At 48.4% G+C, this 142,942-nt stretch overlaps 3 protein-coding genes across 11 annotated transcripts in view; 2 read left to right on the top strand and 1 right to left on the bottom strand.

The window, feature by feature from the left end:
• The window catches only part of Slco2b1 (solute carrier organic anion transporter family member 2B1), a 49,999-nt gene extending 41,166 nt beyond the window's left edge, over positions 1 to 8,833 (top strand). For all 4 annotated transcript variants that reach the window (XM_003463394.4, XM_013145288.3, XM_013145289.3 and 1 more), the window contains 5 exons: positions 1,560 to 1,725; positions 4,398 to 4,561; positions 5,821 to 5,885; positions 6,199 to 6,319; positions 7,182 to 8,833. In XM_003463394.4, coding sequence (XP_003463442.2) covers positions 1,560 to 1,725; positions 4,398 to 4,561; positions 5,821 to 5,885; positions 6,199 to 6,319; positions 7,182 to 7,362 — 697 coding nt within the window. In that variant the 3' untranslated portion in view covers positions 7,363 to 8,833. The remainder of the gene's footprint in view (positions 1 to 1,559; positions 1,726 to 4,397; positions 4,562 to 5,820; positions 5,886 to 6,198; positions 6,320 to 7,181) is intronic.
• Positions 8,834 to 37,449: 28,616 nt separating this feature from the next.
• On the top strand, positions 37,450 to 40,471 carry Tpbgl (trophoblast glycoprotein like). Its single transcript, XM_013145287.3, has one exon. The coding sequence runs from the start codon at positions 37,908 to 37,910 to the stop codon at positions 39,081 to 39,083; it is 1,176 nt and encodes a 391-aa protein (XP_013000741.1). The 5' UTR covers positions 37,450 to 37,907; the 3' UTR covers positions 39,084 to 40,471.
• A 13,454-nt stretch (positions 40,472 to 53,925) lies between these two features.
• Positions 53,926 to 135,282, bottom strand: Arrb1 (arrestin beta 1). Of its 6 annotated transcripts, none has more exons than XM_013145285.3 (16): positions 135,117 to 135,282; positions 77,737 to 77,767; positions 75,997 to 76,057; positions 72,780 to 72,824; positions 71,906 to 72,102; positions 70,561 to 70,620; positions 69,706 to 69,773; positions 67,871 to 68,006; positions 66,820 to 66,904; positions 66,326 to 66,398; positions 64,633 to 64,770; positions 63,462 to 63,545; positions 62,322 to 62,345; positions 61,885 to 61,955; positions 61,110 to 61,161; positions 53,926 to 59,796 (listed from the first exon to the last, which is right to left on the bottom strand). In XM_013145285.3, exons 1-16 carry the CDS (start codon positions 135,134 to 135,136, stop codon positions 59,685 to 59,687), a joined length of 1,257 nt encoding a protein of 418 aa, XP_013000739.1. In that variant the 5' UTR covers positions 135,137 to 135,282; the 3' UTR covers positions 53,926 to 59,684. The 6 variants fall into 6 exon arrangements, with proteins under 6 accessions (XP_013000739.1, XP_013000740.1, XP_063112559.1 ...); XM_013145286.3 differs by lacking the exon at positions 135,117 to 135,282 and adding an exon at positions 92,139 to 92,289; XM_063256489.1 differs by lacking the exon at positions 135,117 to 135,282 and adding an exon at positions 80,735 to 80,922.
• Between the last annotated feature and the right edge of the window lie 7,660 nt (positions 135,283 to 142,942).

Here is a 142,942-nt window from a genome sequence, read left to right as displayed (position 1 = left end):
CTTCTCCTGCCCATCTCTTCTTCTCCTTCTCATTCCTTGACCTTTGACAGCTCAATTTTGTTCTCATCTACATTCCTGCAATTAACTCATCAGGCTCTGGGTTCTAATTCATTGAAGAAGTTTGTGGGAACTAATTGAGATGATCAAAAATACCCTCATCTTTCTGTACAGCTCATGACACAGATAGCAAATGAAGAGTCATATGTACCCAACCCCAGGCCATCACTTCCCCTATTATATCCTTTTAAGTCTCCTTGTACCCATTTTTCAAAAGCAGCCAAGCTTCCTGTGGTCAAGGAGAAAGGAGGGACTGAGGAAGAGCTCTCACCAGCTCTTACACATGTGATCTTCCAGCTGCTGTCAGAAGTTTCCAGAAAGTGCCTCTCTTCTGGCAGCTTCCTCTGGCACAGATTTCTAATGGGTGTGCAGCTCAGGCAGTGTCTGCCTGTGCCTCTTCCCATGGAAGACTCATCAAGACCAAGTTGGAAGCAGGAGCACTGTCTGGCTGGGGTGGGTAGAAGGAGAGGGCTGCACTGATGATCTTGATGATCTTTGTCCACATTCAGAGGGGAGATGGGTTCCCCTGCCTAGGCAGGGAGGGGCTCACCTCTGCCACATGCACCCTGCCCTGCCCCAAGCTTTCTAACACCGTCTCAGCAGTGTTCCTCTCCCAGCGTCCCTGGCTCCTGCCAATCCTGTGCAGAGAATTGAGCATATACCAAGCTTGCCAGGCCCCGAGTCAGCTAACATTTCTGCCATGTGCCCATCCCAAGACCAAGAGGAGAGTCCCTTACTTCCCCTATTAGCCCCTCCCATGTGGCCCCTGGCACCCTGTGACCCTGCACCAGCCTCTCTGGGTCTCTTCATCCTGGCAGGTGTGCTGGGCTTCCCCTCGACATAGACTGTGTCCCAGGGGCCACCTTCATGCCCTCTCCCAGGGTGATCTGCCCTCTCCAACTCAGCCTCTCCTGCCTCTGTCCACCCCTATCTTGCCCTGGCCCAGTGGGCAGGAGCACCCTAGGATTTGAGAGCGGCCCTCCGGAGGGACAGGATGGACTAGACACAGTGAGCAGGATAGTAGGTAGGGCCGAGAGGCTGGGAGACCATAGGAGAGCAATGGGGAGAAAGGCATCCCAGCCTTGCCAACAGTTAGAGAAACTGAGGCCCAGAGGGAGGCAGGAGCAGGTTGAAGATCCCACATATGGTCAGGTCCACTGGATGAATTCCCCACACATGGCTGGACTGTTCTGAGAAGAGAAAGCACCCCAACTCCTGAAAAGAAAGACCACTTCATCCGACACCGAGCTCCCGGTGTTGAGTTCCCTACACAAGAGCCACCAGGGAGCGGGGACATTTGTAGAAGCAGCTCAAAGGTGTGTAGGATCTAGGGCTAGCAGGGGCTCTGGCCATGTCCCAGACTCCCCACTTCAGTGTCAGGTGCCTCCGGAGCTTCAGCCCATCTGCCTGCTCACACTGCCCCATGGGGTGTGGGCCAGGCCCCAGGCTGCCAGCCTGGGGGAGGACAGCCAGGCCAACACTGCTGCCTTCTCTTTCACCAGCACCCAGCCCAGAGCGGAGCTGTTTCCAGGTTGCATGGCACCCTGCTCCTGCCCAGTCGATGGCTTTAACCCAGTCTGCGACACTGACGCCCTTGTGGAGTACATCACACCCTGCCACGCTGGCTGCACGGCCCAGATGGTCCGGGCAGATCTGGATACAAGCAAGGTGAGGGGGGCTTGTGGCACGGCCTCTGCCTCATGGGGCTCACACAGAGCGCACTGCTGCTCATCACACCGATCTCATTCCCCCACTGTGAGGCCCCTACGGGCTGAGTCCTTTGGCCGTAGGATCTCAGCCCCCACCAGTGGCTGGCACAGAAGAAGGGCTGAGGGAAGCTTTGTCAACTACTGCCTGGCTTGTGCCAGCCTCCTCACTGCTCCGTCTCCTATCACGCACTCTGCTTGGCTTCTTCCACGCTAATGTGATGGGAGCACAACTGTGATCCCGTCACGCCCCTCCTTAAAACCCAGCCATGGCTTCTCTGCAGATGAAGTCTTCACTCTTGCCCTGGTGTTCAGGGCCCTTCCTTGTTTGGGCCCACCTATCCATCCATTAATCCTCATGCTACTTCTCTAACAAGATTTTTGCAATTACTTGAGACCCTGTGTGTGTGTAGGTGAATACACACAGGTGTCTTTTTAAATCTTTGCATATACTGCTCCCTCTACTTAGAAATCACTTTGTGTCCAGGTCTTAATTTGCCCACTCATCTTAAAAGATCTGGAAAAATTCTGCTTGAGGGCTTGTGGGATTTCTGGGACCCTCCTTGAAGACTTCTGGGACCCTCAGGGTGGGCTGCCTACTTTCATCCACATCTCTACCCACAGAGACCACTTCTGCCCTGGTCCTTCTACAAGTGATTTCCTCTTGCAGCTTTCTACACATATTTCTGGCAGTCAGAGCTGGCTCCCCTCTCTGGGCCCAGGCTGACAATGAAAGCTTATTGAGGGACTAGTGTCCTACATGCACCAACAGAAGGAAGAACTCAGACAGAGACAGGGCAGAGGGCCAGGGAGCGAGAGAGAAATAAGCATGAAGTGAGACAGACCCATAGAATTCAAGACAGGCGGAGGCTCTGGGAGACTTTAAGTAGTAACTCTTATTCTATCCATTGTACAGATGGGAAATAAAGGCCCAGGAAAGGATTAAGCAATGCCCAGTCTTCATACCATAGCTAGGACTGAGCCAAGGTTCTAAGTGGCAGAGAATACAGCTCAGTAGTGGAGCATTTGCCACCACTGGTGGAATGAGGCCCTAGCTTCAATCTCCAGCACCATGTAATAAAAAATAATACCCTTGAGGCTCTGGCCCAGCCCAGCCACCCTTTGGATCAGCTGCACAGGTCTGGATTGGGGTAGCATCCAAAGCAGAGGGCATCTGAGACCGAGTCAGCACTCAGGGACCTGTAGGCTGCCCCAGAACTGTGTCCTGCCCGTGTGCCTCCTCGGGCTGCCCTTGGTCATCCTTCCACAGGGGTGGGTTGACCCATGCCCAGCACAGGTGTGCTCAGCAACAGAAGGAGAGATGTGGCAGGATCTCAGGCTCTCTAGGTGGGGCTGACTACCCTGGGAGAGAGATGCAGGGGCAGCAGGAGAGACTGGAGGCCACCGTGGGAAGAACTTGCCACCACGGGAAATAGATGCCCATGAGTGAACAATCAGAAAGATCCTGGAGAGGAAAGCCTCCAGCCTAGTGCTGTCCCAGCACCTTTCCCTTGAGCCCAGGATCAGTAGCAGGGGCCTCCTGACCTAGAAGTATTTTTCCACTACCTGTCCCTCTGCCACATCTCCAGGTCACTTAGTCAACAAGCCAAGGCCCCCAAGCCACTTGTCCTGCAGTGTGCGTTGAACTGGTGTGTATCTGGCTCACGCAGCCACATGGCAGCTCAGCTCCATTGCGCACGTCAGCTCTACAGGGCAATGCAGAGAGTGTCCGGCTGCCAAAGCCTCAGGAGAGGGTCTCCTCTCCTTCCTCTCCACCCTCTTCCGACTTCTCTTGTCCCGTCCTCTCCTCTCCTCTCCCCTCCTTTATTTCTCCTCTCCTTCCCCCTCCCTCTTTCTCCTTTCTTCCTTTGATCTCCCACCTAAATCACTTGAAATCAAAATCCCTTTACTCATCCTCCAGCCCACAATGGGGCTCTTCACGCATCTCCCCATCCAATCTGTCCTCCAAGCCATTGCCAGAGCACAAGTACACAGGAGCACTAGGATTTATTTCTGCCAGGCTTAAAATCTCAAATCCCTCCCAAGGTCCCCAGGCTCCACTTCAGGCCTTCTCACTCTGGAAAGTTTCTGAGGCTCCCATGAGTGGAGGTGACAAGCCCAGTGGGCTCCAGCTGCCCTAGGGCCACCTGGAGAGAAGATGAAACCAATCCCTGGCTCCATGTGAAGCACAGTGGCTGCAGTGCACAGGTCTCTTTGAACAGATGAGTAAAACCCAGGCTCCTGGCTTGGCTTTGCTCCTGACTGATGCCTGAGGGCACAGCAGCTGGACTTCTTAAAGAATCTTTGGCTGGAGATTTTCCCTGCCACCAGTGACTCTGAAGCGTGCAATCAAGTACACCGAGGATATCTCTTTGCCACGGATGTGTCCTGTCTAGAGGTGGTGCTCTTCCAGGTCTCTCTACCTTTTTGCTCTGCCTCTCTCCCCGTCATGACCGGAGGCTGATCTCAGCCCAGGCTGCGCAGGGCAACCTGTCTAGGGCCCTCCTCATGCCACCTTCACTCAGTTCCACCTCAGCTGGCTACGGGCCATGAGGAGCCTTCTCCTGCCACAGGCGCCTAGCAGCTGCCTCTTTGGAGGCTCTTGAGATTCACATTCCCCATTTTCCTTCCCAGGTTTTCTATAGCAACTGCAGCTGTGTGGCTGGGGGAGGCCCTGTGCCCGCTGGCTCCTGTGACTCAGCCTGCAGCCACCTGGTGCTGCCCTTCATCCTCCTGGTCAGCCTGGGAGTGGCACTGGCCAGTGTCTCCCACACACCCAGCTTCATGCTCATCCTAAGGTGAAAGCAGGGGCAGGGTGGGCAAGCCCCAAGAGGCCCTTGGCCATAGCCAGGACATACCAAGGCAGGGTTGGACGAAGGGGCACCCAAGTATCCTTGGCCCTCCCTCCCTTGACTTCTTCCCCCTGGAAATCTTCTGAGGTGGTTTTCTCTACATCTTGTAAACAAGAAGACAGAGGCTCAGGAAGGCCAGGAGCTGGCCCCGGTTGTATAGCAAGTGCCACATAAAAAGGACTGGTGCTCCAGCCAGAGCCCAGGCTCTCAGTCCATCCCCACACTTACCGCCCTGTCCTGTTCTCCCCAAGTGAGGCCATCCTACAGTAAGGAGAGGGTGAGCTCCTCCGCCCCACCTGGAAAGGCTGAGCCACAGAGGTCCATCCAGGGAACAAACGGTACCCATGTGGCCCCCAGCCTGCAGGCTCTTCAAGGCAATAGCACCTAGGAAGTGCTCACTGAGCACCCGGCCCATACTGGGTACTGCTTCTTGGTATAAGATCTTCCTGGCCCTTGGTTTAACAAATTTTTGCCCATGTCCAAGTCCAAAGTCAGGATCTCCTGGGATAGAGGTGAGATAAGACCTCTGAGTAAGATAATTCCAGTCTGCTGGGTTTATTTTACTCACCATCTACTTCCTAGAAAATTAGAAGGGAATGGAGCCCCTGGGAGTATTAGATGTGGGAATCTATGAAACAGGCTGACATGAGAGAGATCAGATGACAGAGAGAGCTGAGAATGTAGACTGTGGGCAGAATGAATCCCAGGTATGCCTCCAAGAGCCATGGGACCTTATCCAAGTCATTGAGCCTGTCTAGGTGTCAGTTTGCTTATCTGTGAAATGGGTCTAATAGTCTACCTCCCAGAAAGGCAGAAGTGGTAGAGTTACTCAATGTAGAGTTACTGAGTCCACAGGAAGTGCTCCTTAAGCACTTGCCACTATGTCACAGTGGCAGAGAAGCTGGAGCAGGTAGCTGACTATCCCATCTCCAGGTGCTGCCAAGTATAGGAGAAAGAAGAGAATTTGGTGGGGCCAGGGAGCAGGGAAACAAGGATGGTATCTGTGGCGGGAAGCAGGGCAGGCGGATGTGTGCACAGCACCTTGATAACTGGTTAGTGGGTGTGGACTCTGCGAGTTGAGAAGAGATGGAGTACAGGGCCTGAGCCCCTCAGCTGGACCCTCAGACATGGACAGTGGCAGAGAAGGGTGTGGGGAGAGTCCATGCTGCTCTCGGTCCTCATGTCCCTGTGTCCCTGCTTTTAAGGGGAGTGAAGAAAGAAGACAAGCCTTTGGCTGTGGGCATCCAGTTCATGCTCCTGAGAGTGCTGGGTAAAGAGCCTGGTTGGGCCCTATGTGGTGGTGATGGGGGTCCAGCTGCCCGCTGTGCACCAGACCGAGGCCTGAGCGGATCCTGGTCCCTGACCTGGGGCTAAGGTGTGGGGCAGCAGGTGTCTGGAGGTGGCTGTGTAAGTAGACTCTACGCCACCTGATAGGAGGGAGGCTCCCTCCGGTGCATGGTAAGGGGCTGGCTGAGGCCACATTCCTGAGCCAAGAGACTTCCTGTGGCCTGGGCCCCTTGAGGGCTTGCAGAGAGGCTGGGGGTCTCCCGGCCTTGCTGTCCCCTGAGCACCTCCTCTCTCAGCCTGGATGCCAAGCCCCGTGATCTACGGCAGTGCCATTGACACCACCTGCGTGTACTGGGCCTTGAGTTGTGGGCGTCGAGCCGTCTGCCGCTACTATGACCTTGACCGGCTGCGAAAACGGTGAGATCCCAGCAGGGGCTGTGGGAAGGGTGCTGAGAACTCTCAGGACGCCAGGCGGGGCGCCGGTGGGGAAGCGTTTGAGTGCACCTGCTCGGTGACAGGTGCTGTTTCCAGTGCTGAGCTCACCAGCCCGGTGAGCTGGACAGTTCTGCACTGAGGAAGGGAAGCGAAAGTAGCAGCTCGAGGTCACCCACAGCTAACGGTCCACACAGCTGGGCCTTGTCTGCAAGCTCTCTGAAGACATTGTGGACTTGAGGCCCTGAGGAGATTGGGGAGCAGCTCAGCTGTAAGACTGACTAGAGCCTGAGAGAAAGCCCTAACTGCCCAGGGCTCAGTTTTCCCATCTGTACATTGGGGAACTTAAAAGAATCTGAAGTTTTAGAGGCTGTGGACCTGGGATGGATACAGGGAGGACTTGCTAGAAGGGCCAGGCATAGGGAACAGGTCACTTCCTGTTCTGAAGGACACAGTTCCCATGGGCTAGCGCTGCTGGCAGCAGGAGGGGGACTTCCTAGAAGAGAAAAAAGTCAAAGGGCCTTAGTGAGTTAAGCAAACAGGAGAGGGGACTCCTGTGTTCCTTGTGGAAGATGGGACTATCCCAAGAGGCTTGGAAATAGACAGAGCCAGTCCAGTCATATCACAGTCAAAGACAGGGAACAGGTTTCTGTCCCTGCCCTTGGATCCTTCTGCAGAGCTTCCAGTCTCTTCTTTCAGGGAAGGACCCCAAAAAGGGTCAGTGACCCCCAAACTCAAAGTGTCTACCTGTACAAAGAATAACGTCTACTGACTACTGGCTGCCCACCCAAGGACATCCAGGCCCTGGATCTGTGGTCCTCACTCCAAGGTCCTTGTTCTTCCTCAGGTTTATTGGCCTCCAGTTCTTCTTCCAAATTGGTTCACTCGTATGCTTTGCCTTGGTTTTGGCTGTCCTGAGGCAGCAGAACAAAGAGGAGGAGACCAAGGAGGCTGTGTCCAGCCCTGGCGCACAGCAACAATTGCTAATGTCAGGGTCAGATAAGAAGCCAAAGGACTCCAGCGTGTGAGCTCTCCTGGGACCCACCCTGGCCAAGAGCAGCAGCCACAGTGGTACTTCTTCAGTCGCTTGCCCAAGATTGTCAGGAACACTGTGTCCCAGGTCTGGCCCACCACTAAATTGTGAGTGATTTCATGCAAGCTACTGGCTCTGTCTGAGCCTTCGTTTTCTAATCAGAACCAAGAACTTATTTGGGAGTTTGTGGTATTAACCACTTCTGAAGCAAAAGCATCTTCCCAAGTCCTCCCCCAGCAGCCAGCTGTCCCCAAATCAAGCTTCCTCTGCTGGGAGGACTGCATATGGTCACCTGAGGCCCTAAGACAGAGAAATCGACCAAAGTAGACCAGGCTGTCCCAACACCACACAGTTCTGCTCTGCCTCGCACTCGCAGCACCCTCCCTGAGTCTCAGTCCCCTCCTCTGTCAGGTGGGGCTGGACTCTTTCATCTGTGACCAGCCCAGTGGTTAGGAGACACGGGTCTCCTCCAATCCTCAAGAACTGTCCCTTTGGCGCCCCCTAGAGGCTGATCCCAAAGCTGATTTTTAATTAAGGGGATCCCCACAAGAAAAAAGGAGCTGGCTTCCCACTCAGGACCTTCCACCTTGGCAAAACCCGGGGCTGGAAGGTTGGCGTGGATCTTTGCCTGAAGGGGAGTCTTCCTCTCAAACTCAGGAAGTCCCAGCTCTGGGAGACACGGTTTGAGGGTAAACTCCAACCCCTGCCTTAGTGGCCCTGGAGGAGCAGACTCAGCTGAACACTTGGTCATCTTCCAACTTCAGAGCCCAAACATAATTACTATCTCTGCATTGTCAGAATCTCACACCTTTGACAAGGGGTCCCGGAAGTATCTGTGACTTTTGTGAATAGAATCCTAGTTTCCTCTTTTCTTTCCCAGTGCCTAAGTCCCTGTCATTAGTCCTGGGGAGTTAATGTTCAATGCCATGAGGCTCAAGTTAGTGGTAACCTCTGGTCCTCTGCCTGATTCATTGACTCGATAGACCATGTCTTGTTTTCTGCAGTCTTGTCTGTCCTGTTTATTCCCCAGGGCTAGGAGGGTGTCTCCTGTTTGCTCTCAGTCCTATCTGGTGCCACCTGTACACCCCACCTATTGCCTGTATCTTGGGAGGCGCCACCCTGGGAGCTATTGCTGATGGCACCTTGTGTGCCCAGTCCTGCTGGCTGAGGACACTCATGGCTCTTGGCCTCTGGGCAGCTCCCAATGTCAGAGCTCTGGGGCTTCCCCTTGTGAAAGATGAAGGAAGTATAGAAGGTCTAATTCCTATCTTATTCTGCTGCTTAACTGTAAATGTTTAACAAATATCTGAGCCTGTATTTATCAGTGTGAGGAATTTCAAAGTCTCCTCCAACAAGATGAGGCTTCAGTAGGCTTATATTCCTTCTCCTCCCCCCTGTTGCCCAGGTTTTGCAGATATAATTTGGAATTATAGATACAGCTTATTATTAAATTTGTTCTCGTATAATGTCTCTTCTATTACAAAAATCCCTTCTTATAAACTGCATTAGAGGTTTGCAACAACCACATTATTTCCAGTTATTTAGATTTAAATTTTACTGGGTTCATTGCTCACCATTATTTCTGGTATATTGCATCCTTCCCTCGCTTTATATTCTGGTCTAATTTTCATTTGGCTGGGTTGCTTCCTCAAGTTATGGTTTCAAAAATGGAAGGAGATCATAAGGTTAGGTCCTCACCTTTCCAAATTGTCTTTTACATTTTATAGAAGAAATGATGAGTGACTTGCCTAAGACCACACAGAAAATAAATAATGGAGCCAAGGTTGAGTCCAGATCTCATAGGAACCACAGCTAATACCACTTGAGGAAGACCTCTTTAAGGAAAGGAATACAAAAGTTTGGATTCAGGTTGAGTATCTTTATCCAAAATGCTTGAAATCAGAAGTGTTTTGGAGTTTTTTTTCCCAGATTTTAAAATACATGCATATATGAGATATCTTAGGGATGGGTCCCTAAACACAAAACAGTTATATTTCATATGTATCTGTACATTTTAGTGGGCTTGTGTTTTGACAAAAGTCCGTCACATGAGATCAGATACGGAATTTTCCACTGACAGTATTGTGTTGGTACTCAGAAAGTTTCAAATTTTGGAACACTTCAGATTTTAGCTTCCCGATGTTCAACCAGTATACAATTAGGTGAGAAAGTGAATATTTACCTAGAAGCAGACAAAAGGAAAAAATACAACACACAATCCAAGAAGATAACATATTTTTTTTACTAACTGATGCAGTTAGTTTTTTTAAAAAAAGACTTTTTTTCCCATGATGATTAAAAGAATTTTCTACTCAATGAAGAGCCTACAGAATTTACATCTGTGAAGTTGCTGCCTCCTCCCTGTGCTCCGGGAGTTGGGTGGAGATGGTGTTAAATCTCCCTGCTAGATCCTCAAGCCGTAGTGAAGTCCAGCAGTGACAAGTGCTGACATCCTGATGCCTGGCCTGAGTTCCTGTTGCTAGTAACACAGGCTGGGGCCCCTCAAGAACTAGGAGCCAGGAGCCAGGATTGGCAATGCCTGGAACAGGCAAAGGGGATCCTGTGACAGCCACATTAGGAATCTGATTAAAGACACAGATGCTTCATTTAAAGTTTTAATTTAAAGGCCACACACCCGGGGATATAGCTCAGTGGTTCAGTGCCTGCCTGGCAAGTGCAAGGTCCTGAGTTTGATTCCCGGTACCATAAAATACCACATACATACAAACATATACAACTGGGCATACAATTTTAGAGGTTAAGGGCTCACCAAAGTCCAGGTGTTGACTGCCTAAAAATCCATGATCCCAGATCAAAAACCTTCTGTGAAGGGAAAAGACCAGAAAGATGGAGATAATTTCAGCTTAGACCTTGAGTTTGCCACTTATTCACAGCATGGCCCCGAGCAAGCGGCTTGACTCCTCTGGACACTGTTTCTTCACTCTGACGTGAGGCCGGTCAGGCCTGTGCCCCGTCTCCCACAGGTTGTGCAGACTGATAAGACTCATAGAACTGTTCTGGCTCATAGGACAGCACTTGATGATCAGGAGTTGTAAGTTTCCTTCCCTTCTCCTGTCGCTGAAGGAATTTAACAAGCACATGGAGTAGGGGGTGGGAAGGGACAAGAAAGGGGGGAAGTGGAAAACAGCACCTTTCCCTGCCCTGTCCACAGCGCCACTGTCCCCTAATCTATCCTCCACTGTCAGCCAGGGCTCAGCTGGCCTGCCTTATCTCTCCCTACAGCCAGCTTGGGACAGCTTTTCTCCACCAGATTTACATTTTTATTGATTTTCTTTCTCCCTTCCAGAGCAGTTCCTTTCTTCTGTTTCCCCCTCGCCTATAAAATGGGCTCACCTCAGGGTGAAGCAGTTCTGAGGCTAGGTGAGAAGTGATGACTCAAAGACAGATTCATTTCCCACTCCTTCATTCTTTCATTCACTCATCCAGCCAATATATCCTACATGTCTGCTCCGTGCCCAGTGCTGGCACTGCTGGGGACACAGCCATGTGTCAGACACAGCCTGCTTTCAGATTTCTCATGTAAACAGACTCACTGACAAGTAGAAACACAAGCACAAGTAGTCACTCGGTAAAGGGAACAAGAGGAAACCAGGAGCTCTTCCTGGGGCCAGCTGGAAAGACTTCCTGGCAGGGGGAATAGCAGAACTATTAAAGATTAGGTAGGGCTTCCCCAGGTGGGGAAGAAGGTACCAGGCAAGGGTGAGAACAGGATGAGCAAAGAGAGATAGCATGGGATGTCCCAGATGTGACGACAAGAGCATCTGTGTGTGCAGCACATTCAAGAGACAGAGGGGACTAAGCCTTGAGTTCTGACTAAAGGCTTTGGATGCTTTCTTGAGGGCAAAGAGAAGCCCTTGAAGCACTGATTGATGGGTTATTCCATTGACTGGTTATTTTAAGCAGGTAGTGACATGACAAGATTTGTGATTTAGAAAGGCAGGTGGCTGCACCATGGGGGCCTTGAGTGGTAGAGAGAATCTAGAAGCTAGTAGCTCATGCAGGAGGCAGGAGCAATAATCAGGAGGAGCAGGAGCCCTTGAACCAGGTCAGGAATGGCATCCTAGAAGTGGAACATCTCAGCTGAGTCTTGAAAGATGAGTAGTAGGAACATACTTGGTGGAGAAGTTGGGAAGGATGTCCAGCCTAAAGAAATGGCAGAGATAAAGGCTCAGCACAGAAAGTTCTTGGCAGGCTGAGGAAATTTCCATTGGTTCTGTGGGGTTGCAGCATGGCTGAGGGTAAAGCTGAAGGAGTAGGTTGGGGCCTTCAGTGATGCTCAGTGTTCTGTTTCCTAAGCGAACCCTGAGGGAGGTAGCAAGGGCACCCTACTCTCGTGTACAAGAGGAGCTGTGTAGGGATCGGGGAGCTAGGTGAGATGCTGCTTCCTCAAACAAACTTCTCCGTGATCTTCCTATATAGTAGATTAAGAAACTGAGGCCCAGAAGGTGCAAGAACTTCCCCAAGGCCACTCAAGAGCCTATGTATCCCTTCTTCAAATCCCCATGCTGTTTCTCGTAAGTCTGTTGTCCCTCAGCCACATACACAACAGATGTAGTAGGTATTGGCTACCCTCGCTGGGATTTTTTAAGGGAGGAAGAAAAACACACCAGAGAAAGAGATTTCTTCTTCATTTGTTCACATTAAACTGGGGATATCCCAGTTAAGAAAACAGAACCAAGTGCCCTCTGCTTTGGAATCCCATAATTAGGAAGATAAATTCCAGCTCTACCATATACCAGGTACGGAAAGTCACTTCACCACACCTGAGCCTTGGTTTCCTCATCTGTTAAAGGGAAAAACAAGCTCCAACCATCAGAAGTGGTGCAAGGACTTGATGTGACAGTGTCATACTCTACAGTAATTATCTATTGCTGAGGAATGAATTACCCTAAAATTTAGCAGCTTAAAACAACAAGCCTTTATCATCTCACACAATTTCTGAGGGTCAAGAACTCATTAATGGGTTCACAGGGTGTTGCTGACTCAGGATTTCTACACAGGAGAGAATCGAGCACCAGCCAGCATTGACAGCATCAGAAGGCTAAGCTGCAACTGGAGAACCTGCTTCCAAAAGTCCCCTCGGTTCTTTGCTGACAGGTGGCGAAAGGCTTCTCTTCTTTTTCACATGTACCTCTCCATAACGCTGCTCACCACTGCCAGCTCACTCTCCCTAGACTGAATGGCCCAAGAAAGAATATATGCTACCAAGATGGAAGTTTTTTATAATCTAATCTTGGAATGACATGCTAGCCTTTGCCATATGCAGTGAGTCAAACAGACTAGTCTTGGTAGTATGCAGAAGAAAAATGCAAAAGTGTCTGAATGTTAGGGCAGTGTGGGTCATTGGGAACCATTTGGAAGCTGGTTCTAGCAAGCATCCTGAACAGTGCCTAGCACACAGGAAGTACTTGTTCACTAGTAGGTGCTATTACTTTCAAAATGATCACAGTCATAATGGGAAAACAAGATGTGGATATGAAAAAAATGAGACAGCATGGCCAAGAGGAACACAGCAAAATGAGACAATTCTTGATTACATGGTAGAAGAGGGTGTTCTGGACAAAGGATGGTAATGAGGGGAGATTTCCAGGCAGAGGTAACAAAGAGAGGAGGGTAATCCACAAAGAAGACAGGTGAGTACGACCAGCTATTTGGTTGCCTTCCCTCAGCCAGTCTCCTCTTCCCTATTGCGGTAGATGACCACCCCAAGGATGATCTAAGCCAGCATTAGAATGCCTTTTCCTTTGCCAGTAGTCATCTCAGAATAGACATGTGATTCATTCGGACCAATGAGATGTAAGGACAGTCTTCTGGGACAGCTTTCCTCTTGGATGAAGGAATAGCTGAGAGGATAAGAACCCTTTTTACTACCATACCCGTCCTACTTGGCATCACACTTCATGCTATATCAGCCATCTTGTGAACACAAAGAGAATCTTCCCTGAAGCTTAGAATGGGGAAAGCCTAGGTCATCAGAGACATTGTTGAATTCCCAGACCAACCCTGGCACCATTTTCTTATGGCCTCCTTGTTTTAAAAAAGAAAAGATTTAAGCCTCTCTGAGGTCAACTGTCTCTTCCTTAGACCCTAACTAATTTGATGAGTACAGTACCCCCATTCCCCCTGAGGTTGTTTTCTTTTTCTGAGGAAGAGAGAGAGAAAAAGGCAGTTTGGAAGGTAGAAGTCCTTGGTCTGACCCCAGTTCTGCCTTTTAATTGCTCTGTGATCTTAAGCAAATCCCTTCCTCTACTGGGCCTCTAATAATTATAGCTAATATTTATTGACTGGTTGCTCTGTGCCAAGCACTCTGCTAAGAACTTCCCTTGCATTATCTCATTTATCCTCACATTAACTCTATTATGTCAGTATTACTATTCTCTTTATTTCATGGACAAAGACTCCGAAGCCTGCAAAACATAAGGCTAATAGTGCTGGATCTCTGGATTCCACACCCAGACTTGTCTCCACATTTCATGCTCTCAGACCTAATACTGTAATGGCCAGTGGTAAAGTCTCTGGGCAAGATGACCTATAAGAGCGTCTCCAACTCCAAAATACTCTTTGTTTGTTGACCCATTTATAGTTAGATGATCAACAAGTCAGCTTAGCCTAGAGAAGAAAGAAAGGCTGTCTTTAGCCATCTGAAAAGCTGTCATGTGAACAGGAGATTAGACATGCTCAGTATAGCCCAGAAGACATGAACTGGATCAGTGTGGAAACACTAGAGAGATGAGAGCCAACTTATATAAGGGAGAACTTTCTATCTGCCATGTGGCAGAGTGTAGAGCTATGCCCAGATGTAATAATTCCCCCATCATGAAGGTTATACAAGCTGTGTTTGATAAATCTTTGTCAGAAATCTGGCATTAAGCAGGGATGGAACTGAATGGCTTAAAACTTGAGGTAGGAATTAAATGGGATAATGCATGAGAATACTCCTAGCACTACAACTGATATAAATAAAGGAATCATTAAACTGTTGGGGGTTTTTTCACCCTCTTTTGACATTGAAATTCATTGACCTTAAGATTCTCTAGTATGGATTTTTAGCTCTTTAGCTCTAATTCTGCAGTTCTATAATTTCAATGTACTGTGATTCTGCCTTGCTAGTACTCTAACTTTCCATGATCCTGTGGCTCAAAAAGCTAATAAGACTGTGAGCCTGTAATTTAATAGTCTCTAGTTTTAACAATTTCAGATTCAATAAAGCATGTCTTATCAACCCCATTAGGAAATTTCTTCAAATTCTGTATTACATTGGCCTGGGTACATATTGGACTACTCCTTCTGCCCATTCTGTCATCCCATCACCATCCCCTACCACCTTAGCCTAGTCAAATGCCCTGTGGCTCCCTACCCTCCTCTCCATTCTGCTGTCTTACAAAGCCATAAGAGAGTACATTCACTCATTATGTGCTGGTTCTTGCTTACTGAATAAGAGCCTTATACTGTATCCAACCTTGTTCTTATTCCAAAGGATATATGAGAATGAAAAAACTATGGTCAGAGTTCTCAGAGTTCCTAAGAACTACGACCTAGCTCTCTTGATTTTCTTTAAACAGAATTAAAACTCAGCTCACTGTAAGACTTCAGCTCTACCATAAGATCAAAATAAAATATCTAATAACAATAACCTCAATTACAGGTGTGAAGCTGTGGGCTGAATGGTTTTTGTGCACATCTGCAACTTATCTGTGCAGCCTGTCTCTTTACTTATATATGAGATTTCTCCCTAAACCAAGAGTATGTCTTCTCAGCCAGATTGGGAATTTTCCAGAAAAAGATTATGTCTTCCCAATGAAACTGTAAATTTCCCGCAGACATGGCTATACTTGTCTTGCATAGTACCTGGGTTTGAGTTGGATGTTGAATAATGTCCTCCACCTGATCAACAAATTCCCAACAGTAACTTTATTGAGTCATTGAACTGACAATCACATAAAAGCAGAAGCCGCTTGTCCTCTGAAGATATTGAAATCCCCAAGGTCAAAGGCTATGACTCCATCCTCAGAAGGAGACAGAAGTCTCCCCAACGAGAAGAAGAAACCAAGGGCCTTCTCCTTTCTGTACATTCTTTCTTTCCCAGCCCAGGGATTTGGCCATGAGATGTTTTCCCTAAACAGACAGATAAATTAAAAAGGGTAGATTCAGGAAGCAGAATAGGAAGTCAAGCATCTTCCAAGATGGACAGACTCTCTCTTAGTCTATCCAGTACCCTCTCCTAGAAGTTACCATTCTTTTGCCGGAAAGGTCCTCTTTCAGCTCCTCTCAGAAACTCGGAGCAAGTGAAGATGTCAGCACCTTGGACAGCGCCCAACCCATTATAGGATGGAGCCAGCACAGAGGCTCTCCAACTCCCTTAGCCTCTGGGTGATGGATTTCCTCATTTCTCAATTTGATTAAAGCCCAGTAGATAACCAGAGCGCCTTGTTCCTTTCTCTTCTCTCTTCCTGATGAACATAATTAACTCCGTTAGCCTGGGGATACTTACTCTTAAATACAGCCTGCCCAGCCCCCACTGAGGCATGAATCAGTAATACACAGCCACAGCACTTGGAAGACCCATATGTTTCTTCAGAAGGATAAAGGTGGGAAAGGAAGCTCTCCAGGAGCTACACAGAGGCTGTCAATGGGTACTGGAATATGATGAGTGTGTAAAGAAGTCAGGAAAAATGAAGTTTAGTCCTGGTTTTACCACTCTCCAACATATGCTCTAGGGAAAGTCAAATGCTCTTTCTTTCTGAACTTATTTTTCCACTTACAAGATGATAATGTTTGACCAAACAATCTCCAGTGCTGTGCTCAGTGCTATGATCCTGGGGTGGGAATCTTAAAATAGGAAGGGAAATAGACTTACCCAAAGACACCAAGTTCCACCAAGCCAGGTTTGAATTCATAGCTTTCAGCCTCTACTTAATGCTATTTTCCCTCCACAGAACTTAGCACTTTATCTGTATTACAGGCTTTCTTGCCTCAGGATGAAAACGTATGAAATTGAAGACAGGTGGGATTATATTAATTGATGCCAACAAAAAATAACCTTTAAAATATATGGCAATGCTTATCTCTCTGAAGAGAACAGAGATCACAACATAAATAATTAAGATTAGGGGAAAATTAAGATTGAGGAGGAAAAAAGCAGAAGTTCAACTTCAAACTCAGATAAGCCTTGTGGAACTGTCAAGGCCATCCAGCAAAGTAAACTCTAGAAAACTATTAAGAAAGAGTTTTTTAATCCTGATCAAGTATTTGGATGTTCCTGTCAGAAAAGGGAAGCAAGAATGAGCAATATGTCAATGAGCAAGTATGTATTGAGTTTCTATAGTGTGCTCAGATTTCTGACAGGCACCCTTAGGAGGGATGTAAATTAAATATATGAGTCCTATTCTCCAGGGAAAATATTTTTTGATGTGCTGCTGCTTCTACTTGGAATTACTTCTAATGCACGTATGTATTCAAGTACCGCTATTGCCCAGATCAAATCAAATGTCTTCTCTGACAAGAAAGGATTCATAACCTCATTCATATGCCACTTTTTCCTGCTTGAATCTGCAAAACATTTTCTTTGTTCCTGTTTTATGGCATTAGCACTATTTGTTTTATTTGATATCTCCTTCTGTAGGGGGAAGGGGCAAGAGAGAGTAGCTTGGAATTCCTCAGAATACTCTACATAATATTTGACATTCAATATGGTCTAAATAAGGATAAATGGATGGATGGATAGATAGATGAATGAATGAATACTGATAATTGGGAGATGGAAGATGAAAGGATAAATATATGAATGGTGGATATGTATATGGATGAACTGGTAGGTGAATGAATGGATGGACAAATAAAGAAGTGCACGATTGGGTAGGAGGACAGAAAACGGAAGAATTGTAGATGGATTTGTAGGTGAAAATATGACTGTTAGGTGAATCTATAGATAGAGAAATAGAAGAACAGGTAGGCAGCTGGTAAGGCCTACCTTACTAGCTGAATACTTGTGTGGGTGAATTAGTGGTTAGATAATTGCATTATTGTGTGGGGAGATAAATAAAAGGGTAGGGGGAGAGAATTGCAAAAGAAAACATACAGTGATATCCCTCATGTCACAAAGGTTTTTTATGGAGACTTTCTATTGTTATGCCAGAAAAAATGACTATGGGCTTTGTTAACCACGCTTAAACTGAGTCAAAAGTGTGAAGTGTTAAGGCTCCAAAAATCTTAAGCAATTTCAAACTTTATCAATAGAAATCTAATGAGATCAAAAAGACTGATGGCTCTGCTTTTATCTGAACTGTTCACACTGCCTTGGAGCCTGATCTGCTCTGTTCATCCACAAAGATGACAGCATCTATGGCCTATGCACGTAGAAGATACCATATAGAGTGGTCTAGAGTCCTGAAAAAGAAGAAATTCAGGAGTGATGATCACTATGTCTTAGGATCTAGCTGGCTGTCCTGAGGTATGCTCTGTGGCCTCAGAGGCAAATCTGGCTCTCAGAGAAGCCACAACATTGATTTCTCAGCTCCACATGAGCAAAGACTTTCTCCAGTTATCACTGGAGAGCTCATTGCCCTACGAGATCCCATAGCAGTGAGCTCTCCAGTTCTCAGGGTACATCAGGGGGGCCCAGACATCTTTTATCAAAAGCCAAAAAGTAGAGATTTGCTTGTTGTGTCAAGCTGAGATATCTTTCTACTCTAAAATAATATAATCTATATCTCTTTATTCCTCAACAAATTAGATTTATCACCATCCTGTGCTCAGACTGGAATGCAGGGAATTTCTGTCCTGAGCTGAGGATTTGGAAGAATCTAAGGTCTTATAGGACCCTCAACTTTCTCAACATGTAGAACTGGGGCTTGAATAATGAGAAGTTGCTTAAAACGTCCTTTCATATCCCCAAATGACTGGGGAAAGGAGGATCAGGGCTGCTCAGAGCCAATCCATGACCCAGATTCCCTGTAATTAATTCACCTACGTCACTGACATGTTGGCTCCCGATCAACACCATCTCCTCAACCTCAGCCCAGCTCTCTGGCATGAGATTAAATCAATTAGGAGGCGGAGATCTGGCTGGCGCTGGTTAGGGACAGTAGATAATTCACTTACATAACAGGGGATTGAGGTTTGGACTTGGCCCTTGAATAGTGGGGGTGGATCTCAGAGCCCAGGTCTTTGCAGGGGAACTCCCAGACTTGAGAGCAAATGTAGGAAGAGAAAATAAGCCCTGGGGACGAAGAAGCAGTTATCTCAGGACCGTCTTTCATCTCATCCTCTATTTTCTTGGACGAAAGAGGACCAAATTGAAAAACTCTTCTTTTGCCCCCCAAGTGAGGGGTGTCTCCATCAACAAGATTCTTTAACAATGCCAATCTAGCCAAACCTCTCTCCTTAGCCTGTCTTTCAAAGCCCTGTAACCCCACCAACTATGTCTCCTGCCTGCAAAGGGTGGGGCAGGCTGACAGGAAGCCACCATTCCTGGGCCCCAGATAGACACTGGAAGTACAGAGAGAACAGACACATTTCCTCCTCCAGGAGTGCTGCCTTATGGGGGCTCTACAATGACTATGTTCTGTGCTATGTGGTATACGGAGCCGTGCATGAGCAGAGCATGAAGGGGGCCCAAGTCAGGGAGGTATAGAAGCCTTCCCAGAGGAGACAGTGCTGGCTTTCCCTGAGCTGTAAAGGAAGGATGATGGATTAGTGGCAGTTCGTCAGGCTGACCTAGCTGTAGGAGGGCTTTGAGTGGAGGGAACAGCATGTACAAAGGCATGGCAATAAGACATCTTGGCACACAGAGCTACAAGCAGTTCTTGTAGATGGAGCCTAGAGCATGAGGCAGGGATGGGGGAGACAAGGAGAAAGGGAGCTAGGTCCAGGTCTCACTTTGATGGTATGCCAAGAAAGGATGGAGGCAAGGAGCCCAGAGTCTCTGATCAATCCACACTTCCTGAGCACTGACAGCACGCCAGGCCCTGACACTGGGGGCTGGGCAGAATTGGGGAAACAGAGATCAACATGACTCAGACCCTTTCCCCAGGAGTTCTAAAAATACACAAATGTTCCCCTTTACCAAGTTGGGTAGCCCCAGCTTGGCTCCAAGTGGGATTCAGGCCTACATGGTAGCTTCTGGAGTGCCCTTTGTTGGCTAAACTTGCCCTCAGCCTTTTGTCAAAGGCCTGGAATAACCAGACAAACAGCCTTGTTGGTTAAGGGGAAACTAATCTCAGGGGTCCTCCCTGGCCTTCTAACGGTGGAGGTCTTGTGGTGAGCACAGTCTCATGAGCAAATGTAGACAGATGAGAGATAAAGACAGGATGGATTGGTATCCTGCGATGGGGGCAAGGCATGGATTGAGATGATTAGGGGTGGACTCGCCAGGGCCCATAGGATGTCAGGGAAAAAAACAGCTAGGAAAGGGCCTTGGATTATACTCAAGATTTTTATCTTAGGCCACACTATTCTCTGGGAAACAGGAGATCACAGAAGTCAGAGGGCAAGAAAAGGAATTGTGTTTCAGCTGCTCAAATCTCAGGATTTGTCACCTACAGGCCCAAGAACCTCAAGGTCTCAGTCCAAAACAAAAGCTGCCTAAGGAATTTTCTTCATGAGGTGGAAACCCTCCTTGGACTACCTGCTCTCCGTTATTCTTTCCGTCAGCAGCTCTGACCACCTCTTCTTTCCACACCTGCTCTGGCTGAGCCTAGAGGCACAGATCTGTGCATCACCCTGCTCTTTATCCAAAAGGATAGTACTGAGCACAAACTTTTCTGCATGAAAACTTAGGCCTAGAGTTGAAGCTTCTGCTTCAAATTTATTGTACAGCTGAAAAGATTTAAGAACTAATCTTTATGATTACAAGCAACAGAAACTGACTCAGGCTAGACAAACAGAAAAAATTTATTGGCAGTTCCACCAAAAAGCTCAAAATGGATGAAAAAACTGCAGAACCAAATGAGTGGGCAGCCAGATTCACAGCCAGGTTCACACCATAGGAACAGCTGGCCCCAGTGCCTTGGCCTCCGCACATCACTCAACTGTATACTCAAAGTCCTGCATGACAAAAGCACACAAGAATTCTAATTAAGGTTCCCTTCTGCTCCATCAATTTTCAAACCAAATCCTGAGTCAGTCACCCAATTGGTTAAATTACCAAAAGGTGAAAGTGGAAGCACATATTGGTCTATTTAAATTTCAAGGAGCCACACAAACCATGCAGGGCCTAGGAGGAGAAACAAACCAAGTTGCCTTGGAGCCTTGGAGGAGTAACAAGAAGCCAATTCGCCTTTCCTGTGAGCCATGCAAACCATATGGGGCCCAGGAAGAGAAACAAGCCACTTTGCCCTATTCACAAGCCAACCAAGCCAACTGGAAGGCTGAGACAAAACCCCACCCACCCACCCCAAGCTACCAACTGGCTGATTCAGAGGACAGGATGAGTTGATAGCAACTGGGATACCAATACAACTTAATTCTTGTATTGTTTAATTGACTTTGTGGGCCTAATGCTGGCAGTCTATGCATCTATTAAGAGTATAACAGTATACAATATAGCAAATATGGAGGATTACCTTCTGTCTTGTTTTTGAAATCCAATATTGTTCTCACTGTTGTTCTTTTATCATTTTGTTTTATTTAATGTTCTGTTTTGAGTGGTTTTACTGTTTTGTTTTATTTGATTTTACTATGTCTGATGGTATGGGCAGCAATTTTGAAGATAACAAGAGGCATTATAGTAATCATTGTTGATTTTCTGTTCTGAAGTCCTGTATCACTTTCACTGTTTTGATTGGCTCTGTTTTATTATGTTAAGTTTTATTTTCTTTGAAATAAATAACTGAATTTCAAGTGAGAGATGGGAGTTCTAGTTTCCATAAAAATTCACCTCATGGGAGACTCACTCAAAACACAAAGCAATAAAATAGCCTTACATGGATAAAAATATGACAAATATCCACTACACCTTTATTGAAGATCCAGTATGTCCTAAATGCATCACCAAGGAGTGTTGTTTTTTGTTTTGTTTTGTTTTGTTTTGCTGTGCTTCACATGGCACCCAGGGACTTCACACTGAGCTACATCCAGCCTGTTTCTCTGAAACAGGGTCTTGCTAAACTAGTAAGTTGTCCAGGTGGGGCTTGAATTTTCAGTCCTCCTACGTTGGCCTCCCAGAATGCTAAGATTACAAGTGTGTCCTACTACATTTGGCAAGGGGCTTTATATACATGAATTTCCAAGGCAACTCTATAACCTATACAAGATCTGATCCCACTTTACAGCTGAGGAAATTAAGGTTAGTAGAGGTGATGCAGCTATCCCAAAGCCATTCAGCTAGAAAGTGACAGAGTCAGGATCAGAGCACAGGTAAGCTTTTTGTAACTGCTAATTAATACATTATAACCCTTCCCAAATTGTAAAGGCAAGCACCTGTACATATGGTTTCTGCTGTGTTAAAAATTGTGGGGCTTAGAAACATGATTAGAAATAAACTGTATCCCAATGTCTTCACACAACAGTTGCTGGGATAATGGGATATTTTGTCCAGCTTTTTAATATTTTCCTGTATTTCCTTTTTTAATAAAGAGTGCATTTGAGCTTAATGATCAATGGGAAACACATAAAAAGTTAAAGATGCAGGAGTATTAGCATGGTTATAGAGAAAAATTCATGGAAAAAGATGAAGATTCATCAAATAAGCATTTCAATTTCTAATTTTCAAATTTTCTACAGTGAACACAGTATTGAGGGGGAAAGTAAGGTAACCGTGTCTAACAATGACATTGACAAAGTATTGGTACTGACAGTGCTTGGTCCCTCCAAGCCTCCTAGTCACAGTCTCTAGCAGCTTGAAGCAACTGAGGTTTCTCGAGCAGCCTGCAGTTCCCACAGTGTTTGCTGTGAGAGCTGGTGGAGCTGCAGTGGATCCCAGTAACCACAGTTATCTCAGCCTGAACACTGAGCCAGTGTGGGAAGAGCTCGGCACGCCCACCTCTTGTAACAATTCATGTTATCAGGCCCTTCTGCACTATGAGAGTTCCAGCTCTGGTGACTGGATTCTTCCTCTCTGCTAGTTTTATCTCTCATTTTTCAAGCTTCAAGATTTACTGGCCACGCTGTGAATGGGGCCAGTCTTAGGCCCCTAAGAGGTGCCTTCTGCTCTTCCCTGTCTGAATTGCAAGTCCTCTATGATGAGCAGCATGGATGAGGAAAGGGTACAGATTTGGGCCTCTTCTGCCCTCAGTGGAGCAGCAGGCCAGACCAACAGCCTCAGGGGACTCCAGGATAACATCCCAATCAGATGGAAGAGGCAATCTCTGTTTGCCAGAAGGCATACCAGTAGGATAGGAAGATAAAACAGGGCTGACTTGTACAGGGAGAAGGCAATCTCCTCCAGTCTTCACTTCTGAAACCTTTTTCCCAGCACTTTAGGCCTCCCTACCCTTATACAAGTGGACAGAGTCCCTGTTATAGCCTCCCCTGACCACCAGGACTCTCTGCACCACCCCCCTTCCTTTCTTCATTCTCCTAAGCACAAGGAGGTTTCTTGGTGTCGTGGGTATCCTCTGGCAAGGTGCTCCCCCTCTCTACTCTTCAGTGTTTTCCCTGGGGGAAACTAGGGAACTAAATAGCCTTGAAAGCTTTCCAGCCCACGGATGACATTCCGTGTCTCTTTCATCCCTCCTGGCCCTTCTCTCCTCTCCTTAGCAGCTTCTTCACCAATCTGCTCAACTTCCTGTTCTTCCTAATGCAGTCCCTTCCTGTGGGTCCCTAGAATCTCCCAGATCAGCCACTTTGGCTCCTGTAGCTCAGTTAATTGCCTACTTTGGGAAGCAGTTGCTGAGCCCTGCTTCTCTCCAACACCGCAATAGGCTCCTCTGGCTCCCAGTCATTCTCCATTGCAGTATGTGGTCAGTGTCTGCTGCCCCCTCCCCCACCGCGGTGGGCTGGTTGAGGTTAAGGATCATATTTGTTTCTGAGCTCAGCATGGATCTTGGTACACAGTGCTGCTGTGAGAAAAGCAGTGGGTGGGTGAAGGCAGCTGGGAAGGAGGAGGGCCCAGGCCTAGGCAGAGGTCAAGGAGGTTGGGCAGGGCAGGCAGCCAGCCCAGCAGCCCAAGCCAATGCTACCTCAGCAGCTTCCACCAAACTCTAGCAAGGCATCTATGCTTGGGTGGCAGTCTCAATGGAGAGGCTCGTGGGGGGAGGAGGACACTCTGCTGAGGTCAGCGCAGTCCTCAGAATTCTTTCTGAAGGAGGAGGCCAGAGGATCTAAGCCCAATACTGGACTCAGGGATAGTTGGAAATGATGCTTCCTTCTCTCTAAAGGAAGTGATTCTGGTCCTGAAAAACTAAGACTCCAGGCTGAGCAGGTCTCCAAGGGACACTTCCTAGATACAGGAACCTCCTACTCCACCACAGGCTGTGGAGCCTGAGCTCACATGCCTTCTGGTCAGGAAGCTCCTTCTCTTCTATGGCAGTCCCTCCCTCTGATAGTTTATGCATCAATTGTTGAGCTGTCCCCAGGGCCTCCTCTGTACCAGAATCCATGCTGGGCTCTGGGGATGCAGAGGCATCCCACTGTGGCTGTGGGCTTAACCTCAGCCAGCCCACCAAAGAGGGTCAGAGGCAGCAGACATTAACTACATACTGTAATGGAGAATGACTGGGAGCCAGAGGGGCCTATCCCAGTCTTGGGGTGGAGCAGGGATCAACAACTGCATCCCCAAGTAGGCAATGACCTAAGAGGGGTCAAAATAAACATGAACAGTGAGTCATAGCTTCAATCACCATCTAAATGCTCCTGACCCCAAGCTTTGTCTCCCCAGCCCCAACATGGCTCCTGAACTCTAGACTTAGATATCCAACTGCCCAACCAACACTACTATAGAGATGTCTCAGTAGTCCTCCATCAGTCAGAAGGCTCACCCTCTGTCTTAGTCACATACTGGTCACTGGGACTCAATATCCAACACCAACATATTAAAGGAGGAGAGGATTTTTGGTTTTCATTTTTAAGAAGTTTTCATCTCCAGCTGGTTTTAGAGAAATGGTATGAGGGAAAGGAAAGTGCCACAAAGGAAATCTGCTTGTCATGGCAGCCAGGAAGCAGAACGAAAAGGGGAAGAGAGGGACACACATCCTTCCAGATCAGATCATGTCCTAGTGATCTACCTCTTCTCATCAGGGCCTACCTCCTAACAGCACATTTATCTATAGTGCCTCCAAGATAAGTCACCTCTCAGAAGTTCCTCGTATAAACACATTAGGCTTTGGGGGGATATCCAGACATAAATCATAGCACTCTTTTGCCTACCCCACACCTGGCCTTCCCTCTCAGTGAATGCCCCTTCATCCAAAGGCCAGAACCCCAGATCCAGAGCCCAACACCCTGCATCCAGTCTGTCACCAGGTACTGAGTACTTCAACTCACCTACTCACCTTGGCACTTCCCTGCTGCCACCCTGCCTGTGCTCCACCATCTTTCACCCACAGCCCCTCCAAAGTCTTCTGGTTTTTTTCACATTCCACGTCTTCTATCCTACAGCAAGAACAGTTTTTCCAAAATGCAAATAAACTTGTGTCATCTCCTGTTTAAAAGCCATCAGCAGCTTCTCCTTGCTTCTGGTATAAAGGACAAAATCTTCAACAAGCCCTGCAAAGCCTTTGCTGACCAATCCAGTTCTATCTCAACAAGCCCCCAACCCATCTCTCCATCTCTTGTCTCCAACACACCTAGCCTCATCCTAACCTTAGAAACCTTTGTGAACTTTATTCTCCTTGTCTTCTCCATGGGCACAGACTTAGATTATTCCTTTCCTCTTTCAAATGACTCCCGGAACATCTGTTCCTCACATGTTCCCGCCCCTGAACACGTCTCCCTGCAGCCCTTTCCACCTGAAGGAACAGCTGCAGGACACAGCAGGGGGTTGCAAAGTGTGTTTAGAAGCCAACATTCTGGACTTGCCCCGCATCCCCAGATGCATGTCCCTGCCTGGCTTATGGGTACTGTCAGGACTCCCATTCACTCCTGATTGTTTCCCATTTCCCAAAAGTAGGCTAGGGGTAGGGACCTGGAAAATCCCCCTCCCTCAGTCTTAGCCCTCCTACTGAGGAAAAAGATGAGGCTTATTCAGTCTGCCTGGACTGGCACTCCACGCCCTCCCTTGGTCCCAGACAAGTCAGCCAGCTTCAAGCCAGGTACTAAAGTCAAAGAGCCCCAGTTTCCTCTAGGCTCCCCCAAGCATTTTGTGCACCCCACACTTGCCTGTGGAAGTGTGAGTTTGTCTTCTGTAGGTGAGGTGCTCACCCTGCTCAGGAGGCATGAGTTTTCATCCTGTACCATAAGCCTCACTCAAGGATGCTCCCAGAATAAAGATTCAGGAAAGGCTCCACATACAAATTCAGAACTACCTTCATTTAAGTGTGTTTTGGTTTCGTTTTCACACAAACTGCTACTAAACTCTGTTCTGTCTTGAACTTCTGTGAAGAATGTTCCTGAGAAGCTGATGAACTTGAGTTTTGATCTAAGCTCCATCTCTTACTTACTATGCGACCCTGAGCAAACGCTTAGCTTCTTCTGGTGTTTACTTTCTTTCTCTATGAGAACAGCCTCCTCATAGAGTTTTCACAACTGAGATATCTCATGCTAGGGTGTGGTACAGGGTATGTGCTCAGCTGTTCCTTCTCCTCTCCCTCACTCCAATCTTTAAGTCCTCATGGGAACTGGGCCTCCATAAACTTGAACATGTTGTTATTACCTATGGGTAGAGCCAATCCAGATTATTCCCAGTCCTGCTATCTGACAGAGTCTCCATCCCACCCACAGATTTATAGGTATATTTAACTTCATCCTAATCTTTAAAAAATACATTAGATTGAGCAAGACAGCACGGAAAACTGAGCGCCAAGTAGCACAATATCTTTTCCCCAAGTGCAGTTGATTCAACAACGCATTCTCTACTGGCTATCCAGATAGCTAGGGATTCCCCTAAGGGATCACTATGTGATCCTGACTCTTTCTTGGAAGTCCTGTGCCTTGGGAGCTGTTCCAAGTGCCCCATGAAATTAAGTTATCAAGATTCCAACAGACCCTAAGCCATTACTTAGGTTTTCCCAAAGCAAAACAGAGGAGAGATTAGCCTGATTCTTTTAACTAAACCTATGGTCCTGATGATAAGCCATCTTTTCTTCTTTTTAAAATGATATAAATTTATTTTCTGGTATCTTTGTTGATACTGTTAAATTTGAAAATTTTTTAATGAGTAGTAAAGAGTCTTACTTAAAAATGATCAAGTTAACCCAGGCCATTTGCCTACAATAGTTGGCCGTTGGCTAAAAACAGTTTAAGACTCTTAAGCGGAACCTCCCTATATCACAGGAAATTTGCTTTCTAAATGAATGAAGTCATTCTATATGAAGATAAATGTCTTTCCTGCTCTCTGACTCATCGTAGATGTGGAATGGTGAAACTCAAATAATTGCTGTCTTATAATATTGAATCAAGCATTCAGTTTTAAAAATATAATGACATTGTTTCTTAATAAAAGCTTAGCTGCATATTTTAAGACCTAGAAAATAAACTTGGGCAATCATGACTTTCAAAGTTTTGTAAGAATATTGAGTACACAAAAAGCCAGTATAAGAGGAAGCATAATGAAATCCAGCAGGAATAATTTGTAATTAGAAAGCCCTATGCAATGCTTCAGCCAAGGATAATGGTGATCTATCTTAAAAACACACGTGTCCCATGCTGGGCGCTGATGAGTCTAATCAGACATACTTCACTGACATTTTTCACAATACCAAGGAGCCCCTAATTGCTAGTGGAGTGCGGACAGCTGAACGTCTTGTTGCTCCTCTCAGGAGGTCATGATGATTGAGAGCAAGCCAAACACCCACAGATGAAAACACAGCCCTTCTCCTACTCATCTGTGACCTTAGCCAGGTTCCTTAACTCTGAGCTTCAGTTTCATCATCTTTAAACTCTGGACTGAGAAGCATCACCTTTCAGGTGGTGGCTGTGAGCATGAGTTAATTCTATGTGAAGTCTACCTGACTCACAAAGTGTCTCTCCTACTCCCCACTTGCCACCAAGGTACTGACAGAAAGGGCAAAGAAGAGCATTGTTTGCCTGTCTTCTTGTCCTTCTGTTAGGGACATCAGGCCCAGCCTGTGTGTGCAGGGTCGCTGCTCACAAGAGGCTGTGCGCTGAGCCCAGCGTGCTCTCATCACAACACCCTGAACCTGGGCCTGGCTCTGGCCAGCTGACCTGCTGGTGATCTGCCCAGCTCCAGCAGCGGCTAAAGGTTCTTCATTTCATTTCCTGCAAGGGCAGCAAGGGCTAAAGGCTCATTTTGTTTCCTGCTTGAGTAACCATCTAGAGAAGTGGACGTGGTAAGGAAGGGAGAAGAAATGTACTATTTCTATTCTTTTTCCTCTCTATTTTCCCCCATAGCCAGGCACAATGGTGTGTAGTCAGGCATTGCCTTGGACCCCAAGAAAGCTCCTCCAGGGGTCCCCTGTATGGCTGAGAATGATCTCCCTCTCTATTCCTCCATAGCACCTCTACTATTCTTCAATCAGTTTCTCTCTTTGTGTCCATTCCAGGACCAGTCCCTCCTGACTCTCAGCAGCTCTTGCCACATGCCCAACCCTCATGGCCTGAGCACCAGGGGCACAGAGATGCTGCAACCCAGGCTGTGCCTTGCAAGTGCTCATTTTACAGTGCCTCGAACAGCCTGCAGAGTGGGCAGCCTGAGTCAAAGTCTGCGCAGCCCCTTTTACGTGCTATGTGGTTTGGGGTCAGCTACTTTCCCTGAGTTTCCACCTCTGCATTTCAAAGTTAGGGCCAAGAAACCTATGTTTCAGGACCATTGTAAGAAGTCAATACAACCCATGCATAAAGTTCTCCACTCAGCGCTCTAGTCTGCTTGCCTTCCCTTTCTTCTTCCATCTCTCTTCCCTTCTGCAGCTGCTGCTTCCAAACAGAAGGCCAGGGCTGAGTCTATGAGTAGACACTGGAGCCCTGCCCCCAGCTAGGGGCCTGCAGGCCCAAGTCAGATAGGCATGGAAAGGCCAGCTTTGTGCCTGGCAGTCAAGGGGCAAGGAGCTGCCATGTTCCGCCTGCCAGGTGTTTTCCCAAAGTAGATTCAGTCTTCTGACCTCCTTTTTCTCTGTCTCTCAGTGGCTAATTAGTGCGCATTGTGGGCTCTTTTTAGCCTTTCCTTTTATGAACTTCCAAATGGCTTCTTTTCTATTTCCCCAAAGAGGGCTGGGACACAGTGGCCAGGCAAAGCCAAAGCTCCTACTGCAGCTGGGCCCTATACTAAGACCAGGTGAGTGCTCCTTATTCTGGCTGTACGGGGGCCACCAAGGCACAGAGTCTTGGGTTGCCACAACAGGAAATTTCTTGACTGCGTAGTCTGACGTCCATCCATCATACTAAGGTTCCTAAATAGAGCAGCAAGTCAATGTTCTGATCTTCCTACCCACCCACTGCCTTCCAGTGTGTGTTGAGTTCATACAGATTCCCAAAGACACTACACCCCATGGAGGAGAGGGAAGCTATCCCAAACTACCTCAGGCTAAACAGTTTATCATTTGGGACCAGCACTGCGGAAATCCAGAAACCTAGATCCAGACTCACTCAAACAGCCAAAATGAGGTTGAGAAGGATGAAAAGGCTCTGGTGTGACAAGGAGTTCTCTATACCTATGCTGCTGGCAGTAGATGGTCCATCTGCAAAGAGCAGGCTTTCTGGGGGCTACAGCATAGTGGTGGTGGGAAAAGTAGTTATGAGACCCAGCATCAAAGATTACCAGTAAGATGGACTGACCCCCAAGGTTTAACTCAAAACTTCCATTTCAGAGTCAGGACTGCTCCAGGAGGAAAGGAAGGAAACTGTGCCAGGGAGTGACTTACAAAGAAGCATGGATCTAACAGGAATGGTGCAAGGTCTGGATGATGTCACACAGGAGTTCTGAGCAGAAGCAAAAGAAAGAGACTACAGAGGCCAGAGTAAACATCAGGAAGTCTTCATTAAAAAATGTTACTATGAAGTCCAGGAGATCTTGTGTCAAAGGTTCAGGAGGCAAAATGAAGGGAGTTGCCAAGGATTTATCTCAGTGGAATAAGTGCCTGCTTGGCAAGCATGAGGTCATGAATTTGATCCCTGGTACCAAAAAAAAAAAAAAAAAAAAAAAAAAAAAAGAAGAAGAAGGGGGCTTGCCAATAATCTTGAATTCTAAGGCCTGCACCATGGTTGGCTCTTCATTCCCAGCAGATGCTAAGAGAGTGATGCTGACTACTCAGTGCCAAGTTTTCCAGGCGTGTTCTTTGTTCCCTTGAGGGAGACTTCCTGGAGAGCACACCTCTTCCTACCTAACCACCGTACCTAGGTCACCTTCAGCCACAGCGCCTAGTGCAGGCTGTTGTATACTGTTGTGATGTCACTCCAGATGATAAGAACACTGAAGGTCATACTGCCTCCTCCTCCAATTGGCTGCTGATCCCAGAGCTCTGCCCACCTATTGCTGTCATTTCTGGCTCCACTGGATGAGAAGCCAGTGGTCACATGAAGGTTGTCCTTTAAAATAAACTGGTTGGCTGTTTAGTATCTCTTTGGGGAGAGAGGTTGTATCAGTATCCTTGTGAGACAATTGTGTCTCCATCTGTGGGTCTGAAACTATGGCCTTTTTTTCAGTGCATATATCTATAATTCTCTCTGCTTATCTTTGTAATGATTGGTCTCTTTCTGAAGATATGTACCCATGTGTTTCCTTGTGCATTTCACAGCAAATCTTTAAATATCTTTAAATATAACAGATTTTGTTGGGTTTTATTGTCTAATAAATGAAAGTACAATATTGTCCTTCTTGTTTCAACTCCCAAAGGTCTAACGTTTCCAATCCAGAGTTATTTCCACCAAATGGGAGAATCTGATTCATGCTCTGATGGGGTTTGCTTGTATTCAAAAAGACAGAAAAGTTGTAGTTGATGAATTGCAAACCTTCAGAGAGGCAGAAATTATGCCTAAATGAATTGGAAGAGATCCCAAGTCTTCAGACATTTTAGGGCCACTGGGTCCATTACCTAGTATTCTCATACTCCAGACTGAAACATGTGTGCTCCTGGAACTGAGCTTATATTGGTTACCAAATTTATTGTCGCCATGCTCACTATGATCTCCTTCTTCACCACCATCACCACTATTATTACTACTATAACCATTACCACCCATCATCCCCCTCAGCACCGTGGTCAACTATCAAAAGTACAACTATCATACCATAATCGCTGTTACCAACAGCACTACTCCACTACTAATATCAGAGGCTTGTACTATGTTCCAATAGCCATTCCTCTTTACTCCTCAATAATAAGGACCATGATATTCTGCTGGACACATCACCTCATATTTCCCAGATTCTTTGAAAGTAGTTAAGTATGCCATATAACTGAAAATGTTGAAAGAAATTATGGGAAATGCCCATAAATGAAAAGAGGGTCTTTTTCTTCAATGCACCATTTGGACCACAACAAAGACTTGTATGGGTTTATCGTGGCTGTGGCAGACTATTCAAACACTACATTACTGCTACTGAATTTTCTTCTGAAAGAAAAAATGAAGTTGCATTTCTATTATTATTTGATTTACTGTCATTTGCAGCATTAAGTTCAACTGTATGTTGCATTTAATCCTAGTTGTTGCCCATCACCATCACTACTACATACTATTTTGCATTGAATTGTCCAAGCCAATGACCTAAAGGAGTGAACACAGAGCACATTAGGGTAGGATCCTGACTGGGAAGTCACCATTCCAACACAGACAAAGATTGCTTCTCTGCAACGCACACAGGGACAAGCAGGATGAAAGCTTCAGCACCACGGACAGATCAGAGGCCACACAAGCACAGTGGACTAGACTTGGCAGGACACGGTGAGAAGTGTCGTGGTACAGGTGGTAGTTTGGTTCGGTGGCACCAGCATCTGTAGAACTGGGCTAAATATGATGATAAATTTCCATCACACCTGCCTTTAGCTCTTAGGACCAGAGCAAGAATATTACCATGGGAAGTCACCCTGAATAAAGGATAAAGGAGTGAAACTATTGACAGAATGGATTCCTGTGGGAAGGGGTATTGAAAGGGTGTGAGTGAGCTAATTGAGTTGTCTGTGAATGAAAGAAGATAGCTCTGGGTACCAAGTAAAGAGCATGAGATTTGGGGACCTTCCATTCTGTATCAGTGGTTTCAGTTTCTGCGCCAGGATTCTATGATGCTGTGAGTGTTTGAGCATATGGAATCCATGGCTAAGTTTCTAAAATTCCAATTCTAAGGCTACGCATCAATGAGCTTCTGTTGTGTAACAAATCACCCCAAGACTTAGCAGCTAAAAATAATGAACATTTCATTTGCTCACAATTCTGTGAGTCAGCAATCTGGGCTTGAATCTGGTAGCTAGTGCTTTTGGTTTCACCTGGGATCTCACAGGCAGTTGAAGCCAGGTGGCAGACATCTGAGAGCTGGCTGCCCTAGGAGACTTCAGCTGAGATAGTTCTTATTCTCCAAGATGCTTGTGTTTCTACATATGGCAATTTCAGGGAAGCAAAAAGAGGGGAGCCCCAGTGTGTAAGTACTTGTTAGTCCTCTGCTCACATCACACGTGCTGATGCCTCATTAGCCAAGGGAAATCGCAGGGCAAATCAAAGTCAGTGTGTAGAGGCACAGCATAAAAGGATGCAGAGAAACACTGGTAAAACAACCTACCATGGGCTGTACATGGTTCACTCACCACCATTCATACAGTATTAGCAACACTATTAACAGTCCATGCTCTGATTCAAAGTGCCTATGGTTCTATGGCTGGTTTTGGTTCTTAGAATTCAATGTGATTCTAAGATTCTGTGATTCTAAACGTGGAAGCCTGGATTCAGCTGTGGAAGAACATGAGGTCCTAAGAGAAGGCTAGAAGAGTCATACATCTGCCTTTCCCATGTCCAACCCTCAAACCCCAACTCTGCCTGAATCACAGTAGTGGCAGCAACACCAAGTTGGGAAGCAAAAATCGTAAAGGCTCTGTTTCATCATTGGGTGTGCATGTCTATGCTGCTGGAGATGGAACCCAGGTCTTTATGCTAGCGAGGCAAGTTCTCTATCACTGAGCCATTTTCCTAGCCCTGCAAGCATAGCTCTTAAACAGCCAGTGTTCTCCTGTAGCCGACAGGATGTCAATCCGTTTTCTGAATGATACAAAACAGTGGCAAAGCCAGAAGAAAGGAGCCCACTAATTTCCATTATCAGAAGCCTGGACACCAGTGCAGCTGAGGAAGGAGAGTTTGCGCCCATCACTAACTGCATCTTGAGATGCTGCAGAGACCCTACATTTTAAGGAAACTGAGATTCAAACAGGGATTACCCATGGTCTGTTCTTATCTCTAAATGCCAAAGAAAGAAGGGATTGGAAGGGGTCCAAAAATGCTCCTTCCTATTTTCCTCTACCTACTCTTGTCCCTCACCCACGGAATCTACATTAGAGTCCTGGGTTCAGATCCTACCTGGCCTTGAGCTTCAATTGCTCTACCCTTCAGTTTTTCCAAGAGCAGGATAAAAACCTGGTGCCTGAAGGACCTGCTCACAGCCACACATCTGGCCAGCAGCAGACAAGCTTGGAACACTGGATGAGCTCACTCCCCTTTGGTAAGTTTCAGTTTCTGATTCTAAACAGGAGATAACAAAGCCAGCATGGGGCATCATGTGTGAACTGTAAAGCACACTAAAAAGGCAGTAAGAACATCATCTCTTATTGGTGGTCTGAGAAGCTGGGTGGGGAGAGGACTTTCAGAAGACTCGTCCCATTCATTTATATCAGGCCAGAGTGGAGGAGGAGGGTATTAAATATCAGAGTTATTTAAAAGCCACTCGCCCGCCCCACAAAGCAGAGTGTGGCCTCTGCTGACTCAACAGAGAAAATGAATCTTGGGCTTATGGATTTTCCAATGTCTCAGGGAGAGGGGGGAGGAGGGAGTAAGTGATGAAAAATGGGAACAGCCAGGCCCACAGCAAAGTCCTCCTCAACAGAAGTGCAGAAGCTTCAAAAGTAGAGAACCCGGGCCATCCTGCTACCTAATGACTGATTTTCATCATATCAAGCCTACCAGCTGCTCTCCATTTGCCTCACAGGAATGGAGGGCCAAGGAAAGGGAGGGCAGCAAGCGGGCCCCCAGAATGAAGGGAATCTGCATGACAGGACACTAAAGCAGCAAGCCTGGATGGACCCCTACTTCATGGTATCACCCCTATAAACAAACTATGGCCTTTACTAGGGCTGAGCCAAGTTCAAGATTATACATGGAGGAGGGTAGGGAGACCATCATGGACAAATCAGTATAACCTTCCCTTCCCTGACCTAAAAAGCCAAGGGGCACAAGACTAAAAGACCCTCTGTGTACACACATACACACACACACACACACACACACATACACAGTTTTTCCAGAAAGTGAACCTGAGGTCTGGAAAGGCAGAGACTTGCCCAAGGACTTTCATAATCTAGTGGCATTTCTGATGTCATTTTGGAGCTGGAGCCTAATGGGGAACAAGCTACATGCTGAGTATCCTAACAGGGAAATCACCAAATCTCTCTAGGATTCCTACCAAGCCTTAGTTTACAGAAAATATGGTCTTTGCAAGAGAAAGGAAATCCAAAGGAAGGAGCTTGAAGCTCAGGAGAAGACAACATCCTCGAATGCTGAGAAACGAGTTATGAGACTTACTGAAGTAATAAATTCAAGAGCTGAGGTCCAGGGCTGGGGATGCAGCTCAATAGTAGGTGGCTTACCTAGTATGCACGTAGCCCTGGGTGCCATCTCCAATACTGCAAAGGGAAATAAAAGGCGGGGGAGAGGAAAACTTAAGGTCTAGTGTGGCTGCCAAGGGGGATTCTTATCTGGGCAGAGGGCAGGTCATTCTGCTCCAATGGGATGAGGATGCCTCACTCGCTCTCAGTCTTAAGAAAACCAGACCGCCTGAGTTCTTTGCCTACAGGGAGGGCCACTGTGCCAAAGAAAGTGAACAGGAAACCTGAGCTCCTGGCAGGCCCAGGTTCCCCATAGCTGTGTAACCTTGGGGGAAGTACTTAACCTTTCTGGGCAACCATCTCCAGGTGTAAAGTATAGATGGTGGATCCTCACCAAGCTGACCTCACAGGAATAGAAGGATCAAGTCAGAGATTTTAAAATCATTATTTCACTCCATAATCGTTCCCTGGTGCCTTTTTATGCTAAGCCTTGCTGTGTTCCCGACACGCAGGAAATCAGACCAATCTCCAGCCCTGCTTACAGACAGCACTCTGATCACTAGTGAAGCTCCAAACGTGGATAGAGAAGCCACAAGAGCTTCCCGGAGGTGGCAAACTCTTGCTGTGCCCAGAAAGCCTGTAAGAGGACTGCAGAGGGGAGGGAAAACAGCCCAAGAAAAGATACTTCGCGTGGATGCACTGGAGAAGAAATACAACCTCAGACTCAACGGGATGTTCATTTATTGAACACGTACTGCCACCCTGCTAACTCCAAGATGAAGAGAGCTGCTCTTCCAGAAAACAGAGCAGTTTCCCCACCTGTACAACACAGTGAAACCTGTGCTGTTCTCTGGGCTTCCCTTCCCCAGCTGAGGTGTTTTGCATCCCTCGACAATGGTTGCCTGCTGCCTTAAGATCTCTTTCCAGAGGTGCCATCATCCAGTTAATCAGAAGTCAATCACTGTGCTGGCGGATGACTCTGGCTTTGGAAAGTGGTCTGCAACTCTACAGGACTGGAGGTAGCGGCTGTCCCTTCATTCACTACGAGCCCATAAGCCTTTGCTGCACACTTCTCTCATGCTGGTTCCTGAAACTGCAAAGCAGAAGACCCAGGGCCCCGTCACCACCACCACAGGGAGAAGTCAGAGCTGGGGCTGAAGTGGGCCAAGATTGAGGGGAGTATACCAGATGAGTACTCAGCCTCAAGGGCAGTTACTTGAGTACCTATGCCCACATAGGGAAAGACCACCAGCCTGTGACCTCCACAGACCAACAGCACAGTGCAGCAGGAGGAGCAGACTCCCGTGACAGCCAACCTCTGGATGTCTATGCTTACATCATACACGGGTTTGTAAGCCTCCCCTCTGAGAATGCCTCTGGAAACCTGTAAGGACTAGCAATGCTTATTCAAGCGCTTATGTGCTCATGAATCTATGGGAACTTACAAGGATCCACTCAAACTTCTGTTCCTACAAGTTTAAATACTGCATTGTTTTTCTTGTGTGAGAAACCAAAGAGTAAGTAAGGAGCATAACACAGGATATTAGAAAGCAGGAAAAACATGTTCAAACGGGAAGGGGAACAAGGGAGGGGAGAGGAAAGGAAGGGAAAGGGAAAAAAGAGAACAGAAATAAAGCTTTTGTAAATGGAGAGGGGGAGAAGAGTTGAGAGAGGGCAGAAAGATGAAGAAAAAAGAATTAAGATATAGTACATACATGCACAAATTCTCTATGATGAATGTGATCAATATGTATAAGTATGTGCTGATAAAGAAATAAAGTGAAAAAGCACTCCCATAAAATTTTTTAAAAAATACATTCCTGGGTACACGTTTATAAATGAACCTGCACATATTTGCATGAGGCACATCTTATCCTGCCTGGGTAAGCCTTCTCATGCATGTCTACGCAATTCCATGGAAGCACAAGTCTGTGTTCATATCTGGACACATCTAGGACTGTTCATGTGAAAACATGAAACGTTCCCCTTGACATGTATAAGCACACATGTACATATAACTTCATGTGCGCATCCGTACAGAGATATCCAACTGTGTACGCACAATTCACTGTTGCCATCTGCCAGTATCTGGGAGTGCCATGACGCAGACAGGGCAGAAAGGACTGTAGGGAAAAGGAGGCTGGAGAATCCCCTGGTCCAGCCCTGGGCCCTAGTGTTGGTCCCTGCCTGACACCCAGGCCATGGCAGGGTCTGCCTCTTATCTTTAAGTGGTTTCGATCCCGTTGGTCGATCTGTTAAATATAACCTCAGGGAAGTCAACCCGACAACTGGCAACCCTCCCCAATTCAGGAGAAAGACGACTGATTCCTGGGGGAGGGGAGGGGAGCCTCTATCCTAACTTGCTCTGCTGATACTGGAATGGCCTGCGGATCAAATGACAGCTCCTCCAATCTGAATAATTCATGCCAAGGCCAGGAATACTCCTTTCTTGGGAGCCTGTCACTTTAAATCAGGTCTGGCACTTCCCAGTTCTGCAAAAAATAAATAAATAAGTGAAAATCCAGAACAAAACAAATCTATAAACAGCTCAGCCCCCATCTCTGCCCTGGTCCCCTCAGAAATCCCATTCAATGTTGCCAAAATGGTTCCTGTTCTCCCAGTCTCTGGAGCTCCCAATCACCACTAACAGAGGAGAAGCCTGAAGCGGAGGATGCAGAGTCAGCGACAAGGGGTGCCCAGGTGCTGGGGTGCAGAGGGAAAATGAAGAGCTGAATCACTCTGCCCAACAATCCCGGTGCCTAGGAGGGTGCTTGGGAAGAGGCCTGCCTGCTGGAGGGAACTAAAAGCCCAGACTCCCCATAGTAGGGGCACACCCAGTTATTGGGTCTGGGTGGAGCACAGGTGCAGCTGACTTCTCCAGAGCACGGGACAGGTTCCAGGAAATGCCAGTTGCACAGGACCTGCAGGAGTAGTGACTTGGCTATGCTCAATGGAATTGGGGTCGAAGAGGAGGTGGCCGGAGGCTGGGGATTTTCCAGTCTTCCTCCCCTTGCATATTTCCTTTCCCTAATCACAGAAACCGGGATGAGGCTGAAAAATGAGAAACTTTCTCAGCCCACCTCTAATCCTTGCCTCTTCTTGTAGCTCTAAAGTCGTCCGCTTCCCAAAAAGAAAAATATCCTTCTGGGCAAAGACCCACCTACCAGCTCCGCCAGCTCGCCCCTGCCGGCCCCGCCCCACACGTGCCACCAAGGGAGCAAGAAACCAGCCTAAACGTGGGGGATGGGAAAGAGGGGAGAAAGCAAGTCAGCCTCAGAAAGCCAAACTTCTCGGCAGCTGGGAGACTGGTGTGCGGAAGCGAGAGCTCAGCAACGAAACCCAAATCCTGACTCTCGGGAGCCTCCCACCCCGCCTCCTTGGGCAAGGAGGGCGCGGAGTCTCCGCTGGGGGCGGAGGAGGCGGCCCGGAGGCGGGGAGGGGGAGGCAAACCCTGCCCACTGGGCTTGGAGCCTGGAACCGCCGCGGAAGTCGGAGGCCGGCGCGCAGGGCGAGGAGGGCATCGGGGGCGGGGGGCTCTGCTCCCCGCCTGACCCCTCTCGCCCCAATCCAGGAAAGTGAAGGCTCTTCGGACTTTTGAGCCAGGAGATAGACAGACCGACACGGCCGGCCGCACCGGGTCAAGGACTTGCCCCACCCGTGTCCCCCACCAGGCGCTCCCAACTCACTGGTGAGCGCAGCGGCCCGGGCGCTGGATGCGGGGGCGGCCGCGATGGCACCGCGCGCGGGACAGCTGGGCCTTCGGGGGCCGCTGCTGCCGGGGCTGCTGCTCGCGGCGGCAGCGCTGAGCCGGCCCGCCGCGCCCTGTCCCCTCCAGTGCTACTGCTTCGGCAGCCCCAAGCTGCTGTTGCGCTGCGCGCCGGGCGCCGAGCTCCGGCAGCCGCCACGGGACGTGCCGTCCGACGCGCGCAACCTCACCATCGTGGGCGCCAACCTGACAGTGCTGCGCGCGGCCGCCTTCGCCGACGGGGACGGGGACGCGGACGGAGAGGAGGCGGCGACTCCTGGTGTCCGCCTGCCGTTCCTCACCGCGCTGCGCCTCACGAACAACAACATCGAGGTGGTGGAGGACGGCGCCTTCGATGGGCTGCCCAGCCTGGCGGCGCTCGACCTGAGCCACAACCCGCTGCGCGCCCTGGGTGGTGGCGCCTTCCGCGGGCTGCCTGCGCTGCGCTCGCTGCAGCTCAACGACGCGCTGGCGCGCGGCGGCCCCGCGCTGCTGGACGAGCTGGACGCCGCGCTCGCCCCACTGGCCGAGCTGCGCCTCCTGGGCCTGGCGGGCAATGCGTTGAGCCGCCTGCCGCCAGCCGCGCTGCGCTTGCCGCGCCTTGAGCAGTTGGACGCGCACTCAAACGCACTGACCGACCTGGGCCCCGACGAGCTGCGCGCGCTCGAGCGCGATGGAGGCCTGCCCGGGCCGCGCCTGCTACTCGCCGAAAATCCCCTACGCTGCGACTGTGCCGTGCGCCCCCTGCTGGCTTGGCTGCACAACGCCACGGAGCGCGTACCCGACGCGCGCCGCCTGCGCTGCGCGGCACCGCGGGCGCTGCATAACCGGCCCCTGCTAGGACTGGACGAGGCGCGGCTGCGCTGCGCCGATGTCGACCTAGACCGACGCGGAGAAGAGGTTGACGGCGCCGGTCCGGAGCTGGAAGCCTCTTACGTCTTCTTTGGGCTGGTGCTGGCGCTCATCGGCCTCATCTTTCTCATGGTGCTCTACCTAAACCGCCGCGGCATCCAGCGCTGGATGCGCAACTTGCGCGAGGCCTGCCGGGACCAGATGGAGGGCTACCACTACCGCTACGAGCAGGACGCGGACCCGCGCCGCGCGCCCGCCCCGGCCGCTCCCGCTGGCTCCCGCGCCACATCTCCAGGCTCGGGCCTTTGAGCCTGGCTTGCTGGTTATCAGGGGCTGCCCCCCCCCCCCACCCAGCGGATGACCTCACTGGGGTCCTGGTCTGAAGCCATGGAATAAGATACTCGGGAGCATGGCGCTCCAGAACTAACCCCAGACCAGCTGAGACCTTTGGACCATGGTATTCCACTTATGCTCCAAGCTGTCCTCGAAGTCATTCCATCTGATTCCAGAAACTGCACCTGCCCACCTGCTCTGAAAGCTCTCTCACCCTTAACAGACTCGCCCAGAGACCTTGTCTCTCAATCCAAAAACTCTTTGAGACAGCCTCCACCACTCTGGTTTTGAGCTTGACCTCAACACTGCGCTGACTCTTGTCCCCAGCTCAAAGCCCACAGTCCCTCTTCCCAGGGCTCAGAGACTTTGTGTACCATTCTTTCTCAGAAGCAGAGCGCCCCCATCAGAAGGTTTTAGTAGACTTTGAGCCCTTTGTCCCGTCCTGGAGCTCTGAGCCCTCCATCCTACATAGAAACCTACATCCTGGGGCCCCGAGAGTTGGAATCCTCCCCGATGCTGACAGTGTATTTTGTATCCCAACCCTGGCTTGGCCCCCTCTCTTCTGTGGCCCAGGCTTGGGACTTCAATCCTAATCTGCCTTTCCATTTCCAAGGAGGAGCACACCCTTCTGTAGCCTTAGTGTGGATCCCATCCTCAGCTTTCCCCAGCGATGTTCTGGCCTCCCAACACTCACTGCTTGCCCCCAACCATCTGAGTTTCGTCCCCCTGCTTAAGTTTTAGGATCTCGTTCGCCCCATACCCACACCTTGTACCACACCTGCTGTTCCCCTGCCAGGGTTCCAGTGAGGAATCTATCGCTGGGCTGTGCCACCCCCTTCCCCCCCCGGGATGAGCTCTCCAGTCCCACAGGACAAGCGCAGAAATCAGCATCTCAGTGTGCACTGGAAGATCCTCGTGGGGAAGGAAGAGTGCTGAGTGTGCAAAGGGATGGAGGGGCCATAGAGCCGGGTGGCAGCTCCATCATGGCATCAGAGTTATGGGGGAAAGTCCGTTTCGTCCCCTGCTCTCCCCCTCCCATTGTCTTGGGGAATCATTGCCACCACACCCCCACCCCAGCCTGTATGTCTCACCTCCTGTCTCAGGCATAAACCTGTTCAGGGACAGAGCCTCAGCACCCCGCCTTCTGCATGATCCCAAAGCACAACTGGTGAGTTGGGGATGGGGCTGCCCTCCCTGACTCCCTCCCCTAGGTCAGGCAGAATGGTTGGCCTGTGCTGCCTCTGCACACAGGATTTCTCCCTCCTTTACTGTATCGGCTTGAGGCCTGTCTTCCCAGCCCTTCCCCAAGAAATCTGGACCTTCATTGGCAGTTTTCTATAAAGTCTGCAATAATCTCGGATACACTCCTATTGTAAGTGGTACTATGTCATTCGTGCTCACCTTGGGATATTGGTGGGGGAGGGAGATGATGTGAGGTACCTTTTGGGTCTCTCGGAGTTGGGGTAGTAACCCTTGATATGTACTCTGAGCATGTGGGGAAAGAGAGATCTGATATAGCAGGATTGAAGATAGATGTGTGGGGAACTTCCCATTCAGATGGTACTGGCGTCCATTTGAGTCTTCTCTTTAGCTCTTAGGTTAGTCATTCCAGGATGGGATCCAAAGCTTGGCTGCATCCTGTTCCTGTCCCAGTCCTCTTCCTATGGGGTGCGCCTGGAAGGTGGAAGGGAATGTGTTTAGACTAACAAATGCAGGCCTAGGGTGCAGCTGCGAGGGAGAAATCCAGCTGTAGAGAATAAGAGGCAGGTAATGCCGAGAGAGAAGATGGGTCATACGCTGTTCTGGTGCCATCCCCTCGGTGGGTTTCCTGGCTCGTCAGATAAGGCCTGAACACTGGGCATGTGAGAGCCTGACGGTGGCAACAGCCTGGAGCTGGGGATAAAATGACCCCTGGAGATATGTGGAGCAAGGGGACAGGTGGCTGCAGACCAGTAGGGTCAGAGTGGGGCTTCTCTCCTGCCTCAGATCCCCAGACTGAGTTATTTTGCATTCAGAGTCCCAGAGCTCTAGAACCATGGGGTAGAAATCCAGATGCTGGCTTGTTAGAGTCTCAGGATCACATGATTCTAGAACACATGCCCCTTGCACATGTCAGGGAAACTCAGTGATATGGGACGCCCCCAAAGCTGTCTCAGGGAGCTCCTTTTCACCACCACGGAGTCTTCTGGGAGCCAGGAGTGTGCTGCACCCCAGGCCGGTCCTGCAATCAGAGACAGTGCATGGGTCTCCTTGTCTTCTCCCAGCAGTCCCCATCTTTCCAGTTACTCCTCTGAGAAGGGGTTAAATATCCTAGAGGTATTCCCATCTTTTGGTGACCTTCAAGGTGCCCCAACAGTCCCCTAGGATAGTGGTGACAAGCCTATGGCATATGTGCAACAGAGGGTCTGCAGAGCCCTCTCTGTCAGCATGGGAGCCAAGCTCTTCAATCACCCCCGGCAGTGAGCATCGGATAACAGTTGGGGGGACAGTATTGTCACTTTGCAATAAATTAGTGGATTTGTGGTTGTAGGGTGGGCGCTTAGTCTCTAAAAGTTTCACCACCACCACCCTAAGTTGAAATAGTAATGATCTCTCTCACAGTTTAGAGAACTATCTCTAACAGATGAACTCTTCCATGGCCAAAAATGCACCGTCTGGTAATGTAGCCTTAGACTGCAAATAAATCCTAGCCTCAAACGAAAACAAAATCCCTATTATTAGCTGTGGGTTTCTTGTCAGCAAAGAAATCTTTGAGGCTTTTATATGAGAATCATTACAATATTCTACTAAGTACTAAGAGCTTAGTTTGTTTGAACTGCTAAATATCATTAGTTAGCAAAAATCCTCTAAGTATCTGCTGTATGCCAGTTGATATCTAAACTTAATGCCCTTCACCGATCCCCATTAAAAGTCATCTCTGATCTGCCACCGTCTTTGCAATCTGTTAGTGGCCTTTGGCTTTATGAGACTATTAATAGGGTCCCACAGTCCCCAGCTTTGCCTCCTCTGCAACTCTAACCATTCAGTCAGCCTGTACAGATTGCAACTCTCCAGTCCTAGGGAAGTCAATGATCCAGGAAGGAATCACCATTAATTAAGGTCTCGAGAAAAGAGATTCTAAGAAACAACTCACAATAAGGGCCCTGATGGAACCTGAGGAATCTTCTCAGAGACAGTCACATTTGAGATGAATTTTGAATAATGAATAGGCATTTGCATAACAGAGAAAGATCAGAAGTACCAACTTGCACAAAGACCCAGAGGCAGGAAGATCTTGTCAGTTTGAAGACTAGAGAAGATCAGCAATAGCTGAGAATAAACAGAAAGCTGTGTGTGTGTGTACCTGTGTGTGTATACCTGTGTGTGTGTGCATGTGTCTGCATGTGTGTGTAACCAGGATCTGCATTCTCCGCTGGGAAGCCCTAGCAGGTCCTCTGTGTTTGGAGGATGTGCCGGGAAATAGAGACATATGAGATGGAGCAGAGAAACTGACTGTGCCTCTTACTAATTGAGCCTAATTGTTTTCTTCTGCCCACCCACTCTTCTGAGCCCTAGAGAGAGATGTACCATGCCCGTGGGAAGCCAGAAGGACAGTATAGGAGGGCAGGAGCCAGAAAAGACCTTGAGGGAAGCAGGGGTGGGGTCAGCATTACCTGCCTGATTCCCTGCTACCACCCACTCACACTGTCTTGGAGACTGCTGGAATCGAGTGTGAGCAGAGGCCTCTGAACTTTAGGGACCAAATGGCAGAGGAGAGAAACTATCCGTGCCCTTACAGTTGGAGTACAGTAGATAATGGGAGAGAGAGAGGAAGAGGGTGCATGACTGTCATTGTGTTAGACAGGAAAACAGCTGTGCGCTCGGAAGAGTGAGACAGATGGCCCGGGTTCTGTGACCCTAAATAGCATGAAAATTGTCCTTGCAAAACATCTGGAGAAAGCCTTTTGCTGCCATCACCCCTTGCTTATGCACCTGCTCTCACACCTGAAGTGGCTCTCAGAAGGTCTCGCTGGAGTCTGGAATTAGATGGGAGTCTGAACGCAGCACCTAACTTGCCCTGTCCCATAGTCCTTAGAAATACTAGGTGAGATCCTACTGGGTGCTGGGTGCTGGGAAACACGGCCAAGCTGGCTCCTGCCTTTCTGGTGACCTTGGACACCCTGTCTTTCTGGCTGTAGGTTCTTTCTGTCCAGGCTGAGCTGCACTTGTGACCTCAAAGTCTGGAGGCAATGCCTGCTCTTGCTGAAGTCCATCTCCTTCTTCATTAGGTTTCTGCCTGACAGACTCCAGGCCCTAATTTATGGGCCGGCCTTTCCCAGGCTGGGAGAATGACGGGTGCAGTTAATATTCCCGTGGTGATGCACTTGGCTGCCTTCGAGTCCCCTCCTCCACCCATGCCTGCCTTTCAGCCCCCACCCTCTGCCCTCACCAGTACCTCTGGACCACTGTGCAGGAGGTTGCCTGCCCTATGCAGACTCACTTTTCCTTGGATGAGTGTAGAAACAGGCTCAGAGGGCACAGGAACCCATCCAGGCCATATAGGTTGTCAGGAGCAGACACTGCCCAGGGTTGTCCCCACACTTCCCTGGGTCTACAAACCTGACAGGGTCACCCCCCACCTAGTTTAGCATCTTCCTGGCGTCACTGCATGCAGCAGCCCAACCAGAGCTGCTGCCACCTGGAAAGCAAAACGGAAAGTGAACAGCGGAGAGATGGAGAGGATTCCCACCATCCCCAGTTCCTACTGGGTTTCAAGAGTCCCACTAGAGCCTCTAGGAGGCTGCAGCCTGCTGGGGGGTCAAGTTGCCCCTCCCTGAGAGGAGAAAGGGGTTCCAAGCTCCCAGGTCTTTAGGATTCCACTCATTCATCCAAGGTCCCTGCTGTCTGCCAAGCACTTACTAAAAACAGGGCTCACATGGATGAACTAAATCTGACTCATCCTCAGTCAAGATAATTTCCACTCAGGGTACCTGTGACTTAAACACAGAGGACCAGCCAGGTTTCTAAGATGACCACCCAAACTGGCAAATTTTGGCATTAAGAATAATTTGCATGGGAGCCTGATGTGGTGGTGCATGCCTGTAACCCCAGAACTCTCAGAGGCTGAGGCAGGAGGATTGCTATGAGTTTGAAGTCAGCCTGGGCTACACAGTGGGTTCAAGGCCAGTCTGAAATAGGTAGCAAGACCCTGTCTCAAAAAATAAAAAGGGCTGGGCATAGAGCCCAGGCACAGGCCCTGTGTTCAACCCAAGTACTACAAATCAATCAATCAATAAACTAATAACTCCATAGGGACAAAAATAAACTTGAACTGTCCAGGCTGGTGGGCCTTGACTCAGACACTTTTGACAGGACCTAGAAGGGGAAATACAATGTGCTAGGCAGCCAGTCAAGACTGTCCAGTCTCCCAGCACTAGGAAACTAGATAACTAGCACACTCTCTCCCTTGGACCTGGTCTCCAGCCACACCATGCTACTCAGTTCTCACTAACTGAGTCCATCAGTTTGGGGCCTGCGCCTTCGCTCACAAGGCTCCCTCTTCCCAACACAGCACCCAGGGCAGCCCCAGCGCCCCTTGACTTTCCTGGTCTCACCCCTTCTCCCGTTGCTCCACCACCCAGACCTTTATCTGCATTGACTGGTATTCTTGCCCTGGCTGCACAAGGCCATAGGCATCCCTCCTCCCAGGACAGGGGCTGGGCTTGTTCACTTTTAGGTTCCCAGACATGGTGCAGAAAAGATTTATGAAATCCCCTTCAGCCCTGCCCCACCTGACAGAAATATAAAATGCAGAGCAAGAGACATTGCCCAGGGCACTATGACCTTTCTTTTGCAGATGCGTGCTTCTTTGATTCCTGCATCCTCCCATTTCATTAACTGAGGTTGCCATGGTACAAGATGCATGGGTGGCTTACTCCCCCACACACCGTTCTACAACATACACCAAATGCAGTTTCCAAATATGAGACCTTGCAAAACGTAACTTAGTCTTAATGTCTTCACGTCAGCTTTTAAATAGGATTATAACTTTTTGACCCTCCTGTAGAATACTTGTCCAGGGTCCTTCCTGGGCAGTGCCTGCCCCTTACTTATGGTGCATTCCGCACCCTAAGAAGCTGCAGCGACATCACTCGGTGGAGCCGTGTTGCAGCCGAGCCGGCCTCAATTTTTCTTTGCATACGTGCGCCATCTGCTGGTGGATATGGAGAGGTTCCTTCACTTACCAACCATTCATGAAGGACCTACTTACTATGTGCTGTAAGTACTGTACTAGGAAGAGATGCAGTATTGAGGAAAACTGACAAAGTTTGACTTTGTAAATGTAAACTAATGTAAATGTAAACTAACATTTACATAGAGTGCTATGCGCCAACGGTTGTTGTAGGTACTTTACTTATGTTAACTCATTTATCCGAGCAACAATTCTAGAAAGTAGATATTATTATTATTATTATTATTATTATTTCAACTTTAAAGGTGAATAAGTGAAAGAACATAGAGATGAGTGATTCGTTCAAGGGCAGGTAGATAATAAAGGGCCAAGAACTTACAATACAAACTGTCTGCTCCAAGATATAGACCGTAGACAAGTACATAAATAAGGTACTTCCCTTGAAGGAAGTAAGCAGGATGATGTGAGATGACAGGAAAGATGTCCTTGAAATGGGGTACATAAAAGACCCCTCTGTGAAATCAGCCTACCCTGAAGAATGGAAAGGACGTGCTACAGAAAAATCCCAGGAAAGACCAGTGCCTGCCGAAGAAACAGCCAGCGCGAAGAGACTGGGACCAAATATCCTCATACCAGCTGGGAGGCGAGTCCTGGCCACTATGCGCCTGAACCCCTCTCCGGCTGTCCTTCTCCGTGCCCTCCTGGCTGCAGTCTCTATAGCTGTTGTCTGGATTTCACAACCAGCTTCCTCCCTGGTGCTCCTGCCTGCAGTTTCTCTCGTTGGTCCACACTCCGCGCTGCAGCCAGAGTGGTGCTGGGAATGCACGAAGCCCACCCTCTCGCTGCCCTGCCCCGCACCCTCCCAGCTCTCTTCTGGACAAAAACTGAGCTCCTTGAACTGCTGAACCCCGTCTCTGTGGTCCAATTTCTTGCCAGCTCTTCCTGCTCTCTTTACACCAACCACATATAGTCCTTACAGCTTCCTGAAGGTCCCAGAGTGTCCCGCCTCTTGAGGCTTCTCATGTGCTAACCCTCCTACCTGCACTGTCCATTGACCGTGTCACCTTCCTCCCCTACCTCTTTCTGTTCCATTTCCTCATCCTCTTTTTCCCTGTGCTACTGGGGATTGAACTCAGGGCATCATATATGCAGGGTAAGCACTCAACCACATCCCAAGCCATTTTTATTTTGTATATTTAGTCAGGGCCTCCCTAAGTTGCCAGACTACAGTTAAACTTGCAATCCACCTGCCTTAACCTCCCAAGTAGCTGAGATTTACAGATTTGTACCACCACACAAGACTTCTATCTCCTTTTCCTTCAAAACTTAGACCAAGTATTTCTTCTAGGACACCTTCCTAATCCTCATCCCAGCAGCCCAGTGTGAAGAGTCTTCTCGTGCTCTCACGACCCTGTCACCCTGCCTGCAGCGTCCCTCAGCCACGATTCAAATGCTTGTCCTCATTCCTTATCCTCACCTCCCCAAAGATCCATAAGCAAGGAGGATATTGTCTGACTTTTCTCAGTACTTTCAGGTCCCAGGACAAATGACAAATGCCCAAGAAATACTGTTTGCAGTTGTGAAACAGATCATTTCTTTCTTCATTTGTATTGAAATTTATAGAGAGTGCAGTCTAGTCTTTTGGCACACAGTGCTGAGTTTTGACAGGTAAACTGTCCAACAGGTCCATCATCCTCCAAAACGCACCTTCCCGCTGCTTCTTTGTGGCCAACCCTCCCACATCCCCAGGCACTGCCAAATGCAAGTTTGTTTCTGTCCCCATAGTTTTTGCCCAGGCCAGAATGCCATGTAAGTAGAATACATGTTTTTCTCTTTAAATTTGACTTCTTTCACTTAGTATAATTCGTTAGAGGTTCATTTTGTCGATGGTATTATTGTAGTTTTCCATTTTTATTACTGAGTAATATTTCATTGTGTTGCTATGTAACAGTGTATACTTTCATAGTTGAAAAACATTTGAGTTTTTCTAGTTTTTTTTCACAATTATGAATACAGGCATGACAGACATTCATTATAGGTTTTTGTAGGAATGTCACTTTGTATTTCTTTTGAGGAGGGGAAGAACTGAGTCTTATAGTATTTTTAAATTTGTCAGAAATCTCCTACTGCAACAGCAAGCAGAAACATGGAAATGGCACCCAGCGTTTGGAGACAGATTTATTTACATCAACAGGCACTGATTGGAATCAGCCCCAAAATATCAGTCCCCGAACTCTGGTGGCCTAGGGCTTATATTGGATAAGCAAGCAGGAGGAGTACAGAGGCAGGAGAGCTTGTCAACTGGGGATTGGTTTATACAATGTAAATTGTAGTGACCAACTATGCATCACAGTGACCTACATTTCTAAGAGACAGAAGCAACCAGAACTGGAACAGGAACTAATACCCAGGTGACTAAGGAACTGAAGTACACTGGCTGTGCTGGGGGCAATTTCTGTTATGCTTTCTGCTTCCAGTGTCTACACCATTTTGCATTCCCACAAGCAGTATATTAGAGTTCTAATTCCCCAACATCCTTACCAACACTGTTGGTTGCACTATTGGTTGAATTGTGTTGGCTCATTTGGCTAAAATCAACTGATTTGTATGAGTAGGGCTATTTCTGGATTCCTGATCCATTTCTATTGATACAGATATCTAGTCTTTGACAACTATCACCCTATCTTGACTATTGTAGCTTTATAGTGTGTCTTGAGCTCAGGTACGAGAGTCTTCTAACCACTCTTTTTAAAAATTGCTTAGCTATTCCATTCTTTTATCTTTCCATATAAATTTTAGAATCGGTATGTCTATATGTTAAAAACCCTTCAGAGGTCTTGATTGGATTTCACTGGATCAGTTTCAATTTGGGGAGGACTGATATTGTAACAATATTTGTATTTCTGAGACAACAGTCTTGCTGTGTTGTCCAGATCGGTCTCCAACTCTGGGCTCAAGTGATCCTCTGCGCAGCCTCACAAGTTGCTGGGTCCCGGCTGCAGCCACCACCCCGGCAATACTGAATCTCCTGATCTGAACATGAGTTAGCTTTCAGTTTGTTTACACCTCCTCTGATTCCTTTCATCCGTATTTTTACTTTTCAGCATAGACATCATACACATTTCTGCTAATACCTAGTACGGTTTTATAAATGGTATCATCTTTCAAGTTTCAGTTTCAATTTTATCATATGAGTGAAGGCGATTTTTGTGTATTGATCATGCTCCCACAAACTATCTAAATTTATGTATGTTTCTAATAGCCTGGTTTTAGATTTCCTGGGATTTTTAGTGAGATAATCAGGCTGACTGAATAGAGATGATTTCATTTCTTCCTTAGTCTTCTGTAGTCCTTTTATGAGACGCATTGCACTGCCTAGAATCTCCAGCATAACGTTGACTAGGAGTAATGAGAGGGCTGTGCCTTGCTTATTCACAATCTCAAAGGAAACGCATTCAATCTCTCAGAATTAACTATGGTGTTAGCTGTACTTTTTTGTGCATGCCCTGTGAAAGGTTAAGGAGATTTGCTAAGAGTTGTTTGCTTTTTTAACTGTGAGCTGTTGTTAAATTTTGTTTGTTTCTTCAACCATGCACAGATGTTGATTGCTCGGCACCTGTTGATATAATTGCTACTTTGACTGCATCTTGTGAATTCAGATATTTATTTTCACTTTTGTTTAATTCAAACATTTTTCCAGAACAATATTTTCTAATTTCCTTTTTGACTCATTTAGAGACATTGCTTGTTGTCTGAATATTCCAAAATTTCCAGATACTTTTCTGTTTTTATTTCCAGTTTTTTTCTGTTATGATCAGAGATTATATTTATTATTTAAATGTTTTTAAATTTGCTAGTTTTTAGGCCACAAAAATGTTCCTTCTTCTTATGCACTTGAAAAGAATGCACATTCTATTGTTTTGAAGTGAAATACTCTGTAATGAAAGCTAATTAGTATTTTTCAGATCTTTCAGTATCCTTGCTCATATCCTCTCATTACTCTCAGTTACTGAGACAGAAATGTTTTAAATTTGTTTATTTCTCCTTTCAGTTCCACTATTTGTATTTTTGGTTACATGATCGGATGCATATACATTTAAGATCATTATGTTTCCTTAGTAAATTGACACTTTCATTGTTATGTATGTTTTTCTTTAGCCCTGGTACCATTTTTGGCTCTGAAGTCTACTTTAACAAATATCAATATGGTCATTGTTGTTGTTTTGGTTTGGGAGGGGTTGTTTTTGTTTTTGTTTGGTACCAGGGATTAAACTCATGATTTTGTGCTTGGCAGGCAGGTGCTGTGCCGCTGAGCTATATCCCTAGCCCTTCCAATTGTTTTTAGCATGTTATTTTAAGTGTTTCTACTTTACTTTGCATTGGCTATACTATTAGTTGTTACTATGGGTATCATAATAGACATACATAACCTGTCAGTCTACATAGAGTTAATACTGTATCATTTCAAATATAATACATGTCTTAGTTGCTTTTCTTTTGCTGAGATAAAATACCCAACACCCAAAGTTAAAGGAGGAAAGATTTATTTGGCTCACAGCTTGTAAAGGTTTCAATGAATAGCAGGCTGACTCAAGGCAGAGCGACCTGGCAGAGGAGCATCGTAGAGGAGAAATAGCAAGCAGGTAGGCGAGAGCACATTAGCCGTCTTCCTGTCCCTTAAATTGTATGCAAACTACCTGTCCTAGCCAAGGTGTAGCACTCACATCCTTAGTCCTAGCCAGAACAATGCCAAACCAATCAGTGGACTGATTTAGTAATCACACACCCTTGGTCCCAGCACCACACATTCTAGACCCAGCCACCTCTGAAACACTCCCCACTCCATGACTACATGAGGCTTTGAGGGATGGGGACACCTAGACACAAATCATAACAATAGAGAAGATTTATGAACAAGATTTATCTTCCCTCACTGGTCTGTACATTATAATTGTCATATGTATTACATCTATTGCCTATTGCCTATTATAGTTTTCAGAGATATTTCAACTATCACCAATGAAAAGTCTATCAGATAAATGTTATAGTTTTTCCTTCAGTAGTCATATATATATATATGACAATAAAAGTAACCTATATTAATCAAATATTTACAATCTGTTGCTCTTATCTTGATTTATTGTAGGCATCATTTTTATTCAACCTAAATACTTTCATTTAGCTTTTTTCTAGAATAAAGTCTCTGGTGACTAATTCCCTTCTTTCTTAATTCTTCATTTGAGAATTTCTTTATCCACTTTTTTTTTTGAGATAATCTCACTTTGTAGCCCAGCCTGGCCTTGAACTCACAGTGATCCTGTCTCCTGGGTGCTGGTGTTACAGGAGTGCGCCGTCACACCCAGTTTGGTATCCATTCTTGAAGGATTCCTACCAGATATGGAGTCCTGAGCTGACAATTCTTTTAGCACTTTAAAACTGTTTTACACTCTTCTGACTTTTGTGTTTTCTATTAAGATATCTGCATTCAGATAATAATTCTTTGAGTGGAATAATTTACAAGAATGCGTCATTTTTTTTCTAGCAGCTTTCAGGATTTTTTAATCTTTGGTTTGTGCCAGTTTGGTTATACGTGGCTGTGTAATTTCATTGATTTATATGGGATTCACACAGCTTCCTGACTTCCTGAATCTGTAAATTTATGTCTTTCACCAAATTTGGGATGTTAATGGCCGTGATTTCTTCAAATATGTTGTATGCATCAGTCTTTCTTCTCCCTTCTCTTAGAGTTCAGTGATGCGAATCTTGAATCCTATTGTATTGCTCCATATGTCCCCAAGGCTCTGGTTTGTTCAAGGTTTTTATTTGTTTGTTTCCATCTTTTTGCTTCCATTTTTCAGAGACAATGATTTATTTTTGTTTCTTTTTTGTTTTTATTTTTTGTTTGTTTTTTTGAGGCAGAGTCTCACTTTGTAACCCTGGCTGGCCTCAACATCACAGCCATCCTGCTGCCTCTGCCCTGAGTGCTGGGATTACAGACGTGTTCCACTATGCCTGACTAGAGACAGCAATTTCTATTGGTCCACAAATTTACTGACTCTTCTCTGGGATTTCCATTCTACTATAAACTCATGCAGGAAAGATTTTAAGTGTTATTTTTTAGTTCTAAAATTTCTATTTGGTTTTCTTTATGGTTTCTATATCTGTGCTGTGAACCACTATCTTTCCACCTATTTCAAATTCTAATAGGCACTTCAAAGTCTTTTATAATAATCCCACCATCTAAGTCACCTTAGTGTTGGTATCTGGTGATTGTATTTTCCCTTGGGAACTGGTCCCACTTTTTTCTGACTCTGTTTGTTGAATAATTTCAGGTTGTGTTCTGGACATTGTGACTATTGTATTGTGTAGATTCTGGGTACTGTTACAATTTTGTACAGAATGTTGACTTTGTTTTTATTGTGGTCTCAAAGGTAATCAGCCGAAGTAAATTCATAGCTTAAGATCTATCTTATCTTCTGTGGGTTGTGGTCCTAATCTCAGTGCAATGCCACAAGAGAAAAGATAAGAAAAATTTACTACATGCAGATTATTTCTCTAAGTTTTGACTCTCTTATTCCATCTTCTAGTTTTGTTTGACTTTCAGAGTCATTATGTAACTGTATTTCATAATTTTCCTCAGAGTTTTTAGGTATACAAAGTGGGAGTGTTATGGACTTACTACTCCTTAGCCAAAATTCAAACTTCTTCACTTTCTTTTGATCATCTGGAGTTTTAAAAAGCCAAGCAAAGATGGGCATGATGGCACATGCCTGTAATGCTCTGGGAGGCTGAGGCAGAAGGACTACATGTTCAAGCCCAGGCAATTTAGTGACTTTTCAAGATCCTGCCTCAAAAAGTAAAAAGGTCTAAAGCTATAGTTTAATGTGATGGTCTTGAATTCAATCACCAGTACCAAAAAAAAAAAAAAAAAAAAAAACCAGCAAAACAAAGGGGTGTGGGTGTAGGTGTCAGAGCACTTGCTTAGTATGAATAAGTTAGCTGGTTCTATCCCCAGTACCACCAAAAAAAAAAAAAAGAACAGCTAGCAAAATGAAACTCCAAACAATTACAAATAAAGTTACAATGTAGAAAGGCTAAAAGACAAGTGACAAATGTCTCTCCTGTGCTTGGAATTCTCTTAAAATGTCAGAGCCCTCCTGATTTGTGTTTTAGATGAGACTAAGGAAGACTGGTCATTTGCTTATTTGGTTTCAGGTCTGATCCCTCCTCTCGTTCTGTATCTCCAGACACTGACCGCTCCAAACTACATTCCCCCAAATTCCTTTCAAATAAGCTTATAATCAGATTCTGTTAATAAAAGCCACTAGCATGAAATTAGAGGGTAGGAATTAAAGGTAAGCCAAGTATTTCTCCTTCTCCTTCTCTGTCTCTGTCTCTCTGTCTCCGTCTTTCTCTCTCCCTCCCCTCTCTCTCTCCCTCTCTTTCTGGTTTGGGCAGCATCCCCAGCGATAGCTATGGATGGGTGGGTCTGTTGTTTAGTTGGTTATTCTGTCTTCCTCAGACGCTGTCTGCTTCAGTGTCCCTGCTGAGCTGTCCTGGTTCCATGGCGAGGGTGATTCCACCCCTCTCCTTGTTCCTCTATCCTAGAAATGGTAAAAGCTTCCTGGTGATCTTTGAGTTGCCATATTTCATTTGCTTTTTCATCTAACATTTAACTAATCAATTTCCTCAATTAAACTCCTGCCACAGAGGTGTAGCTTAGTGGTAGAGCACTTGCTTAGCATGCATGGGGCTGTGGGTTGATCCCCAGAGGTCTAAAAAAACAAACGAAAGACTCTTGGCATTGACTCCGTTGATCTGGATCGGGTTGAATTGGATCCATGGGGCTGGGGTCAGTAGAAGAGAAGCTCTGGCACAGGTCTCCTCGCCTGAGTGTGTCTTCCCACTGTCCTGCTCTGGCTGGAAGGGAAAAGGCAGCTCTCCTCCTACCAGGAAGGCACAGCTTAGATCTAGCTGCTCACTATTTTATAGGAATATAAACACATTTTATTACATAATTACTTTTCTAGGAAAGTGATTTTATATTCTGAGGTCTCTTTCTTCTCTTTATGTCAAAACAGTACATTATCTGGCAGGATGTTGACTCTTCCTCACCCAGTTCCCTGCCCCTCCCTCCCATGGATTCTCAGCCCAGGTATCAGGGGAGGCTTAGAGAGCAAAAGCGAGCTCGGGGCGTGGACACAGCAGAGCAGCGGATAGGAACAGAAGCCCCACTTACACATGGGAAACTGAGGTCAGTGGTATCCCCAGAGAGCAAGAGAACGAGAGGTCACCATCCAGAGTTGGGGGGGTCAGCTGAGGAATTCCAGCTGAGGCTGCACTGGTACAAAAATAAAGACGAGGGGCTTTCCCCAGGACCAGCTGAGGAATCACAGAACCCAGTAAGCTCTGAGAGAGATCGGAGGCTTGGCAGCTTTCCCATGCCTCCAATAGCTGGATAGTAGCAGGCAGAGACAGAAAAAGAGGTCTTGGAACTCTCCAGAAGTGAGTACAGGGACACAGTTAGAGCTGGGGCCACAGACAAGGGAAGAAAACATGGAACCCAGTCCAGCGCAGCAGGGCAGCCCCTCTGGACTGTGTCCTGCCAGGAATTTGTAAGACAAAAATAAAAGCACAGCCAGCATCTTCTGTCATAAAAGACCTTTAATGGCCTCCTATTTATGGTTCTTTTGTCCTGTTGGAGTGGAATAAACTATAATAACTTATCTGACAGTAAAAGGAATGCCACAGACACAACATATTACCCCAGAGGTGACCCAGGACGGAGTGCCACAGAACAATCACTTCACAGAAGGACCACAGACTGAGCCTGCCCTGGCCACCCCTTCTGCCCAGGACACACACTGGCTGCCTCCCACTCAGCCCCAAAGCATCTGTAACCAGGCCTTGATATTGAGCACAGTTGCCTGGGAGGACCACTCTCTTCTCCCTTCCTGAGGGCCAATGGACTGTCATAGCCTTGCCAGAGTTTATGAGGCACCCACCTCTCATATGCTGCCATCGCATAGGACCACCTACCCCATGGCCCTTGCAATAGTCCCAAAGAGATATGCAGACCCTGCAACCACCCCACTTACACATGGAAAACTGAGGTCAGTGGCATCCTGAGGGGCATCCTCATCTAAACACGAGATGCCAGTTGGCATGCTTTCTGCCATGCCATGTGACTTGCAGTGCCCTGAGTTTCACATCCTCATCTCGACTTCCCTGGGAGGTGGGCCCAAGCAGATTTTGTGCCAAGGGCTGGTTCAAGTTTCACCAAAATGCCCCCATGGTAGGGAGCCCTGGTGAGGCACCTGGGCAGACACCCAGAGAAGTTGGGAGACTGCAGGTGCCTCTCTTTGGGCACGAGAGCCCGTTGTAGTTCACAATCTTGATTGCTCACAAATGTGGGTGCAGAAGCCTACCAGAACTACAACTTGCTGCTTAAAAGGTCTCAGGGGGAGCCCTGTCTCAGGGTAAGTGTTCTGTGAACCCAGACTTCCAGCCACCTGGCTGTGGACAGAGGGCAACCCGGCTCTAGCTTCTTCATTTCCCCTCACGCTGGTCCCCCTGTGGTCCCATGCTGGTTCAGAGTGGGGTGTCATATGGGTGTAGATAAGAGCCCTGGGTGGGGACTGGTCCTGTTTCCTTGCTCCATGGTCCCCTGTGCTGCAAAACCAGTATCAAGGGGGAACACCCATCCTCACTGAGCACCAGGCCCTGCCCACATCAAACCCAGGCCAGAGCTACAGAGATTGGCTAGAAAACCATCAAATGTGTACATGTATGTGTTATGAGAGAGAGAGAGAGAGAGAACACTAGGTCTGAGTGTGTGACCCAAGTTCAATGCAAAGACACTTTGTACTGAAATGCTGAAGCTGCTCCAACATGAAAAGCAAGAATAGAACCTGTACTTGCTGGTCTAAGATCAAACCTCAGAATGGTGGTTTGAATTTTTCTTCAAAACAAAGTCTGAAAGTGAAACCTCAGTAGGCAAGAGATAAAAGCAGAGCTGTTCTGGTGGGAGGCAGGAAGGAGGAAGGGCTGCAGACTCAGCCTCTGCTTGCCTCCACTCCATCTCTCCCACAGAGCATCCCCTGACAAAGCTCTGCGGCATACTGAGGGTCCTACAGAACATGCCAGGGGTCCACAGTGCTTGGAAAACCGCTGTGACAGAGTATCTGTGGGTCATGGGTCCCAGGGACCTGTGCTTTGACTTTTCATTTGGGATGACAAGTTGGGACGATTGGGGGAAGGTGCTTCCCTCTCCCTCAGGCATCCCTTTGAAGCTGCTGTGTGGGGACCCTACAGGCCAAGACAGAGGTGGGAATCTGCCCCATGGATCAGTTGCTTCCAGTTGGCCAGGAGGAAAAGAAAAAGTGGAGTGGTGCCAGGGCCCAGGTGGTGGCAAAATGCAGATCCCAGGCTGAGTGAGGATCAGAGGTCTCTTTTGGTCCCTACTGAGTTTAAAAAGAAAAAATATCACAACAGGCACAGGCCTGTCCATGAGACCTTATAAGTTCAAGATGGCAGCCATCCACTTCCTCCTGGATGGTGGAGAGTGTCTAGGCCCCAGTCACTGGCAGAAGAGCAGCTGCCTCTCTTGAGTTGCTGAAATCACTGGGATGGAACAACCAGCGTTCAGCTCTTGGGGGCGAGAGACCTGGACATTTTGGGCCTGAGGTCCTCCTAAGTGTCACCAAGAAGCTGCTGTTGCCCTGGTTAATCCTGGATGAGTCCTTAGAATCTGAAGAGAAGGAGCAGGTATTTTCTATTTCCCTTCACCCTTGGATTTCTTTGACAGAGAAATGGTGTGGTCAGTTCCCTGACTCGGGGTCATGGCCAAGGCTTCTTGACCTCTGTGAGATGAGAGGTGGGAAATGTGGATGGCCTAGGCCTGAGAGGGCCTAAAATGGCCCTGTCCTCACAGTTGTCAGTCACTGACACCCATGTCTTCTCTCTGACCTGGATCCTAATCCCCTGCCCTTGGTCTTATAAGTCCTGAGTGGTGTCCACATTTCCTTCTCAGCTGGGTCACCAAGGCCAAACTTCCTGAATCTCATTCTGGTTCACATCTACCAAAGTGAGAAGCAAGACAAGAGAGGAAGACTGGTGGGAAGACGGCTCAGCCTGCAGCAAAATTCCTGTGTGACCTTAGGCCATGCCCTTGTACTTGCAGGGCCACGATTGGGCTACTTAAAAGACAACTGGCAACTGATTTCCACCTTCTCTGGGCCTCACAACAATGCATGAGTCAGGCAGGAAAAGGATTATTGTTCCATTTTAGTTAGGAAAACCGATCCATTAATTTGAGTCACTTGCTCAAGGCCACCCTTGTTGATGACAACCAGGACTGACAGGTGGCACTGGGGACTTCCAAAGAAACATTCTTGTCACTGCACCATGTGGGAACCAGCTGTTGGTTGCTTTCCAGGCAAATCAAAACCAAGATGAGCCCACTCTTGCTTGTCTGGGCTGTAAGGCTGAAGAGGCCAGGGGGCCCTGCTAAATACCGAGTTCTTATCTTTCCAGGAAAGGAACTCTTCTGTTGGTTGGAGTGCTGAGCAAGTCCAGCCAGCCCTCAGCCTGGTGATTTCACCCAAAGAAAGTTCTTCATTCCTGCCAGACTGGTATCAATGTGCCACCCACATGATCCCTGGAAAATAACAGTATGGGGCTGCTGGTTTGGCACAGGCAACAAAGAGTCAAAAACTGTGACTTTGGGGCCTAGTGAGGCTCTCACACCCCTAATGAAATTGGATGTCATCTGCGAGGTTGATTCTAGAATGTAGAAGCCCTACAGAGAACCCTAAGTCATGACAGGGGAGTGAGGGGGTCTAGAAAAATGATCGGGATCCTCCTCTCTAAGAAGATACCAAGGAAACACTTTGGCCTGTGTCCCACAGGACTATAGCACAGCTTCACAGCAAGACACCAAGGGACAAGTGGCACAAAAATCCAACCCATGCACCGCCCATGAGGCTGACATTCTATTGTCCAAATCCCCCTGGAGGTGGGTACCAGGTTCTAATTCACATCAAGGTTCAGCATGGACCAGGAGCAGCCACAGAGCCTTAAATGCAATGGCTCTCTTCTCACTTTACCTTGTAACACCATTTTGGCTACGAGCTTCCTAAGGACAGCCCATCTCTGTGTCTCCAGAGCTAGTAGAGACGCCATCAGCAAAGGATGTTTAGGCTGAATTCAGTTAATTTAACCACTGCCGTGTGCAGTCCTGGTTCAAGGAGCAAAAAGACAGACGGGGCACTGCTGATTCCCCATAACTGGGAAAACTGCAGTTAACACTGGGATAAACCCCAAAGGTGTGATGTTGAGGTGGAAGAAGCTCAAGAAACTAGCCTGGCAGATCTTCTGTGTGCACATTAGGGATGGAGAAAGAGGCAGGCAGGGGATTGGCAACCCCAATCACATGAGGGTCACACAAGGGTCTCCTTTCAGCTTCCAGAGGGAGACAGTGGAAGACGCATGCTTACTACCTGCTGTTCCAGCCTCTATAGCTGTCTAGAGGGGCACTAACTGCCCAGCCAGCTCTAGCAAGAGCTGGATACCTGGAGTACTTGCAGGTGGAACCCCAGACTGGCCAAAGGAGTATAACTGCCCTGCACTCACTTCTGACCTGGGAAGGGGGTCCCTTGGATTGGGGGTTCATGAGATTACCTGGCAGGGCCAGGTGACTGGGTCACTTCACCATGGGAGATGGTTGCACAGCCCATTGCCAGATGTGCTAGGCTAAAAAAAGTTCAGCTCCAACTTGTATAATAAAATTGTGCTGCCTCCTTTTCCAAGAAAGTGTGGAACTGAAATAAAAGGGAGCAGAAATTGAGAAGAGATTGCCTTGCTTTGCTAATTGATGTATCTGCCTGGGTAAACTTCAGGGTGTCCGAATCCTTGAGGAGAGGTGGGCTGGTCTCCACCCAAGCCTCAGCAAACAGGGCTCTGTCCATCTTGTTATATCAAGCCACAGCTTCACACTGGGCAACTTCCTGGAACCCAAAAAGGGTGCTTCCTAGGCCTGGAGGAGGAGCTAGGTGCTGGGCTGGGCCCGGCCCTCTGAGGTCTGGAGGCTAGAGCAGTCTGCAGCTGGGCTCCACCCAGCACACTAGAAGCTCTAATGCTCAATCTCAGAAGCCAGAGCTGGTAGGCCTTCTGAGATCGTCTCATCAAACGCCTTGGTTTTCCAATGAGGAACTGAGGCCCAAAGAGGGGAAGAAACTTGCCCAAGGTCGAATAGCAAGTTAGCATCAAAGACCAGACAAAAAGGATGGTACCTTTTAACACTTTCTACTTTATCAGCTGTCTGCCCTGTTTTCCTGAGAAATGTCCCAGGTCTCAATCATACCAACATCAGCTGATGGGTACAGGGTACCCACAACACAGAGAACTGGAGTCATCAACTCCCAAGGGAAATAGAGCAGCCTCCTTCCCTTTGGAGGACAGCATCCTGAAGGAGCCAGCCACTTGCTGCAGAAGGATCCAGAGGATATGGTGGCCTTGGGCTCTCTTTCTCAACCTGCAAGGCTGGCCCAGTCTGACAGCCCTGCAGGACTACAGAGAAAAACAGGGATAATGGTGGCCCAACTGCCTCTGGTCCTCCAGCCCTATTCCTGGTGATCACCTTAAATCCACAAAGGAAGGGAAGGTGGACTCATCTTCCCAGCCCTGCCCTGCCTCTGACAGCACACTGCAAAGCTGCTGGGGCTGGCAGCTGCTGAAGACCTTTCTTCCTCCCATCTCTGTGCACACGGAAGCTAAGCTGCCACGTGCTGACCACACTGAAATGTGCTTGGCCTCAGCTCCGATATCTGCTGGTATGAAAGTCAGCCCACTGTTTTCCCCGCTCTGGCATCTAAGGGTCTTCACCAATGCCACCACAACCTAAAGGGACCTAGGCAGAGATGAAGGTGAAGGAGGAGCGGTCTTTGGTGGGTCCAAACTGCAAAAAGGCATTGAGAATCCATCCACAGCTCTGCCCCTCCAGCCAGAAGGGGGAACCCTCCACATGGTCATCCTTCCTGCCTGCCTCTGAGTCCTCATGCCCACCATTGCCACAACTGTCCTGCACACCCTCCCCTTTTTACTCCCCATTTCAAGCCAAATCCAAGACTGGTGTCCTGGTGGCCTTTCTGGGAGTGAGCAGGAAAGGGGGGAAGGGAGTGGTGACTTCGGAGAGGGTTGAATTCAGTGCACTGCGGTCCTGTTGGCATGGTGATGTGGGGCCAGTTCCAAGGCCAAAGGTCCATCACCAAGACCTGGAGACCACTAGGCCTCCTGGTAGAAACTGGAAGAACAAAGGGGAAGAAAACCAGAACGAGAAGAAGACGAGTGAGCATCCTAGTGTGGGACAGTGGACCAGAGCTGCCCAGAGGGAGACTGGCCCCAGTCTATCTGTCGTTGAGGTGTGGGGAGCCGGTAACATCCTCCTCTTCCTCCTTGTCGTCCTTTATGCCTTTCAGTCTCTGGCGAGCAAAGTCCTCAAATACAATGTCGTCATCACTGGTAGGAGAGACAAGGAAAATGTGGTATGTTTGCAGGGGCAGGGAGAGGAGGCGGATGCAGAAGACTGGCCCAATGCAATACCCAGGGGCCAAGGAGAGAACCACATTCTGAGGTCTCTGGCCTCTGGGGCTGACCTTGAGCAGAAGGCCTGCCAGGCTGGCACATCTGCATGTCTGTCTCTGGCTGTTCGGACAGCCATATCTGGACCTGGGGAAGTGGCAAAATGCCAGAAGGGTGAGCTTGACTTTCATGCCTAGGAGCTAGAAAAGTAACCCAGTTTTGAGGAGGTGAGTAAGACATGTCGAATGGGGGAGCAGAGTGGCTCTGTGGCCAGAGGAAAGAACTATTCTCCCCAGGAGAGGCCAGGCCACCAAAGGTTTTACAGCATATGTCAACCCCCCAGGAAAATCACCCACTCAACAAGCTACCCTTAGGAAGCATTCCTGATCTGAACAGGAGTGGGGTGGATTTCATGAAAGAGAAAGCCATAAAGCCCTTTCTCTCAGGAAGTGTCAGTTCACATGCATTCAAGGTAGGGGAGGGGATGACAGAGGGGCACAGGACATGGTGGGCTTAGGGTACTTGAGTGGGGTTGCACTACTAACGATGCTTCCCTTCTATCATAAAGCACGTACACTTAGGACCAAGCAAGGTTCCATCCAAGCCCCTGCCCCATGGAGTTCAGACAGCAGCATGGAGCATCATTATGGAGTGACTTGAGACCCCCATCTCCCAGATTTCTCCCTGGGCACAAAGCAAGGGTGGCTTTTGGAGCTGGAGCAAGAAAACCACTTGGCCCTGGAGGTGATCCGTGCTGTTGGCCCAGGTCCTCCTCCTCTGGCCACTGTCCAGTGCTGCGCTGTCCACTGTCCTTCCACCGCAGAGACATCCACATCAAGTAGTCCACAGAAATCAGAAGCAGCAGGACCCTAGACCCTTCCCCACCCACTGCCTGCCTCAGCCCATAGGCGTGGCAGGACAGGACAGCAGATCCCAGGGCTCGAACCAGCCCTGTGTGAACCGAGCAGGTGCTGTGGATGGATGGACGGACGGACGGACGGACTGACGGATGTGCAAGAACGAGGGAGGAAGACAGACCCCACCAAGGCAGGAGGAAGAGGAACAGGCACGGAGGGTCCTTCAAATCACATGCAGGCAAGCGGTTTGCTGAAGAGGCGAGCAGAGGTGACTCTCAGCAGACGGTTAGACCAGCTGCTCTTCAGGGGTTAATAAGCATATATGCAAATGACCCCTCCATGGCACCCTCCCCAGACCCACCCCCAGACAGCCGCAGGCAGGGTTTGGCTTACTTTGTGTCAAGTTCTATGAGATTGGTGTCAACAGGCGCCTCGTTCTCTGGAACTGAACACAGGGCGGCAGGGCACCCAGGAGTTAGGGATCGGGATGGGTAGGCACAGGCCCCATCTCCAAACAAGCAGGCTAATACAGGGAGGGCAAAGGACAAAGGGGAAAGGAACTGGGGGACTCATCTAGGCCTTGGAACACCCCAAATCATCTTCAAAGCAGGGGGTTGTAAGGAGGGCCCCAAATGCCCACTGCAGCCCCAAAACATGGACAAGTTTCCAACATGACTTACATTTGTCACTTATCACGTGACTTTCACTAACTCCAAGACAACTTTTTCTTTCTAACATTTTAACCTCTCTTGAGCTTGGAGTGTGTTTTATAATCAGTGACATTTTGCAGTTTAATCATAGAAATGCTGTCTCTCTTACATTCAATGAAATATAACTAATTATCCCTTGAACAACTATGGAAATAGTGTGTCCAGAGGCGATCTTATCCATGCAGCTCCTCTGGAAGAGGACAGTCTGTGTCTGCATGTGTGTCCAGCAGGCCCTTCCTCTTCTCCCAGCTCCCCTCTCGCATGGAGAACAGAGGACAGGGGTCCCTGTCTCACAGCAGGGTCACAGGTAGGAATTGTGGGCTCCACAATTCCTCGGTTGCTGGGGGAAGGGTGACACTAGGCTGCAGGCTAGTCTGAGGGAGATGGGGTGACAGAGTAACGTGGCAGCTGGTGAAGAAAGGAAACCCCCATACCAGGGCCCCACAGATCCTGCTCACCTTCCCGATGTGGAGGTTCTTCTTTGGGTTTGGGGTGCATTAAGGTGAAGGGCAGTTCCACAGCCACATCGCTGAAACACAGACCCAAACCCTGTGAGCCCCAAGTGGTCTCAGTCTGTGAGCTCTGACGCCCTGTCAGTCTGAGGACTGGAGAGGGTTTGTGGTCAGGGAGGCAGGTCCACCCTGACCTCCCACTCTGTAAGCCTCAGTCCCTCTAGGGATTAAACTAGGAGACCTCTTCTGCTTTCAAAAAGAAATGGAAGGGGATTTTATGGAGAAATGGGATGGAGAAAATGTGGGACCTAACCCTGAGTCTTCGATCTGCAAAGACCTCCAGATTCTTCCCAACCCATTGTCCCCTGATTCTGGTCAGTCAGGCCAGTGGTCTTTGGGCCTTCTGGGAAGGTGGCTCAAGCAGGAAAAAGGAAGGACTTTACCTGGATGCAAGATCTCCCAACAGGCTGGGTGGGTCAGAGGAGGCGGGAGGAGTGGTCAGGAGAGTGCAGAGAGAAAAGAGAAAGCACATTCATTCACCACCTCTGCTGCCCTCCAGAGCAGACCCAGGGGACACCCCACCCCTGCATGGAATGCTCATCCAGGGCCCTGAGAGTCTCAAGCTGCCCTTGGAGCAGAGTACAAGCCCAGCTCAGCAAACTTCCTGGCGCCCAGGATCCACAGCTACAGAAAGAGGCTGTCCCTGCCCCAGGACTATCTGATGGCACAAAGAATCATGTTGGCATCACCAGGAGCATACAGAAGACAATGGGTCCTGCAAGGCCACAGAACACAGGATTTGGGGTTTAGATGTCTTATAATTTGTGACCAGTGTTATTCTAATAATTAAGGGGACTCAATGTCAAACATTATTTAATGTTTAGATCTGTCTCTAGAAATTTATGGACCAAATTTGAAAAAAACATTCAACAAATCAGAAACCTTAAATCCTAGGTTTACAACATAAAGGCCCAATTTACAAAGCAGTAGAATTTTTTTCTGAGCCTCTACCAAACTGTGGTGCAGTCTGCCCTGTGCTTCAGGGCAAGAAGTATGTCTGGCCCACTGCTGGGACTCCAGATCCAGCCTATGATAGCAGGGTAGAGGAGACTTCAGGAAGTAACTGGGAAAGTGTTAGGGCCTTGGCTTCCCTGTGTGTAAAATGGGAAAGTCAGCCAAAGTAGCAAACCCAGAATCTATCTCTGGCAATGTGACCCCCAAGCAGGTCAGTATAGGCAAGAGTGAGGGTGCACGTTGTGCTCCGAGGTGATATGAGAGACAGCGGCCTTGGACATCCACAGGGCAGGCTCTGAGGACACCCTCCAGCTTCAAGCCCACTCCATGCAAGACCCAGCTGGGATAAGGATGAGGTGGAGAGAGGGAGGGAAATGGGAGGGGGAGGGACAGCACTGGAGGAGAGGGAACAGGGCCTGTGGAGGAGGGAGAGAGGAACAGAAAGTCCTCCGACCCCATTCCTCCTCCACAGGAGGATGCAGTTAAAAGTTCTGACAAACAGGAAGAATGGAGCAGGGGGCTTGGGCACCTCTTTACTTGGGGACCTTGGGCTGGGCTGCAGCACTCACCCGCCCCGAGACACCACCAGCTTCACTTTTACTTTGTAGGAAACAATGATGCCCAGGATCTCACGGTTGGCACCTTCCCTCAACCTGCAAGACAACATGGGTTAGCCTGTCCTCGGCCCTCAGTGGGAAGTGAGACACAGCAGGCAATGGGGCTCAGTAGGGGGCACTGCTATCCATTCTTCTCCTGGGGTACCCAGCCACAATGTCCCACACAGCCTAGTGGTTCAGAGCCCTGGTTCCCAGCGGTGGCTGTAAGACCCATTATTGGGTGACCCTGGTCAGCTCCTCCTGGCCCTGTCCCAACAGCACAGTGAGGAATGGGTGATAAGTGCCCTTTCTGGAATTTGCTTCTCTCCCCATGTTTGTGCCCGACAACCCGCTGTCACACAGGGCCAGCTGGGAGTTCAGAGGGTGAGGGCAGTAGGAGCCGAAAGTGTCAGAAAAGCCGTGTCCAAGGAGGCTGTGCCTGACCAGGTCATACAGACAGGGAGGATTTAAGCTAGGGTAGAGAAGGAGACAAAAAGCTTGAGTGATGGGGGCTGCCTACACTGGGATGATGGTCAGATGGGCATAGGCATAGAGTCTGGGCTGGAAGGGGGCAGCGTGTTGCCGAGGTGGCCACTGGAAGGCCAGAGCTCAGAAGGGAGGGTGAAGAAGGGATCTCACACCCTTGGCTTAATGACTCCCATAAGTTAGGAGTAACCAGATAGCCTTGGGATTGCTGACATGGAGGGTACCCCACACCTGGACCATCCAGCTCAAAGGCTGGTCTTGGGCTGGGGATTTAGCTCAATGGTATAAGCACCTGCCTGACAAGCTCGAGATCCTGAGTTCTATCCCCAGTACAAAAAAAAAAAAAAAAAAGGCCTGGTCTCTCCAGATCCCCCAAGCCCTCCCATTTGCCCATCACGCCATCACCTCTCCAGGAGCCACTCCCTTCCTTCCAGCCTCAGGAGCACTGCCTCTGACTGAGGACACTAAGGGAGCCAGGTGCAGGGTCCCCATTGTTCTCTGAGTCCTCTTAGGTGGGTGCGAGTAGGGGAACAACCTTCCCGATTGGTCAGGCTCCTGCAGACAGCCCTGGGAGAGGCAAACCTGACCCTGCACAAACGGGATCAGGAAGGGCGGGGACTCATGTCCAGGAGCTGGGACTAGGAGGGCAGGTTCTCACAGGGTGCTGGAGGCCAGGTTGGTGTCCTCATGCTTCAGCTTCCCGTCCAGGGCCAGGCCCCGCTTCTCCCGGTTGTTGGCCAGGAAGGGGGTCAGCGTGTACACCTTGCAGAAAGTAGAGCTTGGTGCCACTGTGTCACTGTGAAGAAGGGAGGCAGGCATGTAGATGGCCCTCCCCACACCAATTCCAGCCTCAGTCGCAACCCAGCCAGGACACCCCACCTGGCCCTGCCCAAACCTCCCTCTACCAACCTGTTCCCCTCTCCCCCAATGTAGGGACTGTGTGTACCAGGCCCAGCTCTGATGCAGAGACCACTGCCACCCAAAAGAGGCACATCTACCTCATGCACAAACAGGACTGATCGTGGGCTTGGAAACAGCATAGTGCTAAGCGTACACTTATTTAAAAATCACAGCTATACAGAAGCCACGAGAGAAGCCATCAGAGACCCAGAACCCACTCCCTATGTCCTACAATCAAAACTTCACTGCTTTATGGCAACTGCTACCTCCTCATGCAGGCACATCTATCCATCATGGACAGGGCATTTTAATCGTTTGAGTTTTAAAATTTGTTTTGATGGTCCAATTTGTCCTTGTTTTTGCACTTTGCTAATTTTCTCCCTTTTCACCAAGACAACTGCAGTGCAGCAACCAGTAGGCTGGCCCTGAAACCACCGTGCTTTGCCCCTTGCCAGCTCTGTGAGCACAGTTATGTCCCGTCCTCTGACTCTATTCAGCCCCACAAGCCTCTGTGAGAAGCAGCCTATGCACACTCTGAGTGTGAGCAGCTCCCCGCCCTCACCCCCCGCCCTCCGCCCCGGGCTGCAGGGTCCCTTGGAGAGCCCACAAGCTGCCCTGACTCTGGCTCGCTTCACTGTATCCCTCAGCAAGAATCTACACCTCAGCTGGGAGGGATTCTTCTTAATCAACAGCAGATATAAGAAACATCTAATAGTAGGGGAACATCTGACCTAATTACAATGCATTATCTATAGGAAATTGAAAACTATCTCAAAGACACTTTAAAATGTTTTCACGTGGCAAAAAATACGAAGTGCAATTATATATACACATATTCAAGTAACATTACATAAAGGGCAACTGCCCCCAAAAAAGTTTTTAAGGCCAGGTTAAAAAGTGTGGGTCTCCTAATGAACGCGTGTACTTCCTTCAGGTAGTAAAGACCTTTTACTTGAGATGCAGCCTCTTAGCACCCACTGTGCTCAGGACAAGTCTGCCTACGCTCAACCACAGTGGCTCTCCTTAAATGTGGATAGTTTTTGAAAAATTATTCTTTGCCATCCTACACACAACCCTTCTACCCAGGGAGCTGGATGGCTTCTCTACCAGACAAGAAAAGCTGTGTACCTGGAGCCTCCCAGGAAGCTCAGACCCAAGTTTTCCCTTTCACCTTAGTTTCTGGTACAGTCTGGTGATTCTCTCTGAAAACCCAATTCCCTCTCATGCATTAGCTCTTGTCAAATCTTGCTGGGTTTCTTTGACTGTAGTGTGCACTATGTTGCAGCTAAATCAGGTGGATGGTTTCTGGAAGGTTCTTCAAGAACATCTACTGCAAGTGGCAAGGAAGCCTGAGGCCCGGCCTTCTGCAAGTGAGCAGGGCCACCGGAGCTGGGGCTGGACCCAGAGCTGCTTTTTCCCACCCAGCCCCAGGCCCAGCCTCTATCACTCACTCAGCCTCTTCCATGGCCACAGGACACTTGTACTGCGCGGTGTTGAAGAGGCAGATGTCCGCGTACTGGCGCACTGGCAGGGGGCAGGGGACGGGCACAAAGGGAGGAAGTACGTGAGCAAGCGGCAACCCCAGGGGGCACTTCCGGCCTCCCCAGGCGGCAGTGCTCAGCCTGGGCAATGGCCAGAGCTACTTTCCACCTGAAGGGGAGCCCCCAAAACATCCATTCCTTCCCCTAACCTAAAGTTTTCCCTTCAAGGACGGCATTTTCCAGAGTCCAGGGAACCCAGAAGAAGTGACGTGATCAGAAGGCCATGAGGAGCCTGGGGCACAAGCTACAAAGTCCCTACTTAACCCAGAGCTGGGCCGGGTTCAGGAGTTATTATTGGCAGGTATTGCAAGGCTCTTAGCAAGAGGCAAGCATTCAGCTACCTCAGCCCTTGGGAGGGCTCCCCATCCCAACCACCCCCAGAGCGGACTCTCTCCCCAGGGTACCCGAGATCTTGATCTTCTTCACAGTCTTGTTGGTGTTGTTGGTGACATGGACATTGACGCTGATGGGTTCTCCATGGTAATAGATCTGAGAGGCAGCAGAAAGGGGAGCGTTGGCTGGGAAGATACCAGACTTTAAGGTAAAGGGGAAGGGAAAAGGCCTTCCTGGGGTTCCCCAAACCTTAGTTATTCTAACTTTTGCCCCAAGCTCATTAGCCACTGGTATGAAGGGGGCACAGAAGCCACCAAGTATATCAGCCTTCCAATCCCTTGGGGGACTCTTGGAAGATATTTGAAGTAGGTGATATTCCTGCCTCCGCTCCTGATCTGGTCACCAATAGTGACAATAACAATAAAAGCAATAGTGATGACAATGGCTGTGTGATGTTGGACAAGTTATGTAAGCCTCAGTTTCTCCCATGGTACAATAGGACTTGGACCAAGTGATGTCTCAAGTCCCTGCCAAGTGGGTTGACACAAGAGGAAGTCAGGCAAAGGAAGGAAGGGCCAGCTGTGTGCACAGGGGATCCTTCTCACTGAAGGCCTTTAACTGCATTCACCCAGCATTTGCCCTCAGCTACCCCCAGGAGGGAGAGGGTACCCACACCCAGGAGGGGCCTGTCTGAGCTCACAGCAGGTCTCATTTGGCTATTTAGAGTTCCCCACATTCTGCAGGATTTGTGGTCTCATGGCTCAGGGTTAGGAAGGATTATTACAAGGAGTCCATGGGCCCACTCTCCCCTTCTCTGCCAGTCTGGCTGGTCTTTACCATTTAGGTTGAAGCTCAAAGTTGGTGGATATGAGAGGAGATGGGCAGAACCCTTCCAAAATCACACTGCTTCCTTCTGAAGTCAGCTGAACCCCCAGGCTCATGTCTACCTCTGTCATTCCTTTAGGCCCCAAGAGCCTTCCTCCAACCCTTAAGAGAGACCTCCGTTCCCCAAGCTGCATAGTCCCAAGGACTGGGGTGTGGGCTCGTGGTTGAGGAATCCTCAAGGCCAGGAGTAGGGGATCTGGGAGAGCAGCCCCACCCCTGCCAGGTCCCAGCTCCTACCTCCTTATCCAGGGAGGCCTCTAGGTGCAAGGGCTTGTCCGACATGAGGAACTGCCTGGTGGTCTCGGCTGTGGGCTGGGGGCCAGGCCTCTCTGGGGCATACTGAACCTTCCGGATGACCAGACGTACAGAATTTCTAATGGAGATGGACAGTGCGAAAGATGACCAGAGTCACCTACCTCCATTCCCTGTCTTTGCAGTTCCTACATTTCTACTCTGCTCAAGAGGCTGCCGGTGCTCCCCTTCACCTCAGAATCCAGCCAACTGCAAAGAATGGTCTTGGGGCCTTGGCACCCTCTGGCCCCAGCCCTTCGCTGCCCACTCTGTTCCCAACCACCCCATGGAAACACACCATCTGGGTCTGTGTCTAGGAACTCAGCAGGATGGTAAGGAAAGGACTGCTTTTACTTCCCACATCCCTGAGTCACCTAACAATAAAGTTCCTTTAGGACGTAGTGCTGTATCTTCAGCCCCTATGACAGTATCTGCCATGTAGTAAATATTAAGTGAAAATATGGGGCTGGGATTATAGCCAGTGTGAGGCCCTGGCTTCCATTTCTAGCACTGAAAAAATAAAAAGAAAAAAAAAACAGAAGGGACAGGGGTCCCATAAGAAATAGGTTTCTGGAAGGTGCTGGGCTCAGTGAGGGGGTGCAGGCCCAGCTAGGGAGTGTTAGCCGGGGAAGACACAGCTCAGTGAGGTAACAAAGGCTCCCAGATGGGAAGAACCCAGGAAGGGTGACAGGACTCAGGGAGAAGCAAGGACTTGGGGAGACAGGCAAGGACAGGGACTCAGCGAGACCATCTCGGTGGCACGCTGGGAGTGCTGGCATCCCCATCTCTCCAAGCTACCCCCACTCTCTGGAACTATATGACCTTGAGTATAGTCACTCCTCTGTGCCTCAGTTTCCTCATCTGTAAAACAGTGACATCAGCAGGACCTACGTCTTAGGACTGTCATGAGAATTAAATGAATCCATGTCTGTCCAGGACTTTGAGCATCTTTGGTACATGATGGGTCCTTGAGAAATGATAGGTACTACCAGTACGTCACCATTCCCAGGAAATCATTGGTGTGGTCTTTCTTAACTACCACTTTGGAGGTAGAGTGAGGATGGTGGCTCTCAGTGTTGCCTCTGCTCCTTCGCTCTGGTCAAGCTCCCTGAAGCAACCCACAGCACCCACCCTTCTCCTTGGTCTGAGGTCTTAGGAAGATAATGGGACACAGAATCAAAAGAGAGGAAGGTCTCATCTCCCCACACATCTCAGCCAGAGGCCCAGGCTGTGGATAGAAATGCCTGCGGTACCTCCAGTAGCCACAAGGTGGCAAACAACCCACTCCCTGAGACGCTGCTGTATCCTTTGCCGCAAGATGCAGGGGTATCCTTGGGCGGAGTCGCCAGCTGGCCAGGAGATGGCAGGGTCTAACCCAGGAAGGCAGCCAGGAGTAGGGGCCAGCTGTTTCTGGGCCACAGGAACGCCCCTTTTTCTGAGGCCTGGGCCCCCCAACTGTCCCGAGTGGTTCGTCTTCACTTCCATCCCTTGCTTAGGGGCTTCCTGGACACACAGGCCCCGCCTCCACCCATAGCCTCCCAGGAGGAAACCGGAAATGAGATGGCCTAAGGGCATCTAGCTCAACAGAGCACAACCTGAATTTAGGGATTTTTCCAAAAATATAAAGACTGCAGTCCAGAGGTGAGGAGCTAGAGGCTGGCGGATGAGGAGGAAGCTGCTGGTGTGCTATAAAGGAGACACTGAGGCACGGTGACTCAGCTCCTCCTCCGACTCGCCCCTCCTGGCTGTCCCCTCCCTCTCCACACCCGGTGCCTGCACACCTTTTGTGGATCTTCTCCTCCAGGTTCTCTGCACAGAAGGCTTTGACTTCGTAGTCCACGCCACAGGCCTGTGAAGAAGACAGCGCTGATCCCAGGGTCTTGGGGACACAAGGCCTCCAGCAGGTGACTGACCCAGCGTCCCATTATGCAAACCAGGCTTCTGGCTGGGGACAGGAGCTCCCGGGGCCCAACCCCTCCTGAGTGTGACTCCCAAATCCTTGGTCAGCACTGCCTCCCCACTGGCCTGCCAGCCCTGACTGCTACCCCAAGCCACCCTAGCTGGGTGCTACTCGCAGGGCTCTGTCCCCTATCCCAGTGGCTATCCTCATCCAAGCAGCACCCAGAAACAGCAATAGGCAGCATGGCTGGGGCTCCTAGAGGGCACATACCCTGCACTGGGGGGCTTTCTCCGCCTCCCCTAACAGCACAGGCAGAACATCTTGTTGTCTCTGCCTTTAAGATGAGGAAATGGGCCCTGAGGTCTGGAGCCTGGGCAGTGGTGGTACTACGTCTCTTAAGCCTCAGTTTTCCCTTCTATGACACAGCATGGAACTGTGTGAGCCCAAGTGAAGGTCCTTAGAGCATTTTGGTCCTGTTGCAGCCAACACTAGGGCAGGCAGCAGTGAGTCAGGAGAGCCTCTGACACATCGCTGAATGCGGGGGTGGAACCGAGCATGCACAGAGCCTTGTCTAAGAGACCAATTGTGCAAGAGAGTACCAGCAGGCCTAGACCCAAGGAAGCTTAACCGTGGGAGTGGGGGGCCTTGTGTGTCCAGCACTTCCTAGGGAAAAATCTAGGAACCTGGGGATGTAGGAGCCCTGGAGCCAGACAGGGCCCTCTTTGGAGCAACTTGCCTTCCCGGTGTCTTCAGGCCCTGGCTGCAACGTCACGGAGCATGGGAGGTTCGGAGGGATCTGTTCAGAAGACAGACAGAATCCGGCCCTGTCAGAGCCACCACTGCCTTGCCCTTGCCCCATCTCACACCCTGGCCTCCTCCACACACTTGTCACAGTAGGGTCTCTGAGGACAGGCTATGTCTCCCTGACCAGGCAAGCAGCCCCTAGAATAGGCCGTGTCTCCCCCATCAGAGACCCCTGCATCTGCTGTGATAGGCAGAATAATCGTCCCCCAAAGATGTCCATGTCCTAATCCCCCAAATTTGGGATTCTGATATCCTACTGAACAAAAGGAACTTGGCAGATGGAATATGTTAAGGACATTGAGGCAGGAAGTCATCTCCAGAGTCATCCAAGACCAAACAGGAAGCTGGCGAAGAGTCCGTGCCAGAGGGAAGGGATGTCAGAGCCACAATGCTCAGAGGAGGAGCCCACGCCACGAGGAGCAGAGGGACAAGGAGGCTACGAGCCATGGCAATTGAGGTGGAAAATACAAGGACACTGATTGTCCCCTGCAGCCCCCAGAAGGATCACACCTGGCAAGCCCTTGATTTTAGCCCATCAAACCCACTGTGAACATCTGACCTTCTGGACTTCAATATCATAAAGTCGTGCTGTCTTAACTCATGTGTTTAATTATCACCAAGTTGTGGTATTTGTGACAAAAGCCCTAGGAAGCTAATATAGCTACAAGATGACTGTATTTCCATTCCATGCTCAAATGCTCAGCGAAAGGGAGGGGACTGCACTGAACCATAGAATCATATAGTCTAAGAAACAAGAAATTTCAAAATTCAGAATTGTAAAGTCAACTAGATACAGTGGCACACACCTGTAATCCCAGCCCTCAGGAGGCTGAGACAGGAGGATCAAGGTCAGCCTGGGCTACATAGCAAGACCCTGTCTCAAAAACAAAACAAAACAACAAAAGACAGCAGGGCAGGAGGTTGAAGCTGGGCAAGTGGGCAGCTGGTCTGCAGGGAGACACCTTGTGGCAACCCAGAGAAGAAAGCCAGAAAGTTTGTTTCTTCTCTGCAGTTTCCCCTGGACCCCGTTTTCCCACCAGTAATGTGGGCTCAGTAGAGTCTGGGAAGTAACCACAGGTAAGGGTGACAGGCCCAGCAGTAGCTAGAGAAAAACACCTACCAGTGAGTGAGAAAAAGGGACAAGTGTCGGGGTGCACTCAGGTGCACACTGGTGAAGTGGTAACCAGCACGGCTGGCCCCGTAGCCCCCAAGTGCTTGCCCTGAGCAACCCCTGCCACTGGCACTTCTGAATGCAGGGGCAGGCAAGCAGTCCCTACCTCAAAGGTAAAGGGGTACGCATGCTCGCCCAGCTTCTTGATGAGACGCTCCTGCAGCCGTGTCAGGGGCTTCTTGTCCTCAGGGGCTGGCGGGAAGGACTGCACATTGGCCACAAACAGGTCTTTGCGAAAGGTCAGGCCCAGGACATCCAGGTCCTCCCGGCCATAGCGGAAGGCGCAGGTCAGTGTCACGTAGACTGTGGGGAGAAGGGGGCACTGATCAGGGGTCTGGGTGGGAGCACATAGGCTCCCCAGTGTACCAGCTGCCGTCCTGGGCATCAGCCCGCTGGAGGCCACAGGCCTGTCCCTAGGTCCTGTGGGGAGGGTATGCTGTGTCCCCTCAGCAGCTGGTACTGGGGACCTGTGGCCCCTGGAGAGCAGCCCATGGCACGGCTCCTGGGAGGAAGTGGGGGTGTCTGCTGGGCCATCTTCCCCCCACCCATCCCAGAAGCCCTGAGAATGGCTTGACAGTACAGAGAGGGCTGCAGTAAGCAGCAGGCATGGGCTGGGAGCAGAGGGGCAGCGGAGGACAGAGAACAAGTGTCCAGAGGCACAGGGTCCCGTCCCAGTCCTGCCCGCTGCTTCTGTCTCCCCAGTAACCTTGACAATCCCTCAACCTTTTTGTTCTCTGAGAGGGAACCCTGGGCCCTGAGCTGCTGGCACCAGCAGCCTTGCTATGGGCATGACAGAGGTGAAAAGCGTTTAGGCTTTGACCAGGTCTCCCGGGCTGGAGGAGGCCACTCCACCTTGCCGTGGTATTCACCGCGGTGGGTGGGGGGCACTAGCAGGGTGGGCAGACAGAGGCAATAAGATTATCTGATGTCCTTTCTGGAAGTCTGAGGTCAGCAAGGAAGGGGAGGGGACCCCAGCCTACCTCTCCTCTCTTTGAGATACTCAGGATCCACCAGGACCACACCATCTAGAGGAGACAGAGAGTGAGCTGACTCTCCCACCTTCATCTCCCAAACCCCTGAGCCCTCAGCATCCGCTCAGTTCCAAACCCGGCCACCTGTCCATTCAAAAGCCTCAGGAGAGACACAGGAAAGCCTGCGCCCAGGGAGTGACACCTGACTTCCCAGCCCCGCCTCTACCAGGCCCCGGACTCTGTCCTCTCACACCAATCATTGACTCTGAGCAGGTTACTTAATTTCTCTGTTTCTTCATCAGTTAATAAGAATAATCCAGGTCTCAGACCCGTAGGACCAACTGTACTCCAGGATTCAGAAGCCAGACGTGAGTTGTAGAGCGGCAGTGCGGTACGTGCTCCTTAGACTGGGTACTGCCCTTTGCAGGGTGTGTGCCCCTCCATGCGAGCCATTACCAGCTCTGCACAGACACACTCATGGGCCGTGTAACATTTCAAAGGACCACACATAGGACATGGCCCCACAACTCTATCACCTAGTGACATCGTGCTCACCTTAATATGTATAAATGCACCCTATGAGGTTCACCCAATAACAAAACCACCTAATGACACATTTCTCAGACAGTGTCTCCGTCATTTAGTGATGCATGGCTGTATTCCATCAACAGGCTAAGGCATAAATGGCCTCAGCTGAGATGACTCAGGTTGGCCAGTAGACAAATCCGGCCTAATACCTAGGAACAGAGCTGGGTTTTTAAGATGCCCTGGATGTGAGAACTGGAAGCTGTGATTTGTAGCCCCTGCTTTGGGGGCTCATGTGAGGAAACGTGGGTAGCTCATGTCAATGTACATATGTGTAAAACGTGTCACAGGTGTAAAGGGCCTGACAGAGCCTGGCACAGACATGCACAGTGGAGTGTGAGATGGGCCCCATGTCCCTCCTGAGGCTTGCCCTTGGGAGCAGAGTGGCAACCTGGATGCAAAAGATGTTTTCTCAGCCCAGGAGGCCAGGAATGTGGGCTTGGGGACTCCTCTGCCTGGCATCACCAGCTCATCTCTGGCCAAACTCTTCTCTTGCCCTGGCTACACTGCTGCCACCTCCCTGCCTGCACAGCTGCCCCCTCAGGGAATCTCAGGCACAGTACCTGGAAGAGTCCCAACCCAACACATTCTGGGCAGATCTAGGGACAGCTGGTCAGGGCATGTCCAACAGGCTGGCAGGACTCGCTCAGGCATTGTCCTTCCTTTTATGGTAGGCATTGCCCCTGGGTCATGTCCTGCTCTGGGTGCTAGGGCTCAGTGGTAAGTCCATGCACAGTCCCAGGAATGTGCAGGGAACTCCTTCAGGCTTGTCATGGGAGGCTGCTTGGGGGAGGAAAGCTGCAGCCTGGCCTCACAGGACTAAAAAGCCTCATTGACTGGGTGACTAAGGAGTGGGACGAGGCAGGCATAGGGAACAGCATGACTCTGAGGCCAGGGAACACAGATTCTGGAGGCCAGGAAAGATCACAAAGTCCCATCAGCTAGGCCAGGGGGCTTGGACTGGTGCCCAGATCTGTTGGGAGTAGTTATAGCATAAAGAGATATGACCAGATCAAGCTAGAGGGAGACGCCACGATGAATACAGTATTCCTCACCATGTGTCATGAAATCAACCTCCCCAGGGGCCAGCAGAGACCAGTAGGAAGTGGTTGCTTTCAGGTGCCCATGTGTGCTGAGGAGCTGCTCCCCTCCTGCCCTCGCTGTCCCCAACCTCCAGTGCTGTCCTTAACAGGTTAGTGGCAGTACATTATGCTGGTGGGCCTTAGGGCCTTTGGAAATGACATCTTGAAGCAGACCACAGCCTTGAGGGCCCAGTTCAGGCAGAAGCTGTGACTGATAGAGGAGACCGAGCTTCAGAAGACACTGCAGTATGTGGTGTCCTCAACAGGGATAGAGAAGGAAAATGGGGTTGTCCTGCCCAGGAACAAAGAAGAGGGGCCTGAAGTAAAGCTGGTCCTTCTGCAGCTTCCTGGTCCTGCACACATCTTCCTGACACGGGTTTCTCAGGGACCCCTAGGCCCCAGCCTCAGCATTGGACTGGTCTTCTCCTACCACTATGCTCTGAACCCATGAGGCTTGCTGCTGCCCTCTGACCCCAGGACAGTCTCCAGGGACAGGAGGAAAGGCCACACGCTCTGGAACTATGTCCCAACAACACATTCTACTTTCCTCACTGGACTCGGCCTCATGCAGTCTCAGTCCCATCCTCCCAGCCTGTCACCTCCTTTGGTATCACTTTGACTGTCCATGTCCTTCATAATAATAATAACAACAACAACAGTTTAACCTTTCTGACCCCACTGGGCCCCTCTATCAAATGGGGTAATAATTCTGGGTTCCCACCCTTAGCTGTGGGGAGAGGCAATGAGCCACGGGTCTTCTAACAAGCACAGCAGTGGTTCTTTACTAGGGGCAATTCTGCCTCCTGAGGGGCCATTTGGCAATGTCCAAAAGCGATATTCCTGGCTTGGTCTCCTGAATAGCTGAGATTATGGGCTGTTGGCTCCAACGATGTCTGTGATTGTCATAACCACATTCGGGGTAGTGTTCCTGGCATCTAATGCACAGAGATTCTGCCACACATCTTACAATGCATGGAACAGACCCCAACACATGATTATCCAATCCCAGGTGTCAGAATTCTGAGGATAAGGAACCCTGAATTCGAGCAAGACCTTGGAAGGTGAGTTTAGTCATGACCCAGAAACCCCATGTAGGTGAAAACTGTCCCCAGGTCACAAAGCCCAGAGGCTTTCTTTCCATCCCCACTTTTTGCCATGAGAAGGCAGCAAAACTAAGTCTTTCTGCAGAGCCAGGAAATCAGATGTGAATCTGGGCCCTGTACCGACTGGCTCTGTGACCTGGAACCAGTTGTGGAGCTTCTCTGTGCGTCACTGTCCTGGTTTGAAAAGCAGAGATAATAATTGCAGCTGCAGTCACTGCCGGCTGTCATCACCCTCACCCTCCATATCACATCAGGATGACTTCCCCATTGTCACCTCCACCCTTCCCGCAGTCTCCTCCCAGGGCCCCATACATGATGGAAACAGTTGCTCAGAAGATGCTTGCTAACCAAAGCAGGAGCCATCCACTCCAGTCCTGGACAGCAGGCCCCTCCGGAGCCCTGGGCCAGCCTTTCCCTCCACTCCCTTTTCTGCCCTCCTCGCCCTCCATGACTCACCTACTGGGTCCACAAGGTCGATGTGGTCCACAAAGTCCCGCTTTCCCAGATAGACCGTGAGCTGGGGAGGAGAGACACAGGGCTGTTGGCAGCTGTGGGCCAGGGAGAGTACAGGCCCTGCCCTGGAGGATACCTGGGCACCTCTGAAACTCCCAGCCCCATCCCTAACCCTTATCAAAACCCTCTCAGACTTGGGCCCCCCTCCAATTCTAATCCCAGGAAAAGCAAACCCTTAGAAAATTTGAAATCTGGCTCCAAAGCCCTAGGAAAGAGTTGCTATTGACCTCACTTTATAGATGAGGCCTGGTGAGCCCTTCATGACAAACACCACAAAGGGTAAAGGAGCAGCGGCCAAGGAGGCTGCTGAGCAGGAAAGCTGGGTCTCAGAAGGCCCAGGAAGCACACTGTGGGCCAGCGACACTGGGTCCAGAAGGGCCACAGATGCAGGCTCTTTGCTCTTTAGCACCTGACAGAAAGCCACTCAACAAAGTAAACAATGGGGAGCTGGGCCCCAGTCAGCTCACAAGGAAGAACCCACCAGCTAAAATTCTCAACACCAAATCAGAATGCCATCCTACCCTTCCCGCTCCGCAATTCTGGTGATTCGGCCTCCGTCAGCTTTCTCAAATCCTCCCTCTCCATGCCCACAGCAACACTTGCCTGTCGCCGACAGCCTCACGGGCCCCAGACTCCAGGGCATTCTCCCCACCTCAGCCAGAACGGCTGTCCTGAAATCCAAACCAAACCACGCCACCCTGTCTGAAAACCCTTTAACAGTTCCTCAGTGCCCAGAAGTAAGGACGACAAATGGCTCTCATTCCAAACACCAACTCTGATTGATTATCCGCTGGGGCGGCCTGGGGCCCTGGACTGAGAAGGAATCCAAGATGGAATTGTGGTGCAACAAGAAGCAGTGAGAGGCAATGGGCACTGCTGCGGGCACTGGAGGAGGACGGGGAAGCCCCATGGCACTGTGTGCCAAGCCAAGCCAGGGGTCTGAGTTCCCAAGCCCCAGCACAGGTCTCCGAGGACACAGTCCACAGCCACGCCAGCCTTACTCCCACTCCTGCTCCCTGTTGGCACCTGGGGACTTGGCTGTCCAATTTTATGGCCCTGTCTGGAACACCTCTCACCTTGCCTCGTCTGGAAATGCCTCCCTCCTAGAGGAAGCACCCCTGACTGCCCACACTGGGCCCTGCAGCCCAGGCATCCCTGTATCTCACGCTTTGCATGGAAAACATCCGTCTCTGCTTCTGCCCCGCCACCTGCTGTGAGCGATGTCTGACTCATTCAACATGCCCTACCCCAGCCCCACCAGGCTCGGCCCAGACTGGCACAGAATGTGGCAGTATTCATTTGCTGAAATGAGAGGAAAACAAGGCTTGCGGAAAGAAAGGGGGACCAGCCCTGGGAGCCGCCCTGGATAACAAAGCAACACCAGGGGCCTCTCACACCTGCTTCCCTTGGCCTGTGGCCCTTGCTAGTCAGCTGGACCTCTGTTCATCACACACACTTTTCTATGAGCAGACAGCTCTACCCAACAGAGCTGACCCCCATAAAGGCCAGACAGAACTTTCCTGACAGGCCACTCCCACTTGGATGGAGGGCTCCTGAGGACAGAGTTGTGTCACCCACATCCCAGAAGTGGCCTCTGCAGAGACAGTTTGCTCTGCTCCCCTAGGAGAGCATCCCACAGGCTGGGCTCAGGGAGGAGCCCCTGGCACCGCCTGGCACACTCACCTTTCCATTAGGGCTCGCCTTCTTGAACACTCTGTGGAGAGAAAGAGAGGTGAGGCCCGTGTTAGCACAGCCTGCCCAGCGGCCCCTGCAGCCCATTGAGCCCAGATGGAGGACAAGGGCCTGCAGTGATTTCCGGACACCATGCAAACGCAGAGCTGGAACAGGGCCGGCATAATCAGCTCTGACCATCTCCACCGCTACCACCATTACGGCTGTTCCAGCCCTCCTGCGATATCCAATGGACCCCAAGGATTATTCATCACACGGCAGCAGAGAGGGGCTCAAATTAAGCCCACCAATTCATGTGGAGGAAAAGCCTTACGTGCCCGTGAGGTCTGTGGGATCCGACCTCACCCCACTTTTCCTCCCTGAGTCACCTCTTGTGATTCTCCTCGCTCCTCTCCAGCTTTGCAACCCTTTGCTCTTCCATAGACCCACCAGGGAAAGGCCTGCCTCAGGGCCTTTGCTCTGGCAGTTCCCCTTTCCTTGGATACCCCCCTCATACATCTGCTTGCCCAACCTCACTGCCTTTTTCAATGCTTTTTTCTGTGCCCTTCCCCAATCCAGCTCCCCGATTCTCCTTTTGGCCCACCACACTCCTCATTGTCTAAACTGCTCTGTCATTGGCCTGTTTTTCCATGCCGGGCCTGTCTGTTCATTAGTGTGCCCACTCCACAAGGACGGGGACCCTTCTCTCTCTTGTCCTTGGACACACTGCAGGCATCCAGTGGCATGACTGCTGCTCAATAAGTATGTGCTAGTGAATGGCAGGGAGCAAGCACTCAATAAATATCAGCCGAACAGGTGAATAAATGAACTAGTGAAGGAATCTACCGCCTGATTTGACTGGGAAAACCAAGGCACGGGAGAGGGAGGTATGCACCTAGGGTCACCCCGCAGAGCAATGGACACAGAGCCAGGCAGGGGTGTGGTCCTAACCCCTGGTACGTCCACGCTTGCCTTCCATCTTCTCCCACCCTCTCCCCAGTTGTGGCTGCAGCCTGAGAGACCCATCTACCATCAGCTAGCCCAGAATTTCTCAGAATTGTAGGGAGGGAAAGAAGAAAAGTGAAAGACAGAGACCGAGAGACTGGAGGTGCTGGAGGAGAGAGAGGGAAGGAAAGGAGAAGATAGACACTTAGGCATGAAAATAAAAGATGGAACAAGAGATAGGGAAAAAGCCATAAATAACAGAGAGGGAAAGAGAAACAGTCATAAGCAGAAATGGGACAGACATGGAAAGATGGAGCAGGTGCACAGGAGGCTGAGAAGGAGTGCCCTGCCCACATCCTGCCCCAGGGCAGGAGGGCTATCTGCAGCCAGGTGAAGGCCACCATGTCCAGGCAGCAGCTCCTCCAAGAAGTCCAAGGTGGGGTGGCTGCTCAGTCCCCATAGCCCTCACCCCCACCACCCCTCTGGCCCTCATTCTTGGAGTCCCCAGAGGCCTCTCACAGGTCTGAGCACTGCGTAGCACAGCCCCCCCCCCCCAGGGGCACTTCTCCCCATCAATATTTATCACTGTTGGGAGTGTGAAAATGCCACAGTTGGCTGGGGTGGGATAACTGCTAAAGTGAGAAAAACAGATCACGCTGTTTGCACCAGCAGCTCCCAAGATGAGGCTGGGCTGCAGAGACCTGAGAATCAGCCCAGCCTCAGGACCCCCGTGGCTTCCAGAAGACATAAATTGTCTCCACCCCTAGGGAGCCCAGGGTCTGAGGGAAAGGAGAGGCCACAAATGCCTGAGAGCTCAAATAATTGAATCAGGGACAACTATTCCAGAGGCTGAGGGACAAGGGGCACCCAGGGCATCCAAGCCAGGCTCGGAGAAGCAGGACTCAAGAAGGGAGCAAGGGAAGGAAGAAGGAGCTAGGATCTGCTGAGCGGCTAATTATTTCTCTTAACAGCAGTGTGAAATGGGTACTTTACAGATAATTAACTTAAGGCTCAGAGAGGTGCAGTAATTAGCTCAGCAACATACACAAACAAGGGGCTAGTTATGGGTCCAGGCACATTCTATTAGAGTATTGGAGGCCAGGGGTGCTTTCTACCCACCTTGGCAGGCTCCTAAAGCCGGTGTTTGTATCAACATCCGGAATAACAGAAAGAGGGGAAGTGAGGACAGGATGGGGAAGGGAAGAGGAAAAAATGAAAAGATGAGCAGGAGCAAGGGCGTGACAAGGGGGGCAGTAGCAGGAAGCACAGCCAGCAGTGAGGAATGTCCTGCTGCTCACCTAAGCAGCACCAGGGCCACGTCCTCCAGGAAGCTGGGACTTTGATGCTTCCTCAAACAGCAGCAGCAGCTGCCACAGTCCCTGAGAGCAGGATTATTATGCCCCACTCCTGTCTCCCAGTGTTTTCCCACACCTCTGCTGATCTGTACAATTCCATTTCAAAGATGTGGAAACTGAGACTCAGAGAGGAAACTCATGGTCTGTCCAGAGCCCACATCTGTCCCCTCACCAAGCCAAGCCTAACCTGAAATTCTGCCAGCTTTTCAGCCCGAAGGGGCACTCCCGGTTTCCCAAGACCCTGCATGTGCAGCCCCACACAGATAGCTCTGCTTGTCCACTCTGAAGATCACACATCAACTTCCAAGCCTGGGGGCCAACCCCAATCTGCTGGTAGGGGAGGCTGGGTTCGTTCACTTTCAACACCATCTGTGCCTCCACAGCTCCATCCTTGGAGCCGCAGCTGGTTTCTCACAAGAGAAATACCAGCAGGACTGAGGCTGACTAAGGCTCACCAGAGAAAAGGGACAGGCGCCAACCAGCGTAGTTCACACAAACAAGGAGGGGATACATTAAGGAGGCAGAAATCTCACGGGAAGGATGCGCAGGCAGGACGCTCGAGGGCCGGAGCCAGGAACAGGGAAGCCATCGGATCCTCAGGCAGTTGCTCCCTCTCTCCACCTCTCCTCCTGGGACTGCATGTTCTCCCAGCTGCACAGCTGTCTGTGCGGCTGCTCCATTGTCTCTGTGGACTACCCCTGTCTGCTTACTCAGGGCTTTTCTGGTCCTCCATCCTTTTGGCTTGCATGTGACTCACACTCCATCCCCATTTTGACTCTGCCTCTCTAGCTCAGCTTCCCGCTATTAACTGGCTGAATGGCCCAATTCCAAATTCCCAAGAGAGGAATGTGATTGGTCAGCTTTAGTCAGGTGTCCCTCCCCTGGGCCAATCAGCTATGCCCAGGTTATATCATATGATCCATGAAGTAGGAGTAGAAGAGGGGTTATAGCATAGTGTTTTCCAAACCAGGGTTCACAACTCACTGATAATAGAATCAATTTAAAAGATGCTTTAGTTTTTAACAAAATAGAATAGAGTATAATAGAAAATAAGAACACGCTCTCCAGGTAGCAAGGATGTAACAGATTAATATTACTATATTCACTATTCAGGTTGCCTCTAAGGCTGGGCCTTTGGGAGTAGCAAACACTTGCAGTCTTTATGACCAACCGGACCTGCTCTGGCCAATTAAATAGAAACAGAAGTGCCACGGGTCATTTCCAGATGGATGCAATTAAGTGCTGGTGTATGATTCCCTGTGTCCTTTGTATTCGATTTCTATGGCTGCTCTAACAAATTATTACACACTTACTGGCTTAAAACAATGTAAGTTTGCTACCTCAGTCCTGTAGTTCAGAAGTTCAAATTGGGCCTCTCTAGGCAAACATCAAGGCTTTGGCAGGTCTCTGCTCCTTTCTGGAGGCTCTAGGGGTGAATCTGTTTCCTGCCCTTTCCAACTTCTCAAGATTGTCCACATTCCTTATCTCATGGCCTCCTCTGCCACCTTCAAAGCCAGAAAGAGCAGGTCGTATTCTTACCACATTGCACCACTCTGATCCCTTTGCCTCACTCTTGCACAGATCCTTGAGATTCCACTGGGCCTGCCTCAGTGATTCAAAATAATCCATTTTATAATCATCTGATTATCAAACTTAATTCCATCTAAACCATTATTACCACAATGGTAATAATATAACAATTCACAGGCTTCCAGGATTAGGACATGGGCTTTTTTTGGGTAAAACAGTCTTTTGCCTATCATGCTTTCCTGTGCTGCTGAACCACCAGTGGTCTGGACAGAAACGCTCCACTGACCTAATTCCAAAGCCTCTCTCTCTACATGATAAAGGAGAAAGAAAGCAGTTTAACCACTGTGTAGTTTGTTACTTCAGCAGAGAACTCTCCTTGCTAATACAATAGTAGAGGCAGGGCATGGTGGCACATACCTGAAATCCTAACACTCTGGAAGACTGAGGCAGGAGGATCTTAAAATTGAGCCCAGTTTGGACAATTTAGCAACTTAGTGAGACCCTATGTCAAAATTATAAAAAGAAAAAATAATTATCTGCCAGGTATGGTGGCCCATGCCTGTAATCCCACCAAGCATTTGGGAGACTGAGTGGCAGGTTGATCACTGTGAGTTTGGGGCCAACCTGGGCTACACAGTGAGTTCAAGTCCAGCCAGCACTACAAAGGGAGACCCTGTCTTTAAAAAAAAACCAAAAAAGAAAATTAAAGAGAAGGCGGACTAGAAATGTTGCACACTGATAATTCCCAAGATCCGGCCATGGTGGGACTCCAGGCAGCTTATTCACCCAACCTCTTGGTAAGTGCCTGCGGCATGGGCCAGGAGAAGAACCATTACCTGTGAGCCTACTGCCACGTGGGCTGAAAATCAAGCACCCTTACCTCGCCCACCTCCACCTCATAGCTACTGGGGATAGATGTCTCAGCATCTCTTGGGAGGATGACCATATGCAGTATAGCAAACATGGGGGATTTCCTTCTATTTTCTGTTTGAAGGCAAAGGTTGTTTTCACTGTTTTGTTTTGTTATGTTTCTTTTGCTCTATTCAGTATTCTCAATTGGTTTTATAATGTTCTATTTTTGGTTTTATTTTGCTATACCTAATTGACTGGACAACTATTGTGAAATTAAAGAGATATACCATAGTACCTATTACTACTATCCCAATATCTTACTGTGAAATCCTGTACCAATTTCACTGCATTGTCTCGATTGGTTTTGTTCCATCTTGTGCTGTTGCATTTTTACTACTTTCAAAATAAAATTAAGAAAAAAAAAAAAAAGAAAGAAATGTTGCACACTGTGAAGGCCCTAGGTTCAATCTCCAGTACTGAAAAGAATAGTAAGTAGTGGTAAGTGAAACTTGTGTTTCAGGTGGATATGTGTGCAGTTACAGTGCAAAATGGATATCAGGATGCAAATTGTAAAATATTTAATGTTGGAAAATTTGCCTAAATGAAACATTATATTAATGTTCATGTAGCCTGTTAGACGCTGTTTTCTGACTGTGCTCCATCAGGATGGTGCCACAAGAAGACAGGCAGGTTGACTGTCCATTAACCAGACACCAGCTTCTCAGTGAGCTCCGTTCCCCACCTGCAGCATGGGCTGTGTGTTGGTCAGCCCCCTGACACTAATATTCTGTGGCTCTTCAGTGAGCCATCGGTTCCACCGCACCATGAGGGACTCGAGAGAAGGAAGAATCTGTGCTGGAAGACTCTTCCAGCACAGATTACTCAACCAGAATTTATCATTCTGTATGGCACAGCTAAGTAATGCAATATTACACAGTACTAAAATTATAATTGCATCTTTCATAACAGATATGATGTTCTGCAGAATAAACCTGTAATCAAAACAGTACATTTGGCTAAGTTCAACTTTATACTCAATAAGTACCAGTCAAGTATAGTAATACATGCCTGTAATACCAGCTAGTAAGGAGGGTAAAGCAAGAGGTTTGTGAGTCACCCTGGGCAATGTAGCAAGACTCCGACTCAAAGTAAAAATGGTAAAAGGACAGAGGATGTAGTTCAGCAATGGAGCACTGCCCAGTATGTGCAAGGCCCTGGGTTCAATCAATCCTTAGTATCCTAAAAAGTAAATAAATGGATACCCAGGGAGGGAGGACGGAGAGAAAGAGACACAGAGAGAGGGACAGAGAGACAGACAGAGAGAGAATTTCATATTGTTAAGATCACAACACCCCTTAAATTGATCAAATTGATCTATGAACTCAGTGTAATCATTATCAAAATCACAGCTGAACTGTTTTGCAAGAATTTATGAAGTGATCCTAAAATTCACAAAAATGCAAGGAATCTAAAATAGGCAGAATAATCTTGAAAAACAGAACAAATGTAGAGGGCTTACATTTACCAATTCCAAACCTTACTGCAAAGGTGCCGTAATCAAGATTGTATGGTACTAGCCTATAGACAAATAGATCAATAAAAGAGAAACAATAGTCCATAAATAAAGCTACATATGTATAGTAAATTGATATTTGACAAAGAAGTTAAGACAAGTCAATGGTTAAAGAAAATCTTCTAAAAAAAGATAAAGCAGCAACTATATATCAACGTGCAAAAGGATGAAGTTATACACTTATATTATACTACATATAAAAATTAGCTCAAAATGGATCAAAGACCTAAAGGTAAAAGCTATTTTACATTTGTACAGTTTTTGTGAATGTTCAACTATAAAACTATTAGATGAAAACATAAATGTAAATCTTTATGACCCTGGATTAAATAAAGTGAAGTTCATGAACTCTATCATTTTTTTTATGACCCTGGATTAGGCAATGATTTCTTAGATACAACACAAGCAACTAAAAAAAGAATGGATAAAACTGTTGGTCTACAAAGCTCAGTATTGAGAAAATGAAAAGACTACCCATAGAGTGGAGAAAATATTTTCAAAGCATGTACCTGATAAAGGTCTAGAATCCAGGATATATAAAGAACTATTATAACTTAACAACAAACAGACAAATAACCCAATAAAAGTGCCTGTGGATTTATGTGAACTGGCATTTCTCCAAAGAAATGACAAATGAACACATGAAAAAGTGTTCAGTATCATCAATCAGCACACAAATGCAAATCAAAACCACAGTGATACATTTCATACCCCAAGATGACTATAACAAAAAGGGTAACATCAAATGCTCATCATGAAGGTGTAGAAAGACTGAAACTCTCCTACATTGCTGGTGGGAATGTGAAATGGTGCAGTCACAGTTGATTTCGGCTCAAAAATGTTGACATTTCCTCCAAACATTAGACAGAAAGCTAATGTGTGGCCCAGCAAGTCCATTCCTAGGTATACAACAGAGCTGAAAACATGCCCACACAAAAATCAGTGCACGTATGTTCCTTTGCAGCATTATTCAAAATAGTTCTAAAGAGCTTTAAAATTAAAAAAAAAAAAAAAAAAACAAGGGCAGGGAGTTTAGCTTAGTGTTGTAAGTGCCTGCCCTGGCAAGCACAAGACATGAGTTTGATCCCCAGTACCAATAAATAAATAAATAAATAAATACAACCTAAATAGCTGAGTGTGTGGCACATGCCTATAATCTCAGCACTCTGGGAGGCTAAGGCAGGAGGATTCCAACTTGGAGCCCAGTCTGGGCAACTTATATGCTTAAGTGAGATCCTGTCTCAAAAAAGCCCAGGGATGCAGGTCCATGCAAAGGCCTCAGGTTCAATGCTAGTACAAAACCAAGCCAAACCAAACAAAAACTAAGTGTCCATCAATTGATGAATGTATTTTTAATAAAGCATTCACATAAAATGGATGATTATTCAGCCATGAAATAAGATGAAATACTGATTCATTTTATAATATAAGCAAACCTTGAAAACACCATGCGAAGTTAACAAAGCCAGACACAAAAGGTCGCATATCATGTAATTTCCCTTCCATGAGATGTCAGATTTGGCAGATTCACAGAGACACAAAGTAGATTAGCGGTTGCCAGGGGCTGGAAGGGTTAGGAAGGAAAAGGGAGTGACTGCCAAGAGGTCCGATGTTCCTTTCAGGGGTGATAAGAATGTTCTAGAACTAGATAGTGATGATAGTTACATAATCTATAAAGATACTAAAAAGCACTGAGTTGTACATTAAAATGTAAACATTATGGTATAGACACTATAGCTCCATTTTAAAACTAAAGGTGAATTGGAAGGAGGATGAATGAAAGGAAATGTGCCTACATATTAATGAAGATTAAAGACAACTTTGCCCACCCACTTACTTCTTTACATTTCTAATCTTTTCACGTGGTACAATGAGCAAAAATTACTCCCAAGTGCTCTGGGGCTTTCCTAACAAGATATGTATCAATTCTTAGAGAAAGGGGATCTTAGAAACAAATAGTTAAATGAACTCAAAAAAATTAACCCTAACTTCGGAATGAGTAGATGTCAGAGGCTCTGATTCTACATCTCTGAGATTTCTCAGAGCCTTCCAGACTGAGGCCTCTGATATCACACCTGTGACATTCGCTGAGCTCCCTCTTTCTGCAGAGAGCTCTCCCTGATTTCCCCAGGGTTAGGTGCCCCCCAACTCCACATCCAGCATGTCTACTCAGAGCAGTGCCACGATATGCCAGCTTCTCCTCTGCTTCACTTACCCAGAAGAAAGCAGAGCAGAAGTCTTTGTATTATTGCTGGTGAGTACCTGGGGTACACCTCGGTGCCTGGGACACAGCAAGTGCTCAGTAAATAAATAAATACCAACTAAATGCTGCTGAATGAATACCCTAAGAGGGAGGCCAAGCATGAAGATGGATGAAGCTTGGCTAGACAGTGGCGACGACCCTCATCTCTGGGTGAATGGACTCCAGGCAACCCTCCTCTTCCTGAGAGCCACTTCTAGGTGGCTCTCAGGATCAACAGGCACTGGGCTCTGAAAACACGTCAGAGGGCCAGAGTCTCCATGACAGCACACACACCTCACACAGGCTTCTGCTCAATTCTAACCAGGGCCTAACACTTGTCCCGTTTGTCATTCACTCACCTCCTAAACAGTTACCAGCCCTGCCACAGCCGGGATCTGGGGAGCACTGACATGAACAGTTTGTGGCCCCTGCTAACAGAAGATTGTGGCATAATCAAGTCAGGGTCTCCGTCCAAGATCGTCAGCCACCACCCACAGGCCTCCACACAAGCCAGGTGTTGTACCTTTAAGCACTCCAACATGGCACTGTGTTATTCTGCCCAGGCTTTCCATGTTTCAGAGGAAAGACTGGAGACTCACAGACTCCAGATAACTGCAGCAAAGTCACAAAGCCAGGTTCAGAAAACCCATGCAGGAGGGAAATAAATGGACCACCTGTGGGAAAATCACTGAGACAAAACCCATCTACTCAGCAGCAGAAATCTCACCCTGGAAAGACTACACATGAATGCAGATCCACTACCAGGGAATCAACAGAGCACTGGGAACAATTTGGTCCTCTATGAGGATCAGGAAAAATCTTATGAATGCACTGAACATGAAAGACCTTCAGGTCTTCTCTCAGTCTGGAGCTCGCATAAAAAACTCATCTAGGAGAAAAAGTGCCAGTTTCTGTTTTAAGTGTGTCACAAGGTTTGACTCATTTCTCCAACAACACTATACAGTATGCTACCATCATCCTATTTCAGAGATGAGAAAACTGAGTCACGGAGAGGAAGTAGCTTATCCAAAGTGATAGAGCAAGAAAAGACCAGAACTAGATACTGGCGCTCAGGCAACTTGGCTCCAGAGATTCAGAGATCACACTTTTAACCACCACAATACTGCCTGAGACAGGGGCTGGGAGGCTCCTTCTGAGGAATCAAGAAAGACTTCAAGGGGGCACACAGCAATGAGGGGGATCTTCACAGACACAGAGATGCCAAAGAAGTGACGGCAGGGAGAAGCTCAAACAGGGTGACTTGAGGCCACTGGGTGCTTAGACAGTGGCAAGCAGCTGGGTATGGCTGGGTACATCTGAGAGCCTAGAAGGAGCCCAGGGGAGGAGCCTGGGTTAAAAGAGCATTCCCTGGCTTCCTAGATGGTCACAGAGCACCTTGATGGACAAACAACCTAACATGTTAGAGGAGGCTGTAAAGGGCCTTGATGCCAACTTAAGGAATTTGGACCACATACAGAAGGCAATGGGAAGGCATGGGCACTTGAGGGAAGGGAAAGTGGTTAGCCAGGACTGTATTTTGGATACCATGGTTATAGAGTCCTGGTCCTCCACACCTCAGCTCCCCCCTACCTGGCTCCTGATGGCAGCCAGGCCTCAGCGGGAGGTAGGAGCCATTAGGGGGGCATTCACTCTCAGCTGGAGCCGCCCTACATTCTGACCCACTTTCCTGGGTGTGAGCACAGCCATCAGGGGCAGAAGCAGGGAGGTGTGAGGAGCAGGTGGCAGCAGCAGCAAAGAGGTTCCAAGGGCCCTTATCACAGTCTCCCTGGTGGCAGGGTTATTTGTGTTCGGGCCTGTCTGCTCTGCCAGAGTGTCACAGTCCCCACCACCACCGGGTAGAGGGGCTCTGCCTGCTTCCTGCCCTCAGAGCACCTGCTTCTCAGGACAGCCTAGGCAGGAAGACAGAAAATGTCACCCTCATTCACAGATTTCCCAAGTCTGGTGAGCTTCTGTCACAGTACCATGGACCTGCTACATTTCCCAGATGGCAAAATCAAGGTCCAAGGGACAGAGGAGTCTTGTACTAGGGCCAACAGGCAGGCTCAGGGAGATGTGCCGGGGTGCCTGAGTCAGGCTGTGATGAGCACCCCAGCTCCTGATACCCTGCATCTGTCACACACCTACTTAAAATCCCACCATGGCTCCCTGGGGCATGGCACAGCTACCAGGGCAGAGAGATGCCCCTGAGCTAAGGGGCGAGGGGTGGTGGGTAGGATCTGGCCAGGCTGGGCCCCTAGGACCTGAACTGCTCACAGACTTCTAGGCATAGAAGCCTGTTGCCCATGTGTATTTTCTGGTCATGGTTCACAGCTGCAAAGATTTTCAACAGGTACAAATTAAGGAAAGAGAGGAGCCACGAGGTGGCCATGGGAAGAAGGGAGATTTTCTTAAAGAAGTTTGGCCCAGTTTCTGATAACCTATGAAAATGGAGTTCTGAAAATCAGAGGCTAACAAAAATGTCCCGAAGCAGCTGAACACTGGAGAGCCCACAGCCCAACCCTGACTGCAGTCCAGCCTTCCCAAGGACCAAGAGGTAGGAAGAGAAAAGGCTACCTGCATCTCGTGTCACCTGGCCAGGTTTGAATCCTCCCTGCAGTTCACTGTCCCTTGTCTGGAGAATGGGAGTGACATTCATCCTGTCCACTGGAGACAACAGAAAGACTTGGTACCTACAAGGAGCCTCTGAAAGGGCAGCTGATGTTCTTGGCACTGTAAATGTCATCATCCTCACACCCCAGCCAGTGCTCTCCCCAAGCCTGCCCACTGAGGCGAGCCCTTGCTCAGAAGTCCTTGGGGGAGAAGGCCCCAGGCAGTGGCAGGAGATGGTTATGTGACCCCACTGGAGACAGGAAGGTTTTGCTGTCTGTCTCCTTCCCGGTCTCACACAGACAGCCCAGTGTATGATGTTCTCTTTCCAGTTTGGATGTCCACATTCCAGAAATTCCCGGAGCAGGCAGGCCCTGCTCTTCCCCGGCCTTGGCCTGCCCAGCCTTCCTATTGGTTCCCAACTGCAGTCCCTCCCACCAGCCACTCCCTGTGCCATTTCACCCAAGAAGACCTCTTGGCTGCTTCAGCACAAAATACTCCCTCCCTTCTTCCAGCCATCTCTCTAGTTTCTGTCCTTCCTTTTATTTTCAAAATTCTTGACATTGTACTTGCATGCAAGAGATGCAGGCCCTGGTGCCCTGTGTGTGTCGCCAAGCCACCGGTACCCTGGATGGACACACACTCCACAATAAACTCACCCTCCACGGTGCAGTGGCAGGGGGTGCTGCAGGTCGCAGAATGTGCCACATCAGGGACCAGAACAGATCAGGCCTTTCCCTCCTGCTGCCCACTGTTCTGAGACAGAATTTGGGGAGAAAAACCCAGATATGATATCTATAGAGAGTTAAGGCTGAATTGGCTAGGCCCTTAAGAGTCAACTGTCAGCTGGGTGTGGTGGTGCACATCTGTAATCTCAACACTTGAGAGGCTGAGGCCATATAGAGGCCTGCACATCGCCACTCCTTAGGCGACACCCTGGGACCAGAAGGATGACAAACTCCAGACAGCAGGAATCACATCCTTCTCTGGTGGTTATTTTTCATGGTACATAGTAGGTGCTTTAAAAATATGCTGAATAAACAAGTAAATGAACCAACTACACCCAAGCCCTGAGCTCGAGGCTGGGGAAAAACAAGACCTGGGCAGTAAATTAGTGGTGACAGCAGCCTGGTCACCAGGATGAGCTGTGCATAGCAGATGCGCAGCGTCAGCAGGAGTCTACCAGAGACAGGGCACCCCAGACACAAGGTTGTCAGTTATCTTCCCAGAGGGAAGATTTTATTTGAAGGGCTTTTCTTTTCCAATACGAACGTACAAACATGTGGCAATACAGAATAACATACTTCAGTACTACACATTACAATAGGATATTAATTTAGGAATGTTATTTCCTTCTCATTGTTATATTTCTTAAAGTGTCACAAGGGACCCAGCATGAAGGCCCATCTCTGCCCTGTGATAGACATTCTGTGGTCAGCCAGGGAGCTGAGGGAGGCCTCTGCAGCCAGGGACTTTGTACAGACTGGAGTCCAAAGCCTGAGGGGCAGCTCTTGTTCTGAGATAGAATTGGGGGAGAAAAACCCAGATACGCTATCTGTAGAGAGTTAAGGCTGAATTGGCTAGGCCCTTAAGAGTCAACTGTCAGCTGGGTGTGGTGGTGCACACCTGTAATCTCAACACTTGAGAGGCTGAGGCAGCAGGATCCCTAGAAGTTTGAGGCCAGCCTTGGCTACGCAGTGAGACGACCGCCCCCCCAAAAAAGCCACCTGTCACATTTTCAGAAATTTTTGAGCTACTTCTTGTTCATAGTTGCTACCAGTGGTTCTCAGCTGGGAGTGAATTTGCACCCCTGGGGATATCTGACAACGTCTGGAGACATGATGGTCACAGCTTGAGGGAGGAATGCTCCTGGCATCCAGGAGGTGGAGGCAGGCGATGCAGGGGATCTCCAGGCCCAAGCGTTTCTAGTGCTAATGTTTAAAAATCCCAATACATCAGGAAATACTTACAATTACATAAACTGCATTAAAGACAAGGGAGCGCATACCCAGAACTCATCATCCACTAAGAATCTCACTGAATTTCCCTGGGATGCTCTTGAGATCATTAGCATCTCCTACAGCTGTGTGGTGGGAAATTACACAATGGCATCTCCGATGCATCTCTTCTCAGCTTCATCTTTCATGGCATCACGGTGGGAAGGTGAAATCATGGTGGGAGAACTGACAGCACCAAAATCAGCAAATACTGTGAGCCCTCCACCCGAAAGGCCAGATGTCAACAGCAAAAAGAAGCAAAGAGAAGACCACGAGCCCTTGGAATCCTTCTGTGCTCCATCCCTGGCAGACAGAGCGACACCAACCTACCATATGCAGTGTGAAAGGAGGATCTGAAGGGGACCACACCTAGACTCCACCCATCATACACACCACACACCTAAACATGTTACCACAGATACCACATCCACCACACATGTGCACAGAAACCACACAAACAACAGATACTCTCCCACATCTGCAGACCCACAAACACAAGGAAAACACACCATACACCATACATGCTATACCACACATACATCACAGACACTTGCCATACACTACATGCTTAAGGTGTCACACCACATGTGCACCACACACTCAAACATACCACACATGCTGTACCCAAATATTAAACATTCCACCCACACATACGCATCACACACCTCATACATTTATCACCTACAACCTCAACACACATGCACCACACACACACACCATAAAAACACACATGTGCTCCCATGTTGCCCCTTACCCAGCAAAGGAATAATTTGAATAAAAAGAAAAATAAGAAGGCAGATCCAACAGACACACTCCAGCGCTCCATTCTTATCCTCTGTGGTCTGCCCGCACACTCTGACATCTGGCTGCTAACGTAAAGATCTCAACACTCCCCCAATGAGCCATTTCAGTGCCACTGGAGGTTCTGGCTAACTGGTTCCTCAGCTCTGTTCTGTATCAGATTCTCATGAGCTCCAGAGCTGGATTTGGCTTTGGTTCCTTCACAGTGCCTAAGCCAAGCATTACCTGGGGGATTCCACCCTCCAGACTACAGCTGCTGCCAGCTACTGCTAAACTCAAATCTCTATCTTCAGCCACTCGGTGACAGACACCACACCTACCAACCTTGGGACATCACTGTTCAGACAAATCCCAAACATCCTGCCCACATCATCTCTCCGTCTGTCTCTGCCCAGGGACCATACACAGGAAGTATTCAATGCGTATCTCAGAGATCAAGGAATAATGGTGTAAATCCCACAGAGAGAAGTAAACAACAACATCTTCGTGGTGAGACAGCAAAGAAGTCTTACCCCATTTTGCAGATGAGTCCTGAGACACAGTGACATCCCAGGGTCAGCCAGGAACACAGCAGAGATACGTGGTGGCCCCACAAGATACAAAGCAGAGGGCTGCAGGCTGCAGCAGTCAGACCCGAGCCAGCCCTACAGAACACTCCACAGGCCGAGTGAGGGGTCAGTTACAAAGGAAAGGAAAAGGCGTTCCTTGCTACGTGTCCTGTTTCCTCTCCTCCTCTGGGCTTCTCAGGCCATGGAGGGCGGATGTCTCTTGGCTGGCAGCACTTGGCCTCTGCACAGACAGGCTGAAGGTGAGGGTCTCCCTGGATCCCTGCCCACTCAAGCAGTGCCCCTCCACGGACACAGGGGCTCAATGGAACAGCCCTTCAAGCTTCTCCTCCCTCCTTGCCTCTGCCCCTTATCCTCACAGCCAGCACCTCCTGTCCATGAGAGTACCATAAAGCCACCTCCCCCTTGAAGCTTTCCAGGCTACCCTCACTTGATGCAGAGGCCCCTCCACAGTTCCCTATCTTCCCTGCCTTCCAGTCCTACAGCAGCCCAGTCCCAACTGCCCAGCTCATTCTGGGCCTATTGCGTATGGGACTCAGGCTTTCCACGACTCAGGAAGAGGAGGGTACTAAGGGCAGAGGCCATTAAATGGGGTTTCTCACATGAGAGAACACAATGAGTCTCTCATTAAATAGGGGCCTTCCTAAAACAAAAAAGGTGTCAACTGCACAAGAAAGCACAGGAAAGAAAACATATGTGCTGCCAGTATAAGCAATATTTGTGTATAGAACATGCAGCTGTCATGTGTGAAGACTGACTTGGGTGTGACAATTGAAGCAAAGCTTATTTTTGTGGTAGATTTCTATTGGTATTTTCATTATTTTTGTTTTGTTTGAGACAGGATCTCATTATGTATTGAAGCTGATATTGAACTCACTGAAGCCGCCATAATTAAGGCAGCCACTGAGTAGAGCCCACAGGCCACCTCTGCCAATCAGAACTGTCAGCTTCTGAAGAGATGGCTACAGTGGAACTAGGGGCCCTGACAAGGGGGTGCCCAAGATGGGCCATACATATTATTTGTACTTGATGTGACCAGAAGTGTGGCTTGAATGGGTGTCCATTGGAAAAACACTTCCCTCACGGCCACTAACACCTTCCCCACCTCCAGATTACACTGGCATCGACTCTGGCTACAGTGGCATGAAGCATGGGCAAGAGGGGACAACAGGGTCCTGTTGCAAGGACGACACTGACCTTCTCTGGGTGCTGGCCTAGTCTAAGCTCCTGTGCAATCGTCTTCCCAACTCACGCCAGCTCCAGGGAACTGCTATTAGTTAGCATCGATCCACAAAGTGCTTTTTTGACACTTTTTATGAGCTTAGCCTCACATGGCCCTTGGGGCTAGAAGCAAAAGATGGAAACCAAGGCCAGGCAGCCCAGGACACTGGGTAGAGCTAGGGAACTGCAGAACCAGCATTTGAAACCAGGCCTCAAGATCAAGGCCTAACTGAATGCATAACCAGTAAAAAGCAATTTGCCTTGACTTTGTAACAATCTGGGTATATTATCTTATTCAGCAGTTATAATTAGAGCTGGATGTGGGGACACATGTCTGTTTATTCCAGCTACTTGAGAGACACAAGCAGGAGGATCTACAGCTCAAGGCCAACCTGGGCAACATAGTGATATCCCATCTCATAAATAAATAAGTAAATAAATACTATTCTTTACTGATACTTAATTGGTGAATATATTTATTCACCAATTAGAATATTTAATTCTAAACACTGCAGTAACCCACTTAGGACTCACAAAAACCCTATAAAGTAGATACTTTTATTATGCCATTCACCATATACCCACCTGATATACTTATTTTTTCCTACTGCAACCTGACATTCAGATAAATTAAATAATTCGTCCAAGTTCACAGGGCAGGAAATAAAAAATGTAAGCAAGCTCAAACATCTGTTTAGTAAATAAAAAAATAAAAACGTGACTGGGGTATAGTTCAGTGTAGAGCACTTGTCAACTATGCATGAGATCCTTAGGTTGATCCCCAATGCCATTGTTTTCTTTTGTTTTTTGTTGTTTTGTTTTGTTGTTTGCATACAGGATGTCTACATTGCCGGGGCTGGCCTTTTACTCACAGTGATCCTCCTGCCTCAGGCTCCCAAATGCTGGGATTACAGGCCTGAGCCACCACGGTAAGCCTAAGCCGCTACACCAGTTTTTAAAAAATAAACCTTAGGGGCTGGGATTTAGCTCAGTGGCATAAGGGCCTGCCTGGCAAACTCAAGGTTGGCAGTTCCATCCTCGGAACCTAAATAAATAAATAAATAATCAATCTTATTGCAATGTTCCTGGATTTAAAAAAACATTAATTATTTTTTTTTCTTCCTTGAGACAGGGTCTCACTATGTAGTTCAAGTTGATCTTGAATTCACTATGTAGTCTAGACTGGCCTCAAACTCACAGTGATTCTCTTGCTTCAGCACCAGGCCCAACAGAATTCATTCCTGTTAAAGATACAATTTATCCTAAGAATGTTTCAAACCAGGTACATTCATGATGGGATACACTGTGGTACAATTCAGGATGAAGTCCAGTCTCCAAAAGTGTAGTATCACAAATCTAAAGCACTGGCTTCTCTGGTATTTAAACCATAGTTATTCTTCTTTTGAAGCTTTTTACTGAGTAGTTTTACCAGAATTTAGAAAATGAAGAATCTCTAACTAACAATGAAGATTTACCATTCATCAGTCTGTCATGTGCTGGCTACTTTACATGCTTATACACAAGTGCTTTTGAGTGAAGCCAGCTCAAGGAGGAATGGGCATTAGTCCCATTTACATGGGAGGAAACTGGTGCCCAGGGAGCCTTGGAGAGACAAACCCACAGTTACACAACTCACAGGAGCAATGCTAGCCCATTGGTGCAAAGTACCTGCTCCTCCTCCTGCCTGTGCTGCTCACTGAGCTCTCAGAAGGTGACCTGAGAGGCCAGAGGCCCTTGGAGGGACAGCCAGGATGAAAGAGCTCCCAGGAAGACCACCTGCAGGACAGGGACTGTGCGTGGCACTGAAAGGGTGCATCATATAGGAGCTCAGGGCACGAGTGGGTTGGGCAGGCCTGTAACATTGTGACCCTGAATTTCAGCCATCTGGAGGGTGACATGAGACACTGGCACAGGGTAAGTGGTGCCGATACCAACCAGCACCAAGCAAACAGCCGCTCCAGGGGGTCGTGGGCAGGTCCCTCTCCCTCTCGGCTTTAGCTGGCTCACAGGCTGGGATAGGGGGTCAGGAGCAAATGGGTGTGAGGAGTTCTGGGGAAACTGGAGTGCTGGGCACAGTGAGACTGTGTTTAAGAAATGTGCCTCCCTCGCTCCCAAGAACACAGAGACTGCCACTGGAGGGGGTACAGTGAGGCCAGCCCAGAGTGCTGTGCCCCAGTGAGCTAGGAAGCAGGGGTGGAGCATCCGAGGCATCTCGGGACCTGTCCCCAAACCTCACCCTGGACTTGGTAATTAGTGCACCCAAGCCTACATCAAGCTTGCCACCTGCTCCTCATACCCCTTCCCTTCTGCCTCACGAGCAGCTGTGAGAAGGGACTGTGCTGACCCTTCCCAACTGCCAGAGTGACGCCCCAGAAGCATAAGGCTGGGGAGGGTGCTGCCTTCATGGGGGCTGAAGTCCAGCTGCAGGGAAAAATGTAAGTATAATCATGTGTAAGTTCACACAGCCGGGAAGCAGGGGAGCTGTTATTTCCATGCCACACTGTTCCAGACAGTCGTGTGGTGCTCTCGGTGTACCCAGACATGGGCTTCCTGGGGAATCTGGAGTGCAGCAGATTGGGAGATACTTCCTTATGGCCTAGACAGCACCTCCTCCAACACTCCCGGCTCCACTGGCTCAGATGTGTACATTAGGAAACCTCTTGACTGGCAGACATGCTCTGCTGATGTCCTGATTATCAGTCAGAGGACCTGGGCAGCAGGCGTGAGCTTTCACAATTCACGTCCCTGAGAGTGAAGGGAGTGAGAGTGAAGCACAATTCACGTCCTTCTGTTCTTAGCTTAATCTATCTCTCTCTCCCTTTCTCTCCTAGAGATTGGAGACTGAACCCAGGGCCTTTACACTGAGTTACATCTCCAGCCACTTTGTTTTTTTAATCTTTTATTTTGAGACAGGGTCCTGCCAAGTTGCTAAATTATTCGGACTGAGACTTGAAATTCTAATCCTTCTGCCTTAGCCTCCCAGAGTACAGGGATTACAGGCCTGTGCAACCAAGCCAGGTTTCAGAGCATAAGGGAGCAAGGTGGACCTGGCTGAGATGGCCCTTTGCTTGCAGAAGGAGAGGTGATTCTGTACCACTGAGCGGCCAATCTCCATTTCCAGGCTTTGTACCCTCCTCTCATTCCCAACATACAAACAAGTTCCCACATTCCACTGGCCCCAGAAAAGGCCATCATCAGAGGAGAGCACAGCACACAGCCACCACCAAGAGCTGATAGAGTCATCCATTCCTTGTGTCCCTAGAATCTCTCCCTCTCTCCCCTACTGGAAATCTGCTCTCCCCTTCTCTCAAAGCTGCAGTCTGCCTCTCCCATCTCCTTCCTCCTCCCCTCCCCAGGGAGCAGTGAGCTCAGCCTTTCCCATCAGCCATCCATGGAATGCTGGGAAATGCTGTGGGCCAGGAACAGAGGGAGGCTGCCCCTGGAGGGAGGAGAGGAGGTGTCTTGGGGCAGGGCTCAGTTCTGTGCTTCCTCCAAGCCCCAGGCAGCCAAGAGCTCAGCCTGCCTGTCCATACTATATCTCTGAGGAAGGTGGGCTTGGTTGCTGGGGCGGGGTGGGGTGGGGCACATGAGGCAGAGGCCTAGAGAGAGGAGGAAAGGGTGCACCAGGACTGACTGCCATGGCCCAGGCACTGGGCACGACTTTCATTTCTTGTCTGCCCCTCCACAATGCCCACATCCTACTCCCCAGAGCTGTGACCATGCCACCTCACAGGTAGATGGGATGCGTGCAGATGTGCTTACAACAAGGATCTTGTGATAGAGACATTTATCCTGCATTCTCCGGGTGGGTTCAATGCAATCATCAGGGTCCTCTTAAGAAGGAGGCAAGAGGGAGGGACCAAGAGAGAAAAGACAATGTGATGACAGGTAAGATGCTCTGAGAGAAAGTGGAAGATTCTGTGCTGCTGGTTTTGAATGTAGAGGAGGTACCAGGAGGATGGAATGCAGGCAGCACCTAGAACTAAAAAAGGGAAGGGAAGGGCTTCTCCTCAAGGGTCTCCAGAAGGAAGACACCCCTGCTTCCCATTTCAGGTCTTCTGATTTCCAGAACTAGAAAGAGAATAAATCTTGCTGTTATGGTACTTTGTCAGGTAGATAATTCATCTGATTTTTCAGATGAGGAAACTGAAATTTAGAGTAGGAACATGACTTCCTCAGGTCCTAAACACTCTCCTCCACACCACACTGGCTTTCTGGGAACTTCTACAGACTCTGAAGGCTGGCAGCACCCGAATCAGGCTTTCAAAACCGAGAGAGGCAGCCTAAAGAGGAGGCACAGGTCTGCTCCCTTAGAGCTGGAATGGAGAACAGGGTAGTTACTGGAAAAAAAACTTTTGTGTCTTCAAGGGGATGATTATTATGTGTGCCCTTCTAGAGCTTGTGACTGAGCCCTGCCATGTTCTGGACATGACGTGCAGAAAGGGGACTAACAATGCTGGGCTTGATTGTTTGAGCATTTGCAGGATTAACTGAGATTAAGTGAAATTTCCTATTTTCTCACTTTGATCCTAATAAAATCCCTGCAAGGAAAGCTTCTTATCCTTCTGCATTACAGGTAAGGAAAATGAGTCCCACAGATTTGTGAATGGCCCAAGTTTTCCCAGTTAACAGGCAGTAGAATCCAGCACTTACGATTGGCAGAGAATTGATGACTACTGAATGTTAATGCCTCTAGTCATTCTAGATTCAGACCTATCAAGCCCCTCCTCTGCACAAGAACTCCCCGTCACCACCCATTAACTCTACCTCTTGAGCTACAACTTATATCTGCATAAGAACTCAACCAATCCTATATCCCCTCCTCAGTCTGCCCCTGCCCACTCCTCAGGTCTCCTTGCCCCCACATACCCTGCAGCCACACTGATCCTGAGCAGATCTCTAAGGCCACCAAACTCCTTTCTACTTTGGGATCTCCCACATCGCTCCAGCCCTACCAGCTCTGGGGCCACATATACTCCAGGTAGAGAAGCCAAAGATCCTGGCCACTAGTTTCCTTGTGTGGGAAGGAAGAAGACTCAGGAGCCGGGGTTGGCCTTAGATGACAGGACATATGAGAGGCCAGGGTGAGAGGGCCTGTGACAGTTTAGATCAAAAATGTTCACAAAAAGTCTGGTGAGCAGCTTTCCTCTGCCAGGCCTTTCTGTCATGCTGTTTCTACCTTGGACCAACCCATGGACTGCACCCACTGAAACAGTGAGCCAAATCAATCTCTTAAAGCTAGCCATGTTGACGCATACCTATAATCCTAGAACTCAGGAGGCTAATACAGGAGGATCACCGAAAATTCAAGGCCAGTCAGGACTACATAGTAAATCTGAGGTCATCCTGGGCTATCCAGCAAGACCTTGTATCCAAACAAAATTTTAATACAAAATTTTAAAACACAATAAGCCTCCAATCCTTTAAATTGCAGGTATCAGATATTTTGCCCCAGCAACTAGAAAGTCCTAACAAATGGCCCAAGTAAACTGGTCTTTTCCTACATAGCAAGGCAACAGTGGACTAGATAGGGCAGCAGTAGCATCCAAACTCTCAGAATGTAATTCCTTTTAGAAATGCACACTCCACAATACTGGAACTGAGGGGCTTTGTAGAATATCACTGACCCCACCAAGGCCCAGAGAAGGGTAGGAGTGGGGCCTCACCCCATGGTATTGTCACTACAAGGATTAGTTCAGGGTGATGGTTAGGACTTTGAGGTCCGCTACTCACTAGCTGGGTGACACTGGTCAAGGCCTAGAGCTATCTGATCCTCATCACTAACCTGGGAAGAACCGTACACCTTCGTGCATTAGCGCATGTAGTGCCTGTGTGCTGCAAAGCCTGTGATAAATGAAAATTCCTATTACCACCAAGGGGGGCTGTACCTGGGCCAGAGTGCTGCATTTCCAGTTGGTGCTATGTCCAGGTATCGCGGGCTCAACCCCTATAGTGAAGATTTACAATTTTATGTCACTTCGGCCTCCATTTTGAATATAAATCAGACTTTCTTAATCCAGAATCAGAGCTCAGTCACCCTGGACATGGTCTCCAGTTCTCCACCTCCTCCTCCAAGCTCCTCAGCATGATGGATACATGGACCTGCCTCTTGCAACCACCCTATCTACCAATGGGATAGGGAGACACACTCTGTCTCACTCCCAGGTCCCCACAGACTGCACAGGGTGGTCCCCATCAGCCACAGGGTACTCCACTGAACTTGCTGAGTTTAGAGCAAGCAAGTGCAAGTTCTATTTCTCTATTAATTTTGGGTGATGGGTATTTTGTCTTTGCAACAAAAGTAACTAAGACACAGCCTCACTTCCCTAACAACTAAAGAAGGCACCAGCAGTGGCTCAGGGAACAAGTCTGGGGTAGAGAACTCCTAATCCAAAATGGGACTTCCCACTTCTAAACAGAGAGGTAGAAGGAACTATTTACTGAGCACTCCCCATGGGAAGGGATGTACTGAGTCTTCAAGGCCGCACCTCACTTAGATCTCACATCTGGCTGATGAGAGGGGACTACCGGGCTCACTGCACCAAACAGGAAGCCAAGCTTCCCAGAGGCTCTACAACTTGCTCAGGGCGCCACCTGGCCAACCCATCTGCCTTAGTTATTTTTCTCACTGCTGAGCCAAAATACCCAACACCCAAAGAAAGTTAAATGAGGAAACTTTTATTTTGGCTCATAATTTGTAGGAGTTTCATCCATATTCAGCTGGCTCCATGACAGGGTAGCATGGCAGAGTGGAATCACAGAGGAGAAACAGTTCATGGCGAGCAGAAGGCAGAAAGGCAGCAAAGTAGTGATGGAGAGAAAAGCAAGCAGCAACAGCAGCCCTCTTTCCATCCTTTATATTCTATCCAGGTTACACACTCATACCCATTATCCACACTCATATGCCAAAACCAAACAGTGGACTAATTTAGTATCACACACCTTAATCCCAGCATCACACACTCTAGATCCAGCTGCCTCTGCAAAGCCTCACCTATGACCAAGGGAGGCTTTCGGGGGACACCTAGACACAAGCTATAACAGCATCCTTCAAGCTGCTCCAGGAGCTCTGGGCAAGGACCTGTGCCTTTCTACGGTACAGCAGACTATGCCTCTGGAAGGGAAGCAACGAGACCAGGGGGATGGACCCCAAGGCAGCCTCTGACTCGTCTTCAGCACCCATGGACCATGATCAGCTCCGCCAGGGGCTTGTGAATAAATAACTGTTAATGGCCATGGAAATACTACATCCTGGCACTATTGCCTGTGCCCAGACAGCACCACCCCCAAGCCCAGGCCTCATCCGCTGCACCCTGGAGTTTTGCTCACTAGACATTCCCTGGGAAGCCTTCAGTGAACCCTAACTAGGTCAGGTGCCCATGTTAGCCCTGGCACATACTCCTGGAGCACTTCACACACAGTGCATCTTTTGCTAGCTTTATTCCACTGCAAACCACAAGCCCCACAAAAGCCAAGGACAGTGTCTGTGTGGCAGCTGAGGCATGCCCACAAGTGTGTACAGCACTGGTAATCTGGCCTCAAGAGGTCACTGAAGACTGCCCTGTGCCAGGCCTCATGCTGAAAGCTGTGGTTGGCATCATGTCTAATCCAGGCAAAGGGATTATCGCACTCCTGAATAGCTGAGGATAGAGACAGACAGAAAAAGTGGTTTCTCCAAGGATACCAAACTAACAGGGAACCCAGCTAGCACCAGCATGCAGGACCAGCTAACATTACTTATGAGTCTGGTACAAAATGAAAATATGGGGCCCCTTCTCCAGAAATCAAGATACAGACAGCAGAACATTAACCAACCAAGGGCCTTTCTGAGTACTGACCCCCTGAAACTGCCCAGGCCTCTCCCTCCTGTGAAGCTGGCCCCCTCCCAACTCCAGGACCAACATCAGGCTGCTTCACTGAGATGCTCAAAAGGCACAGTCCCGTAAGTTAGTGGTCTCACACTCAAAAAGGGTCAGAATCACCTGCAAAGCTTGTTAAAAACCCAGCTTACAGGACCCCATCACAGAGCATTGATTCAGGAGGCATAAGCGGGCTAGAAGTGTACACTTTAGCTGCTGCATTTTGAAGGAGATGCTGGTCCTATGGTCTAGGGACACTGAAACTGGGCTGTCAGGCCTCAGGATGTCCAGTGCCCTTCAAACCACTCAAAGCTCTGTCCAAAAGGCCAGCCCAGGTAAGGAGAGACAGGAGAGTTTGGAGAAGGAAGGGAGGAAAAAAGGAAACTACACGGGTTACCTTGTTTAATTTTCCTAATGATCTGGTCAGGAAGGTCTATTATCCTTACTGCAGTGTCCACTGCAGCACATGGAAGTCAATATTCAGAGTCACAGCCAGCAAATTATGGAGACCAGAAATGAATCTGGTACTGTCTTACACACTGGCATGAGTCTGTTTCACCATAGCTGGCACTGACTGCTGATCCCATGACCTACTCACCCCGGAGAGCAGAACGGAAGCTTTGAAAAGTATCTGCACAACCCCAAGTCCCCAGGGGCTCTCCCTCCCCTCCTGCCTGCCCTCTGAGCCCAGGCCTGCAGCACAAAGACCTGGGACTAGCCAAGGGAATCATCTCTTAGCACCATCCCAGCGGGGTGTCCACCCCCAGATCAGAGCTTCTTCTCGCTTATAGAGCTTCTCTGCAGCCTTCCTCTGGCCACTTCCTCACACATCCCGTGAACACTGGGTCACATCACGCTGTTTCCGAGTCTGCACAGGCTGTTCTGCCTACACAGAACACCCTTGCCTCTGGCCTATTCAGCACTTAGTCATCCTTCAAAGCCCAGTTCAGCTCTACCTCCTCTGGCAAGGCCTCCCTCAGGACCTTGTCTGCCCTCACAGCTCCATCATGCCACTCTGCTTCCCCAGCTGCTCCCCCAACCACTCATCTCAATATTTATGGAGTCTCTGCACTGCTCCAGGCACCACACAAGGCTGGGCCAGGGCTGTCAGGCCAGGATGTGGGTCTGCTTCAACCTTGTGAACCTCTGCCAGAAAGGACAGGCAGAGAGCAGGGGACTTCAGCTGGGTGTCTGTACTCAAATTCTATATTCTAAGCACTGCCCAAGTTGGGAGCAGGTTTTCCATTGTTCCCAAACCTGAAATGAAGATGCCTGATGAAGCAACCCAAAACTACCACAAGTGAATACAAGGCCTGCTCTGTGTCCTTAGCTGTGGGCTCCCCAGGAAACAGAGGCGCCAAGAAGAAAAGAACGAGTCCAAAGTCCCACCCAGAGCAGGAGGCACCCTGGAGCAGGCTGCAGACTCCTCTCCCATGTTCAGGTTTTACACAGTGGAAAAAGGATGAGAGGTCCACAGTCCACCATGGCCCACCCTGGAGGACTCGCCTGAGGACTCTTCCACTGGCAGAAGACACTTAGGGCCGGCCGCGCCTGGCCACAGGTCTGCAGAGGAGGAGCTGGGCAGATCTGGGGTGCCCTCACTGGCCTCTCTGCGTGTCTGGAGGACTCTGGATTTCTGCGCCCAGACTGCTGGAGTTCCCTCAGGCTTCCAGGTGCAGTGAAGGAGAGAGGTGGGTTTAAGGCTTCCACATCAGCCTCCCCATTCCCGGCTTCATTTGGAGACCTGCTGAGCTCCCAATAGGTGGGCTGGCCCACACTACCAGCCTAGCCCAGCCTGTTTAGCTGCCGCGCCTGGCCACAGGTCTGCAGAGGAGGAGCTGGGCAGATCTGGGGTGCCCTCACTGGCCTCTCTGCGTGTCTGGAGGACTCTGGATTTCTGCGCCCAGACTGCTGGAGTTCCCTCAGGCTTCCAGGTGCAGTGAAGGAGAGAGGTGAGTTTAAGGATTCCACATCAGCCTCCCCCATTCCCGGCTTCATTTGGAGACCTGCTGAGCTCCCAATAGGTGGGCTGGCCCACACTACCAGCCTAGCCCAGCCTGTTTAGCTGCCGCGCCTGGCCACAGGTCTGCAGAGGAGGAGCTGGGCAGATCTGGGGTGCCCTCACTGGCCTCTCTGCGTGTCTGGAGGACTCTGGATTTCTGCGCCCAGACTGCTGGAGTTCCCTCAGGCTTCCAGGTGCAGTGAAGGAGAGAGGTGGGTTTGAGGCTTCCACATCAGCCTCCCCATTCCCGGCTTCATTTGGAGACCTGCTGAGCTCCCGATAGGTGGGCTGGCCCACACAACCAGCCTAGCCCAGCCTGTTTAGCAGCCGCGCCTGGCCATAGGTCTGCAGAGGAGGAGCTGGGCAGATCTGGGGTGCCCTCACTGGCCTCTCTGCGTGTCTGGAGGACTGTGGCTATCTCTGCAACCAGGGAGGGTCCACAGGTTCCTGAAGCACTGCGGCCTGTGGTGAGTACCCTAACCCGGCTGCGATTGAAGAACTGTGGAGCTTCCAAGGGGCAGGTGGGCGCACAGTGTCCCTGAGGCCCAGCTTGTCTGGAACTGCGGAGTTCTGAGCAGGCAGAGGAGGGCCACTGGTTCTGTAGGCCTAATGGCTTGGAGTAGTGCGGCGCCAGAGTCCCAGTAGCTCCAAACATAGAAGGGGATTTTCAACAGATCCTGAGGAAGCTTTCAAGTAACACTTGAAACACAGAAATATAGGAAAATGACAAAACGAAAGACCAAATTACAACCTCAAACCTCCAGCCCATCTCAAGAAACCCTAGGAGCGATGTATATAGAAGAAAATATATCCCATCCACCTCATATATTGGACACAATAGCCACTGAAATTGACAAGCAACTCCAAGAAGCTTTAAAGAAATTCAAACTCGAAATAATCTCCCAGATAAAAGAAGAAATGATAAAAGAAATGAAAGAGATTCTAAATATATCTAAAGAAAACACAGATAAAAAATTGGAGGAACTAAACAAAAAGATAGAATCCCTAGACGAGCAATATAAGAAACAAACAGAATACATAATGCAGATGCACAGAGATATACAGGAAATTAAAAACTCCACTGAAAGTTGTAAAAACCGCCTTAATGAAAGTGAAGATAGAATTTCACACCTTGAAGACAGGATTGCAGCTAGTGAACAGGAAAGGAAAGATCTTTTGAAAATAACAAGGAACCAGGAAACAACAATTCAACAACTGCAAGACGATGCAAAGAAGAATAACATAAGAATGATAGGGATTAATGAAAGAGAGGGAGACAACATGAAGGATGTCAGGAGGATATTTAGAGAAGTAATAGCTGAAAATTTCCCAAGCATGAGATCAGAAACTGACATCAGGATCAGTGAAGCATATAGAACTCCAAACAGTCATAACCAAAATAAAACTACACCCAGATATATAATAGTCACCATCCCAGAAATCCAACACAAGAATAGATTATTAAAAGCTGTCAGAGAGAAAAGACAAATCACTTATAAAGGAAAACCTATCAGAATCACAGCAGACTTCTCAGCACAAACGATAAAGTCAAGAAGAGCATGGAGTGAAGTATTCCAGATCCTAAAGCAAAATGATTTCCAACCAAGACTGATATATCCTGCAAAACTATCATTCAAAATAGATGGTGCAATACAATACTTCCATGACAAAGAACAGCTGAAGAACTTCATGAACACCAAACCAACCCTGCAAAAAATATTGAAAGACAGTTTAGATACACAAAGGAAAAAACCACTAAGCAAAGCAAATAATTAAACAGAACCGAAAGATAAAGATGCAACAGCAGAGAGATAACATTCCTACAATTAACCAGCATTTAACAGTAATAACCATTAATGTAAATGGTCTCAATGCACCAATCAAAAGAAACAGACTAGCAGAATGGATCAAGAAACAAAATCCAACCATATGCTGTTTACAGGAAACCCATCTAACCCAGAAAGATACTCACAGACTGAAAGTCAAAAGATGGAAAACAATTCTTCATGCAGCAGGAATCCAAAAAAAGGCAGGAGTAGCCATTCTGTTTGCAGACAACGTGAACTTTAAACCAACAATGACCATAAAGGACAAAGAAGGTCACTACATACTCGTAAGGGGAAAACTCCAAGAGGAAGAGATAACTATCTTAAATATATACGCACCAAACTCCAGAGCACCCAGTTATATAAAACAATTATTAACAGAAATGAAAACTCAAATTATCAGTAACACAATTGTAACAGGAGACCTTAATACACCACTGACACCAAGGGACAGATCAACCAGACAGAAAATGAGCAAAGAAATAACAGAACTGAATCACACCTGTGAACAAATGGGTTTGATAGACATATACAGAATGTTCCACCCAACAACATCAGAATACACATTCTTCTCAGCAGTACATGGATCATTTTCTAAAATAGACCATATATTAGCTCACAGAACATATTTAAGCAAATGCAAAAGAGTTGAAATCATCCCTTGCATATTATCGGATCATAGCGCTCTGAAATTAGAAATTAATGACAAAGGATACTGCAAAAATTCCGCAAACACATGGAAACTAAATAACACACTCTTGAGTAATCAGTGGGTCACAGAAGAAATTAAAGAAGAAATTAAACAATACCTAAAAGAAAATGAAAATGCAAATACAACTTACCGGAATCTGTGGGATGCAATGAAAGCCGTTCTGAGAGGAAAATTTATTGCACTGAGTTCCCACATCAGGAAAACAGAACGAATACAAGTAAATAACTTGATGCTACACCTCAAACAGCTAGAAAAAGAAGAGCAAGTCAAGCCCAAAGCCAAAAGAAGAGAGGAAATTATAAGAATCAGAGCAGAAATCAATGCAATAGAGACTAAGAAAACAATCCAAAGAATCAACGAATCAAAGAGTTGGTTCTTTGAAAGAATAAATAAAATCGATAAGCCCCTAGCCAACCTTATTAAAAAAAGGAAAGAAAAAGCTCAAATTCATGCAATAAGAAATGAAAAAGGAGAAATCACTACAGACCCAATAGAAATACAGAGGATCATCAACACCTATTTCGAAAACCTCTACTCTCAAAAGTTTGATAACACAGAAGAAATAGACAGATTCTTAGAAGCATATGAAGTACCAAAGCTAGATCAAGAGGATATAAAACTGTTGAATAACCCAATCTCTGCTAATGAAATTGAGAATGTAATTGGGTCCTTGCCCACCAAGAAGAGCCCAGGCCCAGATGGATTCACTGCAGAATTCTACAAGAAATATAAAGAAGACCTAATGCCGACACTCCTCAAACTATTCAATGAAATTGAAAGGGAAGCAATCCTTCCTAAGTCATTCCTGGAAGCAAATATTACTCTAGTACCAAAACCTGAGAAAGACCCAACTATAAAAGAGAACTATAGACCGATCTCCCTAATGAACACAGATGCAAAAATCCTCAATAAAATATTGGCAAATAGGATCCAGCGAATCATCAAGAAGATTATACACCATGACCAGGTGGGATTCATCCCAGGAATGCAAGGATGGTTCAACATACGCAAATCAATAAATGTAATCCACCATATCAATAAAGCCAAAAATAAGAATCACATGATCATCTCTATAGATGCAGAAAAAGCCTTCGATAAGGTCCAACACTTATTCATGATAAGAACTCTACAGAAAATTGGAATAAATGGTCTTTACCTCAATATAATAAAGGCCATTTATGACAAACCAACAGCCAGCATCATACTAAATGGCCAAAAATTGAAAGCCTTTACTTTAAAATCGGGTACAAGACAAGGATGTCCTTTATCACCACTCCTATTTAATATAGTACTGGAAGTACTAGCCAGAGCAATTAGGCAAGAAAGAGAAATAAAAGGGGTAAAGATAGGAAAAGAAGAAGTTAAATTATCATTGTTTGCAGATGACATGATACTCTACATAGAAGACCCCCTAAACTCCATTGAAATACTCTTAGATACAATAAATAAATTCAGTAATGTGGCTGGATACAAAATCAATACTCAGAAATCAATAGCATTCCTATACACGAACAACAAAATTACAGAGAGGGAAATAAGAGAAACTGGACTATTCACATTAGCAAGCAAAAAAATGAAATATTTAGGAATTACTCTTACGAAAGAAGTGAAAGACTTATACAGTGAAAATTATAATACACTGAAAAAGGAAATTGAAGATGATCTCAGAAAATGGAAAGACATCCCTTGCTCATGGATAGGAAGAACAAACATTGTGAAAATGGCCATTCTCCCAAAACTGTTATACAGATTCAATGCAATCCCAATAGAAATACCATCAACATACCTTATAGATCTAGAGAAATCACTCCTAAATTTCATCTGGAACCAGAAGAGACCTAGAATCGCAAAGGCAATTCTAAGCAGCAAAGACAAAGCAGGAGGCATCACAATCCCTGACTTGAAGTTATACTACAAAGCAACAGTAGTAAAATCAACATGGTATTGGAATCAAAACAGAGCTGAAGATCAGTGGAATAGATTAGAAGATACAACCACAACTACGAACACACTCAACCACCTTATTTTTGATAAAGGAGCCAAGCAGGTTCACTGGAAGAACGACAGTCTCTTTAATAAATGGTGCTGGAAAAACTGGCTCTCCATTTGCCGAAAACTAAAGCTAGACCCATGTCTATCACCATGTACTAAATTAAAATCTAAATGGGTCAAAGATCTGAATATTAAAACAGAAACACTAAATCTATTGGAAGACAAAATAGGTAGAAACCTTGGAGACATAGGAGTAGGTAAAGAATTCATGAACATGACTCAAACCACACGGGAAATACTTCCCAGAATCAATAACTGGGACCACTTCTTATTAAAAAGTTTCTGCATGTCAAAAGAAATCTCCAGCATAGTGAAAAGAAAACCCACAAACTGGGAAAAGATTTTAGTGAACTCTCTCTCAGACAAGGGCCTCTTGTCTAAAACATACAAAGAATTAAAGAAACTCAGACCTCCGAAATTCAAAGATCCAATCTAAAAATGGGCATCTGAGATGAATATGCAATTCTCAGATGAAGAAATGCAAATGGCAAATAAATACATGAAAAAATGCTCATCATCATTGGTCATTAGAGAAATGCAAATTAAAACCACACTGAGATACCATCTAACTCCTGAAAGAATGGCCAGGATCAAGAAAACCGACAACAAATGCTGGAGAGGCTGTGGGGAAAAAGGAACTCTCCTGCACTGCTGGTGGGAGTGTAGACTGGTACAGCCTTTGTGGAGATCTGTCTGGAGATTTCTCAAAAAGTTGGGACTGGAAATCCCATTTATTCCAGCTATTCCACTTCTAGGCATATTCCCAGAAGAACTGAAAGCATCATACCACAGTGATATATGTGCACCTATGTTTATAGCAGCACAATTTGTAATCGCCAGATCTTGGAAACAACCCAAGTGCCCATCAACTGAGGAATGGATAAAAAAGTTGTGGTATTTCTATACAATGGAGTATTATTCAGCTATAAAGAAGGATCACATTGAGATATTTATCAATAAATGGGCACAGCTTGAGACCATACTCATAAGTGAAATAAATCAATCTCGCATGTGTGAATACCGAATAGTTTCCCTAATGTAAGTAATGATTCAAATATATAAAAATATGTGGTAATCATGATTCCCCATTAGGTGGCCTTGAAGCCTTATAAAGTTTTCACTCATTAATTAGAAAGGCTTTATTCTGGGCTTCTTGATATGAAAATATTTGAAGCTAGAGTATATGAAGTTTTACCCAAATATTTCAAGGAAAAAGACACTATGGTAACTACTATTAAGTCAGGTTATAAGGTGGTGAAGTACTAGGTTATTGAAACAGTCATGCTGTGACCTCTATTGTTATATTGTTATGTCCTGTTTTATCTCAATCTCCCCCTTATTGTTTCAAAAAAAAATTATTTAGTCATTTCTTATGTTTGTCTTAATTAAAGAAAAAATTCAAAAAAATTAGGATATATAAATAGTAACTCTTTTCGATTTCCTATTAACTTGTTTTGAAGTCCTGTAGTACTCCCACGATCTTGTTTTGACTGATTAGACTCTGTTCCATTCTATATGATAGTATCAAGTTTGAAGACATAGGCAACTACTTTGAAGACAATAAGATTCACTAAGATACCCATTCTGGTTTGACTATTGTCTTCTTTGGAAGTCCTGTAATGTTTACAATGCCTAAGTTTTATTGGTCTTGTTCTCTACTGTTTTGTCCAACTTTATAATATCTAATAAGATAGACAATTCTTTTTAAGGAAACAAGGGACAACGTTGATAACCATTGTTGATAAACTTGTACTCTGTTCTACACCATGTGCTACGTCTATCCTTGGTATTGACTGACAGCTTTGTTTTGCCATATTTGACTGTATTCTTCCCCCCCCCAAAGAAAGTAATAAGCACTAAGGAGTAATAAAATCCAAGATGTGTAAATTATGTTGTAAAAAAGAGAGGGAAAAAAAAAAGAAAAAGAAAAGAAAAGGAGCTCTAACGGATATAACAGCAAGTGTGTTTGGGGGTGTTAAATAGCTGACTTTATCAATGTTTTTGGAACATTGAACACAGCTGTTTGCAGTCTCCCTGTTTGAATGTCCACCTTGTGTTCTTTAATACTGTGATTTGAGGAACTATTTTCAAGAAAATAGTGTGTAATCTACTAGCAGGTAATTTCTTACTGTTATGGTTTTTTGTTTTGTTTTGTTTTGTTTTGTTTTGTAGTTCTGTATTGCGTGTACCCTTACGCCGCTTTGGTTTGTTTTGTGTTTTTCTCTTTTTCCTCTTAAATTAAAAAAAAAAAAAAAAAAGACACTTAGGGCCACTCTGGAAAGCCCCAGTCAACAAAAGCCCAGGCAGAGAGGATTGCTGCCATCTGCCCAAGGCAGGGACAAGCTGGACAGGAGCCAGGCTAGCAGAGGAAACATCTTGAGTGGCAAGCCGGAGGAAAGGAGGAGGAACGAGGAGGAGGAAAGAGCCAGACATGCAAACTCCTCCGCCACCTCCTTCCAACCAAAACAGAATCCCTAGCAGACTGAGACCTCTGAGGAATGGAGAGAGGAAAGGAACTGGGGCCTCACAGAGGGCAGGATGGGGTTGCTGGGGTGCAACAGGGGATGTCCTACAGCCATCAAGCCTGCCTTGCTCTACCCAAGGGGCTGAGGGGTCATAGAGAAAGGGAAATGGGCTCTGCCTGGCAGCTTCTCGCCTGCAGACCCTGCTCAGATCGCCAACACTTTCCAGAGCCCCAGACCTGACCTCTGGGCTGGATTCCAACATGGGATTAGCACAAACTAAAAATAATAATAATAATTACTGGAGCAGTACTGGTCTGATGGGGGAAGTTCTTTGCAAGGCCTAGAGTCTCCTGGGAGACCAAGGACTGAGCCCAGGGAGAGGCAGCCTGGCCTCCCAGACATGCAGAGGCTGGTCCATGCTTTGGATCCATCACAGAGTAGGCATGAAGGCCTCTCCCCTGGGAGGGCACAAGCTAGGACAAGAAGACAGGAGGAGTCATGGGGACTGAAGAAGGAGGCACTGTCTCTGCCTTCCACCTTCCACACACTCAGACACCCACAAGCATAGTACACACAGAGCACAGAGGCCTGAAAGGCTTCCTGAGAACTGGTTTTTTGCTTATGTTTTGTTTTATTTGTTTAGGGCTTTTTTTTTTTTTTTTTTTTTGAGACAGGATCTCACTATTAGTGCAGGCTGGCCTTGGCTCATGATCTCATGATGCTACTCCTGCCTCAGCCTCCACAATGCTGAGATTACAGGTGTATACAACCTGGTTCTGGGTTGGCTCTATGCCCTGGGCAAATTCTTGACCTTGCTGGTCCCCCATGTTCTCCCACTCTGCGGGCCACTGTGTGGCAGGGCTTTCATATCTCGCCTCCTTTTAGGTGAAGCACAAGATATAGAACAGACCTCCAAGAGGGAAAAAGCAAGTCATTGAGATGACTTTTTTTCTGTGCTCTTCAAGTTCACAAAGTTGCCGGAATTTAGGAACCTTCTTCAATCACTGTATTATTCTAAGGAACCAGGCTGACCTGAGTGAAACCTCCACTCACTAGAGGACATCAAAGCCACTTGGCTCTCCTTAGTCAGCCTGTGTCATCTATAAAATGAGGGTTAAATGAGCACAAGATCCGTCACCTAGTAATATTATTATTAATAACATTCAATGAATATTCAATAGAGTGCCTTCTGTGTGTCAGACACCATTGGCTGCTGCTAGATATATGATGACACAGGAGATTCATTCAACAGTCCTGTCTACATGAAGCTTTCTGCTGCTGGAAAGACACCAGACCAGTTTGGGAAGAGGCCACAATGCAACTGCTGCAACTAGCCATCACCACAGCCCCCCAAGATGGACTCAACAAGAACTATAAAGTGTGCTGCTCCCATAGGCCAGCATGGAGACCAGCCAGACTGAGAAGTTAGGGAAGCCACTCCCAAAGGGGTGATGTCTGAATAAGAAGCAACAGTAACTCAGAAAGAGGCTGTGGTGGGAATGCTGCATGAGACCAAACAGAACAGAACCTGCAGTGGGAAGGCTTGTGGGAGGACATGGGAGTCCCTGAAGGTGTGAAGGAGATGGTCAGGTGAGCCCAGCAGAGTCAGGGAACAGGCCCTGCTCACCAGGAGCCCTGGCCAGATATCTGGGTTTTATTTGTCATCATGACACAGACAGGGTTTCTGAAGGGAACTAACACAATGCATCCTTCTTTCATAGGTTAATTTTGGCTGCTGGATGGAGAATGGAAGGGCAAAGAGCCTGGAGTGGAAGCAGGGGGACTGGGTAGGGCACAGCAAGAGTCCTCTGGGTTCAAATCCCAGGTCTGCCATTTATTAGGTAGGGACCCTCTCAGGACATCAGTCTTCTCTTCACTAAAATGGATATGGCAGCGGTACAGCTTACACTCAGAGTTCCCCCAAAGCCTCATGCAGTCATAGGTAGGATGCTTTTGTTTCTCCCCTGCAGTGCCCCTCTGGCATGCCACCTTGCCTTAGAGCCAGCTGACTACACACTGAAACCTCTTCAAAATGTAAGCCAAATAGACCTTTCCTCCTCTAACTTTGGGTGTTGGGTATTTTATCTCTACAATGAGACAAGTAACTAACACAACAATAGAACTATCTCCTTCGATTACTGTGTTGATTATATGAGCAATTCTGTATATGTAAAGAATGTGAAATAACATCTGGTCCCCCATAAGTGCTTCAGGTTTAAGCTGCTATTATTCATGTAAGCTGATGGAGACAATGGTGTGGGGGAAGAAGAAAGAGAGACAGAGAGAGAGGGAGGAAGGGAGAGAGAGAAGTAAGGTAGAAATGTCATCCACAGATGTTATAGTTTAGATCTGGAATGTCTCCCCAAAGAAGGAACTTTTCAAAGGTGACAGGGTCATGGATGTGCTGTACTCACAAGTGGTTTTATCCACCAATGAACTGATAGTAGAAGGTATTTTCAGGAGGTGGGCCTGGCCGGAAGGGATGGTCACTTTGGGGTGAGCTGGAAAGATGTATCTCCCTTCCTGGCTCTTCATTTCTTTCTCTGCTTCCTGGCCACCATGGACTGAGCAGCTTTCCCCACTAGACCCTTCCATCAAGCTCTTCCTTCCTCGTAACCAGACAACTGTGGCCTGCATCTTCCAAAACCCATGAGCCAAAATAAACCTCTCCCCTTTAAACTGTAGGTACCAGACAGTTTGTCCCAACAACAGGAAAGTGACTAAGACAATAGGTGCAGATCACCAAACTCTCTAGTTCCTGTGCCTACTGCAACCACATGGGAGCCCCTGAGCAGAACTGCCAAACCCTGACCTTCAGAAACCAGAAGCGATAATGAGACAGACGTTGCATGGGGCTACTAAGTTTTGGGATGATTTGTTATATATCAAGAGATCAACACAACAACCCACACTGAGATTCACCTGCAGGAAACCTCCTCACCTGCTTCTCCCTACCAAGAAAGGGAGCCACTGATCAAGAGGGAAACAGAAAGGTGTGCAGGGGAGCTGGAGAAGGGGTCTCCACACAAGCCACGCCTGGGACCTGTGTGGTCTCCAGGATGCTGCCTCAGGAAGTGGCCCAGTGGCTCTCGAGCAAATCACTTCAGCATCACGGTACACACAAGAACTCTGGAAATAATGTAAGCCAAACCAGAAGATGGTCAAATAAACTGTGGAACATCCAGTGAGGGACTCTGGGCAGTGAGTAACAAAAACAGATGCTGTGAGTGAGTGGCATGCTGAAGAAAATAGCAGTATGCAAAATCTCATCGCGCCTAAGCAGAATTGTTTTTGAATACAAAGATACCTGATTGCAAACTCACATGCAGCAAGAAGAACAAACACCAAAAACTATTTTAAGTGTTTTTTCCAAAGGATGAGATTATAGACAATTGCTATGAGGGCTATGATCTCTTGGTGTGACTAAAAGATACGTTAGTTCTCCTCCATGTACATCAGAACTCTGGCTGTCTCCCCACTACTTTTGCTTCCAAGAAAACTCAGAGCTGGAAGGCTAGCTCCGCGAGGGCGAGATCTTGCCCTCTCTGCTCAGTGCTGCCACCCAAAGGCAGAACAGGCTCTCAGTGAGCTCCTGCAAAGCGAGTGAATGAATGAATGGCCCTTACCTGATGCACTGTGCTCCCAAGTCCTTCCTTTCCCTATCAGCCTCGTTCTATGACCCCTAAGCTAGGAAAGGATTTGGTATCTGGGAGGCATTAGTAAAGGCTTATGAATTAATGAAAAGATGAATAAATAAATGAACAATCTACCCAAAAAGGCCTTCCCTGACCACACATTGCTTGGAGCCCGTGGCCTGTGTCAGTAGGGAGAGGGTGGGGAGAAGAGGAGTCCATACAAGCACTAAGAGCCCTGACAGCTTTGTCCATCTACTGCGGCTGCCACCTACCTCCTCAGATCCTCCCTTCTGCTATGATTGTGCCCTCTCGGTCCCCTCCTGAGTTCTAGAGGAGTTCTAGAAGGTTTCAACTGCTGTGTATTCTCTAAATATATAGGTGTTTTTAAAAAAAGGAACAGAGAGAGGGCATGTTCCTTCTGAGAAGTGGTGCTCTGAATCTCCCCCACCACCACCCTGCCACCAGGAAACACTTCTGAGAAACATTGGGGAGCTTAATGAGAAAAGGTAGCAGGTGCAGAAAGAGGCAGGCTCCGCAGAGTGAGAGGTGAGAGGGAGACAAATGCAAGCATTAGATAGGGAGGATGAGGTACAAGACCTGAGGAAGGCTTGGCAGGGAGTGCACAGGAGGGAACTCAAGGCCAGGTGACTTGTGTGTGTGTGTGTGTGTGTGTGTGTGTGTGTGTGTGTGTGTGAGTGTGTGTTGGCTGTCAGAGTCAAAGGATGGCTAGAGCTGGACTGTTGACTGAGGATGGCACTGGGGTGGTAAAAACACAGAAATACAGAGGAGTGACCAAGGGAGGAGGGACAGCAGATAGAGACTGTTTGTTTGTTGTTTGTTTGCTCCCTTGTTTTGGTCCAGGAGAGTTAAGGTCACACCCTGAGCCCCAATAACTGTAGAGGGGTGAGGAGAGGATAGGAGATCCACCAAAGGATGACCATGCCCCAAGGAGGCAGAAGTCCAGGCCTAAAATCAGGACCCCCTCCCTCATCCCTGTCCCAGTTCCTAGCTGGCTGCTTAAAATGCCACCCCCAAAAGATAGCCCACTTATCACAAATCACAATAGGCAGGATGCCTTGGGCCCATCTCAACACAGGCTAGTGAACTCTGGTCTTGCTAAGGTCGAGTGTGGCTGGAGGCCTCCAAAGCCCCTCCCCAAGCAGGCTTAGGTGTTGCTATCCACAGCAGGTCCCAGCATTCCTCAGGTCCTCCAGGAACCTCTGAGAGGCCTTCTGACCTCAAGCCCCAGTATTCTGTGGCCTGACCCTGCCAGTGCCCACACGGGCAGCAAAAACCCATGGCATGTGCAGCCCAAAGTCTTGTGGTTAGCAAATGGTAAGAAACTTGGAGCTCAGCCAGCCTGACCTCTTCCGGGGTAGACAGGGAAACCTTGGCCCAGGGCTTTGCCATAAGTTCCCTCAAGTCTAGACACAAAGCTTGCAGCATCTTCAAACACCATGAAGAAGCCCCGTTGAGTCCTAAAGGGAAGTAGTCCCTGCTCAGAGGGCTCTGAAGCAGCAGGAGATGAGGAGCACTGTTCATTAACAGCTGAAGCTGCAGCTGCAGGAAGGAGGAGGCTGTGCAGGGCTGGCTCCTCGACCAGGATGTGAGCAAGCTCCTGCGAGCAGGCACTGAGTCATGTGTGCAGCTGCATCCCCAGAATCCTACCCAGGGCCTGAATCCGTGTGGGTGCTCAGCAAATGAACAAATAAATAAAAATGTGAATGAATGCTAATAACAGCAGCTAACATGTACTTCTTACCTTGTGCCAAGCACTTTACAAATAGTAAGTCATTTACTACTCAGGGATGCTCTCAGGTTCCCATAATAAAAGGTTAAAATTCCCATAGTAAAAATGTGATTCCTGTTTTATAGACAGGGCAACTGAAAGAAAGAGAGCATAAATAACCAGCCAAACGCCAGCTTTGAGCCCTGGCAGTCTTGTTCTACAATAGCTATGGCTTGGATGGGAGTTGAGTTTCCCTGTGGGAAGCAGTGGTGAGAGGTGATGGAATCTTTAGGGGTGTGGCTGGCTGGGGACGGAGCTCAGGGGCAGAGCACTTCCTCAGACTGTGCGTGGCCCTGGGTTGGATCCCTACCACCAGCAGCGGCAAAAAAGGAGGGAGGCAGAGGGGACAGGGAGGGAAGGGAAGGGAGAGGGAGAGATGAGTCAAGTGGGAGGCAGTTAGGTCACTGTAGGCACTGCCCTCACAGCGATTAAGGCCGTTGTTCTCGTGGTACCGTGAGTTTCAGTAGAATGGGTCATTATAAAACAAGAGGCCTGGCCCTGAGTCACTCTCTGTCCCCCTATCTTACCACATGATCGGTCAGACAAGCTGCTGCCATGATGCCATACACTATCAGCCCTTAACTAGAGCCTAATACTTGTTGTCATGTTTCTGAGCCTCCAGAGCTGTGGGTTCAATAGACCTCTTTTCTTTATATTGTATCCAGCCTCAGGTATTCTGTTACATAACAGAAAAATGGACTAATACAAGAACCTTGATCTTAGCCACTCTGCCAGGCTATGCCTACCCTGCCTCATTACCTGCCCAGCCTCTCATGCCACATCACCCTTACTCCAACAGCCTCACCCTAACACCCTCATTTCAACCACAGTACCTCCTGACAAATGCCGCCGTTTTCATTATTATCAATTCTCAAAACTAAATTCCTGAGGTGAAATTCACATAGCATATGATTAACCATTTAAAATGAAGAATTCATTGGCACTTAGCACCTTGAAAAAGTGGTGCAAAACCACTTCTATCCAATTCTAATACATTTCCATCACTCCAAAGAAATACTCCTTATGCATTAAGTAGTTTCTCCCTATTCTCCTCTCTCCCTGGCAACCAACCTGCTCTCTGACTGTGGCTTATATTTCAGACACATTGTAGAAATTTCACATAAATTATCTCCTATAATATGTGACCTTTTATATCTGGCTTCTTTCACTTAGCTTCATCTTTTCATGGTTCATTTACTTTATAGCATGAGTCACTATTTCTTTTTAATATTCTATGCCATGAATATGCCACCATTTGTCTATCTAGCCAGGAATGGTGACATATGCTTATAATTCCAGCACTGAGGAGGCTGAGACAGGAGTATTGCTGTGAGTTCAAGACCAGCCTGAACAGCAGAGTGAGACCCTGTCTTGAAAAAAAAAAAAAAAGTGTGCACTCATACAGCTGTGATGGACATTTAGTCCACTTGTTCCCAGTCTGAGACTACTATTATACATAGTCAGATGCTGCCTGTTACTCTTCATCCTGACCCCATGAATGAGGACAGCTATTTTGCTCTGATCCCCAGAAAACAACACTGAGGTTCACTTGTGGTACAGGTGGTAACATGGACCAAAGCCTCCTCCCTCCCAAATTATACCTCCCACCCTATGTGGCCTCCCACCAGCATCCTCTGACCTCACACACCACTCTTTTGGGGCCTCAGTTTCCTTGTGTTATGCCCTTAGCAAGGTGCTGACAAAGTAGCATGGAGGGTTTAAACTGAGCCCCAAGCTCCACTGCAGCCAGAAGCCAGAAGCTCAGGGTAGGGGTACAGTCCCACCCTCTGGGATGGCCTCCACCCAGCCTAGCAGTTCCCGGACCCAGGGCCGGGGCCAAGTACATTCATCAAAGGTGGACACAGGCAGCAGAACCCAGCTCCTTTCCTCGCTGCAAAGAAGGAAGATGGCTTCCAGCAGATGGCTCCAGAGATCTGCCCAGCAAGACTTTAGCAGAACGCTGGGGCTAGAAGCTGTCGGAAATCACAACACAGGGCCCTGAGGGAGGAGGGCCAGAGAAGTGGCCAGCTAGTGAGGGTTCCCATGCTGATCAGTGAGGTTATCTCTCAATCACAAATGCACCGGAAAAGGCACTGTCAGGAGTCCACACTACCCCTGCCTGCTGAACCAATCCTCCTCTGAACAGGCTGAGTTCCCCTCGTTTGAAAATTCAAAACCAAAATGCTCCAAAATTCAAAACTTTCTGAGCACTGATACAATGATACAAGTGGAAAATTCCACACCTGGTTTAATGTAATGGGTCTCAGTCAAAACACAGGCAATGCTGAAAGTACTGTATGAATTTACCTTCACAACACGTGTGTAGGATACATAAGAAACATAAATGAATTTCATGTTTGGTCTCATGTCCAAGATATTTCATTATATGTACATAAATATTCCAAAATCTGAAACACAACTAGTCCTAAGTATTTTGGATAAAAAGTTATCGACACGTGTGGAATCCCAGACAATGGGGTAGGACAGAGAGCTGACTTTACAGAACCCTCCCGTTGAAGTCACTTCCATTCAAGTACCTCTTTGTATGAGATGGGGTGGCTATGGTCACTAGAGACCCAACAGGCCACCACCTTCTGCCCTCTAATAGGACCATCTTGTGGGTGTTTCTGGCATTCTGTGTAGGGATGTATGGTCACTTACAGTCACCACTGCTCCCCTTCCCACATGACAATACATTTAATGAATGAACAATCTCTTCCCAATTATCAATTTCTAGTCTTTTTTAGTCTACACAGCTGCCATCTGGAACATCAAGTCCTGCCACCCTTGCAAGCTATGTGGTGTTGCACAAAAAGCTTAACTCTGCTCAGTCTCCAGGGCTCAGCTTCAACTGGGGACTCCACTTGGGTAGTCACAAAAATTGAAAGAGAAAGCAGCAGCCCACGCCTTCAGAGTACAAATCAGTTTAAGTGGAAGGAAGGTCATTCTGCACCACCCTAACCCTCTATCTAGGATCCAAAGGCTGGAAGAAGAGCCCAGCCCCTAGGCTGGACCCTGGCTGTATGTAAATGTTTATGCCAAGCCCAGCCTCCCAAGGACAAGTCATTTGCTCAGCTTGTAATTAATTGCAGAAGACCAGCCTGAGTAATAAACTCTGCCGGAGAAACATAAACAGTTTGCACACAGAGCTCCAAACCCATTGTAAGGCTGAGAGAGAGGGTCTGCTAGGGATGGAATGCTCTCCTGGCTCCTCCCAGCCAGAGGCAAGAGAGCTCAAAAGGTCAGGGAGGAAGGACCCTGGGAGATAATGTGAAAAACAGCTGCTGGTCTTACAACACGCATTATCTTGTTCCAAATCCATCTAAACACTTGCCTTATCTGGCTCAGCTCTTCCCCGCTTTTACACATGCGGAAACAGCAGTTGAAAGAGGTAGGGGCCTTACTTGTCCTGCTAGACAGTGGGCTGGAAAGGGAACCAGGGCTGACAGACTTTAGAGAAAGAAAAAGAAAAGACAGCAATTGGCTTAGCAAGTATGTATGCGTGCCTGAGGTGCCAGGCATTGGAACCTGATGACCAAGCGCCCGCAGCATTTGCATTCCAGTGGAGAGAAGCAGATGTCAGACCTCTACAAACCAAGATTTGATTACAGGGGTTGCCTGGGGCTCTATGGAGAACTACAAAGTTGCCTATCTAGAGGATCAAGGTAAGGGCCTCAGTGGCCTCTGGAGCTCTGCAGGGCAGAGACCACACAGGAGTCCTCTGGTGGGAGCACATAGTAGGTATGGAGCAGGGAAGATCCCAATTAAAATGAAAGAGTCTTTTCTTTGGGCCAGTGCAGCTTCTTGCCAACTAATCTGAGCTGACTCAAAGATATTGCACCTAGGTTGGGGAAGGGCATGATAGGTTGAACAAAACTCAGCCTCTACCCCCAAGGAGCACATACCCAATAGGAGTGAAGGGCAAACAATGGGTAAAAGTGTAAGTGAGAGCAGGGTCAGCATTTATTGGGCACTCATTGTGTGTCAAGCACTGTGTTGAGTTCCATATGATCTGTTTCAGCTTTATCACAACACTATGAGGGTGGAGTGAAGATATCACTATTCCATTTTAAAGATGAGAAAATTGAGGTTCAGAAAGATTACATAACTGCCTCAACCACAGACATGACAAGCAGTGGGGTTGCGATTTGAAACCTAGCCTGATACCCAAATCCATGTTCATTCCTTGCACCCTACCCCCAGCCCAGTCTTCTCTGCCCTCCCCTCCCTGAAGGAGGCACTGGGGGAGGACAGGACACAAGCACTGCTGCCGCCGAACTACCCTCCTATTCCAATTGCAGTGGGTGCATCCCCCTCTGCTGGCCTGGCTTCCTTTCTGAGCAGCAAAATTCAGCTCAGCCTGTTCCAGAAGTTTCTCTCAAGCACAAAACCAGGCAGACTCTTCACTCGGTCTAAGGGCAGGAAAGGTCAGTCCGGACTGCCACCTGCCCCACTCCACAGGAGGTCCCAGTTGGAGTCTGGCTGTACTCTATCATCTGTAATCACATCACCCAGTCCTGGGCATGATCCCAAGCAGGTAATTAGACAGCATAAGAGACCCCATCCCAGGGCCTGGGTACACCCACATTCATAAATCCCCAGGAGTTTTCACCCACAGGTCACTAGCTCAGCCTTTCCAGGTAGGTGTTATCTCCATTTTGCTGATGAGGAAAAATGAGGTCAATGAGGCCTTTCCAGTCTCACTTACATAGCAGCAGAAGTTTTGGGCCCAGCCTGGACCCAAACTGGCTCCCCCAGATGCCTTTCAGGTCCTGCCTCAACAGGGAGACATCCATGCTGCTGCAGGAAGACAGCTCCTTGAGACCACACAGCAGATGTGGCACTAATGTCCCACCATAGTGGACCAACATGGACCTGCCCTGCCAGGTTGATGGCCACACAGCTTATAGAGTTTAGAAACTCACTTTAAAAAAAAAAAAAAAAAAAAGAGTATAAAAATATCTTCCTTTTGCAAATTTTACAAAACCGCTGACCCATGGCCAGGCCTGGAGACGGCCCTGGAGCCTGAAGGGACTGAAGCTGAAGGTGAATCCGCCTCGGGGCTGGAGGAAGGGCCCAGAGGCGATCTTTGCACACCCGCCTTCACAAAGGCCCTGCCCCCAGCCCAGCAGACAGAGGAGGCTCTGAGGACACTCCTTCTGGTCCAAACGGTCCAAGGCTTTCTGTCTCATGCCTGCCGTGGCTTCAGAAGCAGCTGAGCTCATCCGAGTCCAGGACCTGTGGGCTGGGTCTGCTCCTCATGTGCACGGCAGCACTAGTTTCTTGCAATCCTGGAGCACATCCCAGAAGATTCCTCATGCCTGGGCTGGCAGGGTCAGCCCACATCTGTGCCTGGATCCCTGGGCTGGCAGGTGCAGTTTTACTAAGAACCCCTCCCCCAAACAACTGCAGGTTATGACACAGTTCACTAAAGGCACCCACATCCCGTATTTCAACTGGCCTACACCACAGCACCATGACAAATTTAAAGTTCTCGTTTTACAAAAAGGGACAATGAATGGCGCTTGCTCTGCACTTAATACGTACAAGACATGCCAAGGGGCTTTTCACAAGTGACATCACATAGACATCCAAGAAAGCCTGCCTCAGTTTCTGACAACAGGTCTGCCGCCCTGCTCTCCCACCTCCCAGTCAGGCTTCCTCCAGCGTCATCCTGCCTGAAGGGGACAATTCAAAAAAGTTCTGGAAAGCAGAGGGTTGGTAAGTGAGAGGGCTCCAGCTACTGGGCAGAGGAGCCACTGGGGGCTCACTTCAGGCCTTCCTGTGAAGTGGAATCAACCACTGCCTTCTTTCTAGTGTGTCTGAGGAAGTTCTGAATATTAATTAAAAAGGAAAACATAAAAACATACTTTATTCATTTCTGAAGCCCATGTCTGCACAGCATAGAAATGTGTGAAGAAGGGAAGCGGGAAGGACAGGAGGAGCCTACGCTTATTTAATCACCTCCACGGGAGAAGACCCCAACTCTCAATTCAAAATGTTGGCATTTCCTTTTTAAAAGTCAGTTTCATCTATCTTTTAGCACAGGACAGGAAGGGAGAAGAGAGAAAAGTGCTTCTCCTTTGGGTCAGCAGCTCAGGGCTCACTTCCTCTAGAGGAATCTTCCCTGACTCACTCCCCACCCAGTTCTTGCTCCGACTGTGCCAGCCCCTGTCAGATTCTGAGGAAGCTGACGTGTTAGCAGCCAATCGCCGCACAAAGTGTCATCGGGAAAGCCTGCAAGCTGCTAAGGAAGCATGAAGAACTATTCATCCAGTCTGGCGGGGAGAATGGGGCAGGCACCTTCCCAGGCATGGATGTCTAGGGGAAATGTTCAGCTGAAATGCTTTCAGGTGTCTTTAAATTCAACCTTAACCCAGGCATGGTGGTACACATCTATAATTCCAGTATGTGGAAGGCTGAGGCAGAGGGATGGCTGCAAGTTCCAGGCCAGTCTAGACTACACTGGCAGTGAGACTCTCAAAAAAAGAAAAAAGAGTTCAAGGTCAGCTTGAGCTATGTAGCAAGACTATGTTTCAAAACAAAACAAACATATCATTAATTCATTAATTAATTCAACCTTGAAAAGGGTGAGCTTGAACAAAGGCAATGACCATTGAGGACTATCCATAAAAGTCAGCATAGTCAGAATATAGCTGCATAGAGGGAGGAGTTGGGACAGAAGCTGGAAATGGATGCTAAAGGGTCTCCAGTGCCACCTGAAGAACTCAGAATCTCCTGTAAAGGTGGGGAGTAGCTGATCCTCCTTTTTTTTCTGTCTCTTTTTTTTTGTTGTTGTTTATTTGTTTTTGGGTACCAGGGATCGAATTCACCACTTCACACTTGCCAGGCAGGCGCTTATGCCACAGAGCTAAATCCCTAGTAGCCCTTCCTTTGTCTTTTTGAGATACTTTGCCTATGCACTTCAGGTTGGACTTGAACTCACTATGTAGGCCAGGCTGGCCTCAAAATCGCAGCAATTCTGCTGCCTCAGCCTCTCAAGTCCTGGGATTAAAGACATATGATCCTTTTTTAAAGGCAAACTGATCCTTTTTTAAACTGGGAAGGACACACAGGGTCATGTGTGATTTCAGAATAAAAAAGAGGCTTTTAATCTCAGGACTTTGGGAGGCTGAGACAGGAGGATCATAAATTCAAGCCCAGCCTGGACAACTTAGCAATTTAGGGAGACTGTCTCAAAATAAAATATTAAAAGGGCAGACGGAGCCTGGGGATATAGCTCAGTGTGAAGACTCTAGGTTCAATCCCCAGCGACACACACACACATACACACATGCATGTACACATGCACACATGGACAAAGCTTGAAGAATTCAGACTGAACAAAAGTATAAAAAGGAGAAGAGTACTCTCAGAATCCAGACCAAAAATCGGATCTGAACTAAGCCAGTGGCAGTGGAACAGGGAGAAGCCTTGTCTCCACCATCACCTGGTTTAGAAGTCCTGAGCTGGGGCTGCCCAAGTTGGGGGTAGGTTTTTCTTCTGAGAGTTCACTGTACCTGGGCTCCAGCCCTGTGCCTAAATGGAGGCTGGAGGAAGCAGGTCAGTCTGACCAAGGCTCAGTTCACACAATCAGCCTATCCTGATTCCCTGAAAGTTTTTCCTATTGTGACTTCGATTCTGCAAACAGTGAACATCCTAGATGGCTGGCTGGGTTCATCCCACCCACTGAATGGCTGCTGAAGAAAATCAGGGCTCCATACATGAGACGGACAACAATATGCATAGTGACCACTGATTACCACACACCATCACCTGTGTGATTTTTATGATTTATTTTAAAAAATATGTTGCAAGAGTCAGCAGAGTAGCACATACCTATAATTCTAGCATTCCAGAGGCTGAGGCAGGAGGATAACTGCGAGTTTAAAGCCAGCCTGGGCTATAAAGTGAGTTCAAGGCCAGCCTGAACTGCATAGTGAAACCCTGTCTCAAAAAGAAAAAAAAAATATATCTACTGAGTTTCTAAATGGCTCCAGGTTTTCCCCTATGCCCTGGGGCTATAAAGATCCAGGACATTATCAACCATCTGGTGAACTCTGCTAATGTGCTGGGCACTTTCATTAGCACAGACACTATAAAGGAGAGAACCTTCTCCCCTGAGGCTGAAAAAGTCAGAGACACACAGTTACTGCTAGGGGAAAGTAAGAATCTTGGCCCCAAGCCCCTCTTTACAACAACATGATTCAATGTCCCCAAAGACAGCCCTCCAATTTGTAGAGACTGGCACACACACCCTTGGCTGCCAGCCCACAGCCCAAAACTAGAGACTTCCTCAACTCCCCTGGGAAGAGCTGTCAGCCCTCTGCATGACTTTCTTTGATAGACACTGTAATTTCTCCGTCCTCTGCCAGTGCTGACCCTGGGCAGATCTGGTTTCAAAAGGCGAGTCTGAGCCCAGTATTCTGGATATAGAGTACCTCCCTCATTTCCTCTTCCACCAAAACACCAACCTTGATGTCACTGGGCAGAACTTTCATTTTTCATACTAGGTGATGGTTGTGGTGGTTATAGTGGCTGTTGGTGTTGAGCAATCAACATTCCTAAGACTTCCCATAAGGCCAGAGTCTGATACTGTGCCTGACCCCGAGAGGGATCTCCAGTCTCTGGTAAGGAAACAGTCCTGGATGAAGGCCTGCATCCCAGATAACACCCAGACAAGTCTCCCTTCTGGCTCCATCAAATGCATCTTCCAAAGCCTGCTTGTGTGCCCACCTTCTGAGCTGCTTTCTTTCAACCTCAAACCTGGGTTGCTTTGTCCCCAGGGTAAACTGATCCCCTTTACCTCTCTCCTGATAGCATGTTGTGATCATCTATTTCCTGTCCCCAAAACGTATGAGCAACACAACAGTCAAGACTTGCTTCCTCTTCATATTTGAGGTGTCCAACACAGATGTGGCAAATATGCAGACGAACCTTTATTCACAGGAAGTCCTAGGCAGCAGAGATGGTCTAACAGAAAGGCATAAGCCAACACTGAAAACTCCTAGCCTAAAGGCCCCAAAGAAGTTGCCTTCCAGGTCACAATGATCCAAAACCAGGATCCCAGCCTAGAGAAAAGGTCTGGTTTTGGGTGAGAGACAGGCAGAGCTGCTCCTTAGATCACCTTCCATCAAGAGACTGTGGTAGGCTGGGCCACTATAGGGATACACTACAGTGGAGATCTGAGCCCGGTACCAAGTCAGTGCTGGAGAAATATTTGTGGAATTGAACGAACAAACTGAAAAATGCTGGCTATTTGTTTCTGCGGCTGCAGAGAGGCTAGCTCCCCTCTGGGGGCAGTTTGTAGGCAAATTATCTCAGGACTGTGGCCTGTTTCCTCTAATGAAGCTTCTCCCTTTGCAGCTCAGCTCCCAGGGGTGTGGGAGGAGGCAGTGCTTGGAGCTGCACTGAGGCAGCACACGTAGCTGGCTGCAAAGTGTGTGGGCAGCCTGACCACCAGCCCAGTAGGGGGACTGTCGCCATGACCTGCTGGGCCCACGAATTCTGAGCGAAGCAGTACCTGCCACCACCGCCTCCTCTTCCTCTTCCTCCTCCTCCTCAGCCCCTCTGGGAGGAGAGGAAGAAGGAGGAGGGAGTCAGGCTGACTTATGTAACCAGCTTCCTTGGAGTCAGAGGCCCCTGCAAGTCACAGCCCAGGTTTGCATGGTGGCTGGGTAGCTAGGAGAGGGGGCAGTGCCTCCTTTCCTCCTCTACTGCCTCTCCCTCAGACCTTGTGGACCTCTGCCACAGCACCTCCTGCTAGGGGCTGGGAACCAGGAAAGCCTGTTGTTTTCTGAGTGTGTGAAACATTAGCTGCCTGGCTTCCCTGGCAGAAAACCAGACTCTGGGCTCTGCACCCAGGCAGGCGGGGGCTAAGGAGAGGCCTGGGGCTGGGATGCCAAGGCCCTCCCTCCACAACCTCCCCCGGCTTCCGCCTGCCCAATCTCTCCCACTTCCTTGTAGAGAATCTGTTCTGGCTGAGGGGCCAAAGGGGAGGGACCAGCCTTGAAGCACAGCACTGCTGGCTTGGCCTGGGCAATCTCACTTCCTTTTCTTGCCAGTTCCATCTCTGAGCTTTTCCTCTGCCTTCAGCCACCTGTAAGTGTGCAAATAACCAGAAGCTGGGTACACACATGTCCTTGTCAGGTGACAGCACGGGGCAGGGGTATGACGACAAAAGCTGAAATCCAGTTCCAGCCCTGGATAACAGTTAAGGACTTTAATCAAGCCCTGACCCCTCTGCCCATAGCAATCCTATGCAGTAGACATGTGCCATTAAACCCATTTCCCAAAAGATGAACTGAGGTTCAGAGAGTCTAAGACTCTTGGCCAAGGTCATAGGAGTAGTGGGCAGTAAAGTCTGATAGCAAGCAGAGGCTGACTCTACAATCCACATTCCGTCCTCAGCCTCTGCCTCTCGGGATCCTTCCCACACACACCCTGGAGGAACTATGTGAGCAATTCCTCACTGATCGGCCCTGGCGAACAGATCCTTAAACACTAATCAGTCTCTTCCCGAAGACACTAGTTTGGGAAGCACAGGAGCATCCCAAGGACAGGACAGGGATTAAATCAGGACCAAGGACAGAATGTGCTCGGGAGGCAGGTGAATGAGCTGGCTGCCAGCAAATCTTCCCTTCGGATTAACTTACTGCAGTTCAGTTTTGGGTGGATCAGACCACTTCTGCCCTCCCAAAAGGCTACTGGAGGCAAGGCACCTTGAATAGTACAGCCTGCTGCTGAGGCCATCTGCTTACTGTAAAATGAGAAGAAAGTCCTAAATGCCTTCCAGGCCAAAGCTGCTCCCACTTTGTACTTGACACATGGAGAAACTGAGGCCTGAAGGGAGAAGCAATTTGCCCTGGTGTCAGAGGGACAGTGAAGAAGTGGGTTCCCAGCTCCCACTCACCTGGGTGCTTTCCCCAGATGCTACACTCTCTGCACCTATTTGTCTGTCTCTCTCCCTGCTCCCCAGCCGCCTCTTTTCCAGCTCTGCTCAGCAGGGCCAGGTCTGAGCCTCCCTCTCTCACCACCTGACTCTCTCTCCTCCACTGGGCCAAGGAGCAATTCTTGGGTGGTTTAATTAGCTGATTAGGACCACAGCCTGCTGGATTCAGTGCCCAGAATTCTGGGCCCCATAATGAAGTGGGTTCTGAGCACTTGCCCAGTGGGCAGCCGATGGGGAGCTCCTGGCCGAGGGGGTGTTCACCAGCTACATAAAGAGCTCCTTGATCACCATGGGTCATCGGAAGCCATGGTCCCCTCCTTGGGCCAGGCCAAACCACATTGGACGTACCTGAGCCAGCCCCAGACATCCAGCCTGGGGAGGGAACTCCCTATGCCGCCAGCCTGACACAGGAAACACTCAGGCAATGACTAAATTTGGGAGTGATGAACAGAGCCCACTCTCTGGAGGCCAGGAGAGGATGGATCCATGGCATTCATTCAGGAAGTAGACTTTGGACACAAAGAGTGAAGTTAGGGCAGATTTGAGATAGAAGAACAGCAGAAGCCAAGGCCCAGAGGCCACAGTGAGCCACTGACCTTGGGGTAGGAAGCTCTGGTTGTCAGAAACACATTCTCCAAGCAAAGGAAAAGTCATTCATGCATTGAACTCTGACCTTTGGGCCACAAACACTAATCTAATTCTTGTGGCTCTGTGCTACTCTGCAGTAGTTTGGTTTGGTTTGGTTGGCTGGTTTTGGATGGTTGGTTGGTTGGTTGGTTGGTTGGTTTGAGACAAAGTCTCCCCATGTAGTTCAGAGTTAAGTGGCCTTAAACTCACTATGTATCCCAGGCTGGCCTCTAACTCACAGCAATCCTCCTGCATCAGCCTCCTTAGTGCTAGGATCACAGGCATGCACCACCACATCTAGCTTCTCTGCAGCATGTGGAAAGCAGCACCACCATCCTCACCAGTCATACTGCCCCCATGCCCAGTTTATCTTCTCGCAGTCAGCTACCTACATTCAATTTCCTTGGCTGAACAAATATTTATGGAGCTCAGTGCTGTGCCAGGCCTATGCAGGTGCTAGAGAGACAAGCAGAGCCAGCCAGGTGCCCTTGGAGAGTTCTTGAATTCATATGCAGATGTCACAAGTTTGTAAATAACCAGCAGCCACGCAAAGAGGAGCCAGTGTGCAGGAGAGAAGATGGCAAAGTACTTGGAAATCACTGAGGGCTTCCTGGAGGGAGCTGCACATGTGACCTAGACCCCTGTGGGTACTAAGGATAAGTCCTTTGGGACCTGAAAAAATGAATCAGCAAGGTTCTCTCTTGGGGAGCTCAGCCTGGGGGAGGAGATAGATCCAAGAACTAAGACGCATATGGCCCTTATGCCAGGGATTCTCTGAGTTATACCCATTTCCACTGATTTAACCCTCAAGGTAACCACCTACCCATTTTACAGAAGAGAAAGCTACAGCAGAAAAAGGGTTAACAATAGGTTGAAGTCACTCAGCCGGTGTCAGAGCTGAGATTTAAAACCAGGCAATCTGGCTCTTCCTAGAGAGTAGCTTCTATGCTAAACAGCTTCTAACTGATCAGATCACAACTGGAGTGGTGGGGACCAGAAGAGGACCCCAAAGCAGCCTGGAGACTCCCAGAACCTTGATGGGAAGAGAGGGGAGGGAGGGAAAAGTGTCCATGAGGAAGGAAGAGCCAGGTTCACGGACATGCTGGGCAAAGAGAATGACCTTCGAGGACCTGCCAGGTACTCCAGATCCTTTGACTCCCCTAAGCAGGCAGGAGATAAGACCAAGGAGGTTGAAGAGGCCCATGAAGGAGGACCTGAATCCATGGAAGACAAGACAATCTCTTTTCAAGCCTAAGGTAAGCCCTTCCTGCTCCTCAGCACCCATCACAAACCCTACCAAGGCCTACCCAATCCTACCAAGGCCAATCTCAGTCCCACTGGTCTGTGATAGAGGCCTGAGATACCCAATCTCCCATTGTTGGAAGTCTCCCACCGGCAGAACACAGGAGAAGAGTCTCACACACACTGGCCATCTGACTCCCACAAGGACAACAGGGCCCAGAGTGGGTGAATGGTGTACCCAAGGTCACACAGCAATCAGTAAGCTGGAAAGCACCCACTAGGACCTTCCTAGCATGGAATCACCCAGAAATCTATCCTCAGTCCCTTCCCTGCTTTGCCAAAGCTCTCCCCCTGCCATTTATGGCAAGGCTGGGAGTGGGATAAAGCTACAGAAGAACCAGAGAACCAGTTGTGGGTTCTGAGGCCCAAGACAAGCATGAATGCCCCTCCCCCCCATTTTACCTCAGCCCACACAGGGCCCTGAACAGCTGGGACAGTGAGCAAGCCCTGCCTCCTGCTGGTCTGACATAGGCCACAGCAGCCAGCTTGCTAGAGGCTCTGTGGCATCAACAGTCAGGTCTGTTAAGGTACAGGGGGACCCAGCCTCCTTGGTGGTCTCAGCCAAGTGTGTCCCAGCCCGAGGCACAAGCAAAGCTGCTTAGTCACTGTGGTGGCCTCAGTCATACAGAGCTTTAGGGACCTGGCAGATTCAGTCCCTGAGGGTAGGGGTGAGGGGCTTGTCTGGCTTCATGCTCCCAGGCAGGAACAAGAAGTTCCTCTGAAGTAGGACTAAAGATGGGCCGGTCTCAGGAAGGAGGAGGCTGTCTCCCTAGAGATGACCCAGCCAGGGCCCTCAGGGAGGGGGAGAGAGGGGACTGGCACAACAGAGTTCTTTGTTCCCTTCTCAAAGCAGCCACCCTGCCCTGCCCCCCAACCCCCATTCTCTACCTCTCTGCCAGGACTCAAGCCATCTCTGAGACAGGACCTGTCCTTCGTGGGAAAAGAGGGGTGCCTGGAAACCACCAGAAGACATCTGTTCTGATCCCAGCACCATGCAGGAGACAAGGCCCTGCCCTCAGGAGCCCCATCTGACAGGACTGTACATCCCCTTCCCTCAGGACTTCCCAATCTGATGGAGGAATCATGGCCGCCCTCCCCTGAGCATCCCGTGGGAAGCGTCATTTTCATTCTGAGGATTCCCCAATGGGAAAGATGTAATTTCAGCACTTAGGGCTGACTGCAAAGACAAGAAAGGAGGGAAGAGTTGGGTCCAGTTCAACAAACCTCAGCCAGACATCTCCTCTGAATCAGACCCAGAGGTGGATGATGGGCCAACAGGCAGGAAGCAGAAACAGCCCCAAACCCAAAGAAGCTCCTCATCTGCGGGGCGGGGGGCGAGGGGAGACTCCCGGGACATCAATGAATGAGGGGAGCAGTGCCATGCACACACACACACTCCAGCACCCAAGCCTGCTGGCCGAGGCTCCCACACACGTCCCCCACAGCCTCACCAGTTACCCTCACACCTGAACCAATGTCTGGCTGTTGGCAGGAGCTCGCTCTTTCTTTCTTTCTTTTTTCTCTCTTTCTTTCTTTCTTTCTTTCTTTCTTTCTTTCTTTCTTTCTTTCTTTCTTTCTTTCTCTTTCTCTTTCTTCTTCCTTTTGGTACATGTTTGCAGTACATAAGGGTTACATTCACTGCAGGGGAATTGTACATGCATAACACATTTCAACTCCCTCCTCCCCCACTCACCCAAGGGCTCTTCCTTCAGTCTCAAACACCCTCCTCCTGCAAAGCCTTCCTCATACCGCCCCACCTGCCCAGGGTCAAGTGCTCTGGGAAGCTTCCCAAGCCCCTCAGAGTCAGAGGCCCTTCCCTTCAGGGTAGCACGGTAAACACATTCCCTGAGACCAGCTTCCACTCCACTAATGTCCCTTCTAATGTCAGCTTGGCCTTGAAAAGACAATGGGAAGTGGCACAAGGCAGAGGAGGCAGTAGATGGGGTAACCTGCCAGTCCCCTGCCAGCCCCCTGTGCCCAGCCCAGGGCACACTGGAAAAGCAGAGCCCATCCTCTCTGTCCTCTGCATCATGGTCCAGCTGTGCCCACCCAATGTCATCCAACTCCCCCACTGCCCACCACTGCCTTCTGGCTAAATGTGGGGAGTCTTGCTACAGCTCCTCCTCTCAGGGCTTTCCCTGCCTCTCAGGCCTCAGGACCCATAATCCTGTTTCCTGCCTCTTCTCTCCAGGCCAGGCAATGATGCTCTCAAGACCTAACTGTCCCTGACTACCCTCTCTTCCACTCACTGCTTTCTCTCTACACTATGTCATCCACAGTCCCCAAGGAAATCACCAGTATCAACAGTGAAGACTGAAAATCCCTGCCACCCACCTCAAGCCCCTAGCCCAAGGTCCAGGCCCCTCCTGATCCTCATGCTAGGACACAGCCAGCTGCCCTGACAGTCCTGCCCCTGCATGCCCAAGCACAGCCATCCTGGCAGCAGTGGAGGATGGCCTAGCGGAAGCCAGGAGGTCACTTGGAGACACTGACATCTGGTATGCTGTTCTTTCATGGTCATGACGGAGGTGACAAAAGCCCCAAAGATACCAAGCCCACAGCTCAAGACCATGGAGCCCAGGCCAATGGGGGGCTTCCACTTCCTTGGAAGGAAGAGAGCCACCAGAGAAGCCTGAAACCCAGTGGCCAGCCTGGAATCAGAGACAGTGGGCCAGGCTCACCGCTCCCATTCCAGCAGCCAAAGCCACAGGACTTCCCCGAGTTCCAGCCAAGACAGGTCACACGGCTTAACCACCAAGAGAAATGACAGCCAAGGTTCACAGAGAGCTGATGATTACATGTCCCCGTCACAGACACTCTTCTCTCCCAGAAAAAAAGAAGAGTACATAAACATTTGCAGGAAGAGAAATTCTATTCCATCCCACTGGGAAGTCTCTCCTATTGTCTACATCTGATCTTTCATGTTGACTTTAGAGTTAGCGGCAAGACCAATTGTGGACCAGTCAAGTTCCCCTCTCTGGATGAAATTATTGAGTAGCAGAGAGGCCTGTGTGAGCACAGACAGGCCTCAGTTCAGGAGCCTGATGGCTGAAGTAGCTATCTCTCCTAGTCTGCTTCCTCTTCTGTAAGACGGGAACAACAATCCCTCTGTTACTAAATCATGGAGAGAATCCAGTGAGATTATGCACATAAATCTAATAGTAGACCCTCAGCAAAGATCTGAGTTCAACCGGCGAGGCTGATGGACTCCACCTCTTGTTGCTTCTCTTTTTATTCCTTAGAGCATCTTCTCCATAGCTTTCATTCTGAGCTCACAGTCTTAGTTCTCAGGCTTCTTCCCAACCACGTGGAAGGTCTCTGGGCCGCTTCCTGCACCTGTCCTCTTGGTCACGGCCAGGGACACTTCTCTGAACGTAAAATCTACTCCTGTCCCTCCACCTCTGAAAAACCTTTGGATCCACATTCTAAAGCACCACAGCCTCAGAGGAAAATCCTGTCCCCTTACCTTGGCAACTCCCCACTGGCTCCTCATCATCCCCAGCCCAAGCCTCTGCACATTCTCCACCTTGTTCCATATCCTGGCCTGTGTACACGCTGCACCCTCGGCCAGGCGTGACATCCCCAGTCCCACCCTCTTGGCCTCCTTGTCCTTCCAGGTCAAGCTTTGAAGCTCTGAGGTCACCTCCTTCCCAGGAAAGCTTCCTTGTCATATTCCCTGCCCGGCACTGGGTTGAGGACCCTGCCTTAGGTCTCCCACAACACCTTCCATTTCATGTTATAATCAGCCACTTGGCTGTAAATCCTCTGGTGACACAGTGGACTCATTCATCCCTGGACCCCACTCAGAAGGCACTTAGTCAATGTTTGTTAAATGAATGCATTATTGTTCCCAAAGCACCTTGTTACAGCAACCATCATCGTACTCCTGCCCTGTAATAGTCCTGTCCAGGTGTTCGTCTCATCCTCTCATTCCCCCTCACCATGGGAGTTCCTGGAGGTAGTGACAGTTTCTGATTAGTTTTCACTGTCACTCTGCTATGCAGGTTGCAACTCCAGATACAGGGATGAAGGTGATGGCTCCTGATCCTTCTAGAGTATTGGGTATTTGCAATACCCTCCTGCAATTCATAAAGTAGGATCTCATGGCTTATGGAATAAGAAAGGAATATAGCCTATCAGTTATTTTGCCTTTCTTTTCTAAATTATGCAGGGACCTGTCTAGGAAGGAAGACTTTGTGAGAATACTGTAGGGAAACCTGAAGTGGGGGAGCAGGGCCACAGTGGAGGCAGGTATCAACCAGAATTGTTTCCAGGCCTCAGACAGCACCTCCTCTCATGCCCAGTAAATTCAGTAAATGCAAGGAGAGCTAAGTATTGACAAATCTAAGTATTGATGGCTCCAATTTACAGATGGGAAAACTAAGGTCAGAAAGTGAAGACACCTGCCCATTTTCCCCAAGATCCACCAGTGAGCTGGAGGACCAGCAGCAGAAGTCAAAGAAAAATCCTTGGCCCCAGAGACAGCCTTCAACAGGTGCCAACAGTGTCCTCATGCGGACAGCTCATGCAGAATGGCACTTCTCCCCAGGTTACAGAGAAGCTGAAGAGGGGCTGAGTCACCCTCCTCAGGGAGCAGCACAGAAGAACAAAGAAGAACCATGGCTCCTGATTCCCCACTTTGCCCTGCTGAGAGAGGCTTGACCACATGAGACAAGAAGGGCTTGTCTCTGTGGCACAGTGATGTGCTAGAGGACAGTGACCTGCATTACAGTGCAGGCCAGAAGGCTTCAATGAGGACTGGCTGTGAAGGTGAATGCAGACACCTCATGATCTTCTGCAGTCTCTCCGGGCTGGGCCTCCTCCATAGAGTAGGGCACCCCTTTCTCACCCTCAACCTGAGATCCATGAGGAGTCACACAATCCCCTGAATAAGCCAAAGACAGAGACCAAAGGGACTTTGACTTCTACCTGTCTCTGATCTCTCTAGAACTTAACCAAATCAAGTGACTTCTCCACCTGTTTCTGCTTTCAGAAAGCAGGAAGAAGAAAATTCACCTCCTGGAACAACTGTCAGGATTGTGGCTGGGAAATTCTTTCTCAAAACTAGGCTAAGTTACCTCTGATCCTGTTTCTTCTCTTGGAAAATGGGAATGATCTTTGGAGGGCCTTTCTCATGCTGTTGAGAGGCTCAGATGGCAGTGGGTGAGACATCGTTTTGTTTGGGGGCCTGAAATGTGATGACGACAGGAGTTGCTTCTCTCTGGCCTGTTAGTCCCTCTAGGGGAGGTACACATCTTGCAAATCTTTGATTCTCACACTAAGCCTAGTACACAGCAGGAACTCAATAAATAAACATTGGAAGCAAAAAGAGGGAGAGATGGAAAGGGAGACATGGGACCTAAGGATAGGTAAGGAAGGAAAACAATGAAAAAGAGCAGGTGCAGAAGGGGTCAGAAGGGGAAATAAGGTAGAGGCCTCTGGAGGACCTACAAGGGGAGGGGTGTGGTGGCCCTAGGAGGCTGGATCAGGGCTTGTCTGGTCAGAAGGGTAGACCTAGGGGCTGGCCTGCCCCAGCCCCCTCTCCCTTTTGTTCCAGGGCCCCTTTTGGAGGCAGAAGCTCTCCTAAGACTGAATTTCAGGGCAGGCTATAAGAAGAAAGGAGCCCCTTGCCCCACCCCAGCAGGAAGCAGCTCCTGGCTAGACCCAGGCCCCGTAGGCCACAGGGAAAGGAAGCAGACTGCATGATGCCTGCTTATCCAGTTGGGGGGTTGGGGACTCCACCAGTGTGACGTGTGTGTCTCCACACTGCCGCTGGGGTCTGGAGTAGTGTGTCTGCAGCCCCCAAGATAGCAGCCTGTGCTAGTGAGGGGCCAGTCCATGTGGGTATTAGTTCAATGTGCATCTGCAGGGATCAGCATTGGTGTGGTCCTGCCTTCCACTGTGTCAGTGAGGGTGACAACATGCGTGTGCCAGCCACAGAGTGTGTTAGAGTCCAAGTGACAGTGTATGTAGCAGTATATGCTCAATGCCTGTGCTTCTACGAAGTTGTCTTAGGGTTGGTGCACGGTACAGTATGACCTGTGTATGCCAACAGGATCATCACCTCAAGAATGTGTTGGCAGGCAAGTGTGTGCCAGAGTGTGTGCAACATCGTGTCGCTGTATGTGTGCGCAGTGACTGTCAGTGTGCGCCACACCACGAGTGTGCCTGTGTCAGTATGAGCGTGCATGCTGTGTGTCAGCCTGCCCCACAGCGTCTCTGCGTCTGTGGCCAGGGCTGGGTGTCAGCAATGTCTAAGTGTCTGGGCCAGAAGCTGCGAGCCCAAGGATGGCCTGATCCTCACCCTCTGGGCACCTCCACCCACAGCTCCTGCCAGTGATCACACAGGAGCCCTGGGTGGAGAACTGCCAGGTCCTCGGGTGACCACAAACGCAGGGCCAAATCGCCGACTAGAACCCCGGCCCGGTGTTCTCGCCCAGGTTGCCCCCACGCGCGCCAGGCCAGGCGGCTGTCCGCACTCACCGAGTCCCTTTGTCGCCCATGGTCCGTGGTGGCGGCCGCAGGGAGGTCCGCGGCGTCAGCGCCTAGTCTGGAAAATCCCCGGCCGGCAGGAGGAGCGCGGGCCAGCCCGCTCCCGGGTCCCCCGCTCCGCCTCCTCCGCTCTGCCGGCCGCCGCCCCCGCCCCGGGTCCCGCCCGCCGCCTGCAGCCCGCCTGCCAGCCGCGCCGCACAGCGCCCGGCCGCGGCCAGGGGCGTGGAGCCCTGCGGGCTGAGCGCGCGTGTGCCTGACTCCGTGTCCGTGTCTGCGGGTGCGCGCGCCGCCCTGGAGGTCGGCGTTCAGGGGACCACCCGAGTGCACCCGCGTGTGTGTGCGTGTGTGTACGCACACGAGTGTGTGCAGGTGCGTGTGCACGGCTATGCGCGCGGGCCCATTAGGAGTGTGTTTGTGCGGATGGTAAGGTGTGCACGTCTTTGTGCAGCTGTGCGTGTGTGCGCACGGCCGTGGGTGCGAGCGCGCTCTCCCGCGCACGCCGGGCCGTCTTTGTGTGTGCGGGTGGAAGGAAGCCGAAAAGCCGACGGTCTGCCGGCTCCGAGGCCCAGCCTGGGGCGGCGCCCCGCACGGGGACCGTGGGAGACTCCAGAAGCCTAGCCAAGCCTCGGCCTTGTACCCACCCTCCCCTCCCCCACCCTTCTCGAGCGATAACACCCAACGACCCAGCGGGGACAGGAAAGGGGTGGAGGGGCGGCAGACTGTCCATACCGGGGAGTTGGTGAGGGTAGGAGGGTGCCAGAGGTCAGCTGGGACGGGAGTAGCAGCCAGAAAGAGGAAGTGTGTGGAGGGGAGATAAGAAAGGGGGCACAGAGCCGGCCCACAGCATTTCTGGTCTGAGCGGGTAGCTCTGCTGGGTAGCATCCCGGAAAACAGGTCCCACTCCACAGTCTGTTGCTGCAGGTGACCTTGGACATCATCACCTTCAAAACCAGTTCCAGACTTGTGAAGTGGGGTACTAACTGCAGAGGAAATGCGACTTCATATGCCAAAGGGACTCGTTTTGTACTTGCTGGCTTTGCTGGGTGCCTGCACACAGTTGCTGCTCAGCACAGCTTAACCCACCTCTGCATGCTTCTTGGTGTCCTTGGAACTCCTGGCTCCTCTCCTGACACACCACCACCACCAGCACCACCACCACCACCACCCTGCAGAAACAGCAGGTGGTTTCTTCCCCTCCCTGGGTGCTAAGAACCCAGAAGCTAAGAAGGGGCAGGATAGGGCTGGGCCTTAAGCTATTCTCTGCAGACATCTTGAGGGGTCCTGCTTTGTCAGAGCCTCTTCTGGCTTTGCCTGCAGGTAGTGGCATAATGTGAGGTCTTTCCCATCACTCTGCACCAGAATTTGGCTACCTGGACTCAATAGGTCCCTAATAGTGGAGTATTAATGAAAGGAAAGGAAGCCATCATTTACTGTGCAGCAGTTGTGGGGCCCGGAAACAGCTCCTGTAATTATGCTCAGAAGTAGTTACCTATGCTGTTTATATAGTGTGCTGTTTATATAGAGCTGGTAATGATATCCCAGCACAATTACTATAATTATGTCCAGACTAGGGAGAGAGGGGGCTGATGGGTAGGCAGAGTGGGCTAGGTCTAGAGGATATTTACAGTTAGGAGAGCCAGGTGTGGATGCCTGTCATCCCAGCCTTCCAGAGGCTGTTGCTGTGAGTTTGAGACCAGCCTAGACTCCATAGTGAGTCCAAAGGCCAGCCTGAACTGCATAGCAAAACCCTGTCTCAAAAAAAAAAAAAAAAAAAAAAAAAGGAGAAAGCGATGTAAAAAAAAAAAAAAAAAAAGGAAAAAGTGTGGTGATACGAACCTGTAATCCAGCTACTCAGGAGGCCCAAGAAAGGATCATGAGTTGGAGGCCAAGCCGAGTGTCATAGTGAGACAGAGTGAGAGAGAGAGACAGCTTTAGGAGAAAATGGGGTTGTTTAAGGCCCAGAACCCTACCCAGCCCCTTCTTAGCCTCTGGGATCCAACCTCATCCCTAAGTGGAAGCCTGCAGCTGTTTCTTCAGGGTCAGGGAGCAGAGTGGAGTCCTTGCTGGAGGATCACTCTGTAAGCCAGAAAGGCCTGTAACCAGGATGGGGAGACCAGATCCTGCCACTTTACACATCAGTGTCCTCATCTACAAGGATCCACCAAATACTATGTGTTTACATTTTTAAAAATTATTACAGGACATGTGTGGTGGCACATGCCTACAATCCTAGCACTCGAGAGGCTGAGGCAGAAGGATCACTATGTGTTTGAGGCCAGCCTGGCTACATAATGAGTTCAAGACGAGCCTGAACCACATAGCAAGACCCTGTCTGAAAAATAAATAAATAAATAAAAATAAAATAAGCCAGGCGTGGTGGCTCATGCCTGTAATCCCAGCTCTCGGGAGGCTGAGGCAGGAGGATTGTTGTGAGTTGGAGACCAGCCTGGGCTACAAAGTGAGCTCAAGGCCAGCCTGAACTGCATAGCAAGACCCTGTCTCAAATAAATAAATAAATAAATAAAAATAAAAGTCACATTGCCATTGATACTCCTCAAAATAGTACCTCTTGAGCTCACTATATAGCCAGGCTCAAATTCATGGTGATATTTCTGCTCTTAGCATTTCTTCCAAATGCTAGAATTACAGTTGTACCCCACCATATTCAGTGGCTTGCCACTTTCTGAAGCAGTTCTGGATGTCCTCCTTTATAAATGTTTTTCCAAAATGTGATTAAAAAAAAAAAAAAGATGCCCTTGCTGAGTGACATCCAATGGAAAGCCAGACTTGTTTTTTGTTTTTTGGTTTTTTTGCCTTTTTTTTTTATCGGGTCTGGGGATTGAACTCACAACTGCCTGCTTGCAAAGCAGGCACTTATGCCACTGAGCTAAATCTCCAGCCCCAGAAAACCAGACTTCTAAAACAATTATAATGTGTCCTCATCCACCTCATCCACAAGATCTAGTACCATATGACTTCTGGCTCTTCCCCAAATTCTAAATGACTATGGAAGGTAAACATTTTAAGTCAATTCAGGACACTGAGGCAACCAAGACAGTGAAACTAAAACACAAAAGAGAGTTTTCAAAAGTGCTACAGAAGCACCACGAATGATGAGATAAGTGAGTTCAAGGCAAGTGGGAGTATTTTGAGGGAAATCAATATCAATGTGTCTCTTACTGTAATAAATTTTAAAAATTTAAAATATTCATTGTATTTTTTGATCACATCCCATATAAAGCACGGGTTCCCCAAACAAAGTCTAATGGTGCTCCTCAGGCTGCTGCCCCAAGCACCTGAATTTTAAACCTCAGGCAAATCCTCCTTTCTATGCAATAAATATTTGTATTTATTTTACTATAACAAATAATGTTTTCCATTACTTCTGAGTAAAACAAACAGTCCAGAAAGATGCACCAGATGGTTTTAGGTCCCCCCACTCCCACACAGCTCTCCCTTGCCCAGTTTGGAAAGCTTGTCTCTAACACTTAGGGACACCGAACAGATTGGTGGGCCATGGAGTCAACACGCAGAATGTCAAGTACATCCCCGCAAGCCTGCAAACTTCACGAGGGGGTGTATGGTGGGCCTGGTGCTGCTGATGCTCATCATTCAATGAGATAAATTCTCTTTTCCCTTTTTTTTTTTATTTTTGGTACTGGGTATGAACTCACAACCTCAGTGGCTGGCCAGGCCACTGAGCTAAATCCTCTTTTGCCTTATTTTTTAAAAAAAATAATAAGTGAACAAACTGACACTCAGAGAAATTAAGTGGTTTGCCCAAATCCATAGCACCCTATTAACCTTGGGCTCCAACCTCCCTTCCTCTAATACTTGAGGGAGGAAGCTAGTACAGAGCAGAGCCAGAATTGGACCCTTGATTTACTGTTTATTCAGTAACTCAATGCGCCACCCACAGTGCTAAGAATATTCAGGAGAAAACGGGACAATCAGGGCTTCCATTGCAAGGAGGGATCTAGGATGGGGGAAGAGGAAATAAGGAAACTTTTGCTGTTCATGTCAGGCCTTTTGGAAAACATATTTATGTATTCTTTCTATAATCAAAATTAATAAAAATGAAAAAGAAATGTTGAAGAGAAACTTGTGTGTCAGCAGTATGATTTCAGGCAGTGATAAGTGTTAGGAATGAAATAAAACAGTAATGAAACAGTGCTAGGGACAAGTGACCTTAGAAAAAGGTCTCCAGCTGGACTTGGTGCTGCATCCCTGTAATCTCAGCATTCAAGGAGGCTGAAACAGGAGGAGACCCAGGAGGCCAGCCTGGGCTACACAACAAGACCCTGTCTACAAAAATGAAAAAAAAAAGAAGAAGAAAAAAGAGAAGACTGAAAAATGGAGGAGGGGAGAATGAGGAAGAGGAAGAAAATGAAAGAAGAGGAAGAGAGGAGAGAGACACACAGAGAGATTCCTGCTTTGTAGACGACAAAACGAAACTCTTAAAGGGAAGTGCCAAAGTTAAGGACACAGCAAATGAGAGAGTTAGGGCTCAAACTCAACAATTTCATCTTCGCTGAGCAGGCAGCTGAATGTCAGACTGCATCATGAGTGGGTAGTTGCATGGGTGGTGAGTTCTTAGCTTCTCATTCAAGAAAGAATTTGCAGCTGACTGATGTAATCCTTTGAGATGCGAGAGATTAATTTAAGAAACCAAGAATGCCAAGTGTGGTGGTGCAAGCCTGTAATTCCAGCACTTCGGGAAGCTGAAGCAGGAGAATCACAAGATCAACCCTCTTTCAAAATAAAAAATAAAAAGAGCAGAGGACGTATCTCAGGGCCAAGGCCCTAAAAAATGAAAAGAAGAAGGGAAACAAGTGAGAAGCTGCTAGGACTATCCATGTATGTAATCACAGCTACTCAAGAGGTTTAGACAGAAAGATTTTAAATTTGAGGCTAGCCTTGGAAATTTAGTGAGACCCTGTCTCTAATTAAAAAATTTGAAAGGCTGAAGTTGTAACTCAGCACTCTCTGGGTTCGTTTTTCAGTATCATAAAAAAACAGGAAGGGAGAGAGAACAGGACAGAGAGAGGAAAAAGGAGAGAAACCAAGGAGCTTCACTACCCCTGCCCAATGGGAAATCTAAGTGCAATGCCTGATGCACCCCTTGCCTCCCTCAATCCATAGTAGTGCAGTCCTGGACTTTTACCTCCTAAGTGTCTCCCTATAAAGCAAGAGAAATAGGAAGGAACCAGCCTGGAGGAATTTGCCCTTCATCTGTAGATCGGTGGAGAGGCTTTAAGGGATTTAGACAGGGAGGTGACAAGCTCAGACATGTGTTCTGAGATCTCTCTCTCTCTGGCTGTTCTCTGAAGAATGGATGGCACCATGGCCAGAGGGGAGGCGGCAGGAAGACCAATTAGGTGGCCATGTCTGCAGTCCAGGAGGAGGATGACTGCTCCCCAGGGAGAGGACACAACAGCTGCAAATCCAGGGAGGAAGGAGGGCATGACATTTGGGGAAATTCAGATGGCCCGAAGCACAGAGAGAGGGCAGCAGAGGGACTGGAAAGCAAAATGGGCCATATCCTGAGGAAGCAGGCTTGGGGATGGGGTAGCTCCCCAACATGGCTGGGGCTGCGTTAGGTCTGCCTAAGAATGCTAGTCCTCATTGAAAACCCTTTTTATTGTATTGTGTTGTACTTATAGTGTTATATTTTACTTTATTTTTAAAAATTTATTTGTTCAATAATTTCAACATCTGGGTAATACTAGAGCCCATTTCTATTGTTTTTTGTGTTTTTTTTTTGGCTTCACCATTATTGGACAGGGGTCTCGCTGTGTAGTATGGGTTGGTCCTGTACTCACTGCAATCCTCCTTCCTCAGCCTCTCGAGTGCTGGGATCATAGGCATGTGCCTGGCTCCTTAGCAGACTTCTTAGCTGAAAATTTTCTAAACTACTAATAGTAAAAAAAATTAATTAAAATTAATTAGTTCACAAAACATAAAATCAAAATCCCACAAATTAAAGAAACCATTTTTTAAAAAAAATTTTTTTTTTTTGTAGTACTGAGGATTAAACCCAGGGCCTTCACACTAAGCTGCATCCCCAGCACCTTTTTATTTTTTTGAGACAAGTACTTGCTAAATCACTAAGTTGCCCAGACTAGGCTTGAATTTATTTATTTTTCTGGTACCGGGAATCAAACTCAGGGCCTCACACATGCCGGACAGGCAGAATGCCACTGAGCTACATCTCCAGTCCTGGGTTTGAATTTAAAATCCTCCTACCCTTAGCCTCCCAGAGGACTGGGATTACAGGCATGCACCACCATGCCCAGCTCAATAATAATTTAACTTAACTATTAGAACGAAAGTCAACACTATCCAAAGAAAGATGACAAAATTCATCATTGTCATAGGATATCTTCTATAATGTCTAGAATAAAAATTTAAATTGCTAGGCAAAATGAGGTGGCACATGTCTATAATCTTGGTTGGGAGGCTGAGCCAGAAAGATTGCTGTATTTGAGGCCAACCTGGGCTACATAGCAAGTTCAAGCCCAGCCTGAACTATATAGCTAGACTCTGTCTCAAAAAGTAAATAAATAAATTTTAAAAATTGCTAAACAGGGTTTTAAAAAACGCATGTATAACAAGAAAATATAGCCCATAGTGAAGCAAATAAAGAAAAACCCAATAGAATCAGACTCCAATATTACCCAGATGTTGAAATTATTGGACAAAAAATTAAGACAATTACTATAAATGCATTCAAGAGTTTAAAGGAGAATACATTCATAGTGAGTGGACAGACAGATAAATTTCAGCACAAAAATAAGTGGGAAAAACAACAAATAAGGGAAAATCTGAATTCAAAATGTAATATTTGAAATGGAAAATTCACTGGTTGCATTTATCATCAGTTGGTGGCAACAGAAAAGATAGTGACCTTGAAGATTGATCTAAATCACCTAATTTGAAAAATAAAGAGAAAAATTTGCCTCACTGATTTGTGGTGCAAAATTCATATCATTTCAGTGCCAGAGAAAGAAATGAGAATTGGATGGAAAAAATATTTGAATAAATAACGGTTGGGAACTTTATAAATTTAACAAAGAACATCACTTTAGCAAAACCCAAGTTTGATAAATACAAAGAAAACAACACTTATGGAATACCATAAGCAAATTGCTACAAACAAGAGAACACTTGGAAAGTAGCCATGGGAGAGAAAAAGACATATTACAAATACATCACACACTGAAAAACAGGACAGATGAGGTCTGACTCTCATCACAAACTACAGAAGTCAGAAGATGATAGAGGACCAGGGACTTAGCTCAGTGGCAGAAGGGCCTTCTGGCAAGTGTGAGGTCCTGAGTTTGATCCCTGGTAGCTCTAAAAAAATAAAAGAAAGAAAGATAATAGAATACCAGCTTTAAAGAGCTAAAGAATAAAAAGAAATCTTTAAAAACTACCAATTCACTGGACTAAGGACAGGTTTAGATGAAATAGGAGAGCGCATTTATCACCAGCAGGCTTACAGCATAAGAAACATTAAATGAAGTTCTTCAGGGTGAAGCTAAGTGACTCCAGATGGAAGCTTGATTTTTATTTATTATTATTATTATTATTTTGTTTGCTTGTTTTGAGACAGGGTTTTGCTACGTAGTTCAGGCTGGCTGGGAATTTGTGGTGATCCTCCAGCCACAGCCCCACACGTGGTGAGACTACAAGCATGCACTGCCACACCCAAAGAAAGCTAGACTTTTAGAAAGAAATAAAGAACACAATAATAAATAAGTAAATAAATAAATAGTAGAAGAAATGGCAAATATATGGACAAATCTAAGAATTTT

The sequence above is a fragment of the Cavia porcellus genome, unplaced genomic scaffold (assembly GCF_034190915.1).
Source record: "Cavia porcellus strain 051 isolate PalLab524CR breed Dunkin Hartley unplaced genomic scaffold, mCavPor4.1 scaffold_9, whole genome shotgun sequence".
In the NCBI taxonomy this organism is placed as follows: Eukaryota; Metazoa; Chordata; class Mammalia; order Rodentia; family Caviidae; genus Cavia; species Cavia porcellus.
This window is presented reverse-complemented; position numbering and strand designations above follow the sequence as displayed.

Coding starts and splice junctions, on each gene's coding strand:
- Arrb1 (XM_003463393.5), bottom strand. CDS start 80,613: ATGGCTTCCCTGTTCCTGGCTCCGGCCCTCGAGCGTCCTGCCTGCGCA. Junction 77,768..80,557: donor CCTGCCTGCGCATCCTTCCC/GTGAGATTTCTG, acceptor TTCTCTCCACAG/AGTGTTCAAGAAGGCGAGCC. Junction 70,621..71,905: donor CGTACCCCTTTACCTTTGAG/GTAGGGACTGCT, acceptor TCTTCTGAACAG/ATCCCTCCGAACCTCCCATG.
- Tpbgl (XM_013145287.3), top strand. CDS start 37,908: ATGGCACCGCGCGCGGGACAGCTGGGCCTTCGGGGGCCGCTGCTGCCG.